We start from the raw sequence: 137,835 nt of genomic DNA on the forward strand, positions 1-137,835 counted from the left end.
CTGCTAATCTTTAACCCGGGAAAGGTGCTGAGGCCCGGGAGGAGGAGGGGCGCGGTAAGTGGAGGCGGAGGCAGGTCCTGCTGGCGGGACTTTGGACATCCTCCCAGGGGGAGAGGGCACCTCCACTGCAGGCAGGGGGGCAGCTGCGTGGTGTAGCCGAAAGCTTCAGCTTGGGTGGCTAAATTTGGGGAGAGAGGCCCCGGGGATGAGCAGGCGGGAGTGGCCTGGAGTTGGGGGGTGGGGGCTGGGTGTTTCCCTCTTCTGAGCATTTTCCTGGGGGCCGGGGACCCTCACTCCCAGACAGTGGGACCGGGCAGTGTCCCCAGTGAGAGGTGGTCACTGAGCCTGGGGACAGAACGGGGCCCTGGGGACTGGGCGGAGGACACAGAGAAGACCCTGCCTGGACTGGGGGGGCATCCCCCAGAGCAGCCCAGGTACCCAGGAAGGAGGCAGTTGTGGCCCACGTGGGCAGACCCAGGATGGCGGGTCCTCTGCATGTGGAGGTGGGGTCACCAGCACCTCCTCAGTCGGCCGCCCAGGCTCAGGGCACCTTTGATCAGCGGCTGGAGGGGAGGGGGTCCCATAAAGACGGTGGGAGTCCTCAGAGGAGGAGGACAGTTGCAGGCCACCTGCACTGGACAGAGGGCTCCCTCCGTCTGGGCGCTAAGGCAGCCGGGTCCCCAGTTCCTTTCAGAATGACACTCCCATAGATCATGGTCACCGTGAATGTTGATGAAGCAGGCAAACCACACTTCTCTGCACAGCGTGCCAGGTGCCAAGACCCCTGCCCCTTCCTCTTTTTTTGGCTGCACCATGTGGAATGTGGGGTCTTAGTTCCCCGATGGAGAATCCAGCCTGTGTCCCCTGCACTGGGAACGCAAAATCTTAACCGCTGGACCACCAGGGAAGTCCCCCCACCACCGCCCTGTAACAGCACTGGATGCACCAGGGTTTCCATTCACTCCAGGCAGCACCCTGATGGACACGGCTCCTGTGTCTTCACTGTGCCGACCTTCTCCACCGGGTGGGACCCCAGGGATCGCCTTCCAAATCTGTATGGGGCGCTGGCATGAAGCGGGCAGCCAGGGGAGGTTAGGGTTGGGGGCTGGGGTAGGCGGTGGGCCTGTCCTGGTTGAACCGGGTCACGACACTCAGAGGACACGTCGCTGACGGTAATGTCTGAACCGGCCAGCAGGGGGCGCGGGCGCTCGGAGACACGCGGCGCCCGCAGGCAGAGGTCCACAGGCTCACGTGTGCACACACGCACCCCAGCGGGGCCCCCAGGACTCCCTGGAGACTGGGGTTTGCACATCAGCTGCCGGAAGCCCTGCTGCTGCAAGGTCATTATCCACACGCCGGCCCATCCCCGGCCCCGGCTTCACTGGGTCCGGGAGCGGGAGGCCGGCGCCCTCTGCCCCGAGCTCAGCGCCCTGCAGAGAAGCCCCGTGTGGAGCGCGAGGCAGTGGGCAGGAGCACCAGGCCGAGGGTCACTCCGCTGCCCGCTCCCCGGCCACCTGGGGCTTTCACCTAGGTTCTGACGCTCCTCCAAGAAAAGAGAAAAGGCTGGGACATAAGTCCCAAAGTCTCATTCAAGTTTAAGACATGTTCATTCTTTAGCAAGTAGCACTAGTTCTTGTTTCAGAATCACTGAAATGACACCCAGCCCCTGTCTCTCTGTCTGTCTGTCTCCCAGGCCCACTGGTGGAAAGAGACTGGGGGTGCTCCACGCTCCAGGAGACGGGTGGTTGCCCAGCTAACGGAAGGGTAGGGGCAGAGGGCCCTGGGCTGCTGGAGGCAGGGGGAGCAGGAGGGACACCCTGAGGGCCTGAGTCAGGAGGGGGGTGCTCTGCAGCTCTGGCGGGAATGGCTGCAGAGCGGTGCCATCCACATGTGCTCAGACCCACCCGGGTCACTGGCCCATCACGGGGAGGGTGCGGCTCAGGCCCTGGCAGGTCTGCACGCGCCTCACACAAACGGACCCTAAGTCCCCAAGCCTGGAAGCCACAGCCTGACTTCACATTTTCACAACCGAGCTAAAAACAAACAGAATCCCAGTTCAGCTGAGTCGGCATTTGTGGTGGTTCTTCCCGAAGGAGGTGATGGAATTCCAGTGGAACTATTTCAAATCCTAAAAGACGATGATGTGAAAGTGCTGCACTCAATATGCCAGCAAATTTGGAAAACTCAGCAGTGGCCACAGGACTGGAAAAAAACAGTTTTCATTCCAATCCCAAAGAAAGGCAAGGCCAAAGAATGAGCAAACTACCGCACAATTGCACTCATCTCACACGCTAGCAAAGTAGTGCTCGAAATTCTCCAAGCAAGGTTTCAGCTGCACTGCAGGAGACCTGGGTTTGACCCCTGGGTTGGGAAAGTCGTCTGGAGAAGGAAATGGCAACCCACTCCAGTATCCTTGCCTGGAGAATAACATGGACACAGGACCCTGGTGGGCTACAGTCCATTGGGTTGCAAAGAGTTGGACTCGACTGAACTGAGCAACTAACACCTTCTTTTCAGGCTTCAACACTATGTGAACCAAGAAATTCCAGATGTTTAAGCTGGATTTAGAAAAGGCAGAGGAACCAGAGATCAAATTACCAACATCCATTGGATCATAGAAAAAGCAAAATAGTTCCAGAAAAACATCTACTTCTGCTTAATTGACTCTGCTAAAGCCTTTGACTGTGTGGATCATGACAAACTGTGGAAAATTCTTGAAGAGATGGAAATACCAGACCACCTGACCTGCTTCCTGAGAAATCTGTATGCAGGTCAAGAAGCAGCAGTTAGAACCCTACATGGAACAACAGACTAGATCAAAATTTGGAAAGGAGTGCGACAAGGCTGTATGTTGTCACCCTGATTATTTAACTTCTATGCAGAGTACATCATGCAAAATGGCCAGGCTGGATGAAGCACAAGCTGAAATCAGGATTGCCAGGAGAAATATCAATAACCTCAGACATGCAGATGACACCACCCTTATGGCAGAAAGCAAAGAGGAACTAAAGAGCCTCTTGATGAAAGTGAAAGAGGAGAGTGAAAAAGCTGGCTTAAAACTCAACATTCATAAAATGAAGGTTGTGGCATCCGGTTCCATCACTTCATGATATATAGATGGGGAAACAATGGAAACAGTGACAGACTTTATTTTCTTGGGCTCCAAAATCACTGCAGATGGTGACTGCAGCCATGAAATTTAAAGGTACTTGCTTCTTGGAAGAAAAGCTATGACCAACCTAGACAGTGTTTTAAAAAGCAGAGACATTACTTTGCCAACAAAGGTATGTCTAGTCAAAGGTATGGTTTTGTCAGTAGTCATGTATGGATTGGAGAAGGAAATGGCAACCCACTCCAGTACTCTTGCCTGGAAAATCCCATGCACTGAGGAGCCTGGTAGGCTACAGTCCATGGGGTAGCGAAGAGTCGGACACAACTGAGCGACTTCACTTTCACTTTTTACTCTCACGCATTGGGGAAGTAACTGGCAACCCACTCCAGTATTCTGGCCTGGAGAATCCCAGGGACAGAGGAGCCTGGTGGGCTGCTGTCTATGGGGTCGCACAGGGTCGGACACGACTGAAGCAACTTAGCAGCAGCAGCAGCAGCATGTATGGATGTGAGAGCTGGACTATAAAGAAAGCTGAGCACTGAAGAATTGATGCTTTTGAATCGTGGTGTTGGAGAACTCTTGAGAGTGCCTTGGACTGCAAGGAGCGCCAACCAGTCCATCCTAAAGGAAATCAGTCCTGAATATTCATTGGAAGGACTGATGCTGAAGCTGAAGGTCCAATACTTTGACCCCTGATGTAAAGAACTGACTCACTAGAAAAGACCCTGATCCTGGGAAAGATTGAAGGTGGAGGAGAAGGGGATGACAGAGGATGAGATGGTTGGATGGCATCACCGACTCAGTGGGCCTGAGTTTGAGTAAACTCCGGGAGTTGATGATGGACAGGGAGGCCTGGCGTGATGTAGCCCATGGGGTCGCAAAGAGTCGGACTTGACTGAGCAACTGGACATCCCGCAGGGCCCTGAGGCTGGTTTGGGACTTGATCTGTCCTAGCTGCCCTCAGGCCAGCGCGGCTGTGCTGGAATTCTGTGTCCTCCACGGAGCGGGTGGCGCACGGGATCCTCCAGGGAGCTCTGCGGGCTGCTCCTTGGCCTGCGGCCCAGGCCGCCCCCACCTATCTGTAGGCTCTTTCCCACGCGCAGCGCCCTCCACTTAGGGACAGGAAATCGGGGGTCTGTGCCATGCAGACCCCGCCACCATTTCTGCCCTGGGCTCAAACCCGCCTGGAAATTGTCAACTATCAGGGCCTGGCACCCCAGGGCGCTCCTGAGGACCCGGGAGCTGCATCAGCGAAAGCTGGGAGTTCTAGAGGCCCCGCCTCCTGGGTGGGTCTCGGTGGGAGGTGGGGGCTCCACCAATCCCACTAACCCCGCCCACTGGTAAACCCTCCCACCGCCTCCTCCCTCCCACCGCCTCACCCCGCCCACTACCTCACCCCGCTCGCCGCCTCATCCCTCACCCCGCCCACCGCCTCACCCCGCCCACCAAAGGCACAGCCGGTCCTGCAGTGTGTCCTGGCCAGGGAAGCCCGGGAAGGCACTGGAAAGGGGCCAGCGCGCCTGCTTTCGGGACCTGGAGGTGGCGAGAGGAAGAGACGGGGCCCTGGCCGGGGTGGGGGAGCTGGACCGGTGCCCTGTGAGCAGCAGCGGTGGGGCTGACAGTGCCAGGGCATGTTTGTTTCCTCCACCCCGAGAAACGAGGTGGATGTCGCCGTCTATTTTAATATGTATGTGAGAAACTGAAGATGCAGAAAGACAGACAGCGGCCAGACCAGCCGTGGGAGCAGAACGCCGCCCCGGGCCTGCGACGGGCGCCCCAGAAGCCACTACAAGCCCTGTGTCCCTGATTCCACTGGCCCCCATCTCAGGGCTGACCGCAGGGGCCCAGGCGCTGCCCTCAGCCACCGCGTGGGGCGCCCCCTGCTGGCCCCCATCAGCCTCCTCAGGCCCCTGAGCCACTCTCACCTGGGGTGCCAGCCCCTCTGCCCACCTCGGAGGGTGCACGCCCCCACCCCCACCCCCTGTGGCCCTCACTGGAGTCCATCGCGGGCTTCGTGCAGCTTGAGATGTCCCTGCCGATGGGGACCTTGGGCTCACACGGGGTAGTCAAACCCAGGAAGGTCTGTCTGTACATTCAGCCCAGCAGCTGTCCCCGGGGAAGGGCCCCGGGAAGCTGAAGAGCAGGGAGGGCCTTGGGGCCCCCTGCCCTCTGGGTCCTGCTGGGGGTCCTTCTGGGGGGAGCTTGAGGGCGGGCTGAGGCTGCGTGAAGTCTGCTGCTCGCTTGACCTTGAAGGGCGGCCTGCGGGACAGTGACCACTGTGTGAGCTGTCTGCACGCCGCGTCCACAGCGACAGCCAGGGACACCTGAGAGCTGGCTGGCGGCCTGTACAGACCTCTCTGTCCCCATGCGGCCTTGAGGTGACAGACAGACACTCAGCAGATACAAGCCTGGGCGAGAGCATGACAGAAGGCCACCTACGGTGAACACAGTAGGATTTCGGTTCTTGTTTCTGCTTCAACTGTGACCTCATTCTCTTAAGTTTAAAAAGTCAGCAAGCCTAAAGCCACACCTAAAGTGGGAGTCAAGAGACACCTGCAGTAACAGGCAAGTTTGGCCTTGGAGTACAAAGCGAAGCAGGGCAAAGGCTAATAGCATTTTGCCAAGAGAACGCACTGGTCATAGCAAACATCCTCTTCCAACAACACAAGAGAAGACTCTACACATGGACATCACCAGATGGTCAATACCAAAATCAGAGTGATTATATTCTTTGCAGCCAAAGATGGAGAAGCTCTATACAGTCAGCAAAAATAAGACAGGGAGCGGCTGTGGCTCAGATCACAAGCTCTTTATTGCCAAATTCAGATTTAAGTTGAAGAAAGTAGGGAAAATCACTAGACCATTCAGGTATGACCTAAATCAAATCCCTTACAATTATACAGTGGAATTCACAAATAGAGTCCAGGGATTAGATCTGATAGAGTACCTGAAGAATTATGGATGGAGGTTCGTGACATTGTACAGGAGGCAGTGATCCATACCATCCCCGAGAAGAAATGCAAAAAGGCAAAATGGCTGTTTGAGGAGGTCTTACAAATAGCTCAGAAAAAAAGAGAAGAGAAAGGCAAAGGAGAAAAGGAAAGATATACCCATTTGAATGCAGAGTTCCAAATAATAGCAAGGAGGGATAAGAAAGGCTTCCTTGGTGATCAATGCAAAGAAATAGAGGAAAACAATAGAATGGGAAAGACTAGAGCTCTCTTCAATAACACTAGAGATAGCAAGGTAATATTCCATGCAAAGATGGGTTCAATAAAGGACAGAATCAGTATGGGCCTAACAGAAGCAGAAAATATTAAGAAAAGATGGCAAGAATACACTGAAGAACTATACAAAAATGATCTTCATGACCCAGATAACCATGATGGTGTGATCACTCACCTAGAGCCAGACATCCTGGAACGCAAAGTCAAGTGGGCCTAAGGAAGCATCTCTATTAATAAAGCTAGTGGAGGTGATGGAATTCCAGTTGAGCTATTTCAAGTCCTAAAAGATGATGCTGTTAAAGTGTTGCATTCAATATGCCAGCAAATATGGAAAACTCAGCAGTGGCTGCAGGACTGGAAAAGGTCAGTTTTCATTCCAGTCCCAAAGAAACGCAATGCCAAAGAATGTTCAAACTACCACACAATTGCGTTCACTTCACACGTTAGCAAAATAATGCTCAAAATTATCCAACCCAGTACGTGAACTGAAAACTTCCAGATGTTCAAGCTGGATTTAGAAAAGGCAGAGGAACCAGAGATCAAACATCCATTAGATCATCGAAAAAGCAAGAGAGTTCCAGGAAAATATCTACTTCTGCTTTATTGACTATGCCAAAGTCTTTGACTGTGTGGATCACAGCAAACTGTGGGAAGTTCTTAAAGAGATGGGAATACCAGACCATCTGACCTGCTTCCTGAGAAATCTGTGTGCAGGTCAAGAAGTAACAGTTAGAACTGGACACAGAATAATAGACTGGTTCCAAATTGGGAAAGGAGTACGTCAAGGCTATGTGTAGTCACCCTGCTTATTTAACTTATATGCAGAATTCATTTCAGTTCAGTCACTCAGTCGTGTCCAGCTCTTTGGGACCCCATGTACTACAGCACACCAGGCCTCCCTGTCCATCACCAACTCCCGGAGCCTACTCAAACTCCTGTCCATTGCGTCGGTGATGCCATACAACCATCTTATCCTCTGTCCTCCCCTTCTCCTCCTGCCTTCAATCTTTCCCAGCATCAGGGTCTTTTCCAGTGAACTGGTTCTTCGCATCAAGTGGCCAAAGTATTGGAGTTTCAGCTTCAACATTAGTCCTTCCAATGAATATTCAGGACTCATTTCCTTTAGGATTGACTAGTTGGATCTCCTTGCAGTCCAAGGGACTCTCAAGAGTCTTCTCCAATACCATAGTTCAAAAGCATCAATTCTTTGGCGCTCAGCTTTCTTTATAGTCCAACACTCACATCCATACATGACTACTGGAAAAACCATAGCTTTGACTAGATGGACCTTTGTTGGTAAAGTAATGTCTCTGTTTTTTAATATGCTGTCTAGATTGGTCATAGCTTTTCTTCCAAGGAGCAAGGGTCTTTTAATTTCATGGCTGCAGTCACCATCTGCAGAAATTTTGGAGCCCAAGAAAGTAAAGTCTGTCACTGTTTCCATTGTTTCCCCATCTATTTGCCATGAAGTGATGGAACAGTATGCCATGATTTTAGTTTTCTGAATGTTGAGTTTTAAGCCAGCTTTTTCACTCTCCTCTTTCACTTTCATCAAGAGGCTCTTTAGTTCCTCTTCACTTTCTGACAAAAGGGTGGTGTCATCTGCGTATCTGAGGCTATTGATATTTCTCCTGGCAATCTTTATTCCAGCTTGTGCTTCATCTAGCCCGGCATTTCACATGATGCACTCTGCATATAAATTAAATAAGAAGGGTAACAATATACAGCCTTGAATTACTCCTTTCCCAGTTTAGAACCAGTCTGTTGTTCCATGTCCAGTTCTAACTATTGCTTCTTGACCTGCACACAGATTTCTCAGAAGGCAGGTCAGGTGGTCTGGTATTCCCATCTCTTTAAGAACTTTCCACAGTTTGTTGTGATCCACACAGTCAAAGGCTTTGGCATAGTCAACAAAGCAGAAGTAGATATTTTTCTGGAACTGTCTTGCATGTTCAATGATCCAGTGGATGTTGGCAATTTGATCTTTGGTTCCTCTGCCCTTTCTAAATCCAGAGTACATCATGTGAAATGGCCAGGCTGGATGAAGCACAAGTTGAAATTAAGATTGCCAGGAGAAATATCAACAACCTCAGATATGCAGATGACACCACCCTTACGGCAGAAAGTGAAGAGGAACTAAAAAGCCTCTTGATGAAAGTGAAAGAGGAGAGTGAAAAAGCTGGCTTAAAACTCAACATTCAGAAAACAAAGGTTGTGGCATCCAGTCCCATCACTTCATGGTAAATAGATGGGGAAACAATGGAAACAGTGACAGACTTTACTTTCTTGGGCTCCAAAATTTCTGCAGATGGTGACTGCAGCCATGAAATTAAAAGACCCTTGCTCCTTGGAAGAAAAGCTATGACCAACCTAGACAGCATATTAAAAGCAGAGACATTACTTTACCAACAAAGGTCTGTCTAGTCAAGGCTATGGTTTTTCCATGGATGTGAGAGTTGGACTGTGAAGAAGGCTGAGCACCGAAGAATTGATGCTTTTGAACTATGGTATTGGAGAAGGCTCTTGAGAGTCCCTCGGACTGCAAGGAGAGCCAACCCAGTCATTCCTAAAGGAAATAAGTCCTGACTATTCATTGGAAGGACTGATGCTGAAGCTGAAGGTCCAATACTTTGGCCGCCTGATGCAAAGAAATGACTCATTGGAAAAGTCCCCGATGCTGGGAAAGATTGAAGGCAGGAGGAGAAGGGGATGATAGAGGATGAGATGGTTGGATGGCATCAGCAACACAATGGACATGAGTTTGAGCAAGCTGGGAGTTGGTGATGGACAGGGAGACCTGGTGTGCTGTAGTCCATGGGGTCTCAAAGAGTCGGACACGACTGAGCTACTAAACTGAACTGAAAGCCATCTGAACTGAAAGCCACATTCTCAAGTGTCATCATTTATCTACCAATGTCACCAAAAAAGACACCATGGCGAACTGATGACCAGCAGGCCTCAGAGCGCCAGGACCCCAACATAGCCTGTTCCCTGCAGGGTGGCCTTTCAGACCCACTGCCCAGCCCTCTCCCTCCCAGCTGTCCTCATGGGTTCCAGGCTCCTGCCCACCTCACTGATCAAAGTGCTGGACCCTCGATGGGATGAGAAGAGTTTCTTTTTACTCTTAGAACCCCTGTAGAGTTTGAGGAAGCTGGGTGCTTGCTGCCTGTGGCCACTGCGAATTGAAGCCCAGAAGGCCTAGCTCTGGGAGGCCTGCCTCGACCGCCATGAGCGGGAACAGCTGGCTGACAAGTGGACCGCGGGCTGGATGGTGCACAGAGGCTGTGTGAGCTGGGCGCCTTCTGTCTCAGAGCTCTTCCAGGAGCCAGCTGGCCTTGGCGTGAGGACTCCCACCTGCGGGCAGTGCCCAGGCCGCCCAGTGTGGGAGGCAGAGCCGGCTGGGGTCTGCTGTCCCTCGAGGCTTGAAGGTCTCAGGCTCCAGGTACCACCTGTCCCCAGAGCCACAGGAGGCACCGTTGGGAGGCTCCGGGCCAGGGCCCCCCGGGGGCCCCGTCGCTGGAGCTGGCTGAGACGCCCAGCTCAGGAAACCTGACCTCCCAAGGGAGTGGGGGCAGGAGGAGCCCAAGGCATTGGGTGGCCATGCTGGGCCAGGTGGCGGGTTGGGTGGCCAAAGTTTCCGTGTCCGTGAGTCCAAAGTGGGGCAGGCGTGGCTGTGGGGAGGGGCCCACAGCTAGGGGCTGACTCCGAGACCCGGGAGCGATGGATCTGGGGTTGGGGGGCGAGAGAAGGGCCACTGGGGGGTCTGAGCAGCTTGACCCAGGGCCCCGGGCCTGACTGCCAGAGCTAGGGCAGCCCAGCCGAGGCAGACTGAAGCCCCGCAGCTCCGGACTCTGCTGCTGAGGGAGCCCCGGCGAGGACAAAGCCCGCTTCCTCCAGTCGCCAACCGAGCCCACGCCCCGGCCTGGCCTGAGGAGGAGATGCCCCCCGACTGGGGCCACCTCCCTGGCCCTGCAGAAATGCGCCCCCCAGCCCTCACCCACCCCCACCCACCGCTCACCAGCCAGCCTTCGTCACCCACCTGCAGCCAAACCAGCAGAAGCCGGGGGGCGGGGCTCAGACCCGGGCTCAGGGCGTTGGTGTCCACAGGAGGCTGTCCAGAGAGGCGGCGCCCAAGCAAATGGGCTTCCCCAGCAGGTTGGGGTGACACAGGGCCGCGGGGAGCCCTGCCCCACCCGGGACCATCCCCGCAGCCCCAGGGCCAGCCCGCCACCCCTGGACCCGTCCTGCCTCACCCCAGGGTGCCCGGCCACAGCCCACCGCCTGTGTGCCCGCCCCTCTCTCTGTCCTCATCTAAACTCCCCAAGGGCAATCACCACGCTACCCTAGCTCAGCACACAATTTAAGGCAGAAAAGCGGAACTTAAGCCAAACAGCCATGGGGGTCCAGGGCAGATAACAGCAATTTCAACAGGTTTCAGAAGAAAAGAAGAATGAAAATTGACATTTACTGAGTGCCAATCTGTGGCTCAGATAGTAAAGAATCTGCTTGCAATGGGGGAGACCTGGGTTCCATCCCTGGGTTGGTAAGATCTCCTGGAGGAAGGTATGGCAACCCATTCCAGTATTCTTGCCTGAAGAATCCCACAGACAGAGGTGCCTGGTGGGCTACAGTCCATGGGGTTGCAAAGGGTAGGACACAACTGAGAGACTAAGCACAATTGCCCTGTAAGGGGAGTTTCAGGCCTTTATTCTTCCACCCATCATCCATCCATCCACTGTCCATCATCCATCCATTCCTCCACCCTCCCTGCATTCATTCGTCCCTCCATTTATCCATTATCCATCCATCCATCCACCATCCGTCCTCTCATCCTTCACCCACCCCTCTATCTACCATTCATCCACCCCCATCCAAAACCCAGCCCTCCCTCCGTCCATCATCTCTGCATCCCTCCTTCCATTTATTCTTCCATCCACTCTTCATCCTCCATCCATCCATCATCTATCCATCCACCCATCCCTCCCTCTGTCCATTGTCTCTGTATCCCTCCCCGCATCCATCCATGATGCATCCACCCATCATCCCACATCAGTTTCTGAATGTCAGAGGCTCTGCGCACCGTCCTGGGTGCTGGAGCAAAGCAGGAAATAATGCCGACGTGTCCGCTGGGAGAACCAGGGGCCTCAGGCCACTGCCGCGTCCCGGAGTCCTCCTGGGCTGGTGGGCACCAGCCGGTTTAGGCACTGGGGTGGCTCAGAGCCTGAAGAGGATGTTCTGAAGGCGGGGGATGGATACGAAAAGAAATCCAGTCCTCTGGCTGTTGTCCAGGGGGCCCTGCATGTTTGGGGCCCAGCTCTGCTTCCCCAGAAAGCCCGGGGCACCCCTTCCTGGCAGTGAGGACCCTACAGCCTGGCATCACCTTTCAGAGTTGGGGGGACTTTCCTGATCCCTCCTGAGCTCCCCGTCACCCCTCAGTCTGCACCTCCACCCCCCCCCCCACCCCCACCTCACCCTTAGCCACCGTGCCAGCCCATGGGCTCCTGATGGGCGGCCACAGAGGGCCGGGCTGGGCAGCTGGCCAGGGCCCAGGAGAGCATCCCAAACTCAGGGTCGAGACACGGTGGCCACGAGTCTGTGTCTGCCTTGGCTGAGTGGAGGGGCTGCCGGGGCTGGGGACACCATCCCCCCAAGTAAGGGCTTTGCGTCCTGCAGCGCAGGGGTCTCCTTTCCCGAGGGCCGTGCCATCCCCGTAACACACCCAACCCTTAGCCCGCCCCTCGCCGGGAAGCATCTCGGAGCTGCCAAGGGGGCCCGGCCTTGCAGAGGATCTCACAGGGGCAGTGGGCCCAGAGCAAGCCTCACCTTCTGCCAACAGGCAGGCGTTGCCCTCACAGCCTGGAGCCATAAAGGAAGCGAAACTGAAACGGAGACAAGTGAGAGAAGCTGCCCTCCCGGGCCAGAGGGCGTGAGCCCAGGCGCCCCCAGGGCTGGGCGGGGAGGGCTCCCTCACAAGTAACCCAGAGGGAGCCTCCCGGACTCTGCAGGGCTGGGACCCCCAGGCGGCCCGCATCTCACCTGGCCCTGGAGGACTAGGAGGGTGCCGGGCCATTGGCTGGCAGCTGCTGCTTCGCTGAGCAGTTCGTCCCTGGGACCTGACCCACCTGGCCCTGGAGCCAGCCCAGAGGGAGGCACCCCATCACCCCGCCTCCTCACCGGGCCCTGGGGGCGCCTGCCTGGGGCGCCTGACAGGCCCCAGTCGACCCGCTCACACACCCTCATTGGGCTCCGCTGCCCAGGGCTCCAGGCCTCGGGCGTGTCCAGCGACCTCTGGGCTGTGCTCCCCGGGGGCCTGTGGGCTGGCCGGGCACGTGCTTGTTACGGCAACACTGGGAGCAAGGCTGCCTGGGCAGCCCGGCACAGCGGGGGCAGGACGCCCCCACCTGGGGGACGAAGGAGCCTCGTCCACCATCTCCTGGGGGGTCTGTGACACGGCATCCCGGCCGCTGGGGGCAGTGGGGCCCGGCCTGGACTGGCCGCCCAGCTCTGCCCTGGGGGCCCTGGGCTCCGGGCAGCCCTGAAAAGGGAGGCGGGCGTCCTTGCGGGAGCTGCCCCAGGCCCAGTCCCCTCCCAGAGTCTGGCCCAGGGAGGCCACAGGCCCTCGGGCCCCGGCAGGGCTGCAGGGCGGGCGCCTCGGGCCACCGGGCCCAACGCACCATGCCCCACGTGCACACAGGGGTCTCGGCTCAGGTGGGACCCTGCCCCTGCCAGAGGAGCCCTTCCCGCATCTGCAGGATGCTCGTGCTCCCCCTTCCACTTGCTGTTGTCACTCGTGGGCTTTATTTTTAGAGGAGCGTTAGGATGGCAGACGAATCTGTTGGAGAGGATGGACTGATTCCTGCCACAGTTTCCGAACTGCCTGTAGTTCAGGGCACTTGAGGAGCCGCCCTCCTCATTATCAGCGCACGGCTGTTATGATGCCTTTTCACTCCCCTGTGAACTTGAGTGTTCCCGGGAGAAGAGCGGCTCCCGGACCCCTGGCTCAGAAGACTGGAATGAGGGACCCTAGAAGGCAGAGGCTGCAAGGGACCCACCTGCAGAGCGAGAGGACCCGTGCCCCCTCCCTCCCACCCCCCACCCCTGCAGGGGCTGCGCCTTCCTCTTGGAGGAGGGGCTGGTCTCGGGCAGCTAGAGAGCATAGGCTTGAGTCCCCGGAGGGAGGGATGGGGTTTACTAAATACAAGGCCGTCTGGATGCTCGCAGGTGAAACCCTGGGATGCTGGGTCTCGTTCAGGATGACACGGGTGGGGTGGACGCGGCTGAGCCCAAGACCGTCTGCCTCGCACGGCCAGATCCCTGCAGAAAAGGGCCGCAGGGGAGTGCCTGTGATGGCCCGGCTCCTGCAGTGACTCCTGGTCCCCAGCGAGGACCCCCAGCTGCACGGCCTCCTCCTCGCTGCCCCCAGGAGCGGACCCACCTAGGGATACGACCAGGGGGCTCCTCCCAGCCTCTGTAGCCCCATCCGGCCTCGTGGCTGCCCGTGGGGCCGGGTCAGGGACACTCCTGAAGGCTTCCCGCCACCCCAGACTCTCCGGCTGCTCCTGGGCCCCGAGGGGGCGGGTCTGCCGTTCCTCTCCAGGCAGCTGGGAATTGACCCAGCTCAGCCCACTGCCCAGGCCCGAGCCGGCAGGCTCTTTCCACCCGTATTTATAGATACAGTCACAGGCAGAACAAAATCGAAAGCCCTGGTCAGCGGTGAGATGACTGGAGACATGCGGGCAGAGGTCGTCTGAGCCTGAGACCTCAGAAGCCCCCGGGACCAGCCCTCCACCTCAGGGGGCACCTCCGCGGGGGGCTCAGCCCCTTCTCCGGCCAGCCCTGTGGGTGCTCTCGGGTGCTCGGGATTTGCCTCACATGCTGGGGGCAGCCCCCGACCCCCACGGCTCTGCACGCCCCTCACCTCCTCCCCCGCCATCCTGTCTGCATCTCCGAAGGCAGGTCAGCCCCACGACAGCCCAGAGGGGTCCCGAGGCCCGAGCGCAGCCGTGCAGGGGCTCGAGCAGGCCCCCCGGCTTGGGGCAGCAGGAGGCCAGCGGCCCTACCCCCGCCTCGCCGTCTTGCTCTCTGGATCTCGGTTTCTGTTCCTCCGCCAGCCTCTGCTCACGCCCCAGCCCTCTCCCTGGGAGCCTGCTTCCAAGGAGACGCTCGCCTTCTTGAGGTGCTCACAGGACCGGCTCATGGGGAGGGGCGCGGCCTCCAGGTCAGTGACAAGCCCCCTGTGGTCTCCCACCAGACAGAGCCCAGACCCCTGGAGTGACAGCTCAGCCTGTGACCCTGGGCCTCCCTGGCAACGGATGAAGCCCCCACAGGTGCCTTGTATGTGTGTGTGTGTGCATGTGCGCGTGTGCACACGCATGTTGTCTTCGAGGATGGCTCCAAAGGGCCCAGGCCGTCCAGATGGGACCTGGAGACAGGCCGCCACCCAGGCTGTCAGCGCCTCTGCTGGGATGACAATGGTCCCGTCCCTCTGGGTGCAGCGGGTCCTCTGGGCAGCTCCAGGTGACGGCGGGGCCCCTGGGCCAGCGTGGACCACAGCCCTCGGCGGCCCTCCTCAGCCTGACCCTGTGGCTGCCCTGGCAGGGCCAGCGGGACACGCCGAGGAGGGGCACTCCCGTCAGAGAGGCCAGTGCTGTCTGAGCTCCAGAATGACTACCACGCGGTCGGGCAGGCAGCGGGGCTCCTGTTCAGACGGCTGACGGCACCCCGACCCCCGCGGACGCCCAGAGCCCCCCTCCCAGGCCCAGCCCATCACCTTCTGTCCACAAATCACTCTGACACTTGCCTTTCGAGTCCCCTGAAGAGCCCGAGCGCCGCCACGCCTGCCGCCTGGAGACTTGGCTTCTGGAAGTTAGGCTGTGGGCACATGAGTGCTCCCCTTGGACACTTGTATGACCGGGATGCCACTGTTAACGCCTGCTTTGCAACTGTCCGTTTCCATTTCCCTGCTCATCCTCAGAAGCCAGACCCTGCCCACACGGGGCTGAGGGCCTGGGGGGTGCAGTGGACCTGTTCACCCGAGGTCCACCCGCCGAGGTCAGCGCGGCCCTGGAGTCTTCCAGATTTCCAGGACTGCAGACAGGGAGCATGGCTGGGCCAGGCCGCTGCGGGCGTCGCAGAGGCAAGGCTGCGGGCGCAGGCTGCCCTCGGGCCGAGGTTGGGAGCGCCCCTCACCTGAAGGCCCTGGACAGAGGGAAGAGAAGGCCTCCCGGGTCAAGCCTGCCCCCGGCCGCCTGCGGTCTCAGGGTGGAGTGTCAGCGCGGAGGACGGCTCGTGGTCCTTTCCCAGCTGGGCGCTTCTGGTGGCGGCTGATGACCCCCAGGGCTGTTCCCTTTTCAGTTCTGGAAAATGCGTTATTTCATATTTCCCCAGAATTTCAAGAAAATTCCAAAACAAGAACAAAAGGAGGGAAGAAAACAGAAGAAGTAAAAGCAACAAAGAAAGACAAAGCTATCATTCTTTACAGGTAAAAAAAAAAAAAAATCCCTGAAAACCACAGAGGAAACTGGGAAAATAAGTGAATAACGGAATTTAGAGTTCTGGGAGGTGGCAGGTTACAAAACAAATACACGACAGCCAGTGATGTTTGTCTTGTTTTGGTTTTTACATTTCAGCCTAATTATAAGATCCATTACAGTAGCAACAAAAAATGTGAACACGCGCGAATTAACATAAAGAGAAAGACCTGTGGGACCTGGGCGGAAAGATTAGACACCTTAAAGACAGTTTCGGGCAAATTTACTCTTAGACTGAATGCCTTTTCAATCAAAACATGAAGGCACTTGGGGGAAAACTTTCCATGATTCAAACATCCGTCTTGAGGGGAAAAGATTGAAGGGCGAAAATGGCCTAGAGAATAATGAAGAGTGGGGGGTGGAGGCAGGACTGGCGTCCCAGCGAGTCACGGAGAACAGAGGGTGTGTGGAGACCCCACTGCTGCCAGGAGGGCCTCCTGAGCACCTAGAAAAAGCCAGGAAGGCTGAGCGGGAGCGAGGTGGGAGAGGGTGGGTGTGCCCGCAGGTGTGAGCGGGAGCGAGGCGGGAGAGGCCGGGCGTGCCTGCAGGTGTGAGCGGGAGCGAGGCGGGAGAGGCCGGGCGTGCCTGCAGCTGAGCGTGCAGGGCTCCGCTCACCCTCTCTGCTGCTGTGTGGTTGGAGGTGGGGGAGATAACGAGAGGGTCGGTGCAAGAGGGCAGCCTTCACCCACAGCTCTCACCTCTCCCCCATGCTCCGGGGGCCTCTAACCCTCCTTCTCCTCTTCCCTCGTTAGCAGAGTCCCAAACACTGGCCAGTCCACGTCCCAGTCTTCTCAACAGGCAGGTGTGGCCACATGGCCACATTCTGGCTAATGGTGCGGTGTATGGCTTCTGGGCCATGCTCTGGGGAGGGGTGGTAATCGTCCCTTCCACTGTTCCCTCCCTCTAATACTGGAATACAAATGTGAGGGTTGGACCAGGAACAGCTATGATGGATCATGAGGTGAATGAGTGGAAGCTGTTACACTGCTGAACACCAGCCTCCTTCAAGTCACTGCTTGAATGTCTCTGGCACTGCCCCCAACATCCCATTTAAAATCTCACCCCCAGACCCCTTCTCTCCCTCTCTTACTCAGCTCTTGTCACTGCCTCTCATGTGGAACTCAGGCTTCAGAGCTGCAGGGACTCCTGCCTCCTTGCGTCATCCCAGGGCCGGGCTCTGCTAGGCACCAATGCACAGTCAGTGAATGAATGAATGTGTGAAGTGCCGCACATGTAAAGGGGAGGTGCTGGGGGATGAACCTGAGACGTGGAGGGAAAGCAAACTGGAGCACCCCTGGGGGCCCTGCCGTGGACACCCAAGGACAGAGGGGACTGGTTCTTACCCAGGGCCCCCTTGCCCCCCCAGCCCCACCTCAGCCCTCCCGCCCTCCTGGGGCTTCTACCAGGTAGAATTCCGAGGGAGGCCACCTGCCTGACCTCCTGGGTTGAATGACTGGACCCTGGTGGCCAAGAGGCCAGAGCAGGGGGTGGGAAACGCCAGGCCAGGGTCTGGCCCCAAGAGTCTCCCCGTGGGAGGCCTCCACCCTCGGCTACTGGGGAATCTGTGGTCCTGGCCTTCAGTGGGCATTCTCAAGGTCCCCAGGCCACCGGCTGCCTCTAGGGTGGCCACACTCCCCACACCAAAGCCGGACCTCCAGCGTCCCTGGCCTGTCTCTCCGTAGACCAGCCCTGGCGACCTGAGCCCTGGTGCCTGGGGTGGGGTCTCCAAGGTTTTGCAAGGAGACCCCCCCAGCTGCGCTCTTCTGAAGGGACTGTACTGGCTTCTAGAACAAGGTTTCTGCGTCTTGGGGCGCGCAGGGGCGCTCTACGAAGGTGGGCACAGCCTCTGCCCACGGCCCGATGGCTTTCCGCGGTGCCCGCGCCCGGCTCTGCGCTCCAGGCTGCCCCGCCCGCCCGGCCCCGGGCGCCCCCACCCCGCCGTCCTGGGTCCCAGGCGCTCAGGGTCCATTGGCCTCTCGGGTGCAGCCCATCCGGCCCCGCCCCTCTCGGCCCCGCCCCGCCCTCCCCACCCTGGCCCCGCCCGCGCCCTCGCCGTCTTTTCAGCGCCCGCACCCGGAGGCCGGGGCTGCTACTGGGGCCACCATGTCCCAGCGCTTCGTGGTGACCCCCGCGGCGGGTGGGGCGGGGGACGCGGGGCCCAGGCCAGGGGGCAACGACGGTCAGAGCTCCAGCTCCGGCCAGGGCCCCGACGCGGACCCCGCACCCTCCCCGGAGCCGCCGGCGGTGGACGCGCTGCCCATCCTGCGCTACTGCCGAGAGCCGAGCCGGTACTACGGTAGGTGCGCCCCCTCGGGGCATCGCTTCCTCCGCGTCTGGGGCTCAGGGCCGGGTCTGGGGCCGCGGGGCTCAGGCGGTGGCTGGGGATCGGGCGGGAAGGCTCTGGGGCGCTGGCCTCGGGGCCGCGGCGGGGCGCTGGGTGGTGTGGAACTGGGGTCCACCTGGTGCGCCCGTCCGCCTTGCTCCCTGGGGGGAGGGTGTGGGAGGGCCTTGGCTTAGCGCCCCTCCTCACGGCCCCCCTGCCTGTCGCGGGGCTCGGACAGGAATCGGTCCTGGGCCGCTGTCCCTGAGGACTGGCTGGTGACAGCCCCGGGCTCCTAGTGACATCACCGCTCTGGGAGGGCAGGGGCCAGGCCAAGTCAGCTCTGGTGTGTGGGGGCGGGGACTCGGGGACCACCAGGGAAACGCTGGCCCCTCCGGTGGCCTGACGTGCTTGGAGGACTGCCAGCCCCTGCCCGAGTCCCCGCTGTGTCCTCCCCCGGTGCCCCCACCCCTGCCTTTCACCCCTGAGCCCCTACCTGCCCTCACCTTCAGCCTCCAGACCCCGGACGAGGGCGATGGCGCAGACGTCTGTGGCCGGCCCGTCTGCTCAGAGGGCTGGGTCACCGGACACTGTTCAGGCCGCTGGGTCTCGGTCCCGCGCTCGGCGCAGGAGCCATTTCCTGGGCTCCGGTGGGGGTTTGCGCACCTGATGTCTGACCACGCAGTCTCAGCCTCAGAACCAGAGGGGGTCCTCCCCGCCTCCGAGGGGCCTCCCCGCTCCCGCAGACCCTGAGTCTCCTGTGAGCGGGGATTCTGCAGGCGCTGAGTGGTGCGCGTCAGAGCCACTCCATATTTCTGGGGTGTCGTGCCAGCCTGTGTCCCTTCTGGGGGACGTGAGCGGCTGAGACCGGGAGCCGGGCAGAGGGGCGGGTGTTCCAGGGGCCACGGCAGCAAGAGGCTCGAGTCCAGGCTCCCCACGGGCCCCCGCCCTGCCCCTCCCTCCGGGGCCTCAGCCTGGCCTGTTGGCTGGACCCCGATGGGCGCCGTCCCGCATGGGGCTGCTCTCCCGCCTGGCAGGGCCCTGCAGAGGGACACAGCCTGGGCCAGGCTGACCTTCCGACCTTCCTCTCGCGTTGTTGCCCTTTGCGCCCCCTGCGATGCCCACCCTCGGCGCCCAGCGTGCTGGCCTGTGCCCCTGGGGATGCCCTCCGCTGGCCTCCTGCTGTCTGCGTGCTCACACTGACGGGCAGGAAGGGCATCGCCCAGCGTCCTCGATGTTGCAGGTGGGAGAAAGCGGACCCCCGAACCCAGGACCGCCCCCACCCGTCTCTTCTTGTGGGGCAGCTGTCTGGGCTCAGGCTCTCCTTCCCCCCCACCCCCCGCTGGGGTCTGGACCACCCCGCCCGTTCAGCGTCCAGCCCTCAGGGGTGGAAACCACGCTGAGCCTGGGGCCACTGCCCGGCTGCCTGGCTGCCCCGCTGCCCGGCTGATAGACAGCCAGGCTCCAGCGGTGCGGGAGTTCACGGTGGGGGGGGAACTTCACGGGCTCAGTGCCCACCAAGGATCAATCCAACGATTTTCTGTCGTTCCCACTGGATGAGAACAAAGGCCCTATTATTTGACTCTGCCATTAAGAAGACAACGCAAACTAAGTTGAAAACAGCAAGTGTGGGTCTCACCGGCGCGCCCGGGGCCGGAGCCAGGAGGCGCACGGAGAGCGCCGGTCCTGGGCTGCCCTTCACCCACAGGTGGCAGGGTGACCCAGGGGCGCCCCCTCACGGCGGGGCCCGGGCCAAGGCTGTGTCGGGAGCCCTCCCTGGCCTCCCGGCTGCTGACGAGTGACCAGAGGAGCCGCTGGCCGGGCTGGTCGCTGACTTGGTCCCACGCGCAGGTCCGGGGAGGCGGCCACACAGCTCGCCTGGGAGGGGCCGGGCGCGGGGGGTGGGCAGGGTCACACGGCCTAGGAGGACCCGGCCGGCAGCGAGCGTGGGGACTTCCCGGGAGGAGGGGTGCTGTGGAGAGACCCCGGGGCAGGCCCTCTGGTGGGATCGGTAGGGTTGCCAGATCCCCCGTGGGCCCCCGCCCTCCTCCGCGTGTCCCCACTCTGAGGGTAACACCACTCAGATGTCACGCCTCTCGGAAGCCAGACGCCCCCTCAGCCACCTCCATGTCTCTGGGGCCTGGGGCAGGCTGCCCTTGAAACAGGCCCTGGGCAGAAGGTTCTAGAAGCGGGGGCCAGTGGACAGCGACTTGTCACTTCCGTCACTTCCAGGAGGGGCCTCCTGCCGGGCTGGCAGGGCCTGCCTGGCCAAGGGAATGTGAGGACCACCCGCCAGCCTGTCCGTCTGCTGAGGGACGCAGCCTGGTCAGGCCCGCCCTGGGCCCGGGGAGGGTGGGCACCACAGGGTCAGCCCCAGGCTGCCCCGGGAAGAGGCGGGTGAGGGCGCAGCAGGGCCTCTGCCAGGGTCCCAGCAGTGCCCATGTGTGGCCTGCGCCTCTGCCTGCCTGCTGCTGGCCTGGGTGGGTGGCAGGCCTGGGGGTGGGAGGTGCACAGGGGCCCGGGGCTGAGGGGCTCCGGGGAGGTCAGCCCTCGTGGGCGGCCCTGCCCTATGCCCTTGGAGAGGCTGGGGCGGGGCAGGGAGACTGGCTTCCCTGGTCAGGGGACCGGCCCCCAGCATCGCCCCACCTCCACCATGATCGGGGGTCGGGCCCTCTGGGTCCTTCTGGAGCCTGGGTGGTTATGCTGGTGGGCGCGGGGCCTGCAGCCTCCCGGGGTCACGCTGGAGGAGTGAAGTGCGGGCCTCTCGCTCTGAACACGCGAGGGGGTGTGTTTGTGCTGTTTCTGTGTGCGTGTCTGTGTGTCTAGTGTCTATGCGTGGGTTTGTATGTGTTCACATGTGTCTAGCGTGTGTGTCTGTGTGTGTGTATCTAGTGTGTGTGTGTGAGTGTCTGAGTGTGTGTGTGAGTGTCTGAGTGTGTGTCTGAGTGTGTGTGTGTGTTGTCTGAGTGAGTGTGAGTGTCTGAGTGTGTGTGTGCGTGTGTGCTGTCCACTGTGTGTGTGGCCCGGTGCCCACCGCTGAGACGGTGAGGGCCGGGCGCCTGCCTTGGGAGTGACTCCGGTGGAGGACGGCCGTGTGCCTGAAGACACAGCTCAGGGGCGCAGGCCTGAAGCACGCCGCTCCATCCTGGGCTGGGACCAGGGGACCAGGGGCACACGGGGGACGAGGCAGGAGCCGAGCTCAGGTTCCGCCCACCGTGCCCCCCCCTCCAGCCCCGACGCCTGCGTGTGTGGGGGGCTGGCCCCCCATCACCCTCTGTGAGCGGGCAGAGCCCCCGCCTGCCTGACACCACGTGCCTCTACGTGGCGGGGCGCGTGGCTCATGCCTTCGTGTGGGAAGTCAGCATAGTCTCTGCGCAGGATTGCGCTTCTCTGGCTGAATCCATCCTTTCCTGGGGGGAGTGAGGCTCTGTGCTCCTGCCTGCATGGGAGGCGGGCGCCTCCATCCAGGACAGAGGCAGCTGGTGTGGGAGAGCCCGCGGCTGCCAGGCACACTCCGCCCCCCTGCCGCTTAAGCGCCTCCCGGAGTGGCCGCCGTGTGTACGTGTGTGAGTGCCCAGCGCCCAGGCTCGCGGATGTGCAGTTGTGTGAGTGTTGTCTGTGTGTGTGTGTTGTGTACGGGCCCCTGTGGGAGCTGGGGGAGGATTCCTGCTGCGGCTTAAACCACCCCCAGTGCGTCCCTGGCTTCCCTTCTTTGCTACTGAACATTCATCTCGGCTTCTTTTCTGGGGCTGGGGCCGGGCAGGGGGCATCACGGGTTCTGAGGCACCAGCTCCCTTTACACATCAAACTTTTCTTCAAATAGAGGCTTTAGCTCCCGAGAGCCAGGGCCTGGTGTCAGGCAGCAGGGTGGGGCCCCGGCCCCCTGGCTCCCGACGCCCTGGGTGGGCCCTCTCTGCCCACCCCGCATGTGCCAGCTCACGCAGCAAACAAGCACGAAGGGGTCCCTGTCGGTGGCCACGAGACGCCCTTCGCCCACGGGTGGCTGCGAGCACAGGCCAGCTCTGCCCCGGGGCCCCCGGTGGCCACCCCACCCCCAGGCTGCCCTCCTGCGCTCCATGGGCAGTGCCCGCCTGGCCTCTGGCTCCCCTGCCCTCCGCCTCCCACCTGGCCTCTGTCCCCGTGAGCAGGGCTGTGGCCCCAAACAGGCCTGGGCTGGCACTCCAGAGGTGTGTCCACGGGGTTGACTCTTGGCCCAGTGTAGTGATTAAAGGGGTGACTACAAACAGGGCATCAAAGGACACTGTCAAAAGGCAACCCACGGATGGGGGGAAGGCCCTGCGGCTCATACACCTGATGAGGGATTAACATCCGCGATATGTGAAGAACTCCCACAACTCAACAACAGCCAGAAAATCCAACCACTGAAAAATGGGCAAAGGTCTGAAATAGTCATCTCCCCAAAGAAGACATATGAATGGCCAGTAATCATGTGGAAAGATGCTCAGCTGCACTGGTTATCAGGGAAACACAAATCAAAACCACAGGAGATGCCACTTCTCATCCATCCGAACGGCTGTTAAAAAAACCCAGACAATCACAAGTGTTGGCGAGGAGGTGGAAATAGCAGCACTTGTACGCTGCTGGTGAAAATGGAAAACATGCAGTGCTTGTGGAAAACAGCCTGGTGATTCCTCAAAAGATTAAACAGAGCTGCCGCCTGACTCAGAGGTTCCCCTCCTGGCTGTGGACCCAAGGGAACTGAAAGCAGGAACCTGAACGGATATTCATGCACCTGCGTTCACAGCGGCATCGGGCGTATCCACAGACCGTGGTGTGCACGCAGGAGACGATGTGATTCCACCTTAAACGGGAGGGACGCTCTGGCCTCTGCGACAGCGTGGGGGAATCTTGAGGGCTTTGCGCTCAGTGGACTGAGCCAGACATACAAGGGCACAGCCTGCCGGGTCCTGCTTCTGTGAGGTCCCCAGAGCAGTCCGGTCCGTGGAGACAGAAGGCAGGAAGGTGGGGCCAGGGGCTGGGGGGAGAGGGGAGTCAGCGATGGTGAGGACAGGGTTCCCCTCGGGAAGACGGAAGAGTTCTGGGGCTGGTGCGCAGTGTTCACACAGCAGTGTGGGTGTCGTTAACGCCGCTGAGCTGCGCTTCTTAAACGTCTGGAAGCGTTGTTTTATGCCAAGTAGCTTTTACCACAATACAAAAAAACACCCCAAAAATGAAAACACAGGAGGAGGGCCAGGCAGACAGGAAAAGTAAGTGCTTCCTCAGGCTCCATTCAGCCCAGAGAACCCTGGTCTCCCGTCTTCCATCTTCCGGGAGAGGCCAGATTGATTAAATCAATTCACACCGCAAGGCCCTCCCAGGAGTGGTCCTTTTTAATCTAAATTGCTCTCTGCAGGTGCAGGTTCAGGCCTCTCACAAGAGTGTGTTTGTCCACGGGCCTTCCTGTCTCACAGGACTCCCCATGTGGCCCTTCCTGTCCTGGAGGGGCGGGCGCAGGTCAGCATGGCCCTGGCGCTGCCCGTGGCCCGAGCCACCCTGCGGGAAGGGGCGGCGTCCCCCCGAGCCTCCCTGCCCGCCCAGGGCCCTCCTCTCTGGATGTGCGGGGATCTCGATGCCGCCCTCAGCTGGGGGCACACACCGGACTCCCCCTCCCCGCACCCCCACCCCCGCCGGCTGTCCCCAGCCACAGACGGGGCGGGAGGTCAGGCCTGTCAGAGGGAAGGGCGGGTGGGCACTGGTGCTCGTGACCGCTCTGCTTCTTCGCCCTTCCTTGCAGCTTCTGCTGTCGTCTGTCCTCTGCTCAGAGTGGGGTGGGGGTGGGGGCCTGGTCCAGAAATGGGGAAGGCGCAGCTGCCTACACTTCCGCCCTGGATGCAGCAAACCTCTGGGGTCAGAGCTTGGGGGTGGGCTGAGCCTCGTGTCCTAGAGGGGCCTGGGTGCAGGCACTCGAGGCAGGACCCAGCAGGCAGGCAGGGCCTGGCGTTGACTTCTGTGCTGTGTCTTGGCCACGGGCAGGGAGTGTGCCTGTGTGTGTGCTTGGGTGTGTACATATGTCTGTGTATGCACACGTGTGCATATGTACATGCGTGCACGTGCATGTACATCTGTGTGCATGTGTGCCTATGTGAGTGCACTGTGTCTGTGGGCACGTGTGTGTGTGTACATGTGTGTGCATGCACCTGCATCTGCGTGCACATGTGTCTGTGTGCATGTGTCTGTGTGCATGTGTCTGTGGGCATGTGTCTGTGGGGCATGTGTCTGTGTGCATGTGTCTGTGGGCATGTGTGTGCATGTATGCCTGTGTGTGCGTGTCTGTGTGTGCACATGTGTGTGGCAACAGGGGCCCTGTGATGGGCTCGGAGCCAGGCGGCCTTCCCCTCCCGCCGTCCGGCCGCCTCTGTCCTGCTGTCTGTGGGGCTGGTGGGGTGTGGTGCCGGCCTCGCTGACTCCCTACCCTGAGCCCAGGGAGCAGGGGGGCCCTAGGGCAGAAGAGGCCACAAGTCGGACGTTCACACACAACTCAGCTCGGGGCTTCTCCGGCTTTCTTTGAGGGGGTGCTCGGGACGTTCCGGTGTCCCATGGGCTCACCTCCCGGGCTGTGCGGGCTGCCCCCTTCCAGGGGGACTTCTCGGGGTCTGGAGGCTCCCCAGCCCTGCCCCTGCACAGGTGGGTCACATCCCCAGGCCTCAGGGGGCTGGCACAGGGCCACAGCCTCCTCGGACCTGTTGGCCTCACAAGCAAGCACCCAGGACCCAGCGGCCAGCCCGTGGGGGGAACGGGCGGGTAAAGTCCATTCTCCTCTCTTGTTCAGCTGGTTTGTCTGCATGGAGCTCCACACACATCAGAAGGGCAGAGTGTGGGCTGTGGAGGGAGGGGGCTGGTGGGGGTGGGTCAGTGGGCAGCTCACTGCCTGGCACCCTGGGCTGTAACTTCAGCCTGGGGGTGGAGGACAGAGAGAGATGGAGAAACAGGAAGATAGAGAGACTGGGAGAGGCAGACGGAGAAGGGGGCGGGGAAGGTGCCCGCTGAGCACTTGAAACGTGGCCGGTGCAACCCAGGAACAGGATTTAGTTTTTAAATTTTTAATTAGTTTAACGTGAAACTTAACTGACCACGTGTGCTCTGCAGCTGCTGAGCCGAACGGTTCGGATGCCGGGCACACAGCGGGGGAGGGGCCAGGCAGGGTCCGGGACCACAGGCGGCAGAGCGGGTGGCGGGCGCCCCGGGACTCTGCGATGACGGACGAGCGTGCCGGCCTGCCTGCTGTCCCCAGCGTTCCTCCGCCCAGGTCCTGACCCCCCAGGACCTCAGAACGTGACTGCCTTTGGAGACGAGACGGGCCTTGACAGGCGATTAAGGTGGATGCGGCCACTAGGGTGGCCTTTGTCCTGACTGTCCTTATGAGAAGGGGAGCTCGGGACACAGACACACGGAGGGACGACCTCCCCGCGGACCTGGCCCGGTGCTCCCGGCTCTGCAGTGCCTCCAGCCCCCAGGGAGCCCCCCCCCGCTGCCCCACAGGACACTCTGGCAGCCACGGGGGGCGGGGGCCCTGTGGCCAGGTGTCCGCCAACTGCCTCACCTGCGCCGGGGCGCCTGCCCCCCCTCCCGCCACCTGAGCCCTCCCCGGGGCCGGCTCCTGTCCTCGTTGCCTGGAGACCCGAGCGCTCCTGTCCCGCTGGATTCACGAGCAGAGCAGGCGGCGCTGCGACGCTGAGCAAGGCTGTGCCGGGCACACGGGGCCTGCGTCCCCTGTTTACAGAAGGACGCCTCCCGGGGGTGCGGGGGCCGTGGAGCCTGCAGGTAATCCAGGGCAGGTAAAACCCTGGGCAGAGGCTGACCGCCTGCAGCCTCAGAAGCTGGTCAAGGCAGGACGCACGCTCCCCCGAGCTCTGGCCCCACGCAGGACTCCAGGCCCAGAGCTGAGCGGACGTTTCTGAGTCAGGCCACCCGCCCGTGGTTATGGGTCTCAGCACCCACAGGACCCTGCTCTCGAGGGGCGCCCGCGGGGCCAGGCGGGTTTGTCTGGAGGTGCCCCCTGGCCCTGGGGGTGGGTGCAGAGGAGACTGGGTGCACGACGCCCGCCTCGCTGGACCCACCAGGGCCTCCCCGCGGGGCTGCATCATGGTGGCTGCCCTCCAGGAGGCCTCACGTGCGCTGCCGCTCCGGACACGTGGCTGGGCGCGGTGCGGGACCGCTGACTGCAAGTGCAGGGCTGGAGGGGCCAGGGGCCGCAGACCCAGCCCAGACCCCCTCCCCTCCTGAGCCCCCACCCTGCCGCCCAGGAGCCCACACATCCTCCCTGGACCCGCCTCCCCGAGGGCTTCACGGACTGGTCCCGGTGTTACCCCAAAACCGGGTCCACCTCTTGGTGTTCAGTTCAGTTCAGTCGCTCAGTCGTGTCCGACTCTTTGCAACCCCATGGACTGCAGCACGCCAGGCCTCCCTGTCCATCACCAACTCCTGGAGCTTGCTGAGAGTCATGTCCATCAAGTCAGTGATGCCATCCAGCCATCTAATCCTCTGTCATCCCCTTCTCCTCCTGCCTTCAATCTTTCTCAGCGTCAGGGTCTTTTCCAATGAGTTGGTTCTTCACATCAAGTGGCCCAACTGTTGGAGTTTCAGCTTTAACATCAGTCCTTCCAATGAACGCCCAGGACTGATCTCCTTTAGAATGGACTGGTTGGATCTCCTTGCAGTCCAAGGGACTCTCAAGAGTCTTCTCCAACACCACAGTTCAAAAGCATCAATTTTTCGGTGCTCAGCTTTCTTTATAGTCCAACTCTCACATCCATGCATGACCACTGGAAAAATCTTTGACTAGATGGACATTTGTCAGCAAAGTAATGTCTCTGCTTTTTAATATGCTGTCTAGGTTGGTCATAGCTTTTCTTCCAAGGAGCAAGCATCTTTTAATTTCATGGCTGCAGTCACCATCTGCAGAGATTTTGGAGCCCAAGAAAATAAAGTCTGTCCCTGTTTCCATTGTTTCCCCATCTATTTGCCATGAAGTGATGGAACCAGATGCCATGATCTTTGTTTTCTGAATGTTGAGCTTTAAGCCAACTTTTTCACTCTCTTCTTTCACTTTCATCAAGAGGCTCTTTAGTTCTTCTTCACTTTCTGCCGTAAGGGTGGTGTCATCTGCCTATCTGAGGTTACTGATACAGTCTGGCATTTCGCTTTCGCATGATGTACTCTGCATATAAGCTAAGTAAGCAAGGTGACAATATACAGCCTTGACGTACTCCTTTCCCGATTTGGAACCAGTCTGTTGTTCCCTGTCCAGTTCTAACTGTTGCTTCTTGACCTGCATACAGATTTCTCAGGAGGCAGGTCAGGTGGTCTGGTATTCCCATCTCTTGAAGAAGTTTCCACAATTTGTTGTGATCCACACAGTCGAAGACTTTGGCGTGGTAAATAAAGCAGAAGTAGATGTTTTTCTGGAACTCTCTTGCTTTTTCTATGATCCAATGGATGTTGGCAATTTGATCTCAGGTTCCTCTGCCTTTTCTAAAGCCAGCTTGAACTTCTGGAACCTCTTGGTGGGTGTGAGCCAAAAGTCACAGGGTGGGAGAGGAAGGATATAGTCTTATAGCAAGTGAGGAGAACCCCAGGGGTCTCCCCCAGACAACGAGAGTGGGAGTGCTTTAAACTAAGGGCACAGGCAAGTTCATGAAGGGGCCTGAGCAGAGGATTCATCCCAGAACCGGGGCAGAGTCCACAGACCGCAGGCTGGAGCGGGTGGAAGTCACCCCTGCAACACCATCCTCCCCCCACCTCCCGGGGGGCCCTTGGGAGGGGCTCAGACCGCTTTATGCTGAGCCATTGTTCCTTCCCTTTGTTCCTATTCTTTGACTTCCCTGAGGATCGCTGATTACTGAGACCCGCCCAAGGGCAAGGCTGTGTTCAGGTTTCAATGACAAAGGAGCTCAGGCCCAAACGGCTCCTCTTCTGTCACTAGAACCTGGTTCTCCGTCTCCGGGGACCCCGCCGCCCCCCAGTCTGCTCACCCCAGGAGGAGAAGGAGACCTGGGCTCACCGGAGGGGATGGCTGTGTCCTGCTGTGGGCTGAGGGGTGACTGAGGAGCCCGCGGAAATGGGGACCTGAATCGGGACCTGCCACCCAGAGCAGATCTGACGGCAGAATGTGGCCTGTGAGCAGCTGGGCTCCCCCCGCACCACCACCCCTGCTCCCATGCGGCCGGGGGCTGGTGATAGGAGAGCCCCCTCTTGAAGGCCCTCAAATGAAGCAAACCCCCCATGAGAGAGTGGCCCCACTGCAGCTTGCAGTCCTCGAGGGGCCCCACATGTTCAGGAGCTGTTGATGGACAGGGAGGCCTGGCGCGCTGCAGTCCATGGGGTTGCAAAGAGGCGGACACGACTCAGCGACTGAACTGAACCTGGGGGCAACTTCACTGGCTCCAGAGGCCGGGAGGGGTCACCGAAGATCCAAACGGGTCAGGCAGGGCCAGGGGACACAAGCAAGGTGGGCAAGGATGGCAGGAGGGCCTCAGACTGGCTGAAGCAGCAGAGGTGCCCAGCACCACGGGGCCACCACGCGGAGAACGGTGGCCGGCTTCTCCCCGGAGCTGTGTCTGCCTGGACTTCACAAGCCTCAACCTGGGGATCGTCCCAACCTAAAAGCAGGGTGGGTGCTGTGAGGGGTGGGGGATGCTGCTGGTCTCAGAAATGTGGCCAGGACGGGGCTGCCTACTGTGTGGGGGGTCCTGGTTCAGGCACAGGGGCCACAACTCAGATCTTGGGGCCCGGCCGTCTCTCTCTGCCCCTGCCTGGGGGTACTGAGGATGCTCTCAAAGGATGGGGGCGGGAGGCGGGGCTTGGCTGCAAGGGCCACTGGCAGGAAGAGGGGCCTTGGCACAGAGGCCTTGCTGTGCAGAGGAGTGAGGACCTCCGGGGATAAGGGGGTCGGCCCCGCCGGGGCACTCACTTGGGGGTGTGGGGAGGGGAGGGGGCATCCCAGCTGAGGGGGTGCTGCAGCCAGGGAAACCGAGGGGGCTGGGAGGGCTGGGAGGGGGCGTCCCCCAGGCTGGCGGGAGGAGCCCCGGGCCCCTGTGGTTGGTCCTGAGCTGGAAGGTGCATCACTGACCACCAGGCCCGTCGCTGCTGAGTTGTGGTTTGGCTTCTGGGCTGGCAGTGGCAGAGGTCGTGGGCCAAGCATCTGTGGTCGCCTGTGAGCTGGCTGCCCTGCCCTCGGGGTCTCCCCGCCAGTGATGGGGCTCCACGTAGAACGGGACCGGAATGTTTCAGTCGTGGGCTTGTTTTCAGGTTTCTGGAGGAGAGCACGTGCCCCCACAGACAGCCCCGAGGTAGAGGCAGCGTGAGCTCCAGGGGGCCCCGGGGAGGGTGGAAGCTCGTGGGGACCCGGGGGCAGTCGCTGGCCCTACTGGGTGGCACTTAGTCCAGAGCAAAGTCCCCACGGCTGCAGGCGCCGGGCCACGACCTGCGGGGCAATGCCTGGGCCTAGGGCGTCAGCCCCCGTGGGAGACCCGCCAAACAGAGAGCAGCGGACCCAGGCCGGCCGCCAGCCTGGAGGGCCCGCCCGCCCGTGGGCTTGCTGGACGGCCCGCGCCAGCCTCTCTTTCACTCTGAGCTGATGTCGCCCAGGTCCCAGGCCTCCTCGTGACTGGGGCTGTGGTTCTGTTCCAAGGAAACCCCTGCCGATGCAGAGTCGGGAGCCACAGCTGCCGTCAGCTCCGTGCCTAGACAGGCCCCGGGGGGCGTGAGGGGCTGCCTTCACCAGCCAGTCAGGGTCACAGTCATGGCCACGGCCGGACCATCCGCCTCCAGGGGAGGCCTGTGACCTGGAGAGGGATTCTTCCTTCCCCTGCAGGTTCATGAAGTGGAGGGAACACCCCCCGCAGACGCAAGCGCCCTTTGCCCTCGCCCTCCCAGGGTGGGGTGGGGGCTGGGCTGCTGGGCTGTTCCCGCCAGGCCCCTTCCCGGCCGCCCCAGGCCCCTTCCTGGCCGCCCCAGGCCCCCACCTGCCCCAGGGGTGCAGCCCCGCTCCAATGTCCCTGTGACGCTTGGCCTGCCCACCCCACCCCACCCTGCCGTCTCCCTGCCCTGGGTGGCAGAGGCCCAGGGAGGATGTCTGCAGGGAGCGGAGACCAGCCCGGCGCCGGGCACCCCCGTGGGGAGGCAAGAACGAGGCCCGGATCACGGCGGGGTGGGGGGTGTCTGCGTCTGTGGGGTGTCGTGTATCTGCGCATGCGCGTGTGTCCACGTGGGAGGTCGGTGCGTGTTTCTGTGTGCATGTGTGTCTGTCTGTGTCTGCAGGTCTCTCTGTGTGTCCGTGTGTGTGTGCGTGTCTGTGTAGGCATGTCTGTCTCTGTGTCCATGTGTGTCCGTGCGTCTGTATCTGCATGTCTGTGTGTCTGTGTGTCTGTATCTGCGTGTCCGTGCGTCTGTATCTGTACGTCTGTGTGTCCGTGTGTCTGTGGGGGCTGTGCTGGCCCTGGTCTGACAGGCAGGGCCTCAGGAGGGATTGGATGGGAACGTCCTGAGCGGAGGAGGCTGGCCTCCCACAGGATGGGCCGCATCAGCAGTGAGAGGACTGTGTGGGGCAGACTGGGCCTCCTGGGGGTGGCCAGCTGGGGATCAGGAGCCTGGGTACAACCCCTCCTGCCACCGCCCAACCTGCCTGGGGGCAGGGACCCTCTGGGGAGGCCGCCAGGGAGCAGGCTGAGGGCTGGGACAGCCTGCTGGGCCTGGGCGCTCAGCTGTGGCCTGGCCCTGAGTTGGGGGCTGCAGGAGCTCCCCCACCGCCCGGCTGCGGGTGCTGTGGCCTCCCTTCTCTGCCTGCCTGCCAGGCACACTTGATGCCCCTTGCGGTGGCTCCCGTGGCCGTTCCAGACGTGCTTGCGTCCTGCCTGGCTACCAGGGTCCCCCAGGCCCCACTGGGCCCTGCTCTTGACCACCTGTGTGCCCTGTCCTGTCCCCCCGGGCAGCACGTTGTGAGCTGAGATGCTCACAGCCCCTCAGCTGAGCTAATGGGCCCTGCTCGGCCTGCCGCCCCGCCCCGGGGCAGGTCCAGATGCGGGGGGTGGGGGGGCTGGGTTTCTGGCCGCTCAAGCTGGAACCTGGACTCCGGCGACCCCCCCCCTGCAGGGGGACTGAGGTTTGCGCTCACAGGGCCTGCTGGTAACACGCATGTGCACACGCCTCCGTCCGTGCGCCGGGTTCCCGCGGCCCCTGTGGCCACACGCGGGCTCCTCACCCAGCAGACCCGACCCCTTCCTGCCGCCGTGTACGAGCCTTGCTTCCTGTTTGTGCTGAGATGCACGCAACCCAGCTTTTACCACCCGAAACGTTCTTGGCACACAGCCCTGTCACACCACCCTCCGTGTGACTCCTCGTCCTGTGAGGCTGGAGCGCTGTCCCCATGAACACCGACTCCCTGCCCCCAGTCCCAGGAGCCTGACTCCTCTGGGCCCCTGTGTGAGCGAGTCCTGCAGGGTCTGTCCTCCCGGGACTCACGCACGTCGCTGAGCACCGGGTCCTCAAAGCTCCCCTGTGCTGGAGCCTGATGTGTGTCCTGGGGCTGGCGAGACGGGAGGGGAGTTTCTAGAACCGTCCACGTGTGGGGCCAGCACGGGCCTCCTCTTCAGTCCTCCAGTGGGTCCGTGGTGCTGGAGGGCAGCGTCCAGGCCCTGGGGCCTCCCAGTGACTGTCGGGCAAGTAACACGGCCAGTAGGGGCAGGGAGGACGCTGACGGGCCCCCAGGCTGGACCCGGTCCTGCTGCCCCAGCTCTGCATCCGGCCCGTGTCCCCAGGGGGAGTTGCCTTGTCCATGGGCCTCCTGGGCCTCTGCCCAGCGTGCCAGGCTCTGCCGCTCATCCAGGTTCCTCTCAGATCCGGCCAGGAGGCAGAGGTGTTCCAGCAGGTTCCAACCCTGCCGCGCACCGTCACGCCCACACCCTCTCCCATCCGGCTGGCCCCCGCTCAGCTCGGGACGTCTCCCCCACTTCCACCTCAGTGCCCTGCCCCTGCCCTGCCCCCTAGACCACCGTCCCTGGACAGATTCCTGCTGGTTCTGTGACGCCCTCCCTCAGGCCCCCTTGGCTGCCCCCATCAGACTAGCCTGGGGGCCCCCCTTGGTTCGGGGTCCTTCTGAGCTGTGCCCCCCCCCGAGGCTGGGCCGTGTGCCCCCTCCTGTCCCCGCCCCCGTCATCCTGGTGGCCCTTGTCCTCTGCCTCCCTGGCCTCCCCAGGGGCCTCTCGTGGCCGAGGTCCACATGTGTCCGAGGCTGCAGCTTCGGGGCGAGTGGAGGTTCTCCTCTCCTCCCACCTGACTTGGGGGCACGAGGCAGAAGGCTGGCAGGTTTAGGGCCGGGCGTGTCTGCTCCTGGGTGTGGGAGCCCTGAGCTGAGGCCTCCCTGCCTCCCTCTCCCCCCCACCCCACTCTCCTATCCTGTGAAGCTCCCCCGGCCCCCACCCTGGTGCTCGGCAAGGGGGCACCTCCCGCAGTCAGCCTCGCCCGGGGGCCCTGCCAGGTTCCAGAGCTGCTGAATCGGCCACCTCGGTGGGGCAGCAAAGAGGTATGACATGCGAGTCCTGTAAACCAAGCTGGCGCACTTTTGAGTGACTTTCACCCGGTTTTCTGAATCACAAAAGCTGGTGCACTTTTGAGTGACTTTCACCCTGTTTTCTGAATCACATCCAGAAAGGAAGTTGTCAGGTAACACTAGAAGCTTCTTGGGTTTTTCAGGGGAGAGCAGAGTCCCATGCCCTGGGCTGCCCCAGAGAGCACGTCACCCCCACCCCGTGGGCTGAGCCCCACCCGCAGAGTCCTGTGCCCTGGGCTTGGGTGACAGGGCACAGCCCAGGTCCCCGACCTCTGCCGACAGTCGGCGTCTTTGCCTCTGAATCGCCCGGTTTCGGGGCAGAGGAATAATGCAGGCCTTGGAAGCAGGTGTCCCTGGCGTCTGTGAGTGTAACGCCAGCCGACATCCTTTGTGTCCTCGCGGCTCAATCACGTCAGTTCCACCCCACCCGCCAGGCTGTGACTTTCCCCGAGACGGTGACTGCCGGGCGCTATTGCGGTTATTCCCTAGTGTGTGTCTGTTAATCCTCAGCTCCTAATGTGCCCCTCCCCCTTTCCCCTCTGGTAGCCATCAGTCTGTTTCTTTGTTGGGGGGCGTCTGTTTCTGTTCTGTGAATAAGTTCACTTGTGTCTTTTTTTAGACTCACGTGTGAGCGATGTGTTTCCTGCATCTGACTTATTCCGCTCACTGTGGTCGTCTCTAGGTCTGTCCCTGTCGCTGCAAATGGCATTATTTCTTCTGCTTTTATGGCTGAGCAATATTCCGTTCTATTACGGGCCACATCTTTATCCATTCTTCTGTTGACAGACACTTGATTTGTTTCCGTGTCTGGCTGCTGTGAGCCGTGCTGCAGTGAACACTGGGGCGTGTGCGGCTTTCATTTTTGATGCCCGTCCTTGCTGGCGTGGGAACCGGAGGAGCTGCTGTCCTTGAGTGCCTGAAATACTCTTCCCGTCCGCTCTGGCCTTGCCCCTACTGTGACCCAGTCCCCTCCGGTCTGGCCCCTCCCGGGACCCCCTCCCCTCCGGCCTGGCCCCCTCCCCTCTGGTCTGGCCCCTCCCGGGACCCTGTCCCCTCCAGCCTGGCCCCTCCCGGGACCCCATCCCCTCAGGCCTGGCCCCCTCCCCTCTGGCCTGGCCCCTCCCGTGACCCCCTCCCCTCTGGTCTGACGCCTCCCGTGACCCCCTCCCCTCTGGCCTGGCCCCTCCCTTGACCCCCTCCCCTCTGGCCTGGCCCCTCCCTTGACCCCCTCCCCTCTGGTCTGACCCCTCCCGTGACCCCCTCCCCTCTGGTCTGGCCCCTCCGGTGACCCTGTCCCCTCCGGCCTGGCTCCTCTTGTGACCCTGTTCCCTCTGCTCTGGCCCCTCCTGTGACCCCTCCCAAGCTGAAGTCACGTGGCTTTCCTGGTTCTGCTTTCCTGACATGCATCCCTTTTCTCCTCGGGGAGCCGAGAGTAGCAATCAGATGGTCTGGCCCTGGGTTTTGTTTTCCTCTGGGCTCGGCGTTCCCTCACATCACAGGGTCTGACCGGCCTAGCTGGTCTCTTGAAGGACCTGGCTCTTGTGTTGGGGCACAGCCTGAGCTGGTGGATTCTGAGAGGCCCGTGTGACCTTGGCAAACTTCAGCGGCAATCAGAGCTTATTTTTAAAATGTATTTTTAACTCATTGCCCTGAGAAAATAGAAATTAATGGCTTGCAGCTTTTATACAAAAAGCCGTTCTCTGTCGACAGAGGCGGGACGTACGCGCCAGCACAGCCTTCTCCGCGCTCACGTGACTGGAGCCCAGTGTTTAAGGCTTGAGTGAGGTCCCTAAGCCGAGAGATAGCTGTCCAACCCACAGACTGTCCATCAAACGCACTTCCCTTGTCTCTCTCCTCACGGAATCAAAGAAAGCCAAGAAGAGAGGTGTGTTTGGTTCAATTTGCCAAAGCAGATCTGAAGTTTAAAACTCGGGGTGACGGCCCAGCCCGTGTGGGGAATGTTCAGCAGAACTGGCCACAGCCAGGCCTGTGTGTGTCCCCGCCCCCCGTGATACACACAGGTGTCCCTCAGAGGTTCGCGCCCAGGATCTCAGCCGGAGCCGCTTGCGGCCCCCCGCCCGGCTGCAGGCCTCTCCGGGGGCCCGGGACGGGGCGCCTGACCTTGGGGCAGGTCCTGGTCTCGCTATCTGCGCTGTGGGTAATAATAGGGCAGAAATCAGCGCCCTGGGCACTCGAGGGTGGCCCGCTTATCTGCGGACTGCAGCAGCTGTTTCATTTAAAAGATTGTGAAGTATTTTTGTCTCCACTAGGCTGGCACATGTCAGCAGATGTAGCAGGTCCAGAGAACTGTCCCACGGAGAGTCAGTACCCCTGTCTGTCGGGCAGAGTCGGCCACTGAGATGCCTCCTGTCTCCTCCCGGCAGGGGCGGGGGGGAGGTGTGCACGTGTGTGCACCTCTGTGTGACTCCTCACCCACAAGGAGTATAGTTTAAATGCTCGTGTTTCTTGCTTGATACAGACCCTGGAAAGCATTCCCCACGCCTCTGTACAGGGGAGCACGGAGGAAAGTGAGTGAGCAAGGAACCCAGGCGTCCATCGATGGTGATGGATGAACACAGCGCGGGCCATTCAGACCATGGAGTGGGATTCCACCTTCAAAGGAAGGACGTCTGAGACTTCCCTGGTGATTTAGTGACTGAGACTCCAAGCTCCCAGTCCTGAGGGCCTGGGTTTGATCCCTCATCAGAGAACTAGATCCAACATGCTGCAGCTAAGACCCAGAGCAGCTAAATAAATAGATAAATATTATTAAAAAAAAAAAATGGCCTTCTGATACAGGCTCCAGAATGGAAGGCTCTCGATGATCTGCTCTCAGGGAAGGAGAGGCACTGAGCGAGTCCCGGTGTAAAGGCCCAGATGGTCAGATCCACGGAGGTGGAGCCTCTCCCATGAGGGCCTGGAGGGTCAGACTCACAGAGTCTAGGGCGGTGGGTCCCTGGGGCGGGGCTGGGGGGTGGGGAGTTGATGTTTAAGGGAGACAAGTTTCAGTTTTGCAGTATGACAAAGTCCCAGATATGGAGGTGGTAGCTCAGTTCAGTTCAGTCGCTCAGTCGTGTCCGACTCTGTGACCCCATGAACCGCAGCACGCCAGGCCTCCCTGTCCATCACCAACTCCCGGAGTTTACCCTAACTCATATCCATTGAGTCAGAGATGCCATCCAGCCATCTCATCGTCTGTCATCCCCTTCTCCTCCTGCCCCCAATCCCTCCCAGCGTCAGGGTCTTTTCAAATGAGTCAGCTCTTTGCATCAGGTGGCCAAAGTACTGGAGTTTCAGCTTCAGCATCAATCCTTCCAATGAACACCCAGGACTGATCTCCTTTAGGATTGACTGGTTGGATCTCCTTGCAGTCCAAGGGACTCTCAAGAGTCTTCTCCAACACCACAGTTCAAAAGCATTAATTCTTCGGCACTCAGCTTTCTTTATAGTCCAACTCTCACATCCATACATGACCACTGGAAAAAACATAGCCTTGACCAGACGGACCTTTGTTGACAAAGTAATGTCTCTGCTTTTTAATCCACTGTCTGGGTTGGTCGTAACTTTCCTTCCAAGGAGGTGGTGATAGGGGCTGCTTAACCACGAGCTAATGTGGACACGGGAGGGTATTGTGGGAGCCCCGCCCAGCTGGGGCTTCCCTGGTGGCTCAGATGGCAGAGTCTGGTGGTCTTTCTCCAGTGAGGGCTGCTCACCCCAGTCCACGCCTGGAGCCCCATGCAGCCCGGTCCAGCTCAAGGAGGCGCTGTCCCGGCCGCGGTCCATGCTGGGTGCCGATCTTCCTTCCCGGGGCGTCACGCGGGCAGGATGGCGCAGCCTCCTCTGGCCTCCTCAGCTTGTACAGCCCACCGCAAGGACCCGCTCCCCATTTGCCTGTTGCTATTAGCGGGCTCGTGCGTTGCTTGCCGTGGGCCGACCTGCCGCTGGGAACACCTGGGGCGTCTCTGGGCCCACACAGTTCTGTGGAATTGCTGGGTGGTGACAGAGCCCAGTTTGCAGACCCACCCGTCGGGGAGCCCCGTGCCCCACCCTCGCCCGCCCGGGGCCCGCCCTCGGTGCTGGGCGCCCGCCCTTCTGCCGGGAGGTCCTTCCAGGGTCCACACAGGCCTGGGTTGGCTGCCCAGCCCGCGGCTGCCGTGGGCTCTGCACCCACTCTCCTGCCCCAGCCGTGTCTTTGAGGCGCAGAAGTGGTCACTGTCCCCATGACCACCTAGTGTCTGGTGAGCGTCCCAGGTCACGACGGAGTCCCTAGCCTCCACTCCTGCGCGGCCTTCCCAGGAGGCTCCGTGGTAAAGAACCTGCCGGGCAGCGCAGGAGACACAGCAGACGTGGGTGAGATCCCCGAGTTGGGAAGACCCTGGAGGCGGGCATGGCAGCCCACTCCAGTATTCTGGCCTGGAGAATCCTGTGGACAGAGGAGCCTGGCGGGCTGCAAATCCATGGGGTCGCACAGAGTCAGACACGATTCAGTACGCCTGCGTTTTGCAGCCCTGAGCTCAGGCTGCAGGCCTGGGGCCTCCCTGATGGTGAGCCCCAGAGCCGCCCCACGGGGTGTCCTGGGAGCCTGCCAAGTGGCTGGGCTTCCCGCAGCCCTGGGGGAGCCCACAGCACTCTGAGGGGTGAGAGGGGAGCTTGGTCACCGCGTCAACAGAAAGGTCCCCAGGGGACCCCAGTGCGGCGCATGGAACCCGACGGCCTTTGGGAGGACTGCAGGGTTGGGGACCACCCGCATGGGGCCAGGCCGGGGTGGGGGACGGAGCAGCAGAGGGGAGCCGCTGGGCCTGAAGGGAGGTCAGGGGCTCCGCAGTTTGAAGCTGACACTCCTGGTGCCAGCCCACCCGGGAACCCCCCGGGAAGTCCAACGGGGGCAGCCGTGCCCTGCCCTCGCCCTGAGCCATCCAGGGCCTGGGCTGGGGCTGGGTGGGAGTGCAGGGGGCCAGGGGCTGCCCCGGGGACGGCAGAGGGGGGCAGGGTGGGTGAGAGACTGGGCTGCAAGCCCAGGGCCCTGAGCGTCACCTCTGCTCTCGGCAGCCTGGCCGCTAGGCGCTTGGCCAAGGGTGAGATGAGACGGGAGCACATGGACGGGGTGGACGGGAGACGGCGTCACACACACGCGTGGCCGAGGGCTCCCAGGGTCCCTGTGGGGCTGACGGCCCTCAGGGGGTCGGGGTCAGGGCGATGAGGGCCCTGGGCTTCCAGGCCCCTCTGTGGCCCCGGGACAGGGTTGGGCGGGGCCCGCAGTGACTGCAGGACTGGCCTCTGCACCCCCAGGTCCGCTGCTTGAAAAGCACCATGTTGTCAGAGGTGCGTCCCTCAGCGTCGTGGTGAGACTTGGAGCATCCTGTGGATCAGGGGAGGACTTCTTCGAGCTTGCCTGGGACGTCTTAGCTCCGTGTGCGGTCTGAGGTCCAGACGAGCGTCTGTGCTTTCCCAGGGAGGGTCTCACAGGCCAGATCTGGTTTCACAAAAGTGCCGGGGCCAGCCTGCTGGACCCGGTGTCACGCACGACCCCGCCCTCCCGGGGCCCTCCCTGCAGCGGGCAGGGCTGGGCGCCCCCTCTGAGAGCATTCTGAGCAGCTGGGCCCCTCTCTCCCTGTCCCCCCGCAGATCTGGGCCCTGACCCTCTTCCCGATAAACCCACTGGAACAACCCCCAGAAACAGCCAGCCTTGTCGGGGTTTCAGCTCAGTTCAGCCCCCTGGGTGGGGCCGTGGCCTGCCTGGTCCCACTCTCTCTCTCCTGGCGGGGCGACCCCCGTCTCAGGGTCTGTCACGCCCAGAGCGGCCTTCCTCAGCTCTGGCTGGCGGCTGAGCTTGTCTAGTCATCCGAACGTCCTGCAGGCCGAAGGCCAAGAATCTGGCTGGGCCCAGCCAGGTCCAGTGTTTCTCTTCGCCACCCCCGTCCCTTCTCTGCAGGTTTTGGAAAGCTCTTTGCAAAGTCCTCAGATTACAGGGCCAACTTTCTCAGGGTGGGGACGCCGCTTTCTCATCAGGGGCTCTGGGTCCTCCTGGTGGAACTCGGGCAGGAACCGGAAACCTGAGGCCCTGTTCCCCCTACCCCGCCCGTGTCCCACCCTGGCCAGGGCCAGTGAGGACTGTTCCCAGAGCTGACAGTGAACGTTTGTTCAAGATTCGTTGAAAAGAGGCTACTGTGGAGCTAGAGGGCAGGATGGTCTGGGACTTTAAAGGAAGTGGGAAGCCCTCGGCTGTTGTAACTCGGGAGTGCTGGGGGTGAAGTCACAATACGGGCGAGGAGGGTACTGCCCGCCGGCGTGAGGGCCCCCCAGCCTTGGGTGGTGGGGAGTGAGACGCGCCGCCGGCTCCGGGGGGTCTCCTGGACCGTCTGTCTGCCCTGCGACTGGCTCCCAGCCCTCCAGCGCTCAGGCCCTGGGCTTGCTAACCCGCGTGTTGTTTTAATGTCGTTTCCTTTCCTCCGCCCCGCCAGGTCTCGGGGGTCTGCTGGTCTTTAGCACCACCCGACAGGGACTTTGCAGGGAGGTGCCGCCCACTGCTGTGTGCGCCCTGCTCCTGGAGGCCGAGGGGACACCCAGGCACCAGGATGAGCCGGCCACTCAGCCAGCAGGCAGAGGATGTCCTCAGCTGGGACAGGCGGGGCCGGGTCTCCCCGGGGGGCACCGAGGCCGTGGAGACAGCGTCCAAGATACCGCGGGCCCCTTGGAAATGAGGCACTTCTCTTGTCTGTTCTGTTGTTTCACTTGACATCTAGCTGACTTACAAAGTTGTGTTGGTTTCAGGTGTCCAACAAAGTGATTCAGTTACACACACACATTCTTTCTCAGATTTTTTCCATTATAGTGTATTACAAGACGCTGAGCAGAGGTCCCTGCACTATATAAGTAGGTCCTTGACGTTTGTTTCTTTTACATATAGTGAAAAAAGGAAATTTATTTACCGAGAGCTATAAAACGATCTTAGTTTGAGAAAACCCCAAACCGACAGGAAAGTGCAAGGACCCACGTGTGCCCCCGCGCCGTCCTCGCCCGCCGCACCGCCCCCCCCACCCCCCCCCCCAGCCCTTTCACCTGGAAGGAAAGAGGGCTGGGTTCTGTTTGCTCTTTAGGTGGCAACGGTGTGATTCAGGAGCCAGGCATTGTTCCACGGGACCCAGAGCCAGATGGGGCCCGGGCTGGCGGCCTGGCTTCAAACTGCAGGGCTCCTGAGTGGGCGGGACTTGGGTCCCCAAGGGAGAGCCCCCGGGTGGGGGCCTGGACTTGGGGTCACAGCGTGGGGTGGGGGGCTGGATGCAGGGTCACCCACAGAGGCTTCTGCAGACTCAGCGCCGACTGCCACCCCGAGTTACTGCCGCCTGTGGGTGCGGGTTGGGGGAGGTTTTATTGGCAGGGCCCCGAGGGCAGGCGGGCCGCCAGCCTCCTCACAGCCCAGGTGGGTCTCAGCTCGTGGTGGCCCTGGGAGCTTGCCAGGAGGTCTACCCCTCGTGTTGCAGATGAGGACACTGAGGCCAGAGGTCGCTGGCAGGGGCTGGGGTCGGCCCTTGGGTTTGCCGCTCTCTCCGGGCTGGCTTATGTCTGTGGCGGGGGGGCTGTCCCAGGCCCAGGGCAGGTGCGACCCCTCTCTGAGCCACGGTGGGCGGGGTCCTCATAGGTGACAGGAGAGGGTCTGTGCCCCCCACCCCTCAGCCCCACAACTGTGGTGTCATTTTCCCCAGGGAACTGGCCCTTCCCAGAGAATGTCTGGGGACCCTCCCCAACCTGCAGGAGGGTGGACAGTCACCCAGCACCATCCACAGCCCAGAGCTTGAGTGAGCCTCGGCCTGCCTTTTTCATGGTGAGTCCTCTCCTCCTCGATCGCTAAATACTTCGAAGGCCACCTCGAGGAGTTACGGCCTTTGTGTTTGGGGGCCTCATTGTAACTGAATGTTTGCCTAGTTTCAGGGGCAGACTGGCTGACAGTATTGTCCCAGTAGGGACTCTGTTCCTAGGGAACAGAGAGGAATGAGGAAGTGCATTTGGAAGCCAGTTGACACTGAAAAAGGCCGACCTTTGCTGTCTGACACGCCGGCCCCTTCCACAGGCCTGCAGAGCCCCCTCCACACAGGCAGGTCAGCTGCACCCCCTCCTCAGAAGGCTGGTGCCGGGTAGGGGTGGGAGCCTTCCCCGTGGGCCCAGCAAGCCGGGGCTGGGCTGGGAGTCTAGACCGCCTCACTGCTTCTTTTGTCTTCCATGGGGATCGGCTTTTCTGGGCCTGGCTCTCTGCGGTTTGGTTGTTGACAAGAACCCAAGGCAGGGAATGCACAGCCAGATCCCTGAACAGAGATCAAGATAAAGCCTCCTGCCTACAGCCTGTAGCAACCCCAGGCCTCAGTAAACAGTCCGCCTGCAGTGCAGGAGACCAGGTCCAACCCCTGGGTCAGAAGGCCCCCTGGACGAGGACACAGCAACCCACTCCGATATTCTTGCCGGGGGAATCCCATAAGGTCCATAGCAAAGTCAGACAAGACAGATCAACTAACACTTTCACTTTCCTGCCCGAGGCCAGGAGAAACGCCAGGCCTTTTCAAACAGGATTTGGGCCTGCTTGACCCATTACAGTGCCCTGACCTCGCTGCCCACACCACCTACGTTTCACCTCATTTTTGTAAAAACGTTTTTGGGGTGACCCACTGCACCCAGCTGCTGAAACTCTTTGAACTCATTTCTCTTCGATGGACTTTTGGCCGTTGCCAGATTTCCTGTGTCTTTAAGAGACTCCAGGGTGCTTGGAGGCCACCTGGCAGGTGACACCCGGGGTCTGGAGGCCCACCTGTGCCTTCCATGCTGCAGCTTCCCTTTCCCAGGGGCCTCCCCAGACCAGACCACAAGGTGGGGCAGGGCGGGCTCCCTGAGGCGGCAGGGATGGGCCTGGGGTCCCCGGTGGGCGGGGGTCCGGTGGCAGAGCGCCTGGCGATCTGCGTCCGGCTTGTGTCCCCTCTCTGCTCGCTGGGGAAGCGCTTCCCTAAACCGAGCTCTGGGTGAGTCAGGCAGGGGGGAGGGGAGACGCGAGGGGTGGGCAGTCGCCCTCTCGGGTGAGGGGACAGTGAGGCCGGAAGGGGTCCAGCTGCGGGCAGCGGGCTGGCAGTGAGGGCGCTAAGTGGGAAGAGGCCTGCGCTGGACATTGGCAAAGCGGGCAGCGCCGGAACCGAAAGTCAGCCGCTGGGGCGGGGCCGGCCGGGGGTCCGGAGGCCGCGGCGGCCCCCAGCGCGCGGGCCGGGGACGGGGTTCTCAGCGGAGGGCGCCCGGCGCGGTCCGGGCGCACAAACTTCGCCCGGGCCGGCGGGCCGGCAGGTGCGGTCACGTGGGGCGGGCGGGCCGGGGGCGGGCCGCGCGGACCCCGCCCCTGCGCCCTGGTCCGGCCGCGTCGGCGGGAGCGGGCGGAGCCGCGCCCGAGCGCGCGGAGCCGAGCGGGGAGTGCAGAGTGGCCGGAGCTCCGGGCTCGCCATGCCCACCAACTTCACCGTGGTGCCCGTGGAGGCGCGGGCGGACGGCGGCCAGGAGGAGGCGGCGGAGCCGAGCGAGGCGCCAGGCCCCCCCGAGGGCGGCGAGCCCGACTGCCCGAGCCTGGGTGAGCGCGGCCGCACCTGCCCGCGGGACAAAGGCGGAGGCCCGGCTGCGCGGGGCGGCGGGCCGGTGGGGGAGGCCGGGGCCGGAGGGGAGGGCGTCTTGGGAGGAGGGGGCGGCCGCGGGGCGGGGAGGCGGACGGCGCGCCCAGAAGGGCTGTGGGGCTGCTCTCCGCCCCCTCCCGGGCCCCGCCGGTGCCTCTTACTCCTCGCTAGTTCCCACCACTTTGCCTGCCCCTGCGGTTGCCCTCTCGTCGCCCCGTCTCCTGCCTGCCGCGGCCCCCTCCCGGAGCTTCGTGGTGGGGGCGCAGGGCGAAGGCTTCAGGGGCGGTGGGCTCATGTCCCTCCCCCCCGCAGCCCCGGGACCCAGGAAGCACCTTTCCCCAACTCGGGGTGGGGTCGTGGGGGAGGTGCGAGACGCCCTGGGTAGCTATGGAGACGGAGGAGGGCCTCTCCGAGAGCGTCCCCAGGCCCCCCGGGTGACCTGCTTTGACCTCCACCCCCGGAGAGGCCGAGAGGGGCGGAGTGCCTGCCTGCTTCCTTCCCGGCCGCCTCTGCTCCACTGCGCTCCGCTTGCTCTGGGGCAAAGGGCCGCCAGGCAGATAAGCTGCCGGGAGGACCAGCCCACTGCCCTGTGGGGTCCTGGGCTGGAAGGACAGCAGGTCCCTGCCGGGCGGGGAAAGGCCTCCTCCACCCGCCACAGAGCTTGCTCAGACCGGGTCCTCCTGCCCCTGTGCTTCTGGAACCCAGAGGTTTCTGGCACTTTCACTTCCTCTTGGCGGAGGTGGGGGGGGCGGGGATCCCCGGATCCCGGCCTGCTTCTCCATCACCTGGCTCCAGGCCGCGACTTCCCTAGGGCTGGTGGGTGGGTCACCTGAGGGCGCTGCTTCATGTCCAGGCTCAGGGCCCTGTTGAAGTTGGGGTCCCTGCAGCATTGGGGAGCAGGTGACCAGGCAGGAAAGACAGTGATGCCAAGGCAGGCGACAGGTCCTTCAGAGCTGCCTCCAGGACGAGAGACCGGGCCCTCCCTGGGGCTGTGCGCCATCCCGGTCCGCAGGGTCCTGGCCCTTCTTTGGGGTCCGCCTGCTTTCCTCTGCCCAGAGCTGTGGGACTGGGCAGGGCTCCAGCCAGCTGCCTGTGGAAAGCAGATGGGACTTGCAGGTAGAGTCCCCGAGCCCAGCCTTCCCCACTGCGGCTCCAGCTAGTGGGCCGGCGGCCTCCCTGGCCCCCAGGAGCCATCGGGTCCTCAGGGGACCCTTACCGCCCCCCAGGGAGGCAACCCCCCCCCCCCCCCCCCCCCCCAGCTGGCCCCTTCTCGGGCGGGCCTCAGTGGCTGTCTGCAGAGCTGGATGTGGCTGCAGGGGGGCCGCGAGCCCCCCGCCCGCCCTCCGTCTGAGGCTCCTGCTTTCTCTGCCCCAAACCCACTTCAGCCCCTGTCTTGGGCTTGTCTAGAATCCCATTTGCTTGTGTGTTCAGAGGCAGGGGCCCCGGCAAACGCCACGTGTGGGCATCTCGTGTGCCTGTCGACAAGCCCTCTGGGCTCTGAGTTGACCCTGGCACTTGAATGAGCTGGCACGGAACTGAACCTGGGACTTCGGTGTCCTTCGCTCGCGTTGCCTCAGAGAAATGGCAGTGGAGGTCTTGGTTCCCTGGGCAGAGCCCCCGAGAGGTCACAGGAAGGCGTGTTGTTGCCTTTTGGAGTCTGCCTGAAGCCGACCACAGCGGTGCCCAGAGAGGCCCTGTGATAGCCAAGGCATTGTCACTGTGATGGGGCGGCTGGGAAGCAGCGCTCATCCTGCTTGTTGAGGGGCCCTTCCGTGGAGCCCCTCTGCAGACCCGTGTGCGGGGTCCTTGCCCCCCGGCCCAGCTCAGGGCCATGCCTACTCACAGGGTCACTGAAGCTCCTTCCCGACTCTGTGGCTGGCCCTTGAACCCCCTGGGAGGCACCTGGCTTTCCGGGTGGGCCTCCTGATGGTGCTGGTGAGACAAGCTCAGGGAGGCCCTCCCGAGCTGGAGTAGGCTGGAAATAGGCGTGCAACCCCAGGGTGAGGGCTGGGGGCGGGCTGCCCCCAGGAGGGGGACGGGCGGGGCTCACTGCCGCAGCCTTCTTGGCTGACTCGGAATCTGCCTGGCCTGAGCCCGCAGGCCTGGCGCGCAAGCCCGTGACACACAGAGGCCGCCCAGCTGCCTGCGCTCCCCTGCGCTCCGGGCCAGGCCCGCGTGGGGCCCTGTGGTCAGCGTGCAAAGCCAGGGCCCGCTTCCTGGCCGTCCGAGGCCCAGGCCTCCATCGGGGTGCGGTGGCCGACACCCGAGTCTTGACCTTGCACTGCCACTGCTGTTCTGACCTTGGCTTGAATCGGGTTGGCAGGCCTGGGCTTTAGAGCTGGGGGGAGGCCTGCAGGCAGTGGGGGGGTGTCCAGTGTTGGGAAGGTGTTGTGTGCGCCCCCAGGGTGGTCGCCGGACCCCGCCAGCCCCTGGACAGGGGGTCCCGCCCGGCTCCCCCCAGACCGTCCGCTTCCCCGGCTCTGCTCTCACTTCCCCTTCCTCGCTGGCGCTTCCTCTTTGGATGCCTTTCCTGTGATTTCCTGCTCTGCGGCTCAGGCCCTGAGGGTCACCTGGGGGCTTCCTTGACCTCTGCGGAGCCGGCCCCGGAAGCCCTGGGGGCATCATCTTGGGTCCCGCTGGGACTGCAGGGTTCTGGGCTCTGTGCTGCCCGTTGCCCAGTGTGGCCGTGGTTCTCGAGGGGCTGCCCTGGGCCAGCCAGAGCGCGGAGCGGGGCGCCGGGCGTCGGACGTGAGTACGGTCGCAGGGGCCTGGGGCGAGCCTGTGGGGTCTGTCCCGCGGGTCAGGCGTCGGCGTTGCCCCGTCATGGGGCTCCAGGAAGGAAGGGCTGCGGACGCTGAGCAGGAAGGGCTGACCCCGGCCCGTGTCCGGCACCCCCGCCGTGGGAATCTCTGTGGGCGGTCTGGGCTGACTCGGGAGAGTCGTGAAGCTGGACAGAGGGGGCGGGAGGGCCGGATTCCATCTTTAAAGGCGCAGGACGGCCCAGGCCTGGATGCTCACAGAGCGGGCAGCTTGTGGCCTGGCTTCCCCGTGCCCGTTGAGGCTCTGGGGCCACCTCCAGGCCACGGGTCCTTTTCTTGGCAGCTGGGAGAAGCGTTCCAAGTTTCCCTGCTGAGCCCCGCAGACCTGCGTGTGTGCGTGTTTGCAGGCGTGTGTGAGCCTCGGCGTGGAGGTCCCCGGGGCCAGGTCACGTGTGCTGGGGTGTCTGTGTCCGGTCAGACAGCTGGAGGTGCTGCCTCCTGGGGGTGGCCGTCCCCCGTGGGCCATGCTGGCCCCGCTGAGATGCCTGTGCCCGGATCTGAATGTGTTCTCTGCTCACGTGCCCTCGAGTCCTGTGAGGAGCCTTAGACCCCACCCTGGGGTCTTTCCTCTGGAATGCCCCCGAACCCCCGATCTCGATGCTCTGCTGGGTGGATGTCTGAGCTGTGGACACTAGTGGTGCTGGCCGCCTGAGTCTGGGTGTGAGAGATACTCCCGAGGGTCTGTCTCTGACAGCAGCCCCCCTGGGGGCTGGGCGGGCCCGGGGCCGCTAGGCATTAGTTTTCAGCAGCTGCAGTTTGTTCCGTGAAGGTTGTGGAGTATCCACCCTGGTCAGTCTTGGTCCAGGGACGTCAGTGAGTGAGCAGGGCGTCTCTGCGCTGTCTTGGGGGACGGTGGCTGTAGGAACCAGCTTGTGATTTAGGGTGCAAGGGGGGACTGGAGCTTCATGAGCCGCTGGGTGTCAGGGTGGCGTCTCAAGGGGACGCTTCTGCGCCGGCAGGGAGCCGCGGCCCTCGGCCCCGCCCGCACAACGAGCAGGGCTGCCCGGCCCCTTGACGGTCCTGCCCGGCGCCTCCTAGCTGCAGGCCCCCTGCCTTGGGAGCGGCTCTGTCCAGGGGAAGCCAGCACCCACCTGCCTCCCTTGAAGGTGGGCTGTGGCCTCCAACCGGGAGTGGCTGGCCCTGCAGACAGGCCTCTGTGTGTGTGGCTTCCTCCGGTGATGGGGGCGCGTGTATCTGTGCTGGGCCTGGCGCCTGAGCAGACCAGAGGGATGCGGGCTGTCGGACACCTATACAGACCAGCAGTCTGCCCTCCAGAAATTCAGCTCCCTGGGATGCAGCCCCTGGGTGGGGGCGGGGGATCCTGGCCTAAGACCAGCACCTCAGGGCAGTGACTCAGGGCCTGAAGCCACGGGACACTGAGCTGACCCAGGGGGATTCCACGGAGAGGCGGCTGGAGACAGCGGGCGGCACGTCCTGTCGGGGTCGATGCTGTGTGTGTCTGTGTCTGTGTCTGGGTGTGTCCATGTATGTTTGTCTGTGTGTGTGCATGTGCGTGTGTCTCTGTGTGTCTGTGCGTGTGCGTGTGTCTCTGTGTGTTTGTGTGTGTGTGCGTGTCTGTGTGTCCCTGTGTGTCTGTGCATGTGTCTGTGCGTGTGTCTCTGTGTGTCTGTGCATGTCTATGTGTGTCTCTGCGTGTCTCTGTGGTTGTGTGTGTGTGCATGTCTGCGTGTCTGTGTGTGTGTGTCTCTATGTGTCTGCGTGTGCGTGTGTCTCTGTGTGTGTCTATGTGTGTCTCTGCGTGTCTCTGTGTGTTTGTGTGTGTGTGCATGTCTGTGTGTCTGTGTGTGTCTCTTTGTGTCTGTGTCTCTGCGTGTCTGTATGTCTTGTGCGTCTCTGCGTGTCTGTGCGTGTCTGTGTGCGTGTCCCTGTGTGTGTCTCTGTGTGTCTGTGTGTCTGTGTGTCTCTGCGTGTCTGTGTGGGTCTGCGTGTCTGTGTGCGTGTCCCTGTGTGTGTCTCTGTGTGTCTGTGTGTCTGTGTGTCTCTGCGTGTCTGTGTGGGTCTGCGTGTCTGTGTGCGTGTCCCTGTGTGTGTCTCTGTGTGTCTGTGTGTCTGTGTGTCTCTGCGTGTCTGTGTGGGTCTGTGCGTGTCTGTGTGCGTGTCCCTGTGTGTGTCTCTCTGTGTCTGTGTGTCTGTGTGTCTCTGCGTGTCTGTGTGGGTCTGTGCGTGTCTGTGTGCGTGTCCCTGTGTGTGTCTCTGTGTGTCTGTCTGTGTGTCTGTGTGTCTCTGCGTGTCTGTGTGGGTCTGGGGCGCTGGCTGGAGCACTGCCGGGTGTGTGGGTCCCTGGCAGTCCTGCGCAGAGAGGCGCTGTGTGCTCCACGGGCTCCCCCAGGGAATCAGGGCCCAGAGGCGAGCGGGGCGTGTGCGTGGAGGGGCCGCTGTGCCCAGTGAGCCAGGCCTGCTCACCGCCCCTGCCCCGCAGCGGGCTGGGCTGAAGGAATGCACTGCTGCCCCAGCACGGGGAGGCCTGGTTGGCGGTGCCCCGAGTCTTGTTGGAGAGCGGGGTCCCCTTCTCACCCTGGGATTCAAGGGGACCAGCAGCCACGGGGATTATCAGGATATTCGAGTAATTGACTCTAAAGGTCCACTGCTTTGGGCTTCCCAGGTGGCACTAGCGGTAAAGGAAAGATAGAAAAGAAAGTGAAGTTGCTGTGTTGTGTCCGACTCTTTGGGACCCCATGGACTGTAGCCCGCCAGGCTCCTCTGTCCACAGGATTCTCCAGGCAAGAACACTGGAGTTGGTTGCCATGCCTCCTCCAGGGGATCTTCCCGACGCGGGGACTGAACCCAGGTCTCCCACGTTGGAGGCAGATTCTTTACTCTCTGAGCCACCAGGGAGTTTCCGTGGTAAAGGACCAGCCTGCAGTGCAGGAAACACAGGAGACGCAGGTGCAGGTTCGATCCCGGGGGAAGGTCCCCTGGAGGAGGAAGTGGCAGCCCACTCCAGTGTTCCTGCCTGGAGAATCCCGTGGATGGCGGAGCCTGGCAGGCTAGGGTCCACAGGGTTGCAAGGAGTCGGATATGAGCGACTTAGCACACCACTTCCCCTGTGTGGAGGCGGGCGGTGGGCTGGTAAGCTCTGCCTGGTGGAGGGGGGGTGGGGGAGTCTCGCTGGGCTGCCGGGGGCTGGGCTGCTCGTGGCCTCCTCAGGGCTGCAGTCCCCAGGGTCTTGATCTGCTGCAGTTCAGGGCATCTCAGGTTGTGCAGCGGCAGCCGGGGTGGCCAGAGGTGTCTGTCAGGCTGGACACCGTGGGTGAGGGGCTGCCCTCCGCTTCCTGCCCCCAGAGAACCTGTCTGTGGGGATGGGGCTCTGCCCAGTGGCCGCAGTCTTAAGCCGACCCCAGCAGGTCCTGGTGCCTGGCCGGGTGACCTCTGGGTCGGCCTGCACTGCTGCGCAGGGGGATGGCGGCCTCGGGTGGGGGTACCTTCCCAGGGCCTGTGGTCGGGCTCGGGGTGGGGATCGGAGCCACAGGCTGTGGGTGGACGTGTGTCGCTGGCCAGCCACCCGGGACCTCCATCCCCGGCTGCACACGCGTGAGGCCACAGGGCAGGGGCTGCTGTCCGGCGGTGAGTGTGGACTGTCGTCTCTGCAGCCCCTGCCTTTGGGCTGAAGAGGGAAGAGCCTCCCGCCACCCTGGGGCCCATGAGAGTGAGGCCAGGCCAGGTCTGGGGCCTGGCGGGAGTGGACAGCGCCCCGGCATGGCAGCTGGGCCTGGGGCCTTGCGGTCTGCGGCTGGCGGCCGCCGTGGGCTGCCTGCTCGGGGGCCTAGGGCAGCGCTGCCTGCAGAGAGAGCAGGGCATGAAGGGTTAACACCTTTCTTTTATGAGAAGCGGGCGCTCCCCCGAGAGCCAGGCCTGGTCTGTGCAGATAAGCTGCGCTGCGGTGGGACCAGCCCAGGAATGAGACGCCCTGGCTGCCCCATCCATGGCCGCTCCCCCGTCCACAGCAGCCCGCGCTGTGCTGGGCCCGGAGCCCGCTGCCACGAGCCCCAGTGAGTGCCCCGTCCAGGTGCCCTTGTGGCTGGGGGGACGGGGGTCTGCAGCTTGCCCCTGGCCGGTGGGCGGGAGCCGTTGGTGCGGGGTCTTGCCTGGGGCCTTGGGCATCTGCACGGGGCCAGCTACCCGCGCCTCTGCTCGGGCCCAGAGGCAAGGCCCTGGTGTGTCTGCTGGGGCCCCGGCCTGAGTTTGTTTCCTGTTTTGGGGGTGCTTTCTTTTTGAGAACAGAGTTGGGGGGAGGTGGAAGTTCTGTTTCTGAGCCTCACGCGGCTGGGGTGGGACCTGTGACCCTGCGCCAGTTTCCAGGCTCAGGTTGTCCTTGGGCCGCATGCTGAGCAGGGAGCCGGACGGGCCTGTGGGCCTGCGCTTGCCCCTCGCAGCCAGAACCGCCCCCTTCTGCCCAGTCTGTAGCTGCTCTGCAGCCAAGCCTGTCTGGGGTCTGCACGTGGTCGGTGTACGGCTGTCCCCCAGGGTACCGTCTCTCAGGTGTCCACTGGAGCGGGCTGTCCCCCGGGGGGTCAGGAGGCCCGTCAGAGACCCCGCACCTTGCTGAGGCTTCTCACTCTGCCTGCTTTCCTGCCCTGGAGCCGGCCTGTCCCAGAGGTGACCCTTGGATCAGGCCCGGTTCTCGGGAGGCTCGTGGGCCGGGTCGGTCCCTGGGGAGGGATCGTGTGGAGCCAGCATCAGAGGAGAGGAGCACGAGGTGGTTCTTGGGTTTCCTCCTCTCTCTGAGCGGGGGTCTTGACCACAGCCAGATGGAGCCTGAGCCAGTAACGGGAGCCGTCCCAGGAGGCCACGGGGCGCCCGCCTCCCGCCCTGGCTGGGCCGGCCCTGCACCCCACCTAGGCTGGGATCACAGTCACGGGTCCCTGAGAGAGGAGCAGCCAGAGCGGCCGCGGCAGTGATGTGACCGAGGGGGGAGCGGGGAGCCAGGTTCCCTGAGTCCACCGGCGGCCCTCACCCCCCGGCGCGGGGTCATGTCCAGACGGGAAGAAAGTCCCTGGAACATGCTCTGTTCTGGAGGAGCCAGCTCAGCGCCGAGGGCTGTGTGTTAACCGTGCTTCTGTGTGCACCCCGGGTGTCTGGCTGCTCCTCTGTGTTGGCGCCTCTTGGTAGCCAAGACGCCCGGAGCCTCCCCGTCTCGGCAGGGGGTGTCTTTGGCCCGGCTGTTGGGGTGGCTGTGGCTTCGGTCCTGGTTGAAGGGCAGCCGTGTCCCCCCCAGCCCTGGAGCCTTCCTGAGTCCTTCTCTCTGAGCACCCCCAGTCCTTGGGGTTTTGCAGGAGGACCTTTGTCCCTGGGCTCTGTGGGAGAGCGTGGGAGGCAGCGGTGGTGGGTTAGGGGCGGTGAGCGGGACACCCGGGCCGGTGGGCCTTTCCCCGTGGCCCTGCCACCCGCCGCCGCTTTCGGCTCGTTCCCGGTTGCGCCAGGGTGCTGGTGGCGGGATGCCCCCTGGAGTGAGTGCCCTTTCATGAGGGCCTTTCGGAGGTGCCGTGAGCAGGCCCTGCCCGCCTTTTCACGCTGAGCTCGCCCGCCCGCCAGGCGCTGGCTCTGGGCGGCCAGCCAGATGCCAGGCACACGCGTGTGGAGGGCACTCCCGGTTGGGGGCGGGGTGCCGGCCCGCCTCCCGCCCTGCACTGTGGTCCGGGGTGGGACGACACTGCCTATAGCTCTGGCAAGGGGGCTGTGTTGGTGGCAAGGTCGGCTCAGGGTGGGCCAGAAGGGCTGGTTGCACAGGACGGAGACTAAATTTGCCAACTCGGGAGTCACCCGGCCCGGCCCCTGGCACATGGCATCTCGGCGTCTGCTCCTCCCTGAGATGGCCCGGGGGCCTCGCAGGCCAAGAGCGAGGGTCAGGGCGACCCGCAGAGGCTCTGGTGCTCGGGGCTCGTCCGCCCCTGGAGGCCCTGGGGGGTTCATCCACCCCACGGAGGCTCTGGGGCTCGTCCACCCCGTGGAGGCTCTGGGAGCCGGGGCTGGTCCACCTGTGGAGTCTCTGGGGGATCCGGGGCTTGTCCCCCCAGCGGAGGCTCTGGGGGTCTGGGGCTCGTCCACCTGCCGCCCCCCTCGCGGCTCCCAGCTGTGGGCTGGAGCATCTGTGTCCCGCCGGAGCCCCATGTGGGAAGGCCGGCTGGCCCCCCGGGAGCCGATGCTGGGGGAGATGCCTGTGCCGGAGGCGGTGTTGACTGGAGGGGCCATGGGCGGCTCTGTCCTCGCTGCAGAACAAGTTACTGTTTCAGCCCCAGACTTGCTGTGACAGCATGGAAGCCCCCGGGCTCGAGCGGTCCAGTTGCTCCGGCCTGACCGCAGGGTGCTGCTTCTGGGCCCGTGCCCCTCGGGCCGTGCGCTGGTGGCCAGGCCCTGGATGTCAGATCCAGCGTTGATCCTGGCCGCAGAGCATGGAGGGCAGGGGGCGCTCGTTAACTCTGGCTGTCGTGGGACCTGAAACTCCTGGTCCCAGCCCCGGGTGACTTGGAGGAGAGCCCGCCGCAGGGGCCGTGGCCGCAGCCGCATGGGGAGCCCAGGGAGTGGCCGGTCAGGCTCATCATGAGGTCCGCAGGTGGGACTGCTGTGCTGGAGGTGCCCTGCGCCCCCCGGGAGGACTGGGTGCCCCCCGCCGCCCGCACCCCCTTGCAGGCCGCCCACGCCCAGCGGCGGGAAGGGGTCGTGGCCCAGCTGACCCTCGGGAGTGCCTCTGGCCCTGAGCCTGGGGGCCTTTCCCGAGACACGTGCTGAGCCCCAGACACAGGCCCAGCGGAGGGGGAGGTGCTGCTGCCCTGGGGCCTTGGCGGTCAGGGCTCTGACTGAGGCTCTGCCCCCGCCTGGTCCCGGCCACCCCCACGCCCTGCAGAAGGCCCTGTTGTGTTCATGACAGGGACGCCCAGTCTTCTCTGGAGAGCAGGAGCCGGAGCTCCGTGTGGACTTCCCGCCCCGAGTCTGGAGCCCTGTGTCCACACGTCCCTGGTCCCCACTCAGGTTTACGGACTCAGGGTCCAGTTTGCATCTCATGGAGCCATCGTAGGGCATCAAAACTGATGTGGGGAACCGGACGCAGGGCAGGTGAAAAGGGCGGAGGCCGCGGGGTGGGTCAGCGTGTGGGGTGAGCCCCAGCAGTGGCACATTGGGGGCTTCTGAGGGGGCCCCACCTGTGAACCGAGGCGGGCTGTGTGGGTGAGTGGGGAACGAACCGACAGATGCAGGGGCCGGCTCTGCTGGGAGCGGTGGGGGTCCGCCCCACGGCCTCCAGGCCGTTCCGTAATTAGACATCTGACGCCAGCCTGGCCTGCCCGTTAGAGCAGGTCACCCAGTGGGGCTGCCTCTCCTGAGTGCCTGGCCTGGGGACGGCAGGGAGGGGCTTGCCCTCCCAGCCAGCCTAGCCCTGGACACCTGATCTGCATTGGGGGTGCCCTCGTCACGTGTCCTGACAGCCACTGGGCCCTCGGGGACACCGGGGGACCTGCCCCAGGAGGATGGATGGGGTGAGGTCCCCGGGATTCCCTCTGCTTGGGCTGGTCCTGGGTCCCCGTCATCACGAACAAGCAGAGTGAGCCCCAGGAGGACCCCGGCCCTTCAGAGCCCCCATGTGAACAGAGGGCTCAGGCCCTGGGGGTCTTCGTGCCAGGGACTCCTTTGTGCAGATGGGAGTTGTAACCTGCTGCTTGCTTGAGATAAAAGCTGCCACTGTGTATTCTGCAGAGGTGAGAGTGGTTAAGGGCGACAGGTGTTTTCTGTTTTATGGAAACACAGGTGAGCCCCTCAGGTGGAAACATTGGATTTTTCCTTTAATTATGACCCCGATCTCTGCGTGGGTGTTTTGTGTTTTTTATTTTGGCCGTGCTGGGTCTTTGCTGCTGCCCAGGCCTTCTGTCGCGGCGGTTCCTCTTGCTGCAGACCACAGGCTCCAGGGGCGCGCGCTTCGCTGCTCTGGGGCACCTGGTGTCTTCCCAGCCCAGGGCTGAAACCTGTGTCTCCTGCTTGGCAAGCGGCTCCTCACCCCTGGGCCACCAGGGGAGCCCAGGAAGCACTTGCTCTTTGATCTTCATTTAGGGGTCTCGGCTGGAACGGGTTGGGGGTTGGGGAGGAGAAGGCTGCCGCCCACCTGCTTGCGCTTGTCCCTGCGTGAGCCAGCGTCTCCGTGGTGCTGGCCCGAGCCCTGGGGGAGTCTCCAGGAGGGGAGGGAGGCAAGTCCTGGTGGTCCCCATGGGAACCGAGCTTACGGTGTGCGGGGCGGGGGTGCGGCCTCCAGGCCGGGGGTTTACGGAGACGCTCGGGGTGTGTGCTGCTGTGTCTGGTGCGTTTTGTGTGTGTCCCGCGTCCCCTGCTCGTTGCATGTGATGTCAACACCGTGGTCAGAAGCAGCGAGGTGGGAAGGCGGAGGCCCCCCTCCACCTGCAGCGAGCGGCCCGTCCTGGCCTGGGGGAGGGGCGTTCGCCCTGTCAACTCCCAGTCTCCAGGGTCGTCCTGTGTGCGGGACGAGCTACCACATCTGCCCAACCCGGGTCCGTGCACCCTGGTGGTGGCCTGTCCGCGCCCCGGCCCCTTCTGTTCCCCTCCGGCCTCTGGTCTCAGAGCTCTCTCAGTTGCAGGGATGGGCGGGCTGTCCCAGCTCCCGATTGAGGTCGCCGTTTGCTTTCCTGGGGGTTAGACCCACTGCAGGTGCCCGGCCACCCCTTGCCTGAGGGCGTTCAGGCCACCCCTCCAGAGCCCCACCTGCATAGGCTGTGCTTCCAGGCGGGGCTGGGGTGGGCGCCCCAGGGCTTCTGTGACAGCGGAGCCTAGGCCCTGCCTGCACCAGCCGCCCCTCCCGGATGAGAAATACAAGACCCAGGCGGGGGCCGTGACTTTGTGCAAGGTCAGGCAGGGGGAGCCCGACACCCCTCCGGGGGCGGCTGGCGTGGCTGGGCCGGCTCTCGGGGCTGGGCCGGCCTGCGTGTCCTCCAGCGTCCAGCCTGCAGACAGTTCTCTGCAGCTTCATTTACGCCAGAGACCCAGTTGGAAACGCGGGGCTCTCCTTACCAGAAAAAGGATTGTTATTACCGGAAAAGCCCAGTCGTGGGGACCGGGAAAGGGTGCTGAGTGACCGGCGGGAAGCGGGAAGGAGACAGGGAGGGGCTGGCGCTGCCCGAGACATCCGCGGAGCAGGGAGGGGCCGTTCAGGCGAGTTCTTGCCTGGTCGAGGGCAGCTGTGTTTCTTAAAGGGCTTCCCAGGTGGCGCGCGTGGCAGAGCGCCCGCGTGCCCGTGCAGGAGTCGTAAGAGAGGTCCCACCCCTGGGTCGGGAAGACCCCCTGAGGGAGGAAATGGGGTCTGTAGGGGTGTGTTGTGGCCTTTGCTTTGACCTGACGTCAGAACCTCGGTTTGAGAGAACACGCGAGTGAGCGCAGGATCGCGTTTCCCTGCCCGGCATCTTCTCCCTCCCCCCTTCCAGAAGCTTCTGGAGCTTTCTGGAGCCGGCCTGTGTCTCCCCCGCGGCCTCTCTCCCGAGCGGGCCCCGCCCTGCGGGTGGTCCCCGCTTGGCTTTCAGCTCTGCTTGTTGGGGCTCACGGCAGGCGCATCCTCTCCTGGGTGTCATAGCCCGTGACCCTCACGTTCACCTGACCTTGGTTTGCTGGGTGGTCAGCTCATGGGGGCACCACCCCTGCCTCCAGCTCTCACCCGTGCTCCCAGCATCTGTCTGCTGCTGGTTACCCCCCGCAAGCACTGACCCCAGCTCTGGGCCCCACGGGCCTGTGCCCCCCACGGTGGTCCCCGGGGCTGGGCAGTGCAGGCCCATCCAGCAGCGCCAGGGCTCTGCCCGCTGGGTGCTTCCACGGGCTGGGCCCTGGGCAGCTTCCGGGGAGGGGCTGGAGGCCTTGGTGGAGGGGCGTGGACCTGAGTGGGGCCTCTGGATTTTGGGGGCTGGGCAGTGAGGGGCAACCCCTGGTCCCGGCAGACGCTCACGGCCATGCTTGCGGGAGCCGCTGGTCATGAGATGTTTGTCCTGCGGGACCTGCGATGCTGGGGCTGAACCCCAAGTTCCTGAACCCAGTGCGGCCCTGGGCCTCATCTCTGCCCCGCGCCCTCGCCCGAGCAGATCACTGAGGGCATGAGGGCAAGGTCGAGAGAGGCCAGTTCCCTCGTCGCCCCCTGTGACTCCCGCCACATCTGACCGCACCTGGTCTGACCGACCCCCTCCGCATCTGGCCAAGCCCCACCCCGTCTGACCAAGCCCCTCCCCGTCTGAGCACACCCCTCCCCACAGGAGACGGACACCCCAGGGAGAGCAGCCCGTTCATCAGCCATGGGGAGGCGGACACAGAGAGCGTCTACGAAGGGAAGAACATGGCGCTCTTTGAGGTGAACCTCACTCCCCCCCTAAGCGGGAGGTGGCGCGAGGAGCCGTCATCCGCACAAGAGAAAAGGTCCACCCCCAGCCTCACAGTGAACCGAGGGTCCCGGCTGAGGCCTCAGGGCTCCCTGCCCACTTTGGGGGAGCGGGGACACTCCCAGATGCTTGATCTGGTCAGTTGGACTGTGCATCGGGGTGGGGGAGGCGGCATGTAACTGACTCCACATCTTGGCCCCAAAACAGGAGGAGATGGACAGTAACCCGATGGTTTCCTCGCTGCTCAACAAGCTGGCCAACTACACCAACCTGAGCCAGGGCGTGGTAGAGCATGAGGAGGCAGAGGACAGCCGGCGGCGGCAGGCCAAGGTGCCCCCCGACCCGCAACCGCTCCCCGGGACCCCCTGCTGCCTGCCCCCCGGGACCCCCCCCTGCTCACCCTCCAGGCCAAGGTGCCCCCCACCCCGGGTCCCAGATCCCGAGTGGGCCACCTGGCGCTGGGGTCATGCCGGCTGTCCGCAGGACGGGCTGGCTTCCTGGGCCATGGTCTGTGCAGGGGCCTGGGCCATTTCCGTCACACACCCTCCCGCAGTTACCGTGCAGTGGGGCAACCCCTCTACCAGGCCGCGTCTGGGCCCCGTGTGGGCGGGACCCTTGGGAAGGGGTGACTCGCTGGCACATCCACCCCGTGGTCAGGAAACGGCAGTGTCTGTCTGGCCCGGTGTTTCTGTGCCCATCGTGGTTTAGGGACTGGTGGCCTCTCTGCGGTCCCGGGGACCCGGGGTGTGGATGCAGCGCTGGCCCGGTCCTGACGGCGCCCGCTCTCTTGCAGAGCCCTGGCATGGGCACCTTCATCGGCGTCTACCTGCCCTGCCTGCAGAACATTCTGGGCGTGATCCTCTTTCTGCGCCTCACGTGGATCGTGGGAGCAGCCGGCGTGCTGGAGTCCTTCCTCATCGTGTCCATGTGCTGCACCTGTGTGAGTGGAGGGGGGCATCGGGGCCCCCCTGTCAGAACCCCACCCTTGCCCGTGAGTGGGGGGCCTGACCGTTGGGACCCCCACCCTTGCCCGTGGGCAGGTCAGCCCTTGGCTGCTGACGGGCCGGCGGGGATGGGGCCTGGTGGAGCCTCCGCAGGAGTGGGGTGAGTGAGTGTTCCTGGGCGGTCACCACTCCCAGTTGTCTGTCCGTCCTGCACTTCCCGCAGCCCCCCTGCCCACTGGGAGCATCTGGGTGTTTCCTGGGGCTCCCACTGGAAGGAGGGGATGCCCACTGGTGACGTGTTCAGACCCAGGCGCACCAGGCCCCCCGCAGGTGGCCCCCAGCACCGGCCCTGCCCCTCCCTCTGTTCCTGTGGCGAGAAGGGGCCGTTCAGCTGCCCTGACCGCAAACGCCACCGGCCCGAGAGGACCCAGCGGGCAGATGACCAGGGTCCCCCGGCCGCCCTGCGGGCCTCCCCCAGCTCCCGGCCGCCCCGCGGGCTTCCTGTGGGGTCACGCTGGGGTCTTCTGCACGTGCTGCCTTCACTGTGCACCGGGGAGCATCTTTGGAAGCATCTCCCCCAAAACTGATGAAAGCGGGAAACAGCAGGGCCTTGTTGAGCTGGAAGTGCGCCCGGCAGGACCCGGCCAGCTGGTTGCTGAGGCCTCACGCCTCCCCGGGACTGCTCCGTCTGCTTCTCAGGTTGTGACGTGAAGGCCCTGCAGCCCGCAGGTGTGGCCACTTCCCTGCGCAGGTGGTGGGGCTGGAGGTGGCCCACCCTGGAGAGGCTGTGGTGGTCCTTCACCACAGATGGGGTCCTGGGTGCTTCACGGGAGGTGTGCCTCCATGGCATTCCCCTGCATCCCCCAAGGAAACGGGCATCTCGCTGGGGCCTCTTGCCTCCCACGGGAAGTAGGCACTGGCTAGAAGCCAGCCCTTCAGTGCAGGAGGGCCTTGAGCCGGGGGTCCCCTGGGTGATCCTAGGAGCTTGACATTGTGGCTCAAGTCGCCGAGGTCCTGAGTGCTCCGGCCACGCGGCCACCCAGCCCTTCTGCAGTCAGAAGCTGGGGGCTGGCCTGCAGGTGGCCCTGTCCCGGGCCTGGCGCCGTCTGCATGCTGAGGGGACTGTTGGAAACCCTCCGTCTTCTGAGAGGGCCCTTGTCTGTCCGCAGACGATGCTGACCGCCATCTCCATGAGCGCGATTGCGACCAATGGTGTGGTCCCAGGTAGGGGAGCTGCGGGGAGCCGGGCGTGGCGAGGGGGGGCCGCATGGGTGGACGGTGCTGCGTGGCCATTTCCTGTGACCTTTGCCCTGCAGCCCGGGTGACCTCGGGCTTGCCAGGTGGCTCAGGGGTGAAGAATCCGCCTGCAGTGCAGGAGACCTGGGTTGGATCCCTGGGTGGGAAGATCCCTGGAGAAGGGAATGGCAGCCCACTCCAGTGTTCTTGCCTGGAAAATCCCATGCACCAAAGAGTCTGGCGGGCTGCAGTCCATGGGGTCGCAAAGCCTTGGATGCGACTGAGCGACTGAAGTGCCCCACCACCAGGCGGCCTCAGGGCAGCTGAGAGCGGTCCCAGGGCGGGAGGGAGCCTGTGTCCAGAGGGGCAGATGGCAGGGGCTTACCCTCCAGGGGCCCCGTGGGCAGTGACCCTGCGGTTGAACAGGGAGCCCCCCACCCACCCTGTGTCCCCACCCCTGGGGCGCAGCGGGGCTTCTGTGAGGCTAGGGTGGGGTGCGTACCTGCGGCTGGTCCCCTAGAGCCCGCGCACTCGGGGTCCCCGTGAAACCGGTTTCTCCTCCAAAACGCCTCCGAGGCATTTCCTGTTGGTTCACGCTGCCGCCCGTGGATGTGGCTGGCGCCTCACGAGCCGTGGCGTCTCTTTGGTTCTAGATTCTGGTTTCCCACAGATTGTGGTTCTGTTCCCGAGGCGAGTCATTGCCAGGACTAAGCTACACCAAAGCACCGCGGGGCTGGGGGAGGTGGCCGGGGGTCCCGGGAGGACCTTGTGGTCAGCCCCCTGAGGGGTCCGCCATTCTTCAGGAGGGTGTGTGCCCTCAGGTGTCCTACAGGTGCCCCTTGCCACGCACAGTCCCTGGTCGGTGTCCGAGTGGGGTCTCAGCCCACAAGCAGCAGGACCAGGGACTGGCCAGCAAGCTGGGTGCCACCACGCCCGGAGGTGTGATGGGGAGCAGGTGACTTGGTTTCCTAAATGATCCCCGACGAAGTCAAGGGAACGCAGGTGCCAGCCGTCGTGCTCTCGGCCCTGGGTCCTGGCCTCCTGCTTGGGGCTGCACCTCCTTCAGCCACGGCGTCCAAAGTTGGCTGCCCGCGGGGGGCGGTCCCTGCAGATGCCAGGCGGGTCCCCTGCCGGCCGCCTCGCGCCCTGTCGCGGGGATGAGCCCGTCTGCCCCGGGAGGCATGTGTTCTCAGTTGGAAGCATGTGTGTGACCCGCCGTGCCCTGTTCGGCATGTCTTGCAGCTGGCGGCTCCTACTACATGATATCGCGGTCTCTGGGGCCGGAGTTCGGCGGGGCCGTGGGCCTCTGCTTCTACCTGGGCACCACATTTGCGGGGGCCATGTACATTTTGGGGACCATTGAGATTTTTTTGGTAAGTTCTTTGTTTTGGGCCGGGTTCCTCTGTCCAGCACATCGGTGACCGTCCAATGCCCCTGTTTGGTGACCCGAGGGTCTGTCCTGGTGGCATCTGCAGGCGTGGGGGCTCACAGGTGGGGTGACATCCAGAGCAGAGCCCGTGAGAAGGCCCTCTGGGAGGGCAGATGCCCCCGCCCCTTGCTGCTCCCGGGGGTCCCCTTGGCAGGGCGGGCAGCTCTCCCGACCCGGCCCTGTGCCCTGCAGACCTACATCTCCCCCGGTGCAGCCATCGTGCACCCCGAGGGCGCGGGGGGCGAGGCCGCAGCCCTGCTGCACAACATGCGCGTGTACGGGACCTGCACGCTGGCCCTCATGGCCACAGTGGTCTTCGTGGGCGTCAAGTACGTCAACAAGCTGGCCCTGGTGTTCCTGGCATGCGTGGTGCTCTCCATCCTCGCCATCTACGCCGGCGTCATCAAAACTGCCTTCGACCCGCCCGACATCCCGTGAGTCCCCCGCCGGGGCCAGGGCTGCACCCGCAGAGTGTGTCGGCCGGGCCGGGGGCCGGGCTGTGTCCCTGGCAGGCCTGAGGCCCGTCTGGCAGCACTGTGCTGCTCCCGGCCGAGGCCCATCCTCACCGGAGCCCCTGAGCAGGGTCCTTCCTTGTCCCCTTCGGGATTGAAGGTAGCAGCCCCGGTCACAGAGTGAGCGAGCCCCAGCTCAGCCCACATGGGCTGGTCCAGGGGGCCCCTGGTGGGGGCGGCGCTGGCCATGAGTCCCCCAGGCCTGGCTCCTCTCCGCCACGTCAGACGCCCCAGAGCAGAGGGTGGCGGGACAGACCGGGGCGTGCCGCCCATGGACGCCCCTGTAGCCAAGTGGAGAGTGTCAGCAGCCCCTCCCCAGAGGCCCCTGGCCATGCTCGGTTACGGAGCGGGGCAGTGGCCAGAGGCTTTTTGCTGCCTGCCCCCACCAGGGTCTGTCTGCTGGGGAACCGCACGCTGTCCCGACGTGGTTTCGACGTCTGTGCCAAAGTCCACACCGCCAACAATGGCTCAGCGACCACCGCGCTCTGGGGCATCTTCTGCAACGGCTCCGCGGACAGCACCTCCTGCGACCAGTACTTCCTCCACAACAACGTCACCGAGATCCAGGGCATCCCGGGCGTGGCCAGTGGTGTCCTCCTGGGTGAGTGTCCCCTCCCAGGGGAGTGTCCCATCATGATGAATGTCCCCTTCTGGGTGAGTGTCCCCCTGTGAGTAACCTGCTGTGGGTGAGTGTCTCCTCCTGGGTGAAAGTACCCCCCAGGTGAGTGTCTGTCCCCTGGGTGAGCATCCCTCCCTGGGTGTGTCCAGCAGGTCTCTGCCGCCTGGGCCATACACGCCCGCTCCTTGGGGTCCTGTCCTGTCCTGCTGGTGGCCGTGTGACTGCGTCCCCAGTTGTTGACCCTCTGGGGCCCCCGGGCAGGTGATCCCAAGCTAAGATGCCTGGTGCACTGTTGGGGGGCAGGTCAGGCCCCGGCGTCATGCCCCCAGCTTTGGGCTTGTGGAGCAGCAGCTGGGGTTAATGAGGAGGGGGCGGGCGGCGTGCCTCGGGCAGCTCATCAGTGCCTGGCTGTCGCCCGCGATGGGTGTCCTCTTCAGACTCCAGCACTGAAGCCTTTGCTCCAGCCGTCAGGAGACGTGGTTTTCTCTGGGCTCAATTGTTCCACGTCCGCATCCCTGTCCAGGCGGGGTCAGCGTTGGGGGGCTGAGCCCTTGGTGGGCACTTGGGTCTCAGGAGCCACCCTTGCCCCCGCAGACAACCTGTGGAGCGCGTACGCGGATAAGGGGGCATTTGTGGAGAAAAAGGGGGTGCCCTCAGTGGCCGTGCCGGAGGAGGCCCGTGCCCGTGGGCTGCCCTACGTGCTCACCGACATCATGACCTACTTCACCATGCTGGTCGGCATCTACTTCCCATCCGTGACCGGTGAGGCCTGGGTCCCGGGGGTCTAGCACATGCCCCGCCCCCATTTCTGCTCCCAGCGGGTCAGGTCCCCCAGCTCCCACGCCCCATTTCTATTCCTTTTGGCTCAAGAGACGAGCCCAAGGGTCTCCGCTCCCTGTCTGTCCTGAGGAGGGGGCCTGGGAAGCTGTGTGGCATCGGGCAGGTTTGTCCACGCTCTCTCGGGAGCCCGGGTTATTCAGAGAAGCCCTGTGACCTTGCGTTAGCAGTGGACGCGACGACTGTCAGAGGTCACCGTCCTTGTTGTTATGAGAGAGTCCGCTGACCTTCCTGGAGGGACTGGGGTGCAGGCAGCCCCCACCCCCATGCGTACACACACACACACAGTTTTCTGTGGGCTCACGTGTGTGCGTACACGCACGCACACCTGCTCCTGGGCGGCCCTCAGCCTGGCCCTGAACGGGGGAGCCCCCCAGCCCTTGGCCCCCCCATCTCCCTGGACCCCCCGGCCCCCCGGCCCCCTGCCCCCCCCAGTCTCCCTGGCCCCCTGATCCCCAGGTGACCGAGCAGCCTGTTGTCATTGCGTGTCGGTCACTCCTGCTCCAGGCCCCCCCAGAGCCTGTCCCCACACACTGGGGAGGCCGGCCTGCCGGGGGCTGCCCCCCTGCTGCCCGTGGCTCAGAGCCAGGGGTGGACAGACATGTCTCTAGGCTCCCCGTGGAAGTGGGTCACGTCTCGCTTAGGCGGTAGTTGGCGGTGGGGTCCAGCCCCTTGGGGGTCCTTCTCCTGTATTCCTGTCTGCCCACCTGTCGGTGATGAGGGCGTAGGAGCCTCCCCTGTGGGTGTGGGTGTTTCCACGCCCTGTGGCACCATGCCCACGGGCTCTGCTGAGGCCACGCCTGGGACAGATCACAGGCGCTGACAGACGTGCCACCGTGAGGACGTGCTCTGAGCTCAGATGGACTCACTTAGAGTTTATGTGCTGGACGGAGCGATGGGGGTGGAGGCGGAGGCTGCTCCCTGTGGGGGGCGGGGGGCTGAGGCCCGGCCATGCACTGACCCAGGCCTGGCCTGGGGGTGAGTCAGCGTTTGGCAGCGGTCTCCCAGGACTTTCTGACTCCCGGCCGCGGGGATTAACCACGTTCTGGGGATGAGGTCCGAGCTGGATGCTCACAGAGGCTAGTGCTGGCGTTGGCGCCCTGGGCTGAGCTGTGCTCTGGTCTCTGCCGTGACTTGGTTCACGGCTGGGCGGCTGTCCTGCAGACAGTGTGGGGGACTCGGGGTGCCCACCCAAGTGCCCTGCAGTCCTACATTGTGCAGTGAGGTCCAGCCCGGTCTGTGAGGCCCAGAGTGCGGACAGCGGCTCTGTGCAGCCTGGGGTCTCTCCCGTGCATTGTGAGGAACCCCCTCCCCACCCGCCACCATCCTCAGACTCTGCCTGAGAGTGCTGGGCGGGCAGCATCTCCCAGGTGTGTCCGGGGACCATCACCACCCTCTGCTTCCACAGGCATCATGGCGGGCTCAAACCGGTCTGGGGACCTCAGGGATGCGCAGAAGTCCATCCCCACCGGGACCATCCTGGCCATCGTGACCACGTCTTTCATTTGTATCCTTGGGGGCCCAGTGCCAGGTGCCGCCCCCCACCCCCCACCCCACGCGGCCTCAGGTGGCCCTGAGCACACTCCCGCCCTCAGAGGGGCCGGACTGGCCTCGCCCTGACTGGGACGCCTGTCTCCGGCCTGGGTTGGTTGGAGAGCTTGGCTCTGTCTGGGAACCACACGTCCTGAGCACACAGCTCCGTGAAACGTGAGTCACGTGCAGCTACGTGTGTGCCCACACCTCGCTTTTGTTGCGCGGGGGTCCCTGGCGTCGCCGTGCCGGTGGGGCCATTTCTCTCCCAGTTCACCCCTTCCCAGCCGGCGAGGGTCCCGCTTGGTCCCAGCAGTGGTCACGCCGAGGGCCAGGCCCATCCCGACTGACCCCAGGTATCCCGTCCAGGGGAGCCGCGACCCAAGATGGGGTGGGCAGGCGGGGGGCCAGCATGTGCTGCCTGCCTCGTTCTTGACCAAGGCCGCAGACCTCTCTTGCATCGTGCTTTTCGGGGCCTGCATCGAAGGCGTGATCTTACGAGATAAGTATGTTTCGTTCATGGCTCCGGGAGCTTCTGGGCCAGCACTGGTTTCCTTGGTGACCAGCGTTGAGACTGGGGAAGGCAGGGTGTCCCAGTGGCCAGCAGGCTGGGGTCTGGCCTGTGCGTCCCTCTTGTCCTGGAGCCTGGACCCGGGAACCCGCACTGTGACCCTGGGCCCCGGGAGAGCTGGGTGCAGGGGCTCCAGGGGGCTGTCGCTCCGTCTTGGGAGGTGGGAGGTGGTGTCTGTCCTCGGCCACTCCCTGGAAGCTTGCCCCCCGCCCCCAGGTTCGGGGAGGCCCTGCAGGGGAACCTCGTCATCGGGATGCTGGCCTGGCCTTCACCCTGGGTCATCGTCATCGGCTCCTTCTTCTCCACCTGTGGGGCCGGCCTGCAGAGCCTGACTGGGGCACCACGCCTGCTGCAGGCCATCGCCCGGGACTCCATCGTCCCCTTCCTGCAGGTGAGCGCCCCCCACCACATGTGTGAGACCCCTCCATCGTCCCCTTCCTGCAGGTGAGTGTCCCCACCACGTGTGTGAGACCCCTCCATCGTCCCCTTCCTGCAGGTGAGAGCCCCCCACCACGTGTGTGAGACCCCCAGGAAGCCTGCCTCTGAGGACCTGGGGTCTGCCCCCGAGCGTGAGCATCATGGTCAAAGGCAGGGAGACGCAGGTCCCCACCTGCAGCCTGGCTGCCCCACCCCAGGCCTGTGTTCTCGTCTCACTCTGCATCTGCCTTAGGCTCTGGGTTTCCCGTCCCGGACCGCCTGGGGGGAGGAGGCGGGGGGCAAAGCTTCCTCCCAGGAGCCCTGCCCTCGCTTGGCGGCGGGGGAGGGCCCAGGCCCAGCAGCACGGTCCCCGCGGGGCCCTCCCAGGCTGTGCCCCCGGCCGGCACTCGACGGGAGCCCCGGGGTCCGCACTCTGGCCTCTCCTCCTGGCTGTGGCTGGGTGGGCTCCGTCCTTGTGTCGCCGCCCCGAGGCCTGCTTTGAGCTGAACATGAGCATCTCGGCCTCGTGCCCGCACGTAAGCGTTCTTCTGGTGCCGCCCCCTTCTCCGGGCAGGTGTTTGGCCATGGGAAGGCCAACGGGGAGCCCACGTGGGCCCTGCTGCTCACAGCGCTCATCTGCGAGACAGGCATCCTCATCGCCTCCCTGGACAGCGTGGCCCCCATCCTGTCCATGTGAGTGGCCGCCAGGGGCACCTGCTCATGGGGGCGCGGATGAGGCTGGCAGGACCCCCGGGGCCCGGCCCGGCCCGGCCCTCACGCTGCCGCTCGCACCCCAGGTTTTTCCTCATGTGCTACATGTTCGTGAACCTGGCCTGTGCCCTGCAGACGCTGCTGCGCACGCCCAGCTGGCGCCCGCGCTTCAAGTACTACCACTGGTGAGCGTGCGGAGCTGCCCCTGCCTTCCAGGGGGTGTGTGGGGGGCAGCCGCCCCCGGGGCTCCGGCTGTCTTTCCTGCACCGGCCGTCTCCCAGCCCCGGGGCCGCTTCAGCCCTTGGGACGGCCCAGGTGGACGAGCCTCGGCCGGCACCAAGGCCTGGGTCCTCCCGCTGGGATCGGGGGAGGCCTTGGGCGGCCGCTCGGGCACTGGCTTGGGGCCTGGGTGGTGAGCGCGGGCCTGGGCTGCCGCCCCGCAGGACCCTGTCCTTCCTGGGCATGAGCCTCTGCTTCGCCCTGATGTTCATCTGCTCCTGGTACTACGCGCTGTGCGCCATGCTCATTGCCGGCTGCATCTACAAGTACATCGAGTACCGCGGGTGAGCTGGCGGCCACGCGCACCTCTTCTGGTCCGCTCGTGTTTGTTACCATGTGTCTCTGCGTTTGTCTGTGTCCAAGTGCAGAAGCCACGCTGTTTTAGCAGTGTGTCTGTGAGCTGTGAGATCCGTCTGATGATGGCACTGATGTGTGCGCATTATAACGTTTCCCCATAAAACCCTACGCGATGGGCAGGTTACCTGCATCTCAGAGCCCTGGGTCCATCATGGGGGCATTTCCCCTTCATACCCTGGCCCCCTCCGGGAGCAGAGGCCTTGCGGGGGAGGGACTTGGGGGCCTCTTGGACTGGGGGTGATGAGAGGCCTCTGGGGGTGAAGCCTGACGGCCCCGTCCAGCTCTTCCAAGCTTGGAGGGAGGGTCTGGGGGCCTTGACCGCTCCGGCGAGCCCTGCACCCCCATCAGCCCCACCTGGACCCCCCTCCCCTGTCTGCCCCGTTCCTGCCCAGCTCGGGAAGCCGCTCCTTTGTCACAGAAGCACTGAGAGACCCCCACGCCCCTGAGCTGGCTGCCTGTGGGTCTACCTGGGTGTGCTGGGGGCCGGGCCTCATCCCTGCGCTACCCCCCCACAGAGCCGAGAAGGAGTGGGGCGATGGCATCCGCGGGCTGTCCTTGAATGCCGCCCGCTACGCCCTGCTGCATGTGGAGCACGGCCCGCTGCATACCAAGAACTGGAGGTGAGCCGCGCACGCCCCCTGCCCCCTGCCCCCTGCCCCCTGCCCCCTGCCCCGAGGTCAGGCCTCATGGGGAGAAGGGGTGCCCCACCCCCCATTAGGAGCGGTGGTCCCCAAGCGCTGGGACCACTCACCCGGCCCCGCGCCCCTTCCTGAGGTTAGGCCTCACTGGGGGAAGGGGTGCCCCCCCATTAGGGGCCGTGGTCCCCGAGAGCTGGGATCTCTCAGCTGGCCCCACACCCCATCCTGAGGTCAGGCCTCACGGGGAGAAGGGGTGCCCCCCATTAGGGGCGGTGGTCCTCGAGTGCCAGGACCACTCATCTCGGGTCTGATCTTTGCTTGGGGCGTCGGGTGCAGGGGGTGAGCGGAGCTATTTGGGGCCCCACCACGGATGGAGGGGGCCTGTCCGCCGCCCCACTCCTGGGGGGTGCTGCCCCCTGGAACACGGGCTCCCCCTGGTGGATGCTGAGTTGCCGCGGTAACGCCTCCCCCCCCCAGGCCCCAGGTGCTGGTGCTGCTGAACCTGGACACCGAGCAGCACGTGAAGCACCCCCGCCTGCTCTCCTTCACGTCGCAGCTCAAGGCCGGCAGGGGCCTGACCATCGTGGGCTCCGTGCTGGAGGGCACCTTCCTGGACAAGCATGTGGAGGCCCAGCAGGCCGAGGAGGTGGGCTGCCTGGGGTCTGGGGGGAGCAGGCCCCATCAGTGTTTCCGCCGGCACGCCTGCCATGGTGCGTGGGTTGCGCTGAGTCCTGTTCATGTTTCCAAGCGGATGTGGTTTCTGAGTTTGAACAGGCAGGGAACCGCTGAGACCCTGAGGCCTTGGGTGGGGCCGGGTGGTGGGCAGGGCAGCGGGCTGGTCAGTGGGCCGGGCTGAGCACTGCCCCGGGGCAAGACTCCCAGTGGGCGGGACTAGTTCCTGTTCCTTCCGCTCCGCTTCAGGCCCGTCCAGAGGGGGCCGTGGGGGCTGGCCAGCGCTCTGTCCTCTGACTCGGACGCCCTGCCAGCACGGCTGTGGACTCTGCCCTGGATCTGGGGCGGCCCTGGTGTCCCTAACCCTCAAACCCCACTGTGGACGGTTCAGGCTCACAGACAGTGACGGCGCCGCCTGGCTGTCCCTGCGTGGCCCGCCTCCTGTCACCTCCGCCCACCTGCCCGGGGGTTTCCAGGCAGGGCCGCTACCGGCTGTCTTCCTCCCCAGCTGCGCATCTGTCTCAGGTGTTTGTGACACCAGCCCCACTGCCCCCCATCCCCCTGTCCCGTCCGGCCTCCCCGTTCACCTCTAGCCCGGCTGCGGGGTGCGGGCTGCCGTGGGCGCCCTTGTCTGCTGTGCCCACCTGTGGGCTGCCTGGTGGGTCTGGCTCAGCCCTGCTGTCCGTGTGTTTATAGATCAGGCTGCGTCCAGGGGGCCCCCCAGAGCGCCTGGGGCAGGCCCGGCCTCTCGGAGGGTCACAGCCCCTGTATCTCGAGACGTCTACCCTCTTCCTTGTCTGCAGGGGCTCCAGCTGTCCTTTCTGGGGTCGTCATGACCCAGGGGTTTGCCGTGGCAGCTGTGGGTGTGAGCCATGTGTGTAGACCCCGGGGTCGGGGCCGTGGGCCGTGGGTGTAGACACGGGTTGTGGCTGTGACCCTGGGTGTGCACACTGAGGTCATGGCTGTGGGCAGAGGATGTAGACACTGGGGTTGTCTGACTCTGGGTGTGGACCCCAAGGTCATGGTCATGACCCTGGGTGTGCACACTGAGGTCATGGCTGTGGGCAGTGGGTGTAGACACCAGGGTTGTCTGACTCTGGGTGTGGACCCCAAGGTTATGGTCATGACCCTGGGTGTAGACACTGAGGTCATGGCTGTGAGTCATGGATGCAGATGCCTGGGTCACGGCCGTGGGCGTAGACACCGGGGTTGTGTCTGTGACTTTGGATGTAGACACCAGCGTGGTGGCCGTGATCCTGGGTGTAGACACTGGGGTTGTGTCTGTGACTTTGGATGTAGTCACGAGGGTGGTGGCTGTGATTGTGTTGTGTCTGTGACTTTGGGTGTAGACACCAGGGTTTTGTCTATGACTTTGGGTGTAGTCACCAGCGTTGTGGCTGTGATCCCGGGTGTAGACATGGGTTGTGTCTGTGACTTTGGGTGTAGTCACCAGTGTGGTGGCCGTGATTGTGTTGTGGCCGTGACCCTGGGTGTAGGCCCTGGGGTTGTGTCTCTGACTTTGGATGTAGATACCAGCGTGGTGGCCGTGATCCTGGGTGTAGACACCAGGGTTGTGTCTGTGACTTTGGATGTAGTCACCAGTGTGGTGGCTGTGACCCTGGGTGTAGACACCGGGGTTTTGTCTATGACTTTGGGTGTAGTCACCAGCGTTGTGGCTGTGATCCCGGGTGTAGACATGGGTTGTGTCTGTGACTTTGGGTGTAGACACCAGGGTTGTGTCTATGACTTTGGGTGTAGTCACCAGCGTGGTGGCCGTGATCCTAGGTGCAGACCCCGGGGTTGTGTCTCTGACTTTGGATGTAGTCACGAGGGTGGTGGCTGTGATTGTGTTGTGTCTGTGACTTTGGGTGTAGACACTGGTGTTGTGGCTGTGACCCTGGGTGTAGACACCGGGGTTTTGTTTATGACTTTGGGTGTAGTCACCAGCGTTGTGGCTGTGATCCCGGATGTAGACATGGGTTGTGTCTGTGACTTTGGGTGTAGACACCAGCATGATGGCCGTGATCCCGGGTGTACACTCCGGGGTCGTCTGTGACCGTGGGCGCAGACGCCAGAGCGTGGCTGTGGGTTTGACCCCAGGCTCGTGGCCGCCGTCCTGGTGCGGATGCCGTGTGCCATCCTCGCTGGCAGAGCGGCCTCCGTGTGTCGGCGCTGTCTTCTGGACAGCCCCCGCATCTGCTGCGAGATGCTCCAGACCCGATCCCCATGCTGAGGTGGGGGCTGGCTCCGTGCTCAGAGTGCTGGGGTGGCCTCCGGCTGCACTCATGTGGGGCTGGGACCAGAGAGCGTCTTCTCTCTCTCTGACCGTGGCCCCTTTGTCCCCCCAGTGTCTCTGGGGACGGCTGGGGAGGTGGGCGTCTGGCCCAGACAGAGAGGGTGGGGGGTGGTCAGAGCTCAGCGCCGCCGCCTGAAACGGCACCAGCACAACTGGATTCACGGCCCCCCTTCCAGACTCGAGTGGCGTCACCCAGCGCGTGTCCCTCCAGCCCTTCCCCTGCCGCTGTGTTTAAACAAACGGCTCTGGAAATACCATTCCGAGAGCTCGTTTTGCTTTTAACTATTGCTCTCCCAGTTGGCCAGGTGCTTGTGGTGTTTCAACAAAGGCCCACAGGGTTCCTTTCACAGATGAGCTCTGAGTTCTGTTCCGTGAAATCTGCCTTCCTTGGCATGGGGGTGGTACCTGATGCGCCTGAGGCTGGGCAGAGATGCGGTTCTGGTCTCCGTGATGGTTTACGGAGAGGCGGGTCTCACATCTGGTCTCCGTGATGGCTTATGGAGAGGCGGGTCTCACATCTGTGGTTCTGGTTTCCGTGATGGTTTATGGAGAGGCAGGTCTCAGGTGCGGTTCTGGTCTCCCCGATGGTTTTATGGAGCGGCAGTCTCCCCATCAGGTGCTCCGCCGTCTCTACCTCGAGGGCCCCATCCCATCCGGAGCCGCTGGCTGGATCCTGGCGCTGCTGGGGGAGAGGGGAGGCCCCGCTGAGGTCACCCCAGGCGTCTGGCAGGGGTGGAGCTTGGCGCCATGCGGGTTCCCCAGGGGAGGGGCTGGTGGAGGCGCTCAAGGGGGACTCAGAGGGTGAGGACCGCAGGCCGTGGTCGGGTGCCCCAGGTTCGCTGTACTGGTCACGCCTGCTGGACGCACCCACGCGGCTTTGCAGGCGGAAGCCTGGGCAGGGTTTGTGGGCCTGCCTTGAGACGTTGTGTGTTGGCCCATTCATGGAAACAGCGACCTCGTGGTGGGGGGCCCTGCTGGTTCCTGGGGGACTTGGGGGATGGAGGGGCCCACATCAGATGATCCGGTGAGCGCAGGGCTGGCCGGGGTGTAGGGGGAGCGTGGGTGAGGCATCTCCTGGAGCAGGGAGCCTCGGGCTCAGGGTGGTGCTGGTGTCCGAGGCCCCAGGCGCTGCTGCTCGGAACCCCACGGGGGCTCCTCGAAGCCGCAGTGCAGGTCCGCACTCCCGTCCGTGACCTGAGAAGCCGTTGGTCTCAGAGCTGGAACGTGTGGCCTTTGAGCCCCTTGAGCAGGGAGGCCGGGCCCCTGGGGTGGTCTCCAGGAGCGCGTGTCCAGGGGTCCTGGGCGGCGGTGCAGCTGCCCTGCGGCGGCCCTGGGCCACATCCCAGCTGGTGGGACCCCCCTCCCTCAGCCAGCAGCCCTCACAGGTGGTCGCCTACACCTGGGCAGTCGAGTGGGGTGCGCTGTCAAGGGGAGACGTGTCAGTGTGAGTTCCCCAGGTGTCCATCACAAGTGCCCACAGCGGGGGCTCAGGACAAGTGAGGTTGGCTGTCTTGGCTCCGAGGCCAGAGGCCCTGAGTCCAGGCCTCCCTTGCAGGGCCATGCTCCTGCTCGTGTGGGACCCACACCAGGCCCCCAAGAGCCGGTCAGCAAGGCTGGGAGGCGGCTGTTGGGCACAGGCCGGGCCGTCTGGATGGAAGGCCTCCTGTGGTCCCTGCGCGTGTGGCCTCACTGGGCATTGAGCTGCCCATCAGGGGCTGGCGTGCGGTCCAGGAGGCCGGCCTGTCCCTCCTGAAGAGCCAGCTCTGTGGGCTTCCAGGAGGAGCCGTTGGGCCCCACGCATGCTGGCCTGGCCCCCAGGGAGCAGGAGCCAGGGCAGGGTGTCCGCGTGTGGGGGTGGGTGGGCGGTGACTGCACGGTCCCGGTGATTAGCTGTGCCCCCGCGCTCCTCACGTGTACTCACGTGCACGCAGCCAGCCCCGAGCGCGCCGCCTGGCCTGGACTCTGGCTGCTCAGCCTCTAGCCTCCGTGTGTGAGGCTGTGACATCCACGTGGAAGCTGCCGGTGCCCGGAGTGGGGGTGACGGGGTGCACGTGGTCCGCCCCCAGCCCCCTGCTGACGCCCTCCCGCCTTCCCGCGCCGCAGAACATCCGGGCCCTGATGAGCGCCGAGAAGACCAAGGGCTTCTGCCAGCTGGTGGTGTCGTCCAGCCTGCGGGACGGCATGTCGCACCTCATCCAGTCGGCCGGCCTGGGGGCCATGAAGCACAATACGGTGCTCGTGGGCTGGCCCGGGGCCTGGAGGCAGGCAGACGGCCCCTCCTCCTGGAGGAACTTCGTGGGTGGGTCCCCGGCCCCGCCCCACTCGGAGGGGGCTCGCGGTTCCCCGGGGGCAGTTCCAGCCGCAGCGGGGTGGGCTTGAGGGCGACCCCAGCCCTCCCCCGTCCAGCTGCTCCCCAGCGCCCCGTGACCCGTGACCGCCCCTGCCTGCAGACACCGTGCGTGACACCACAGCTGCCCAGCAGGCCCTGCTGGTGGCCAAGAACGTGGACCTGTTCCCCCACAACCAGCAGCGCTTCAGCAGCGGGCACATCGACGTCTGGTGGATCGTCCACGACGGGGGCCTGCTCATGCTGTTGCCCTTCCTGCTGCGGCAGCACAAGGTCGGGGGGCACAGGGGGAGGCACGCGGGGTTCCCTGGGGGAAGGCTCGCAGGGAGTGGGGCCCCCCGAGCGGGGGGTCCCCCAGCGTGGGGTCGGGGGTGGGGTCGCCCGAGGGCAGGGTCGGGGGCAGCAGGACTGACGGCCCCGCCCACCAGGTGTGGAGGAGGTGTCAGATGCGCATCTTCACGGTGGCCCAGGTGGACGACAACAGCATCCAGATGAAGAAGGACCTGCAGACCTTCCTGTACCACCTGCGGATCAGCGCCGAGGTGGAGGTGGTGGAGATGGTGAGGGCCGGCGGGCGCTGGGCGGGGCCTCTGGTCCCCACAGCCCAGGTCTAGTCATCCTCGGAGTCCGTCTTGAGCTCCGGGGTGGCTGCGTCTCGGGCTCCTTCTGTCTCTGAGCCCGGCTTCGAGGCGGGCTGGGCAGTTTGCAGCGAGTCCCTCAGTGTAGCTTTGCCTGAAGTCACCCTGTGGGTGTCTGGGCTGTGAGTTCGTGGCGGGAAAACGTGACCACAGGACCAGCCGCTCGGGATCCGAGCCCGTGGCCAGAGGGAGGTTCCCAACGGTCCCGTGCAGGCGGGCGGGCCTGCGACCAGAGCCGGGGCAGTCCTTCCTCAAGGGCCTCTCGCGTGTCTGTGACCATGGCCCCAGGAAGGGTGAGGGCATTTCGTCGTGACTGTACACGCTCACGGCCACACGTCCTGGGACGGGCTCGCTGGGGCCGTGGCCCGCTCTCCGGGGATGGGGCTCAGTCCCGTGCTTCGGGTCCGCAGGTGGAGAACGACATCTCAGCCTTCACCTACGAGCGGACGCTGATGATGGAGCAGCGGTCACAAATGCTGAAGCAGATGCAGCTGTCCAAGACGGAGCGGGAACGGGAGGTGTGTGCGGTCCACGGGCGCCCGGACAACACGCAGCCCTCAGGCCAGGGGCTCCGAGGTCACGGGGGCATTTTGCCTCCGCGCCTGGTCCTACCCCCTGCCCCTCATGGGCCTGGGCTCGGGGCCGTGTTGCCGTGTCTGTCTTGGGTCCGTGGGGCTGGCCGGCTTCTCTCCCCACGGGGGGTTGGTTCCCATCCTGGAGGGCATCGCAGCCCCGGGCCAGCCTTGCACTCTCGGGAGCCGTGCATGCCCACGATCCTATGTGCCTGCAATTGTGTGGGCCGGTGAGTGAGGCTGCGCTTCCCCGCCCCCACCAGGCTCAGCTCATCCATGATAGGAACACGGCTTCCCACTCGGCCATGGCCAGCAGGGCCCAGGTCCCGTCCACGCCCGACAGGGTGCAGATGACCTGGACGAAGGAGAAGCTGGTTGCTGAGAAGCATCGGAACAAGGACACCACCGTGTCCGGGTTCAAGGACCTCTTCAGCCTGAAGCCGTGAGTGTCATGCTGCCCCGACCCCAGCTGGGGGGCAGGGGGCCCCCGCTGCCTGTCAGGAGCCGCAGCCCACACGGCCCATGAACGGGGAGCCAGCCCTGGGCGCAGTTAGCGGGGACGTGGGTGAGGAGGCCGGTGAGGCTGCCGTTGGTGTTCCTGGTGGGGGTCCCAGCACCCAGAGGTCAGAGCCAAGCCCCAGCGGGGACCCTCCAGGCTGCCCTTCCACCCTGCTTGGCTCACAGCTGTGGCGTTGAGCTGAGAGCCCTGGGGATGGCCCCGTCTCAGTGCGCAGTGTGGCTGGACCTGGGAGATGGAGGGTTCTGGGTGGGAGGCCAGGACAGCGTCTGCAGAGTCTTGGGCAGTGGAGCTGAGCCATGGAGCCCTACGGGTCACAGGGTCTGGGGGGCCTGTCTTCTCGAGAAGGACACTGTCAGCTGAGAAAGGGTGGCCTTGGGAAGCGAGTAGCTATGTGACACATGCTGCGTGTCCTCCTGAAGTAACACATTCTCTGTTTTCTCTCCCGTGTAGAGAATGGGGAAACCTGTAAGTCACCCCCTTACCCCGGACCTCGTAGATGTGGTTGCCTGGCATGCATTGCACGCACAACCCCCGTGAACTGCGTGTGCATGTCCGAGTGTGTACACAGCCCCGTGTGTGTGCAGGGCCATGTGTGGGTGTTCCGTGAGTATGTGCGTGTGCCTGGCCTTGTGCATGCTGTGTCCACACATTTACCTGGCCCCAGGTGTGGGTCAGTGCATGCAGGCACAACCCCATGTGTGGGTGTGCTCAAATACATGGGTGTGCTTGGTCCTGTGTGTGCGCATGCCTGTGTACATGTGCCTGGCCTGTGTGCACGTCCGCGTGTGTGTGAACTTGCGTGTCCATGACGTATATATATATGCCTGGTCTTTGTGCATGCATGTCCGTGTGTGCGCGCACATGTCCGTGTGTATGTATGTCCATGGTGTACATGAGCCTGGCCTGTGTGCGTGTCCATGTGTGCGTGCATGTCCATGTACATGTGCCTGGCCTGTGTGCATATCTGTGTGTGTGTATCTGCCTGTTGGTGTACTTGCGCCTGATCTGTGTGTGTGTGTCCGTGTACATGTGCCTGGCCTGTGTGCATGTCTGTGTGTGTGTTTGCGTGCGTGTCCATGTGTATGTATGTCCATGGTGTACACACGCCTGATCTGTGTGTGTGTGTCCGTGTACATGTGCCTGGCCTGTGTGCATATCTGTGTGTGTGTATTTGCCTGTCCGTATACATGCGCCTGTTCTGTGTGTGCGTGTCCATGTACATGTGGCACTTCCCCACCCTGGCTTTCAGTAATTTCCTGTTTAGTTTGCTCCCTCTGTCCAGAGCCGCTCAGGGCGCATACCCGAAATTCCTTCTCTGGGTAGCGCATGAGGACCGAGCCGGGGCGGCCCTGAGCGGCTCTGCAGCGGAGCAGAGGCTGGCTGTGCCCAAAACTGCAGTGATTGTCCACCCGTGTCCCTCGGGGCCAGGGGTTCAGGCTCTGTGATCCGGCTCTGCCCGGACAGTGTGTCCTCCCGTCTGCCCGGCGCCGGGCACCCCTTGCCCCCAGGAAGCGGCTGCCTTTAGTCTCGTGAGCAGGGATGTGGGTGAACCTCTGGAGCCAGGGCTCCAGGCCAGGGGGTGCTGTCTGGCTGTGCCTCTGTCTGCCCTGGGCCCCCTGTGACTTCCAGGCTGTGTTCCCTCCCTCGGGAGCCCCGGCCGCTCGCCCTGCAGAGCCATGGGGTTTGGGACTGCACTTGCAGCCCCTAAACCCGAGCGGATCGCACAGGGGCCAGGACACACAGGCGACTGGGAACACAGGCTGAGCCCCGTTGCCTGCTGTTCTCTCATGAATTTAAAGTGCCCTCCACGTAAAGCCTCCTGACCGAAGGACAAAAGCAAGTCTGTGGACGCAGGGGCAGGCGTCCCTGCAAAAGGCGCTGTGAGCCTTGGGCCCGTGCCCCGTGTGTGCCCGGTGGGTCAGCAGGATGCGTGGGAGGCGGGCTCGGGGACAGGGCCTCCCCCGGGCGCCTCCTTGGAGTCGGCTGGAGGGATTCCTGGAAGGCAGGCGGTCAGCCCCCTGATGACACGTGCCCGCCCTGAGGGGGGCTCCCTGGGCCCCGTGACCCAGGTGTGTAGATCATGGGTGTCCTCCAGACCGCCATCCAGAGTGGGGATCCGGCTCCCAGCTCCGCGCCCACGTTGGCCGCGAGTCCTCCCTGTGTCCACCACCTGTGTCCTCCCCTCCCCGCCAGGCTCAGCGCCCAGCCCCCTGCCCTGTCTGTGGCCTCACAGCTGCTCTCTGTTCGCGTCCTGGACACTCGAGAGCTGCCCGGCCTCTGCCCTCCACGGGGCCTGTCGTCTTGGAGGCGTGGGTCTGTCCAGACCCAGACTCCTGATTTTTAGATTATATGTGTGTTTTCAGACCCTTAACCCAGAGAGACCCTTTAATATCACATTCACATTCCTGGGGTCACTGCCCCCAAACACACTGGTAATTGTGGTCCATCCTGGCAACTAATTCATGGTTCTTATAACAAAAGACCCCTGACTGCCATGGACAGAGGCCCAGCCTGTAATTTTATCAGACAAAATTGGAGAGAGGAAACCAAGGGCTCCATTTCCCTGCTTCCCTCCTGGTAATTGGCGGCCGTAATTGGCTTCATTTGGCTGAAGGGCTGTGTTGATCAAAGGCTGTGGTCCACGATTCCTCCTGTGGGCCTTTCCCTGACCCCTCGTGGGGTGGCCTCTGTCTGCCCATCCCTCTCAGTTCGGGCCACAGGTGACCTTTGGGCTGCGTCTCCTGTGTGCGGCCCTGGCCTTGGCAGAGGTGCCCGAGCGCCCAGCATACGGGGAGTTCCTGGTGCCGTGAGGTGGGAGGCCACAGCTGGGGTCCGCTCCGTGCATCCTGGAAGGCGGCTGGCTGGGGGAGTGGGGCAGGAGGGCGGGGGACATCCCCAGGCCCACTCCCCTGGGGACCCTCCCTTGGGGCCACCCAGGACCCTTAGGTGCCCGTGGCTGCTCCGCCCACTCCTGGGGAGTGGAGATGGGGCGGGCCAGGAGGACGTGGGCACGGGGTCTGGTCACCGGGGGCAGGGGCTCTCATCCTTCAGCTGTCAGCTGTGGCGGCTGGTGGGCAGAGCTGGGGGTGGGCCTGAGTCTGTGGCCTGGTCCCAAGACCTCCGGCCTTGGGAGCCGGCGGAGGACCAGCACCTCCCTTACTCGCCCTCTGCCTGGCCCCATGAACCCCAGCCCACGTCAGCAGGAGCTAGCGGCAGCCTTTAAGTCTGACCCAGCCCCGGCCAGGGGCCTCCACGGGAGACGCCCGGGAGCTGGCGGGCTGCCCCGTGCCGTCCCACGGCCATGCTCGAAGCACAGAAACCAGCTCCCCTGGGCGTCGTCACAGCCCCCCGGGGGCTCTCTGTGCAGCGGGTCAGACCTGTGCCCACCCACCCTTTCTGATGGGAGCCAAGAGGGCCTGAGCCCAGAGCCCAGAGCCCAGGACACGCTGGAGGAGCTGAGTGGCCGTCTCCCTCCCCAGGAGCCAGTCCAACGTGAGGCGGATGCACACAGCCGTGCGGCTCAACGGCGTCGTCCTGGACAAGTCGCAGGACGCCCAGCTGGTCCTGCTGAACATGCCGGGGCCCCCCAAGAACCGGCAGGGGGATGAGAACTGTATCCTTCGCTGGTGCTATCCCCGTGGGGCGGGTGTCCCCGTGGGGTGGGTCACGCCTCAGCACCCCCTGCTCAGCAGAGGCGCCCGGGGTAGGGGTCGGAGCAGAGGGGCCTTTGCCATTGGTTGAGGGTCAGCCTGGGCACCCAGGCCATGGCTCACACGTGGGGCCATGGACTGGTGGATGTGGAGGCTGTGTGCGGCGGCTCCTGCCAGCTGTCTGCTCCCCGCATGGCCGGCAGGGGCTTGGGCTCCCACAGGTGGGCTGTGTTTGCCCTTCTCCCATCTGAACTGCTGGGGCCCCAGGGATCACCCCTGATTGACTTGGGTGGGCGCCACAGGGCCCAGGACACGCTGTGGCCACATGGATGTCCCGCAGTGATCCTTCCTGGCCCCGAGGCCTCCGAGAGCAGTGCAGCGTGTCTCCCGGAGTTTGCTCAGGCAGTCTTTAGGACAGGGCATCCCTTGGGGGCTCTTGGCTGACTGCCCACCTCAGGGGCCTGCACCCCGTGGTGGCCGGGCTGACGTGGGGTCCCGGTGGATGGACAGTGCCCGTCCCCCACCCCCCGTCTCCCACCCCTGATGGACCTGAGTCCTAGCTTCCTCCACCTCCGGCTGAGTCCCAACGACATGGCTTTTGAGAAGTCAGGTGTGCCCTTCGCATGCATTGTGAGGTTGGCTGCATCCTTAACTCGGCCCCACTGCAGACATGGAGTTCCTTGAGGTCCTGACCGAGGGGCTGAACAGGGTGCTGTTGGTCAGGGGCAGCGGCCGGGAGGTGGTCACCATCTACTCATAGTGCCCTGCCCCCACGGGCCGGCTGGGCAGGCGTGCCGACGGGGCCGCAGAGCTCACTGACCAGCACTGACATTTTGTGGAAGTTTCTAGAACGCCCCCGGGTGCTCCCATCCAGGCTGAGCACCAGCGTGCACACAAGCTTTCCTCGAGTCCACCCCCTCGGCCCCTCCCCCCAGGAGGATGGCAGAGACGACCGCGTTGTGTAGCCCAGCGAGGCGGGAAGCCCCCGGACAGACTCTCAGAGCTGACTCCCCGGCTGGGCCTTCAGGCTGTTGTGCAGTTAGGGCTAATCTGAGCCCCGCCCAAGGCGCCCACAAGGAGCCAAACAGACCCTGGGTGGCCCTGGGTGCTGGGTCTCCCCACCTGCGGCCCCGCCTGGGTTTAGGCTCCAGGCAACGGCAGCCGACGGCGGGGACACCTTTGGGACCTGGAGCCCCGCACGCGTGAGCGTCTGACGCACGCCTGCTCCCAAGACCCCGGTTCCCACTCCTCGTGCTGGAGGGGTCGGGCTGCGGCCGAGGCACCCAGCCACCTTAGGGGCACTGACAGGCAGTCCCAGCCGTGTTGAGGCCTCTGACACGACATCTTCCAATGACCTGGACTCTGTCTGCACTTTGCATGTGTCATCACACCCACTGTATGTTGTTGGAGCAACTTGTGTGCCTCACTTTCCTTACGGCTTATTTATTTATTTAAACACTGAGGGGCGGGGGGTTCACTGATAAAAGCTGTCCGTATGGAGATCGCTTCGATGGAAGGGGCCCCAAATAGCCCAGCCTCAGCTCCCGTGGGCTCCCTAGGAATCAGCCTGGTCCGTGGATTTCAGGTCAGGCGGGGGCTAAGCTTCCGGATGCACCCGAGGGGTGGTTGGGCAGCGGGCAGCGGCCACAGCTAGTGCCAAATGCCATGGGTGGGCAGGGGTCTGGTTCGGGGCTGAGTTAGGCGGTGAAACCCACCCCAGTGGCTTCCGGCCCCCCTCCTGCGTCTGGGGAGGGCCCGTGGGTCCCACTCCTGAGTCATGTGGCTCACCCCGGCTGGCGTGGAGCAGGTGCACGCGGCCCCCTGCCCCGTGTCTTCACCCGCAGCCTTTCCACCCTCAACCATGGAACCGCAAGCCATTTAGAGTTGATTTCTTGTTTCCCTTTTTTAGGTTCTTTGTATCATTTTGTTAGCAGAAGAATAAAATTGTATAGAATCTGAATGTGTTGAAGGATCTCAAGTGACTCTTTCAGCCTAAAAATGAAACACTCAGAGCTGCCCCCTGCTTCCCTTGGAGTTGACCTCAGGTCTGATCAGCAGGGCAAAACCAGGTGCTGGAAGAGTGACCGCATGAATGGGCTGAAATAAAAACAGACCAGAGTAACCACAGCGGGTGATGGGGTGCCGAGCTGTGTCCCCAGACCCGGGTGGGCAGCCCGGCCGTGAGGTCCTGCTGTCCGCTGGGGCGACACTGCCGTAATCCCCCCGGGAGACTCAGGAGAGAACCGTGGCGAGGGGCCTTCTGTTCGGACACGCGTGCTGGGGCTGTGATGGTCCTCCTGCCCGAGAGGAGGACCCGAGGGAAGGAGACCAGCAGGTGGTGCCTAAACGCGGAGAGACAGCTGGGGCCGTTGTTGCTGCTTCTCAGGGTTAAGCAGGGTGACCCAGCAGTCCCACTGCTGGACATGATAGCCGGTAGACACGGACCCCATGAAGGCATGTCTGCACGCATTCTCCCTGCTCAGCTGTCCCCACATGGGAGCCCGGGCAGGCAGGACACACGCATTCTTGATGGTGCCGGTCAGTCCTGAGACGGGGCAGGGCTGAGCTTCCCACAGGGAGCCCAGAGCATCCCGCTGTGAGAGATATGGGCGTCACAGTCAGCTGCCCTTCGGGCCCCAGAGCTGGGGGAGCCAGAGAGGCGTGGGTGACGGGGCAGCCACAGGATAATGGAGTGAGAGGCCGGGCAGGCGTACAGCCTGTTCAGGTCACAAAAAATGCTCCGAGGAGGGCATGACCCCTTGGCCTCCAGGCCAACTCCCTGCCTCTGCACTGGGGTCCATGCCTCCCTGGTTTTGCCAGCAATGTCTGACTCCTGCTCTCCAGACCCCCTCAACGTCTCCCCTGGGGCTCCATGCTCTCATCAGTACACTCCCCCTGCAGACCCCCTCTCATCCCCTGCAGACCCCCTCTCTTCCCCCCCCCGCAGACCCCCTCTCGTCCCCCGCAGACCCCCTCTCGTCCCCCCCCAGACCCCCTCTCATCCCCCGCAGACCCCCTCTCGTCCCCCCCAGACCCCCTCTCGTCCCCTGCAGACCCCCTCTCTTCCCCCCCCCCGCAGACCCCCTCTCGTCCCCCGCAGACCCCCTCTCGTACCCGCCCCCGCAGACCCCCTCTCGTCCCCCCCCTAGACCCCTGCTCGTCCCCCCGCCCTGGGCTCCATGCTCTCATCAGTACAGCCTCCCCCCACTGCTCCTCCCCGTGGATGCAGCACTGGCTGTAACCTCGGCCGCCCGTCCGTCCCCTCCGTGTCCCTGCCAGGCTGCTTGCTGAGTCTCTGGGAAGGCGCCGAGTTCCCGCCCCCACCCGTGGTGCGTGTGGACCGCGGCCGTCCCGTCGTCTGTCCCGTGGGGCCCTGGTCCGCCTGGTGAAGCATCGGGCTCTTCAGGGGGTGGAGAGGCGGCTGGGGCCCTGGCCCTGTGTCTGCTCCTCCCGGGGCAGCGACCCCCAGCCCCACCGCCAGCCCTCCCCGAGGCGCCGTGGGTGTTGGGTGGGAGCCCGAGGGAGGGCCTGGCCGATGCCAGCGGGGGGGCCGCTCTCCCCGGCCGTCCAGGCCCAGACCAGGCGGCCGTCCGGATGTGGGGGCTGCGGGAGCCGCGTCCTCTGCTCTCCACACACTGGCCCGCTCGCTCCCCACACTGGCTCCTGCGAGGAGCCCGGTCCAGGACAAGCTGGGGGCCAGGCAGCAGGCAAGGCTGGCACGGGGTGGGGGCATATGGGGTGGGGCCCGGGGTTGTCTCAGGTGCAGAGAGGCCTGAGGGGCGAGAGCGGTGAGGGAGTCGGCTGGGGTGGGCCAGGGTCATGTGGGGGTCGTGCGGGGGTCATGTGGGGTCGTGTGGGTTCTGGGGTGGGGTGGGACAGTGTCGTGTGGGGTCCTGGCTTAGGGGGCCCTGGGCAGTCCCGTCTTCCGTGTCCCACACCAGGGCCCATGGTGCAGACATAAAGGACCTGTCTCGTCTGTGCTCAGGGGGTGTGGAGGAGGGAGGCCCCAGGCTGGGTGCTGGGCCGTGGTCAGCACGGCCACACCAGGGAAGCAGGCTGCGCTCTGACTTCGCCTTTCAGCCGCGAAGACAACCACAGGCCCGAGCTCAGGCCGCAGGGTCCAGACGGGCGGCACCAGCCTGGCAGGCCTGCCCGGAGCCACTGATGGAGCAGTGCCGGCCCCTCAGACCGCGCCTGAGCCGCACCATCCAGAAAGGGGGCGGGGGGAAGATCGGAGGGGGCGGGGGCGCCAGAGCTCCTTGCCCGGGACCAGGGCTTGGTGGCCAAGCTGACTGCCAGCCCTGGGTTGGGCAGCACAGAGGCCGCATTACAGGGTCTCGGAGACCCTCACCCACTCAGTGCTAGGTTTGTCTGGCAGCCGTTCTCCAGAAGGACTTTCAGAATGTGAGACAGATCGGTCCTGCTCCGAGGTGTCCAGTAGCCAGGTCTAAACAAGTAAGTTAGTTTTTTTGTTTGTTTCTGTTACAAAAGGCATCTCTCCTCCCTTGACTGGTCACCATGAGGCCTTCCTGGAGCCCAGCAAGAGTGTGGACTTGGCACCAGGGCCTCTGGGCAGCAGGCAGGCGCTGCCCCTGAAGCAGGCCGCATACAGTCCCCCGACTCCCCACCTCTGTCTCCGGCCATCACAGCCTCTTCCAGGAGGGCGTCCACTTCCCCTGACCCAGGTGGTCCGAGGGCCCAGCCCTCAGCTCCAGAGCAAGCCACCACATCCGGGAGACAGCTGTTGTCCACGTGTGGACGTTTGGTCACCGTGTCAGTGTGACCCAAAACCCCATGCGTGGTGGCCGTCCCATAGCTTCTGTCCCTTCCAGCCACCCTGAACCCATGCTGGGGTCGGGGCAGGGGTGGGTGTCCGTCCTTGGGGAGCCACAAGCCGCAGACACGCTCTGCTTCGGCTCCGTCCGAGGGTGGCCTCTCACTTACGTTTTGTCATTAAAGCCAGGGTCTGGACTCCGGCTCAAGTGCAGGCCTCCATGCAGCTGGCGGGTTGGCAAGCCTGTGCCCGAGGGCGGTGCAGGCAGCAGCAGGGCTGGGCGGGTCTGCGCACGGGGGAAGGCCGGGGCTGGGGAGGACAGTCTTGTGGGCCCCCGAGGCCGAGGGGCAGGGTGCATGGAGGGGGGCTCACAGCGATCGCACAGGACGCGGTCACGAGGAGGCCACACACCGCCCACTCGGCCGCCAACCGAGCCTGCTCCTCCCGAGATCCTGAAATGAAACCCCAGCTCCTCCCCGAGGGTGTGGGCCACAGCTCACGGACGACCAGCTCCTGGGAGACCCTGAGGGGGCTTTCAAGCAGCTGTGAGCATGCGGTCTGGAGGAGGAGGCCCTCTTCTCCAGACATTCTTACCCACAGAGAGCCAGCGCCTCCACCCAACCCGTCCACAGAGCCCCCGGACAGGGGTAGACATGGCCCCGGAGCGTGATCGCAATTTCAGGCTTAGGGGGTCTTCCCAAGACGCAGGTTTCATCAGGAAAATCCCCTGGAGGAGCCAGTGGAAACCCACTGGTAGCTACAGTCCACAGGGTTGCACAGAGTTGGACACAGCTGAAGCAACTGAGCAAACACAGACATGTGGCATGAGCCCAATTTCAGGCTTAGGTGTTTTCTTTCTCCTTTTGAAAGCAGTGAAGAGGGGTGAGAGGGACCCATACACGTGGAGCGGTGGGCCGGCCTGCAGGTCACAGACATGGACACACCGTCTCGCCCAAGAGCACGCCTGTCCTGGCCAAGCGGGCACCTGGCTGCACTTGTGGCCACATGCCGTTGCAGAGGTGAACCAACCAACTGTATGGAAAACTCACTTGAAAACAAGGTGTGATGTTACCAAATGCACGTATTTTTATTATGACTGGGGAAAACGCAATCACAGGTTGATCACCAAGTTGCTTTATCCTTAAAAACAGTGCCAAGGAGGCAAATACAAAACCAGCGGCACAAATTCACAAGCGGCTTGTCTTGGATGGAGCGGCGGCCACATCGGGCCTCAGGGGGACCCACAGGCCGAGGTTCCAGGGTGCTGGGTGCCCTGCTCCCTGCAGCCCTCTCCCGGCCTTCTGGCGGGAAGGGTGCTTTCCCAAAGCTGAAGCTGTGCGTGGTGCTCGAGGGGGCACTTTCGAGTCCACGAGGACGGGAGGCCGCCTCTGCCCATTTGGCCACGTGCGTGTCTCGGGGGCGCCCATACCTCCCCAGCCCCGCAGCGTACTCTGCGTCCTCTTAGGGTGCTGGGGGCACCCCCACAGCCTGCCTCCTCTCGGCTCTCGGCTCCCGGCTCCCGGACGACTTAAGGGGAGCCGCCACCCCCGTCTGCGGACCGCGCTCACCCCGGGGCTTCGGGCGGGCAGCGGCAGCTCCCTGACCGCCCGCCCGGCTTCACGATGGACGAGCTGTAGGAGCCGCAAGGACCCCCCGCCCACCCAGGCCCAGGTGACCACAAGGCTCGCGCCCCCGCCTGCCCCCAAGCGAAGCCCCCCTAGCGCTTGCTATGCGGGGGGGAAAAAATGGCCAGGACCGGCCGGCCCGGTCCCTCCTGCCCTCGGGCCTCACGCTGGAATCACGACAGAAGCAAGTGCAGGCATCTGGAAGCGAACGCGGGTTTAGGGACGACACAGAGAGCTTTGGGGGCGGGGGGGCGGGGGCGGGGGACGCCCGTGGCCGCGGGCCGCCGGCGGGGAGGGCGGGGCCGGCGGCGGGGGGGCGGGGCCGCCGGTGGGGAGGGCGGGGCCGGCGGCGGGGGCGGGGCCGCCGGTGGGGAGGGCGGGGCCGGCGGCGGGGAGGCGGGGCCGGCGGCGGGGGCGGGGCCGGCGGCGGGGAGGTGGGGCCGCCGGTGGGGGCGGGGCCGGCGGCGGGGAGGTGGGGCCGCCGGTGGGGGCGGGGCCGGCCGCGGGGAGGCGGGGCCGCCGGTGGGGGCGGGGACGGCGGCGGGGGCGGGGCCGGCCGCGGGGAGGTGGGGCCGCCGGTGGGGGCGGGGCCGGCGGCGGGGAGGTGGGGCCGCCGGCGGCGAGGGCGGGGCCGGCCGCGGGGAGGCGGGGCCGCCGGTGGGGAGGGCGGGGCCGGCCGCGGGGAGACGGGGCCGCCGGTGGGGGCGGGGCCGGCGGCGGGGGCGGGGCCGGCGGCGGGGAGGTGGGGCCGCCGGCGGGGAGGGCGGGGCCGGCGGCGGGGAGGTGGGGCCGCCGGTGGGGGCGGGGCCGGCGGCGGGGAGGTGGGGCCGCCGGTGGGGGCGGGGCCGGCGGCGGGGAGGCGGGGCCGGGCGCTAGGCCGGGTGGTGGTGGTGGTGATGGTGATGGTGGTGCTCGTGGTGGTGGTGGTGCTCGTGACGCTGCACCGCCGGCCCCGCGAAGGCCTCGCCCAGGAGTGCGGGCGGCAGCTCCTGCTCCAGCGCCGCCGGCGGGCCCGGCGCGGCCTTCAGCGGCGAGTGGCCCTCCCGCGCCCGCTGCCGGCACCGCCGGTGGACGTAGGGCGGGGGCGGCGGCTGCGGGAGGGGGTGGGCCTCCGGGGGTGCCTGCGGCAGTGGGGCGGGCGGGTGGAAGCTGAAGGACCGCCCGGGCCTGAGCCCGCTGGGCACGCCGGGGGGCCGGCCCGAGCCCTGGGGGGACCTCAAGAACGGCCGCTCGGGGCCCTTTGGCCGGGGCGGCAGGTCCAGGGCCCGGGGCAGCAGCTCAGCGGCCGGCAGGGCGAGCTCGGCCAGCCCCGGGCAGCGGCGATGGTGGGCGGCGTGCACGTCTGACTCCTGTGAGCGGGACCGGCCCTGTGGGTGTGAGGCCCTGGCGGGGGGCTCCGGCCGGGCCTGCGTCGGGGGGGACCCTGCAGACACAGCAGCCGTGAGGGCCTCCGAGGGGCCGGCTCGGTCCCACTGGACCCGCTGCTGCCAGGACCCGCGACCCCCAGGCCTGGCGCCTGGGGGCCGGGTCCCCGGGACTCACCTGGCCCGAACTTGGACGCGTAGTTCTCGATTCCGGCCAGGTCCAGGTAGTGGTTCCTCCGCTCCGTGTTTTCGTCCACGCAGTAGGGACCCCGCTCCGAGCAGGGGTGGGGGTCGGCGTTGGGCCTCCTGCGAAGAGCAGGGGGAGGGTATAGCTCTGATCTCGGGCACTCTGAACCCGCAAGGTTAGGGACAAGCAGGGCCCATGGGGCCCCAGGACCCTGGAGCCACCCAGCGACCTCCACCACCGCCGTCACCCAGGAGCTGGTGAGGGCTCCGCGGCCGCTGCCCCTAGGGGGTGGAACAACAGGGCCCAGGAGTGAGCAGGCTGAGGGTCCGCAGACCACCCCCCAACTGCCTGTGAAGCCCCACGGCCTCTCAGACAACACTGGGCCTGCCCAGCTCCCACACGGGGGCAGGCAGTGCCCAGGGCCACCCTGAGGGAACAGCCCTTGAGGCCTGTGGGAAGCAGGGGTGTGGCCAGGCTGCTCCTGTCTGAGGGAGCCGAGCTGGACCCCAGGCCCTCACCGGACGTGTGCGGATAGCCTCCTGTCAGCCACCCTGGGGTCCTCACTGAGCTCCGCCTCCGTCCTGCAGCGACTGGGCTCGCGGTCTGAAAGCAGGGGATGCAGGCAGCCTTCACTTACCCAGCCACCCGTTCATTCACTCACTCTGCTCACGTCCTCTCCAGCCCTGCATGTTCACTCATTCATTCATGCCTTCGTTCACTCATGCATTTGTCCGGTCATTCATTCATCACTCATTCATTCATCCACACGTTCAGTCACGCCCTCATTCATTTGTCACTCCCCACTCATGCATTCACCTCCATTCTTGCACGCATTCATTCTCGCTCCTCACTCGCTCACTGAAGCCCCCGTACACCCAGTCCTTCACGGAACAGGCTCCAGCCCTCGCCTGGCTCTCCGTGTTCAGGACGCCACAGAGCCCTCTGCCGTGAGGGGGACACTGTGCAGGGGTCACAGTTAACACCACCCCCCACCCCCCACAGTGAGCAGGAGCTCAGGGGAGAGGCAGCATGGGGCGGGGGGTGCAGGAGGCAGGGACCACACGCAGGGCAGGGCCTCCGGAGCACCTGAGCGGGGAGCCGCTGGGGCCCGGAAGCCCAGGCCCTCACCCTGGGCGGCAGGGGGCCCGTCCTTCCTCTTGCTGGACGGCTCGGGGCTGACGGTCAGCTTCACACGGAGAGTCTTGCTGCTGCCCGAGCAGTGGTGGACTGAAGCGTCAACGACTTCATAGATGGTGTGCATCAGGCTAGACATGTCCTGGGGGGTGGGGGCGGACGTCGGGGTGCAGGCAGACTGGGGGCCCAGCCCACACTGCCCGCCGCCCCCACTCCTTTCCCCTGCCCCACAGAGGCACCAAGTGGCCAGAGCCGGCAGCCCTGCTGGAACCACAACGTCTCTCTGAGCTTTTCAAGTTCAAACTGCATCTGAGTTCAAAGGGCTTAGCGAGCAGATAAACGATCAAAGTTGCTTTTAACTCAGACACGCTGTCTCAGCCATCCTCCACGTCTGCTTCCTTCTGAGGGGCCCTCTGCCCTCCTGGACACAAAGGCAGCAGGGACGGTATGCCGGGGGCACCCCTGGGACCCTCACTGCCCTGCTGAGGGACTGCTGGCCAGGGCAGAGATGGCCAGGGCTGGCTGGGCTCCACCAGGAATGGCACAGACACTGGCCGGGCCCAGGAGAATGGACGAGGCTCCAGCCAGCCCTGCCGGTGACCTGGGTCCTGTCCTGCAGTGGCCCCTCCCCACAGCCTGACCCAGGAAAGCTCCCTGCCTCTCCTCCCTCCTGGAGGGCCCAGCCGTGTCCCCAGGGTGGGACCCAGGCCTCGTCACCTCTCTGGTGGCCTTCCCGCTGTTGTCGAAGCCATAGAGCGTGAACGTCCACTCCTGGTGATTGTCCTCCTCCACCGACACGTCACACTGGACTGCCTGTGGGGTGCGGGGGGACGGGCGCAGGGTCGTCCTCGCCCACGTGCCAGGCCCCCAACCCTGCCCCGTCCTGCGGGGACCAGTCCCCACCCCTCCTGGCCGGGCAGGGAGATGGGACGGTCCGTGCATGACCTGGCTTCTGGGTCATTCCCACGGCTCTGGCACTGAAGCCCGGGAAAGTCCCACGGGTTATGTAGGGCCACAGCAGCCAGCTCTGGCCAGGTGTGTGGGGACCCCTCTACCCAGCAGAGCCTGCCGCCCCGGGAGCCACAGGGACCCCACGTCAGGGCATCCGCAGGAGGGGGACAAAGACCTACGTCCACGTTCAGGCGCCGCTTGCCCAGCCCGCGGGCGCCCTCGCGGCCAGCCGCTCTCTCTCCATCATCCACGCAGAAGAGCTGTCCTGGCCCCTCGCGGGCCTCGGCCTTCTCAGGAGGCAGCACCACTGCGGGGGGGCAAGGGGGTGGGCCCGGTGTCCGGCCCAGGGGGAGGTGGTGGGCGGCTCCCAGTCCGTGACCCTCTCAGAAGGGTCTGAGCTGAGAGTCCAGGCACAGGGCATCAGGTGGCCTGGGAGGGAGGCCAGGGCGGCCCTCGGGGTGATCCCAGCCTGGGGTGTTCCACCGTCTAGCTGCGGCAGCTTCAAATCTAGGCTGGCCGGGGTCTGGGAGGTAAGTGGAGGGGCGCGGGGTGAGGGTGGTTCAGGATGTCCAGGGCTGGGGAGCGGGACTCACCCTCGAAGGGACACTGGTCATCGCGGAAAGGCCCTTCCCTGGGGTCCCCGCCCGGCAGCTCCTGCAGGAGGACAGACAGCGCAGACCATGGACGCCCCGCCCGAGCTCGGGGGCGGGCGCCAGACCTGCCTCCTGGGCGTCACGCTCCTGCTGCGGTCCACGCTCACTCAGCCTCGGGTTCTGAATGTGACATGCGCCCATCCCTGGGCGTGGCTGGCTCCGTCAGAACCGCCTCCGGGACGAGACGCGGGGCCCAGTGGTTCTCAGTGCAACCTGCATCCCCCCCCACCACCCCCAAGGACACGGCTTCGCCCGAGGGCGTGGGGCGGCGAGAACAAGGCTCCCACCTAGCCTCTGCTGAGCGAGGCGGGCACAGACCAGAAGCCCGGCCGTGAACGGCTGAGCCCACCCGCCATCCGTCCGCTCACCGGCCGGCACATGGCACCTCCTACCTCAGCTGGACAAGAGCCGGGGAGCATCCCCGCAAGGCCCAGGAACCAGGGGACCGGGACTGGGGGGCACGTTCTTCAGGGGTCCCAGGCTGAGGGCGCCTCCTTCAGGAGGGCCGGGCCTAGGGCGCAGATAGAAGACGCCCCCCACCCCCCCGGCTCCGGCCCCCATGGCCGATCCTGAGGCCAGTTACGGGAAAATGGGAGCAACCTTCTGCCGAGCCGGGAAATCACAGAACTGAGTCCCTGGGGCCGGCAGAGCCAACCCCGGGGTCAGAACAGACGCAAAGCGACTAGGGCTGGGCCCAGGGCGGAGGGGACCCTGCCCGTCTGTCTCCTGGGCCCCCAGGCACCCCCGGCATCCTCCTCTTGGAGGCCCTGGCCCTAACCACTCCCCCGTCACGCCGCTTAGAACCAGGTGACTTTCACAGCTTTCTCGGGAGGCCAGGCGGGTGGTGTGCATGAGCTTGCTGTGATAGACGCCGCCGCCTCCGCCATGCAGCCCACCGCCCAGGATGTGCCTGCTGGCCCAGCGTGGAGGCCCCGCGGTTGCCCCACACACCAGCACAAGGGCCCCTCCAGCCGAACGGAGTCCAGCCTGAGCACTCTACCCAGTGGATGCCGAGATAAATTCCAATCATAAGACCCTGGCTTGCAGTTAAATATTTTCCATAAAATCAAAGCGAGCTGTGAAGCGGAGGTTCCGGGTGTCTGTGGGGAGCAGGCGCAGTGCCTGGCCAGAGGCCGGCAGGTCAGCTGGCCACAGGGACCGCATCACAGGGGGCAGCCAGGGCCAGCCATCGTCCGGTGAGGCTGTGGGCCCTGCGGTCCCTGCCACGTGCTGCGGGGCCAGAACACGGACGGACGGGCCCAAGGGCTCAGGCACGGACAGCACGTGCCTGGTGAGGACTCTTCCCCCCGGCTTGGATGGCCCCCTCTCCACCACGTCCCCCAGCCAGGCGCCCAGCCAGCCTCCCCGTTGGGCTGGTGACCGGAGGCTCAGATCCTGTGTGACTCCTGACGACCCTGCCCGGGGCAGAGCCCCCTGTATTCACCTCCTTAAATCACAGAGGTGAGAAGAGTTGCAGGAAGCACTTCCCCGGGATCTAAGGATCTGAGACTGGGCTGGGCGCAGCCTTTCTTTAAAAGAGGCAGTCTCGGGGGGGGGGGGGGGGGGCGTGGAATGGCCGAGGCCCCGAGACCCGCCTCTGGGGACCGCTGGAGCCCCAGGGCTGGTGGAGAGGCTGGCCTTGAGGACTCGGCCCCCAGAGCCACGGGGTGAGGGACCCGAGAATTTCCTCACTGCTTGCCTGGCTCACCCGAGCGCTCAAAGAAAAGCAAAGCCCACCTGTGGCCTCTACACGTGAGCTTAGAAGAGTTGAAAGTTCAATAATTCCTCCCATCTTTTTGTTTTAAAATAATCTGAGCACTTATTTTTGGCAGGCAGTGCCAGTTACAGACAAGATATTAATACATGCTTTGGGCTGGGGAGGGGTCAGGACAGGGTCTGCGTGAGCCTTGGCGGGACCCTGAGACGCTCCCAACGCTACAATCACAGACTCACCAAGGATACAACCAAGCTGGCTCTGGTCAGCAACGGACTTGCCCGCCTCCCCAGACGGTGCCCGCCTTCCCTAACAGGGCTGGGAGTTTGGGACACTCGGAACATCCCTCCACGCACAGCCTGACGGGAGGACAGGCCAGTTTAAGATCCAACGCGTCACCAGCGGTCTCTGTGATGCAGAACCATCAGACAAGAGGGCGAGGAGGCGTGGGGGAAGCGCAGCCGCGCTTGGCCCTGTGACTGGTGACTTCCGTCCCATCCATCCTCATTACATAAAGATGCCCTCTCATCCGCGCTGCTGCAGCTCAACAGAAGGGCCAAGAACTTAGACTGTAACGTAGGACACGCAGTGCAGGGCTCCCAGCCAGACAGGCGGCCACCCCTGCCGGCAGCCTCCCACCTGGCTGGAAAACCCAGACCGTCCAGCAAGACTGGAGGTGAATGGATGACGTCCCCATGCATGCACGGGCACTGCCCAGGCCCCACCGCTCCTGGGAGGCCCACCTGTGTTGGCCTCTGTCCCCCGTGGAGTCCCCAGCTGCAGACCCTCCCCAGCAGCAAATTCCCACCTCATGCCCTCCCCCGCTCCTCAAGGGAGCCCCAGCTTCCGCCTACAAACTCTCCAGCCCCGCCTTCCCAACCCCCATCCTGCCCCTGCCTGGACGGTCCTTGGCACCAACCGCCTCCGACTCTGCTCAGGGATGCGCCTCTGTCCCCGTGGCATCTGGGGCTCCTCTGCCCGCCAGCAGGGGCCTGCGGGTGACCCAGCCCACCACCCAGCCGTGCTCAGACCTGGGCCTGGCCTCCTGCCAACCCCGGGGGCCCCCAGCAGGGGGAGATCGTGCCCCCCTTCTCCAGCATCTGAGGGGGCCCTCCTTCAGCCCAGTGTTCTGGGCTGCCAGGGACGGGCTGAGGCCCTCGCACCGGACGCTTTCTCCTCTGGGTCGTCCCACGCTTTCTCCTCCGGGTCGTCCCTCTCCATCACTGTCAGGCAGCCTTGGCCATTGCTGCGGGCTCCTGCTGCCTAGGTGGGGGCTATGGGCATGGAGCTGTCAGGGGCGTTCACGGAAAAGCTTGGACCCCCGCCTCCCGAGAGGCCAGGAGGCCCAGCCACACTTTCCCTCAGCCAGGGTCCCCTTCCGTCCACCAGAGCCAGGGACGCTGGGCCGTCCACCCTGCGGGCAGGCTGGGGGGACACACAGCCAGGCCGAGGGGCAGGACACATGCGCCCGTTGGAGGCCACATCGACGTGGGGCAGTCTGCATGAGTGGGAAGGAGGAAGCTTCAGTGATGCAGCCGACCACCCCCTGAACTCATGCACTTTTCCAGCGTCCAAATTCACGCATTTCTTCAAGACTGAGTGCCTCTGTGGTCTTAGGAAACGCTCCCAGGCTTCAAGAGCGGACACGTCCCTAGGAAGCCCCACTCTTGCTGGGGTAGAGGGCCTCCAGCTCCCAAGTCCCTGAACGATCCCTGAGGGAGACAGTGCGTCCGTGAGGTGGCAGAGCGCATGGGAAGCCAGCCTTTACAAACCTGCTTCGTCATCGCCCCGATAAAGGGCCTGCCTAGAAAACCTGCCTGGGGTCCCGGCGTGGAGCACGTCTGCAGCAAGCCTGGGGGTGCCCCTCATATTCCAAGCACCACCCCCCCCCAATGCTGCCAGGACCCAAGGCCCCTCCTGACGGCACCCTGGATTCAGGTCTCCTCTTAAACCTGTGCTGTTCACAGACCCAGGCTGGGACCTGCTCTGTCCCTGGGGGCTGAGCGTGCGGATCTGGGCTTCAACAGAGAGGAGGCCCCCCAGGCCCCAGGGCCTGAGGGACAGTGCATCTGTGTCCCCCGTAACAAGTGGTCCCAAGCCAGGCAGCTCACACCTGAAGACGTGCCGTCTCCCAGTTCTGAGGCCACAGTTAGGACTCACGGCCTGGAGGGGAGCCCCCAGGCTCCGGGGGCAGGACCCTTCCTGCCTCTCTGGCTCTGGGGGCCCTGGGGACCCTGGGCTCGTGTCTGCATCCCCAGCCTCAGCTCTGTGGCCACTCAGCCTCTGGGTGTGCGTCTTCTGTCCAAGGCCGGACCCCTTCTTACAGAGACGGGAGCAGCAGTCAGGGCCCCAGGACCACCCCTTGTCTGGAGGCCCGTCACTCAGCCACGTCTGCAGAGATCCCTTTCCAATAAGGTGACGGTCGCGGGCTCTGGGACGGGGAGCAGCCCCGCACGTCCAGGAGCTGCCAGCCAGTCGAGAGTTTGGGCCAGCCGCTGACCACCACCTCCACCCCTTTCCACGACCCAGTTCTTTCCAGTGCCTGGGGAGCCCAGGCCCCCCGCACTCACCCCATACCAGTCCTGCCCTGTCCAGTGTCCTGACAGCCTGAGCAGGAGCCCAGGGGCCTCCCTGGACCCCCACTTGGCCCAGGTCGCCCTTGCATGACACGCCACCCCCTTGTCCAGCCCCAGGCACTGCCCGGAAGTGACCTTGGTCCCCTGCAGCACGAGCCGGGTGGGCACTGCCCCGGGGTCCCCACCTCTGCCCACTCTACCTGTCCAGGGCTTGGTTTGTCACAGCCAGAGGTGAGGCCAGGCTCTGTCTCTGATCAGCAGGCCCCCATGGCCGACAGCCCAGGAGGCGGGGCTGGTGTGAGCCACACCCCGGACGGAAGGCCTGGTGGGGACACATCTCGGAAACACCGCCAGAGAGATGGAGGCGACTCCACGGGCTGCAGGAATGGCCAGGCAGCTTAGCAGCTGGGGTCTCGGCTTCAGCGGCTAAAGAGCCTTAGAGGGGACAAGGCAGGTTTGGGGCTTAATAATCCCAGCACATGCACAGAGGGGCTCCATCCGAGGGGCTGCCCGTGGCTGTGACTGTCAACTTCTGACTTTAAAGAGCAAGTTAAGGCAGGCGAAGTGTCGGGGAGGGGCGTGCAGGGTCCCCACCAACCACAGCCCTCACAACAGCTCCAGGATCCAAGGGCGTTCCGAGACTCTGTGCGGCAGGGCTCCTGGGTGAGGGCCGTTCAACCAGACTTCCTAATTACCAGATTTGGAATTTATGCGTAGAAACTCAGTTCTCTGGGGATCAAAGGGTCTCCTAAAGTAAACACCTACAGACCTCATGGGCCAGCATGCTCCATAACTGATGTCCTGGGTGAGGACATCTTACCCACCACAGCTTCTCACAACTTCACTCATTTTGGTAAAAAAAAAAATACAGACTGTATCTGGCGTTAGTGGTCAAGAACCTGCCTGCCAATGCAGGAAACGTAAGAGATGCGAATTTGATCCCTGGGTCAGGAAGATCCCCTGGAGGAGGGCATGGCAACCCACTCCAGGACTCCTATCTAGAGGATCCCATGGACAGAGGAGCCTGGTAGGCTATGGTCCATAGGGTTGCAGAGTCAGACACAACTGAGCGACTTAGCAACAGTATCACACGCCCACTTGCCCTGGTCTATGGGGATTTCTTTCTTGGCAACCACACACAAAAAAGACCCTGACCCCAGAGAGATCCCCAAGGACCTGCTCGTGAAGCTTGTTGGAGAAGGGCTCCACATGTGTGGCAGGGACGCCTGAAAGCACAGAGCATAGGAGCTCAGCCCACAGTCCACGGTCGTGGGCGAGTTATGGGGTGGGGTTACCAAGGGCACCTGCAGGGGAAATAATTCCACTGTAAAGTGTGTGCAGGGAAAACATAACAAATGCAGGGTCAGTGAGAAGCTACATAGTGTGAAAAGAAGTGTCAGTCGCTCAGTCATGTCCAACTCATTGCAACTCCATGGACTGCAGCCCGCCAGGCTCCTCTGTCCACGGGGTTCTCCAGGCAAAAACACTGGAGTGGGTTGCCATGCCTTCCTCCAGGGGATCTTCCCGACCCAGGGACCAAACCCAGGTCTCCTGCATTGCAGGTGGATTCTTTACTGTCTGAGCCACCAGGGAAGCCCTATATACAAGCACACACACACATAGACATGTGCACAAACACACATGCATGCACACGCACACAAACACGTGTATATACATGTACACATGAACACACATGTATATACACATTTGTGAACACAATATATTCACAAACACAACATACGCATGCATGCATATGTGTGCACAGATGCATATACATATGCATGAACCCATATACATATGCATGGGCACACATGAACATGACTTTGAGCAAACTCCAGGAGACAGTGGAGGACAGGGGACCCCGGCACGCTACAGCTCATGGGGTCACAGAGTCAGGCGTGACTTAGCAACTGAACAATGATGTACACACGTACACATTCATGTACACTCACATACATGCATACGTACAAAACACATGTACAAATGCACGTATACACATACATGTATGCGCGAACACATACATATATGCATGAACACAGCAGATGCACACGTTTACATATGCATACACACATACACAAACATGCATACATGTGCATGTACACATGCATACACACTATATACATGTGCGTGAGCACACATACATACATGCACGAACACAATAGATGCATGTACACACATATGCGTGTACACATATGTATATGTGTGCATGCACACCCACATATACATGCATGCACACACAATCTCTACCACAGAGCATCGAGACATGCCCCCCAAAACTAAAAAACTTCGGTGGTTTCAATTTTCAGCATCCTGGAACTCTGTTTTTCATTTAACACTAAATCATTCTGCAACAAATCTGCAGACATCATTTTCTCCCAGTCATGCCCACTGCTGGCTCAGTCTTCAGCGCCAACAAGGAGGAGCTTCACAGAGAAAGGAAGCTCTCCAGGATCCACCTCCCGGTGCCTGCCGCCTCCTTCCTGTCTGCGCCCCCTGGCCGCCGAGGTCACAGCACACGGAGTGTCGACAGGACGCCCGTGCCCCTGTGCGGGAGCCATCGTGCCCGCCAGCGCTCTTGGGCAGAAGAGGTTTCCTGCCGCTGGGTCTGAAATGCAGACCCAGGTTCATCTTCCTTCCATCTGAGCTCTTCCTCTGGAAAAACCACTGGGCTTTCATTCCCTTCCATTCGTATTAAAGCCTCATGTTTCCCATTTCAAAAGAAGATCAGTTCCAAAGTGGAACTTCCATTTTCCGCGTGCATTTTCAGTTCTGTGTTTTTAGCTGAGAAGGCTCCACATGTTCACATGTGATGCCAGTGGCCCCAGCAGAGGTAAGCCTGCTGGAGACGCTAAAGGCTTACACTTGCTCGCAGCCCAGGACCCCGAGGGCTGAGCTGCTCTGAGAAGCAATGCGGGCTCCGCTGCCTCTGGAAGCACCCGCAGGGAGGCGACACCCGCACCCGGCTCCGTGGCTGCATCCAGACCCCTGGGGTCGGAGCAGAGACCGGCGACCCCTCCCCGCTTCACAAACAGGAACCAAAATCGACTCAAGAACAATTCATTTGCGAAGCCACCCGTGAAAGATAAAGAGAGTCCTGAGCAGACCTGCACTTGCCTTGCTGAAACCTTTCAGCAGCCTTTACCCATTCTGCCCCCCTCACCGCCACCTCCCACAACCTGCAATTCATTCTCTGCAGCGGGGAGCCTGTCTTATAAACATATTTACATATTTCTAGTCCTCAGACGTGCGCCGTCACACAGCATTTGTCTTTCTCTGTCTGACCTACTTCACTTAGCACCATGACCTCAAGGTCCATCCATGTTTTGGGCAAGATTTTTTTCTTTATGGCTGAGTAATATTCCATTGTACATACACCGCATCTTCTTTTCCATTGACCCACCATCAAAGGATGTTGCTTCTCTGTCTTGTTGTTGTTCAGTTATTAAGTCATGTCTGACTCTTTGTGACCCCAGGGACTGCAGCACGCCAGGCCTCCCTGTCCTTCACCATCTCCTGGAGCTTGCTCAAACTCATGCCCATTGAGTCAGTGATGCCAACCAACCATCTCATCCTCTGTCATTCCCTTCTCCTCCCGCCTTCAATCTTCCCCAGCGTCAGTCTTTTCCATTGAGTCAGTTCTTCCCATCAGGTGGCCAAAGTCCTGGAGCTTCAGCCAGCCTCTGTCAAGGCCACTGTAAATGATGCTGCAGGGAACGTGGGGCTGCACATCACCTCCTGGAGTTAGTTCTGCTTTCTTCGGACATGTACCCAAGAGGGAGGCTGCTGGATCACCTGGCACTTGTTTTTAATTTCTGAGGAGTCTCCATAGTGTTCTGCACAGTGGCTGCACCGTTTTACGTCCCCTCCAACAGTGGAGGAGAGTTCCCTTCTCTCCATATCCTCTCCAGCGCTTGTTACTTGTGTTCTTCTGGTGACAGCAGTCCCGATAGGTGGAGGTGACACCTCGCTGCGGTCCTGATGACTAGGATGTCCAGCACCTTTTCACGGACCTGCTGACCTTGTGCCTTTATTCTTTGGAAAACGTCTCTGTTACCAATGACCTCATCTCAGAAGCGGCCCTGGTCCCGGAGCAGCCGTGTGGTCTGGGACAGGCAGGTGAACCCCCAGCGCAGGAGCCCCACTCTCACCTCGCACCCCCCTCCAGGTTTCCCCACGGAACCTCAGCACAGCTGCAGGGGTCCCTCTGTCCAGGCACCCAGATGACATGCACAGTCCTTCCCCGGGACGAGCCGCAGGAAGAGGGCCTGGACGCCCCTCACGGCAGCCAGGGGGCCTGCACCCCTTGGTGCCCTCCTTGGGGAGGACCCCTGGCAGGACGGCGGAGCTGACTGCAGGCCCCGCACCGGGTTCCAGCTGGGGGCCTCCCTCTGGGCGGCACCGGACCTGCCCACCCCAGAAGCGAGGGGCCCTTGGAGTCAGGGGCCACGGGGTCAGGGGACATGGGGTCAGGGGCCACGGGGTCCCGGAAGCCACTGACTCAAGGCCTCCACCACCCACCGAGCTCCCGAAGGAACCAGAACTACGCCTCGGGCTCTGGGAACACTCCAGGGGACACCCGTGGGCACCACACTCGGTTTTAAAACAGCTAAAATCTCTTTAGACAAACCAAGGGAAGGAGAGGAAGGGCCCCAGCCCCATCCTCCAAAGCTGGGAAGACAGGCCGGGAGGCCTCAGGCCCATGCATGGCAGTCCCCCCAAGGAGCTGTCTCTCCTGTGACACCCCATGACCACCCCTCCCAGGACCCTCTGTGTCACCCCCACCAACACCCCGCGGCCGCCCCGGCCCCCTGGGACACGTGGCCTTGAAGCAACACAGAGCGTTTCTCAGGTTCACAGGGAGGACCTTCCAGCTCATGAAGCAGGTATCCAGTTGCTGGAAAAATAACGTTTACCAGACATTCTGGTCATGCACCAGGAGCCAGCCGGGTTCACTAACTCATGGGCAAAATCAGCCTCATTCCCTTTATCTTGTGGGGGTGGTGGGAGCGGGCGAGTTAGGTGGGGGGATGTGCACCGAATTCCCACAGGGTCACTGGCCACAGTTCTTGTGGCCACACGGTGACCAGCACTGACCCGCAAGGAAGCACACGGTGGCCTTGACAGGAGGGGATGTGTCCCCACACCCGCCCCAGTCAGAGGTCCTGGGGGCACGGCACGGTCAGGCAGGCCATCCTTGGGGCCTCCCCCAGGAGGCAGGGATGAAGACGGACAGAGGGAGAGCTGACACCCCAGTGTCCCCCGACAGACACGCTCCGGGGGAGCCAGGGGCGGGGTGCTTGGTGGGGGGGAGCAGTGTGGCAGCAAGATGCCTGAGCTCCCGGGCCAGGGGTCCACACTCCAGGTCCGGGGGCTCAGAGCCCTACAGCCAAACAAGCGAAGGACGGAAGGAGACAGGGAATGATGAGCTGTGCTAAACATAAAGGACCGTCCGCTGTTCTGGCTCCACGCTCTCCCTGCACCGCGGGGTTATGAAAGCAGACTCAGTCCGTGCTGGCCGCCACAACAACACACCGCAGGCCAGTAACGAGCGAACAAGAGAAACTCATCACAGTCCTGAAGGCTGGACGTCCAGGACCGAGGCGCCTGGACGTCTGAGACCGAGGCCGCAGGTCGTCTGAGACCGAGGCCCCAGTCCCTCGGCGTCTGGCGAGGGCCCCTTCCCACTGCGTAGATGGTGCCCGCTGCCTGTAACCCCGCATGGTAGATGGGACACCGAACGCTCTGGGGCTCACATGGGCGCTGATCTGCCACAAGGTCTCAGCCCCCGGGCCCTAACCACCTCCCCAAGGTATCACATGGAGGGAGGTGAGGCTGAATTTCAGGGTGACGCAAACATTCAGACCACAGCAGAGAACAAAACAATGAGGGAACTACCCGAGCCACACAGCACACCGCTCCTTCAAACACGTCCCAGGAGCGTGGAACCCGTGAGCCTCAGAGGTCAGCACAGCGGGCTCCACCACCTCACAGCCACACAGTGGGAGCATCGTTTTCGATCTCCGTAACACACGGGCTGCGTGTTGGGACCTGCTGTGTGGTCCACATCCTGGGCTGACGGAGGCTCGCCTGCCTGTTTCAAGGCCCGAGGTGCCCATGCCCGGGAGAAGGCCCCAGGTGGACAGCCGCCAGGAAGAGGCGGCGTAAGCCCGGGACCGCTCTGCATCACCTGCAGGCATCTCTGACTCCTCACGTGCAGGAGGACCAAGCAGGCAGGAGACAGCACCCCGTCATCAACACTCACCTCCCCAGGCAGAAGATCAGCCCAGAGGAGGGGCGGCCCCGCGCTGGCCCCCTGGCCCCAAGGAGCACACAGCCTCCAGCCGCACTGTGACATGCCCAGCAAATCCTCGAATGCGGTTCCTGCCTTTACAGGCGTGGGATTCAAACCTGACTCCCAGAAAGCAGGAGTCGCGACTCGAGTGGGTCTGATCTTAGGGCACGGCTTGCCCCTTCTCACAAGCGTTTACAAACACCCTCTGAGCGTCTCATTACCAGCTGGCCAGAGAGTGTCTCCTTCCAAAAAGGGAGCAGCCATGCCCCCGAGCGGTTGCGCTCTGTCTGCAGTGGACTCCGGGGACCGCTAGGGAGCGAGCGGTTGGCAGGGAAGGGATCTCAGCCGTCTGGCCTGGCCATCTACCCGAACCCAGTCCACACCGGTGCCCGGAATTACCCACCCTGGCAGACGCGTGGTGTCTGGTTCACCCAAGGCCCCTCTGGCGCCCCAGGCCTGGATGGACACCCTCCACGCCCACTCGCAAGAGCCTGGGTCCTGAGTGGGGGCCTTGATGCTAAAAACAGCACCTTCAGTCTGGGGGGCCCGGCCATCCCCCTGAAGCCTAGCTTTCCCGTGAGCCCAGCGGCCCTCCGACACGGCAAACAGGCAGCCTGGTGGTCTTTAATTCGCCACCACGGCTGTGCAGCGCATGGATCGTAAAGAAAGTCGAGCCCCGCGCCCCCCTCCCGCGTGGGATACGCAGGCCTTGTGGCCACAGGCCCCCGCCAGGAGCGGGAGGGGCTCTCCAGGCCCCGCCGCAGTCCGTCTGCCGGCCATCTGCGCCGCCGCCTTCTTTGTCCCCGGAACCCAGGTCGCGGTCAGGGGCTGAGCTCCGGTTCTCCGGGCCCCAGGAGCCTGCCGGGCCCACCACGCCTACCTGCTTGTCCCTGGCTCCGTGCTCCGCGCAGCCCCGCCGCTCCGCCTCCTCTGCGCCTCTGCGGCCGCCCATGTACGCAGACACCACGATACTGTCCCCTGCGGGCCCGCGGGCGGACGCGGGGGAACGCGGCACCGAGGAGAGAAGGAGACGCCCGTGAGCCCGCGGGCGGTGCGCCTGGCGATGCTCGCCGCCCTGCGCGCCCGCCCCTCTCCGCGCAGCCTGGGGCGCGGGGCTCAGGCCCCAGGCTGGGACAGGGGTCTGGGGCGTGGGCGAGGAGCCTGCGCGCTCCTGGGGGCGCCGCGCCGAGGCACCCCCCCCGCCACCCGAGGCCTCGGGGGGCAGCACGCGCGCCGCCCTCCGGGCTCGGTCCCCCGCGCCCCAGGCCGCCGCCCCGCGCGCTCACCTTCCGGGCTCTCTCTTCGCTTGAAGGCTGCAGCGGCTGCGGCGCGGCCGGAGGGCGCGGGGCGAGGGAAGAGACAGTGAGTGGCCGGCGCCCGTCCGCCGCCGCCCGCCCGCCCGCCCGCCGGCCCCCAACTCACCGTGCCGGGACTGGATTTTCCCCATGTCGCCTCCCGCCCGCCCGCCCGCCCGCGCTCCCGGCGCCGCGCCCGGGCGCCGGCCGTGATCCGCTGCGGGTCCAGGCGTCCGCGGAGACCCGGTGCGCGGGGTCGGGGCGGCCGCGGGGCGCGGAGCCGGGCGGGCGGGCGGGCGGGAGCGCGGCGCGGCGGCGGCGGCCCGGCTCCCTCTGAGCGCGCGCGCCCGCGCCCCGGCTTTAACCGCGGCCCCCGCAGCGCCCCCCGCGGCCGCCGCCCGCAGCGCACGGGCCCGGCCTCCGGCCCGCCTCCTTGGGAGTCTCGAGCCAAGCCCTGGGCGTGGGGGCGGCGACGCCCGCCAGGGGACCCCGGTCCGGAGGTCTATAAGGTAGTCGGGGGCTGCGGTGGACCTTCGCGGGGACAGCTCCCAGCCCCACCCTCTCTCTCACGGAGTATCCTGGCATCCCCAATTCGAGAGGTACCCCAGAGCCCCTGCCCCTCGCCGCCGGAGGGGACCTTAGAGGTGACGTGCCAGGCTGCTGGTGGAGCTGGTCTTGGGGAGAGGGTGGGGGCCGAAGAGGACGAGAGGCCCATGGGGAGGGTCCTTTGGAAGGACAGGAGGTGCGGACCGGGTCTCTGGGAAAAGCCAACTGCCAGTCCTAGCACGGCGGCTGGGGACCCGCCGGCCCCTTTCTTCCTCGTGTTAATCAAGGACAGGCAAGGACCAGGGTGGCCTGGTTTCAGCCCTTGGCCTTTGCTGAGCTCCTGGGCACTGGGGGGAGTCAGCACTCAGCCCCCGCTCCCTTCCAGCTCTTCCCCTGCAGCCCCAACCCCCTCGCCAGCCCCTACCCTACTGGAAAGCTTCAGAGTTCTCCTTCCCAGAAACCACCCCTTCTCGCCTCCTTGAACCCCGGCTTGCCGCTGCTGCTCAGCTTCTCCCCTCGATTCAGCCGAGCCCCCTCACCCGCCAAGCACCTGCGTCTCCTGCAGCAGGCGCCCGGTGTCCCGAGTCACGGCCACGTCTCCATCTCTGTGGGTGGCCCACGTGGCCCAGGGCCGCCTGCGTCCTGGCAGTGAGTGAGGCCCCTCCCTGCCCGGGCCTGGCCGACCCCCTCAAGGAGCTGGCCTCTCCAGCTGCAGCCCCACACCCACCAGGTCCCCCCCACACCCCTCATCTCTGGGACGACACGCCTTGACTGGCCTGTTGTCCAGCCGAGCGCAGGGACACTTCGCGTGTGCTCTGTGGTCCAGGCTCCAGGCTGTCCGGTTGTGGGTGGTGGTGCTGGCCCGTTTTAGAGGGTCCAGGTGCTCCAGGGCTTCCCTTGGGGCTCAGATGGTAAAGAAAGAGAACGTGAAAGTCGCTCAGTGGTGTCCGACTCTTTGCAATCCCATGGACTACACAGCCCGTGGGATTCTCCAGATCAGAATACTGGGGTGGGTTGCCATGCCCTCCTCCAGGGGAACTTCCTGACCCAGGGATCAATCTCAGGTCTCCCGCCTTGCAGGTGGATTCTTTCCCAGCTGAGCCACCAATGCAGGAGACCTGGGTTCAATCCCTGGGTGGGGAAGATCCCCTAGAGAAGGGAACGGTTACCCCCTCCAGTATTCTTGCCTGGAGAACCCCATGGACAGAGGAGCCTGGTGGGCTACAGTCCACGGGGTCCCAAAGATTTGGACACGACTGAGCGACTGACAACTTCCCACCACAGGTGCCCCATGGCTCCCAGAGTCGCACAGCTGGTCTGGATGGGAGGGTGACCTGGAGTCCTGCTCCTGACCCAGGCTGCCCCTCGGCCGGGAAGCAAGTTGCCCGTGGCGGTGTGAACATGGGTCATGAACAGTGCCACGGGTAGCCTGACCCACGAGCCGTTCCCACCATCCCTTCCGAAAGACCCCAGCTGAAGGGCAGCCCCAGAGGGGGGCGCACCCTTCAAGCAGGACCTCCCTCCCATCCCGGCCCTGGCAGGCAGGGTCTCCAGGGCCCTGCAGGGGGCCCTGCGATGACCCAGCGTGGCCGCCTTCCGCGTGGCTCCCAGCTCCCAGTGGGGCCCAGGCCTCTCTCTCCCAGCAACGCTCCCTGGCTCTCCCCGCTCTCCTCCGCCTCCACCATGGCCTTCAACCCCCAACTGAGAGTGCAGCTGGAGAAGGAAATGGCAACCCACTCCAGGATTCTTGCCTGGAGAATCCCAGGGACAGAGGAACCTGGCGAGGTACAGTCCATGGGCTCGCAAGAGCCGGACACAACTGAGCGACTAAAGAGAGAGAGGCGAGAGAGTGCAGCGGTTGTCATCTTGTGGTTTCACGTGCCCTGTTAATGTCTTTGTGACGATAACAATAGTATAGTGTGTTAAGCAAAGTGGCGGCGGGGGGACAGCAGCCCTTCCAAATGCACCGTGTTTACATCCACACCGGGCAGCAGCTCGGGGGTCAGCTGTGACCCTGCATGAGGACCCACCCCTGGAGGAGCCCCGGCATGCCCACTGGCTCCCCACCCTGCAGTGTGGGGGTGTTGGCGAGGATGCCCACCGGGTGTGCTGGCAGAGACTGGTGAGCCTCGTCCTTTCCGCAGAGGCTCTGGTCTTTGTCACCTGCAGGGTCACATGATCCAGTCCTGGGAGGGTGGGAGTGAGGCTGGCCTCCCGGGGCTGCCTGGCGTCCAACCTCACGGCCACCTTGTCACAGAGCGCTGGGCAGCAGGACCGTAAAGCAGAAGCCTCACCCTGTCCACATGGACCTGGACTTGCTGGCGACTTTGAACCTTATCCTTCGCACGCGTTCTTCAGTGCACACGCCCCACAGTTTGCCCACATGTGGCCCACGACTGTCGGTGTTTTCATGGATGTGCACGACCATCCCTGATGGTCGCCTCGAAGAGAAACCCTGTCACGCCCATCTTCCTACGCCCAGCTGCTGGGGGCGTGTCCACCCTCCGTGGATCACCCTATTCGGGACATTTCACGGGAAGGGCATCACGTGGCATGTGCCCTGGGCGTCGGCTTCCTCCACGCCCTGTAGCGCATCCAGGCTTCGTCTGTGTTTAGCGCGTCGGCGCTCCGTTCCTCTGGCCTGAGTGGCATTCTGTGGTGCGGGTGGGCCTCATTCTGTTCACCTGTGTACACGCTGCTGCATGCCTGGGTTGCTCTGCTTTCAGGCGGCTGTGGACGCTCATGCACAAGCCTGTGGATGGGTTTCCAGTTCTCTCTGGCTGGCACCTGGGGTGGGCTCTTGGGGCCCCTAGGGGCCTCTGTTTCACATTTCGGGAAGCGAACGCGCTGAGGCCCAGCGTTCTCCACGCGCTGCGCACTCCCGACCCCCAGCCGTGGGGGAGGCTCCATGCCCCGGCGGGCACCTGCCCCTGCCTGTCTGGCTCCTGCTGCATGCGACGTGGTGTCTCTGTGGTTGTGGTTTGTGTTTCCCCGGTGGGTGACGACGTCCAGCATCTTTTTGCGTGCTCGTCTCTTGCATGTCTTCCTTGAAGAGCTGTCTGTTAAATCTTTGTCCTTCTAATCATTGAGTGGTAAATGTTCTTTATATATTATGGATAAAAGTTCCTTATCAGATATATGATTTGCAAATATTTTTTCCCATCTTATGGGCTTTCTTTTCCCTTTTTTCATGGTGTCCTTTTAATTTTGATATTTCCAATTCGTCCATTTTATTTTTGTTGCTTATGGTTTGGCGGCATGCCTCTGCGTTCTTCGGGTCTGTCTTTTTGACCTTCTGCGCGCATGGCCCCAGGGCACAGCCAGACATCCCAGGAAACCCCTCGAGGTCTCTGGCGCTGGGAACTCTTGACTTGGACTCGATGAACCCCTGGAGGGTCACACAGCAGAGACGCAGGTGAGCGGAGGTGGGGTCTCCCTGGGGCAGCGTGGGGGGGCTCACCCACCAGGACGCTCAAGCTTCCTCGGGGGGTGTGGACCCGGCCGGGGGCAGCATTAGCACCCACACCAACACCCACCCTCACCCAGAAGCTGAGGAGGAAGCCAGGACGTCCCACTCGCTCTGGCTGCCAGGGTCCCGAGGAAGGGCCTGCTCCTCCTGCAGCCCTGTGCTTGGGGCTGATGGCAGCAGAGGGCGGGGCTGACGTGGACAATGGCCGTCACTTCACAGGGTCCCGTCAACAGAGGGGCCTGCCAGGACTGAGGCCCCGCCCCCTGCCTCCCGGGCCCAGGAGGACAGCCCGCATCCAGGCCTGCTCTTTCCCGTGTCTTGTGTCCCCCACTTGGCCCTGTTCTGGGGGGACAGTGGCCATCTTTCCCCAGCCTCACCAAGCAAGGCCTCCAGGTGGCCTGCAGTGGGTGCAAAAACAGGGTGTATATTGAAGTTTCCTCCTTGGAAGGAAAGTTATGACCAACCTAGACAGCATATTAAAAAGCAGAGACATTACTTTGCCAACAAAGGTCCGTCTAGTCAAAGGTATGGTTTTTCCAGTAGTCATGTATGGATGTGAGAGTTGGACTGTGAAGAAAGCTGAGCGCTGAAGAATTGATGCTTTTGAACTGTGGTGTTGGAGAAGACTCTTGAGAATCCCTTGGACTGCAAGGAGCTCCAACCGTCCATCCTAAAGGAAATCAGTACTAAATGTTCATTGGAAGGACTGATGCTGAAGCTGAAACTCCAACACTTTGGCCACCTGATATGAAGAACTGACTCATTGGAAAAGACCCTGATGCTGGGAAAGATTGAAGGTGGGAGGAGAAGGGGACAACAGAGGATGAGATGGTTGGATGGCATCACTGACTCAATGGACATGAGTTGAGTAGACTCCGGGAGTTGGTGATGGACAGGGAGGCCTGGCGTGCTGCAGTCCATGGGGTCGCAAAGAGACACGACTGAGAGACTGAACTGAACTGAACTGAAGTCTGCAGAGAGTGGCCACTGTGCCTGCCTGGCTACCTGGCTGCCCGCAGCCGGACAGACAGCCGACAGGAGACTGGGCCCCTGTCCCTGAGGCGCAGGTCCTGGCAGACCATCCCGGGGCCCCGGGCGGCTCGGATGGGCTGGCCCTGACTCGGGCTGCCCTCTGTTCACTGCTCCTGCCTCCTGGCCACCGTCTGCTGCCGTCGTCAGCTCAGCTGGGGGACCCCTGCCTGCTCCTCAGAAAGGCCCCCGGGGCTCCTGTTCCCCAGTGACAGCTGCTCTGCCCGCCCCACGAGGCCTCTCCTGCATCTGGACTGCAGGATGAGCGCAGGGTCCCTTGCCTGGGGGGGTGTGACCTCAGAGGTGCCCGAAGGCCCTCCAGCCCGAGACCCTGCCTCCTGCAGTGCAGTCCGCCAGCCCCAGCAGGGATGCCTGCCCATCTGCCTGGCTCCCAGCTCAGGGCACCCCAAGGAGCCAGAGGGACCCCGTCCTGCTCAGCTCAGCCTCTGGGCCTGGCTGTCAGCATCGTTGGCATCCCCCCGCCCGGGGCAGTCAGGTCCCTGTGACATGCAGCCCCCGTGGAGCTGGTGTGCGTCCCTCTTTGTCCAGACAGGGTCGAGGGTGTCCTGAATGTCCAGCAAGCCCCGGGGGCCTCAGCAACAGGCCCGAGGAGGCTAGGAGGTGAGGAGAGATCTGCTCCCGGATTTCAGGGTGCTCTCGCCACTGGAGCCCAGCCAGGAGGGGCTGGAAGGACAGCTCAGGAAACAGGGGCATCCGCCTGGTGCTTGGGCTCACCAGCCAAAAGGCACTCTGGCTTCCACAGGACTTTTCCTCCGGAGAAAGCTCTAGAACTCTGCCTTCTCTCTGTGCCGGCTGGGTCCTGCAGGGGCTGCCTCCTCAGCACGTGTGTGCTCAGTCGATTCAGTCCACCTCCTTGCAATCCCACAGACTGCAGCCCGCCAGGCTCCTCTGTCCAGGCTTCTGCATCCTCAGCCCCAAAGGGGCCGTCCCGGCCGCTCGCTGGCGGAGCCCACCGAGCCCAGAGGCTGAAGCTGCGCCCACCGTTGGACTCCAGCCGCCCAGCCCTGCTGCTCCTGCAGGGGAAGCTGCTTCAGGCTGGGGTCCCCGTCTTTGGGCTGCAGGCAGAAGCCCCCACTCGGGGCCGTCCCCCAACCCCCACTGGGTTCCCAGTCCTGCTGGCTGCCGCGGGGGTGGGGAGCGGGCCCCCAGCCAAGCCTAGGCTCCTGGGAGAGGCCGCCTGCCTGCTGCCGGGGGGCATGTGGTGGGGGAAGCAAGTCGTCCTCCACCCCCAGCAGCAGGTGTGTGGTTTCAGGACGCCTTGAGTTAAGAACTTGCAGGTGGAGCATCACACTTGTCTCAGGCCGAAGCCACAGCTGGACGCAATGCGCTTGCCACCCGCAGGCACCGCCACCCAGTGAGGCCCCGCCGCCCAGGACAGTGTAGACGAGAAGCTGTGATGGTGGGCAAGGGGCTGAGCGCTGACCCGGAGAGAGGGGCCAGATCCCTGGGGAGGGGGCACCCTGGGCTGAATCCAGACCTCTGCCCACAGCCCAACTAACCCTGGTCCTGGAGGGCCCCCCCCCCAACCCCCGGCAACAATCCCAGCTCAGAGGGGGCCCTGGGAAGCAGTGGCCCCAAGCCCCTGGGCCTGGCGGGGACCCCCAAGGACACGTCACCAGCCCCTGGCGCCCGCCGAGCCGATGCTTCCATCTCCCTGAGGCTCAGGCTGGAGCCGCTATGTCGGCTGTGATGTCGGCAGTGATGTTGGCAGTGTGGTCACCCCCCCCATCCCCTTGTGGGGTTGTATTAGTCACCATTCCTGCTCTGTGACATCCTCTGTGATGTCCTTGGCGTGCCCCCCCTCCCCGCGTCGTTCTGGTCGTGGGGCTGTCAGGCACCATCCCCGGGGGACGTTCCCTGGGGCCCCCTCATTGTCATCCACCATTTGTTGGGCGTGATGTGTGCCGTGATGGTGCTGCTGCTATGCTGTGACCTCTGCCAGGCTGCTGTCAGCCCTTCCCACGAGGTCAGGCCAGGGCGGTTTGCCCAGGGCCCTTCCTGTGGCCCCAATGGGCGTGTCCTTACCACGCCCTGCCTGTGGGGCCCCTGCCCAGGGTGGACACTCTGCCCTGGGCTCCCTGCTCCTCCTGCGGGCCTTCCACGGCTGGACTCACTCTCCCTGGGTGTCCCAGTCCCCTGGGGCGGTGGGTCAGGTGGGGACACTTGCTGTGTCCTGTCCATTCTCTGCAGGAGGAGAGTGCGGGGCCAACCAGGAGCTGAGACCAGCTCAGGCTTACTCAGGGCTCTGAGCCTGGTGCGGGGCTGCTGACCGCCCTGCCCGTCCAGGCTCTAGGACGGCCATGCGGGACGAGACGGGCGGGTGGGTCCTCACTCCGGCTGGTGTCTTCCCTTCCAGGCCCTGGAGCCTTCGGACAGTTGCTCTGTTGATAAAATCAGTTCTCATAGCTTTCAAAGGGCAGGGCTGGCTTAGACGCATCCTCTGTGATTAGTCTGCTGCCTGCAGCCTCTGAAAGCGTCTCCTGAGATCGCATCAGGTCCCAGGCTCGTCTCAAAGGCGAGGAGACGCATCTGCAGGCGGGCTGAGCCTGAGGGGGGATGCTTGGGCCCTGTTGCGTCCTCCCCGCCCAGCAGGCCTGTGGCTGGCTGGCTAACTGGGAGTGTCCTATGGGAAGCGGGGAGGAGGCCAGACCCAGGGCTTTCCTGCCCTGAGAAGCGGTCACAGCCCCAGGAGGGGTGGCGTTCCCAGGCTGCCCCGCCCGCGGCTGCCCTGGGGGCCCGGCAACGGGGTGGGCGCGGGTGCGCTGCAAAGGGGTGGTATCCCAGACGAAGCGCTTGGTCAGGCGGCGGCCTGGGGAGCCACCTGGACCTTCCCAGGACACGGCCCGGGAGCCGCCTCTTTCCCCGCCTCCTCCTCCTCCTGTGCGGTTTCCAGACGCCCACGAGGCCAGACTGGAATCAGCAGGGTCCTCCGCCGAGAAGCACGGTCACCTCCTGGGCCCTGAAAGTGCCTTCGGCTGGAGCCGAGGTCAGAGCGGAGGTCAGCACAGAGGTCAGAGCGGAGGTCAGCACAGAGGTCAGAGCTGAGGTCAGAGCGGAGGTCAGCACAGAGGTCAGAGCCGAGGTCAGCACAGAGGTCAGAGCCAAGGTCAGAGTGGAGGTCAGAGCCGAGGTTGGAGCAGAAGCCAGTGCCTCCAGGCAGAGCAGAGGCCAGTGTCCTTGAGAACAGGGCGCAGGGCAGGGAGGGGCCTACAGTTCTCACTCTCTGACCCTCAGGACCCCCACCTTCTCTGTGGCCCCCACTGCAGAGCTGACTCAAGTCATTGCACACGCAGCCGCATGGGATGTTTTCCTCCAGAAAGGACGACACAGGAGAGGACCAGGGGATGTGGAGGCAGGATTCCCACTGCAGGTGCGGAGTGCGTTGGAATAAGCAGAGCTGAGTGGAGCTGGGTGTTTCCACTCAAGCCGGATGGCGAGGAGTGGAGGGTATGGGTTTCTCCAGCACAGAACAGCCAGCAGTGCCCCAGCCCGGGTATGTTCCCACCTCCTGCCCTGCTCACCAGGAGCCAGGCGAGGGCAGCGGACCCAGAGCCACCCAGGGCCCGAGCCAAGCCCAAGGACCAGTGTGTTGGCAGCAACGCCTGGGGTTTCTGAGATCTGACTGTATGCATCGAGAAACTTAATATTCACAACACACATCATACACATCCATCAGAATTATTTTTCCAGGTTGTATTTTTGTAAAAAGAAAAGTTCCTTACCTTTTCTCATTATAAAAGTTCTGACTGATCACTGCAGAAATCTTGGAAAATGTAGAAATTAAATAGGAAGGAGGAAACGAAAATTTCCCCAGTGCCGCCTCCCCAAGATATCCACTTGGTTAGCCAGAGTTTTGTTTCTGCTCGTTTTACTGAAAACTTTTACTCGCAGTCACTTTCTGCACACCTAAGTTTTCCTTAAAAGCAAGATCTACGTTCCTGCCTGAGGCTGCTCGGCAGGCCACAGGCTGGGCGCAGGCTCCCTCTGCCTCGTCACAGCGCTCCCGCTCTGTGGCCGCAGGTGATGGCTGCAGCCACGCCTGCCCTGGTCGCAAGTCACCGACCCTGTTCCGACTGTCCCCTGAGCTGCCCGGCTGAGGTGTGGAACGGCTCTCACGCTTGTGATGTCTAGACCTACACTGCTTTTCAGTTTACACTTCCCTTAGCAGCTACAGGCAAGCCCTGGCATTCCAAAACCAATGATAAACGGAAAAAGTCTCATTTTTGTTTAGCTTTTATTTTGTTTAGTATTTATTTCTGTGGCTATGATCAAGGTTGACTTCTGTATTAATGTGTACATTAATCGCACTTCTGTGGTTATTTTGATGTGATTTTTATTGATGGGTGAGAGCTTCTGCTGGGCTTTCCTGGTGGCTCAGTGATAGAGTCTGTGCAGGAGACAGTGCAGGTGGGTTTGAGATCCCTGGGTGGGGAAGATACTCTGGAGAAGGAAATGGAAGCCCACTCCACTACTCTTGCTGGGAAATCGGACATGACTTCGCAACTAAACAACAAGAGCTGTTTGTATACAAACACACGTTCACGTGCCTGTCCACCGGCACACACGGGCGCTCACAAACACACACACACACACAAGTGGGAGCAGGCGGCCCAGCGTTTCCAGGGTACCCCGCCACCTGCAGGTCCCCCGGCTCCCTGGCCCCGCTTGCTCAGTGCTCTGCGGCCGCCATCTCGAGTCCACCGTGGGATCCTGCTGAGTTCCTGAGGGGACCTCAGCTGCCTGCCCACGGGGCCCACGGGGCTCTGAAACGCAGAATCGACCGAGAAAGCGAAGTAGGCTTGACGCTGTCAGCACCTCTATCCAGTTGCTTTTTGCTTTTGCGCAAGGTTGTTGGGAAATAACCACAAACTCGCCCGTCCTGCCTCTGGGGGAGGGCGGTGGGGAACTCTGACCTCCCTCCGTCCACGCGGTGCTATTCCCGTAAGTGATCTCCTGCCAGAACGGCCTGGACTCAGGCGCGGAGGTGGCCCTGTGCTCGGCCATCTGTTAGCAGCTGTTCAGCTGGGCTGGGCCTCCAGAATCAGTTCCTCCATGGATGCAGCAAGGACCTCGGGTCCAGACCCAGGAGTCTCTCGCAGGGGCGGGGGGAGTGTCCTCGGCCACTGGTCCTGGAGTCCACGGGACACGTGGCCTGTGACGGGGGAGGTGGTGGCGGCTGGGGCGGCGGGGACCCGGGCAGGGGTGCCGCTCAGGCCCCTCTGTGCGCCCGTCCCAGCACCTGGTGCCTGAGAATCCCCGGGGTCCTGTCACTCCCGAGGGCAGGGCCCATGTTACCCAGGGCAACAGCAGGGGCCCAGTGGCTGAACTGGCCTCTCCTGGGCTTCCCAGGTCCTGGCCAGCCCAAGCTGTCACTGTTAATGTGTGAGTTGCTCAGTCGTGTCCGACTCTGCGAACCCACGGACTGTAGCACGCCAGGCCTCCCTGCCCATCACCAACTTGCTCAAACTCACGTCCATCGAGTCGGTGATGCTGTCCAACCATCTAATCCTCTGTCACCCCCTTCTCCTCCTGCCGGGACACACCTGAAACCTTGAGTCCCTCCCTAGGTCACAGGTCACCCGGCTCGATGCCCCTAGGTGGGCGCAGGTGAATCTGCCCGGGCCTGCCCCTTCCGTCGTTGAAGGACCGTCTCTCGAGGCAGCTCAGGAGGCCTTTCTCCTGCCGCCGCCACGGCCCACCCTCCAGTCTGTCTTCTGCTCCTGAGTCCCTCCTTCTAGCCTCAGTGTGGACTCAGAGGAGCCACACGTCCGAGGGGCTGAGGACCCACCCCAGGGCTCCGCTCAGCTTCGCCTCTTCCATGCCTCTGACCGTGGCTCCCCACCCGCTTCTCATCCCGGGATGGGGGGTGCTGCCCTATCTTGCTGACGGGACCCCGGGCTGGTGGGCTCCTCTCTCTGCACCCCCAGAAGGGGGTTTTAGCCCTTACCCGCTGCAGCCTGACTGCTGGGGCTGGGTGCCGCCCTCCCTGCCCATCAGGCCTGGGAAATGGGGTGCTGACTGACGGCCCCACTCACCACTGAGAGCGGCTGGAGGGGGTGGGAGGTGGAAGACACACTTCGCGACCACCGTCCCCCCTGCCATAAACCACCCAGGAATCCAGGGAGCAGCTGGACCCACCCCTGACCTGTGGGTCAGCCCCGGGCCGAGCCCCTCTTGTGGGCCCCCTACTCTCAGGAGGCCGGATGCAGATCAGAGGTGAGAGGTCAGGCAGGGCTGGAGATGGAGCAGGGGCCACTCAGGCCAGGGTAGTGGGAACAGCGGGACAGGCCTGGGCTAGAGGCGGCCGGGATCTGGGGGTGCAGCCCAGGGTGGGGGTGGCCCTTTAAGGGGGGTGGGAAGGGCGCAAGCGGCTTTTCGCTTATGATCAGAGGGGCTGATGCGGCCAGAGCTGCAGCCGGGAGCCTTCTCTCCCCCGGCTCCCCCGCCTCCGCGGAAGGGGGGTGAGCTGGCTGAGTGGACCCTGAGGCTGCCCTGGCCCTTTCCTGGGCTCCTCCCAGCACCTTCCTGGCACCTTCCCAGCTCCCTCCCGGGCGGGGAGGTCGCCTGCTCTCCCCTCCTCCTGATGCCCCTGCCCAGCCCTCCAGCCGGAGCAGCTCTGGAACCGGCAGCATGGCCAAGCCACTTCCCACACAGAGCACAGGAGAACCCACCCCCCGAGAGCCCCCCCCCCCCCCCCAGGCCCTCCTGTTCCGCGCCCTGGGCCCCTCCACTCCAGCAGCACCAGCCGCTTTGCTGGCAGGACGTGTGCCAAGTGTGGTCCTGCCTCGGGGCCTCTGCACGGGTGTCCTGCGCCCGGAAGCTCCTTGCGCACACCTCCGTGGCCCCTCTCGCTTCTTCCCCTCAGGAGGTGCATCACTGGTCCTGGGAAGCCCCCTCCTCCCTGCGTGTTTCTTTGCTGCCTGACCACTCACTCCAGCCACTCTACGTTCCATGGAGCCTGGAATCTGAGTGTCTGGACCTCGGCCTGAAAAGGACGGATGCTCAGAAATCACTTGTTGGATGGGTGGACTAGTGAACAGATGACCCTGGGGTGGACACAGTACCCAGTCCACGGCACGCGGTCATTGTATGAACCCGGGGGGTACACAGCACCCCGTCCATTACACGTGGTCACAGAAATGTTATAAATCAAGCAGTTTAAATGCCAGAGGTGGGGGTCTAGAGAGACACTGAGGATATTTCAAATCCAGCCTAGAGAGGAGTCCCCATGTCATTCTGCAGTAGGAACCTGGACTTACCAGGCTGATTCAGATCAGGGCAGGGAGCTGTCCTGGGTGGTTTTCAGTGGACATCAGCCTTCATAAGGGGGGTGGGCAGCGTGAGAAAACCACAGCTGGTTTCCACACCTGGGCCTGAAGTGTCCTCCCAGGGGCCGGGAGGACATGTTTGGAGCTGCCCGCCCCACTGTACCGGTTTCCCTGTTTGGGGTGACGAAACGGGGCTCTCAAGAGTTGTGGCTCCCTCATCGTGTCTCCTCCTCCCAACACCAGGGTGCCAGGGTTGGAGGGGTGTTGAAGGCCCACGGCTCTTGTGCGTCCAGGGAAAGGCTGGTCTTTTCTGACCTGGCCCTGAGGTCAGCTGGGTGGGGAGGGTCCTTTGTGCCGCATTCTGTTCACTAAGGCCCTCAGAATCCCTGGGTTCGAGGGTGGGGGGCGGCTGCCCCTTGGCGTGAGGACAGTCTCCCCCTGGATGCCCTTGGCCAAGCTGCTGCCTCTCTGTGCCCAGTCCTCCCGGAGAAAGCAGGACTTTCTCAGGTGGAGGCGGGCCTCCCTGGGAGCCCCTCAGACTTTCTCTGCAGGCTCGCTCCCTGGGGGCTCTGGGGAAAACCTTGCTCTGGGCTCTCACTGCCTGGCGGCCAGTTTCTGGGAAGTACCGCCCAGAGTTCCCTGAAAGAGGCAGAAAGCAGAGGAGGCTGACCGCGGAGACGAGAGGCTGAGGGATGCATTCCCCCCTACCTGCACGTGATGGGAGCAGAGTGACCTCCAGCGGGTGCACGCTGACCAGCTCCGTGACCGCGCAGGCCACCTGCCTCTCGACAGCCGAGCCCTGGGGCCCTCAGCCCCTTGGAGGAGTTCCCGGGGCACAGCCACATGGGTCCCACTGAGGGGCCTCCTTACACCCTGGGTGGCCGGGGCCGGTCCCGCAGACCTGGTGGGTCTGCCCTGGGATCACGGTGGCCGTCCTGATGGGGACGGCGCTTGGAGGGAGGCTGGCGGAGTTTGGCTCCAGGCGTCACGTTCACCCTTGGGCACTGAGAGGTCGTGAACTTAGCCCCATGTTCACGGCCACCTGAGAGGAACCAGGCGCGGCCCAGCGTTCTGTCCACATCAGAAACCCACGTCCTCTGCCAGCGCTGGCGCCTGGCGACAGTTAACCCAGCGACCGCGAGTGCCGAGCCCGGGGGCGTGTGGTCGATACTGGTGAAGAGGCATCACGTCTCGGGTGGGCACTGGACTCGACGTGATGGAGAAGGAGGGTCCTTGGGGCTCGGCAACCCCTCCTCCCAGCAGGCCGCCTTGTCCGAGGGGGGTGTTGGGGCTGTAATGTGATGGCCTTGTCAAGCCCAGCGCTCCACGGAGAAGCAGGGGCCTGCTCACGGGCGTGCCCACAGACACACCTGGGGAGTGTGCACACGTGTGTGTGTGCATGGCTGTGTCCTCATTGCAGCCCTGCCTGTAACCGATGACATCACTGGAAGTTCCTTGAGGCCCCTGGTGGGAACCAGCACCAGGACCCCCGCAGAGTAGGACCCCCTGACCCCCCACCCCCGACCCCCCCAACCCACCACCTCCTAAACGGTCAGGATCTGGGCTGACTCACAATGAAGAACGTGCAGAATGCGCCATTGAGTGAAAGAATCAGCCAGTCTCACAGCATATTTCTGTCATGATCCCACTTGTGCAGAAATAATTCTATCTGCATTTGCGTGAAGAATTTCTGAAAAGACACAATAAATTGTTAGCAGAAGTTACTTCTATTGTTGAGTTGGGGGGAGACCTTTGTTTCAGTTCTGGACTTTTTATTCCTTTACAATAAACACATGTCTTTTTAATAGATGGGAAAAATACTTTAAAAATTGCAAGTTTGAGGAGAGGCCTGTGCAGAGTGGGGGCCCCTCTCTCCAGGCAGCGAGCCGTGAGGGTGTGGGGCTGGGGGCGGGACCCTCTGCGGGAGCACCTTGCTCAGAGGGCGGGTGAACTGGTTAACTCGCGCTCAGAGGTCCAGTTCGGTTCTAAGGGAACCGGCTAGCTCTGCGGCTCCAGGCAGGGCAGGGGGCCGAGGGGAGGGGTGTTCCAGAAAGAGACGCCCCAGGGAAATGCTTCAGGCTTCGCTTTCTCCAGACCAGCACAAGGGCCGAGGGCAGTGGCTGCGGTGAGACAGCGTTATCGTTCACCTGGTTTCAAGTCCCCAAGAGAAGAAGCACTGAGATTTCCCAGCTGACGTGCGGGGTGTCAGCTGAGACAGATGTCATGATGCCGGGGCACCAGACTGGTGTCCTCCCCAGCAGCGGGCTCCAGGCTCCGCCCTGCCCAGCGACCACGCCCAAGCTTCGGGGGCTGGAACTCAGCCCCCAGCCCCAGGGCTGTCTCCAGAGACGACCCTGAGGTTGGGGTGGGGACGGTCCTCAGGGACGGCCCAGGGCCGACCTCTGTCTTGGGAGTTGGTTCCGTAGACCAGCCATGCAGACCAGGCTGGGAAGGGGGGGCCAGGCCAGGAAGGGTGGGCCAGGCCACAGTCATTCCCAGGGTGGGCATTCCTCTCTCAGTAGAGGAAAAGAAGCAGAGCTTCTCTCTGGGTCTAAAGACACGACTGGTCCAGACCCAAGAGGAGCAGGAGGGAAAGAAAAGGTGTCATTTCCTTCTCAGCTGCAGACGAGCTGAGACGGTACCTTGTACAGTGGAGTCAGGGGGACGAGGGGCCTGGGCAGCGGACAGAGACCCCAGGACCAGGAGCAGATGCTGAAGACGGGGCCTCCCGGCCCAGAGGCTGGGAGAGCAGACGGGGTGAGTTTGGAGTGCCGTCTCGGCCGGGAGAAGCCGGGCAGCCCTCAGCCCCCCGCACCGCCCACCCCCAGTGACTACTGTTCCGGGCACTTCACAGGTGGGGAGTGTGTGCCCAGCTTGTTTCACGACGGCTTCAGGCTCGTACCTGACGGGGTTGCCGCAGAGCCTGCTACTCTTTACGGCGAAGCACTCCATGCTTATCCAAGCCTCAGCTGCTGGACACTGGGCTGTTGGCCGGGTTGCCTGAGTGAATCCTCTGCCCCCTGCCCCTCATGGGGCTGCCCCCATCCCCGCGCCAGCTGGAGCCCAGAGCACAGGGTGGGCAGGGGGCCTGGACTGGGTTGCCGTGTGGCTCTGCCCTCCCCGCAGCTATGCAGGATGCCCCCCGGCACCTGTGGGCTCCTCCAAGTCCCCCACGAGAAGGGGCAGGCCAGGGGCAGGGGTCCGCCAGGGGCAGTGCAGGCCTGAGGCCCCTGGAAGGCAGCCCCGGGGGGCAGCTCCCCACCCAGCCAGTGGTGACTGCAGAGCACTTTAGACCCAGAGTGGACGTGTGTGTGACAGTCAGGGCCATGTGAGGACCGCTGTGGTCTGATAGACCCCAGGGGTCAGTCGGGCATGGGGCCGGCGGACCCTGGAGACCGAGACCCTGACCCCCGGGAGCCAGCTGAGCCCCAGGCTGGCCTCGCAGGACCCAGGGCAGCTCCCGAGGGGCGAGGGCACGCAGGGCTGTCCCGGGCCTCCCTGCCCACCTGGCCCCATCTGGACGGGCTGTCGGGCCAGCTCCTGGCCACTGGGGCTGAGCACCCGGGGCCATGTGAGAGGCTCGTCTCCTGCCCCGCGGTGCTGGAGGCCACAGGAAACAGGGCTCACGGGCTCCACTCCAGGTGTGCTGGCTGGACCCCAGGGCTCCCCCTCCCAGCTTCTGGACGCCCCTCCCAGCCCAGGGCTCATGGCCCAGTGCCTCCTAGACTCTGTCTCCTGTCCCCCGCACCACCCATATGGACCCCCGTGACTGCACCAGGCCACCCAGATGACCCAGGGTCACCTCCCCCCAGAGAGAGAGAGAGACAGAGACAGAGAGACAGAGAGCGCACACGGTGAGCGTCCCGGGGCTGAGCCTTTTCCAGGGAGAGATGCTGCCGGCTTCTGCTTAGGGGACCCCGAGGTCAGGGCTCGGGCGCAGACGCCTGGCTCAGCAGACAGCGTGGCTCGGCCACCTGCGGCCCTGGGGTCCCCGATCTGAGCACAGCAGGTGGGGCGTCTGCCCTTGAGAACGTCTTCGCCTCCTGTTTTTATTTCCCAATCACTTCACCTGTGGGAGCAGCTCGGAGCCAGAAACAGCCCACACATGCGAGGTGGGGCAGGGCCGTGCCTCTGGGACATGGTGGTGCTCCAGGGAGGACCAGCAGACCATGTACCTCCGCACCTGTGGCCCCCCGGGATATCTCGGTAACTGGATGCAGAAGCGGTGTGGGCTTGTTATAGCCACGCTTTCCGGGAAACAGACTCACTCAGAAGGACAATGCAGATAGTGGAGTGCAGTTTATTACGCCGGCGGGCCCAAGGCTGAGTCTCCTCTTAGCCAAGGACCCCGTCCAGCATTTGTGAAAATCTTTTATACCCCATGCGTACGTGTCTAAACCCACCACCTACCCCATGTGTACGTGTCTAAACCCACCGCCTACCCCATGTGTACGTGTCTAAACCCACCGCCTACCCCATGTGTACGTGTCCAAACAGTCAATAGTCAATAAGCCCGCAGTTACAGTCCAACCAGTTAATAATCGATAAGCCTGTGATTACATCCTGATAGATACGAAAAAAAGTTTATGACCTGTCCGGAGACAGGTGTGATTACGGTATGCTTCCTCTTAGGCAATGAGTAGCCTGGATGTGATCTTCAAGATTCCTCTGTCTGGAGGGGGTCTTATCCTTCCATTGTCGTCCTCACAGGCACTAAGCAGAGAGTTCAGAGTCCGCTGGAGAGGCAGCCGAGCACAGCCAGCACGGACAGGCCTGAGATGGAGTTCAGGCCCTATGAGTTCCTTCTTCATTCCCCCCTCTTGATGCTCTTAGCTTCCATAACGAGCATCACTCATTGAGATATATTGTACCTTAGCCCTCCTGTCACCCACATGAGAGAATGCTATCAACCTTTGGGTTACAAAATTCACAAGACATTGTAGGAAGCAGGGCCCACAGAGCAGTATGATTAAGATTACTATAACAACAGTTACAATGGTTTTCCACCAGTCTCCCTTTACCCAGGAGAGAACTGAGTCCAAAAGGGAATATTTTCATTAGACATGGCTTTCACTTGGTTTTGCATATCCTTCAAGGCAGTAGATACATTTCCAGACAGGTCAGGGATGTACACACAACATTCAACTTTAATTATGGCGCAAGTCCCCCCCTGGGCTGCTGTGAATATGTCTAATGCCATCCTATTTTGAATTACTGCCTTCCTCATCTGAATTTGTTCTTTGTTTAAAGCTTGAATGGCTTTTGTACTGTCTAAGAGGGCCTGTTTAGTGAAATTAGTTAAGGCCTCTACCTTAACCATGATATCCGTTGTCCCTACAGAGGGTATAAACAAGGCAGCAAGATAGTCATACCATTGGAACACAGATCGTGTCCATCTTGCATGCAGATAAGGCAGGTTTACTGGAGGCTCGTGTAGGCCAGGCTTAATACTGCCATGGGCGAAAGCAAATCTTAATGTGCAACGCCCCACCCAGCCAACTGGTAACCATGGCCATAAGTTAAGCCCACAGAGCCACTGGGTCCCATTGGGGGCTACCCAGCGGATTCCAGGATTATATTTCCAGTCGGAACCGGGCCACTGAACAGACTGATTGGGGTGATAGGTAACTTCCAAGATTTGTTTACGTTGTTCAGGGGGCAAATAACCCATATATTTTAATTTTTTTGGGTCTAGGGGGTGGTCTCCAAATACAAGTTTCCGTTCTTTTTGTTTCCAGCAAATAGTAGCAGGGGTAATCAACTGTCCTTTCTCAGGAGTCATCTAGAAATATTCATCCCAGACCTGGTGGTATTGCTCAAGGTACCGGGAGGCCTGTCCCCCTTTTGTTAAGGGAGCCCTTTTTCTCTTTAATTTTCATATATGAGGTATAAGCCTTTGTTATCTCCATAAGGCTGGTATTTATGTTAAATGTAACCCTATGTCCCTGGCCCATTGATGGCTTCTTCTTACACCAGGAGAGCAAAGAAAGGTTATGGTTGGTGAGAGAGAAAAGTTCCTTTTTGTTGCTCTAAGAAGGAACACAGTGGTATAAAGTCCCCATAACGGAGTGGCGATACCCACCAGGGGAGTCCGTCCATTACTGACGGGGGCATGGCCCCACATACCCAACAGTTGGAGGAGTTGTGGAAGTTCGCGTAAGTATGTGCCCACGAGATGAAGACGTTGTCCTGTGCAGGAACACTGGTCAGGTTCAGGATTGTGTTGAAGAGGCCGAGCAGCAGGAGTCGTTTACCCAGCTCCATCCTGTAGAGGGCTCGTCCGGGATCTCGTTCTCTTCTTTTTCTTCAGAATGATCTTGGTTTCCCATGGGTCGGTGGGGTCTTTCTGGGTGGTCCACTCAGCGTCTTCCGGGTCAGTGTTGTATGCCTTCTTTGCTCTGGTGTGACGGATCCAAGGGGCATTGCCTGCAACTTTAACTGCAGTAGGGGTAGTTAGAATAACATAAGGGCCCTTTCACCAAAGGGCTAGCAAATCATGTTCCCAATCTTTGACCCATACTTGGTCACCAAGTGTAAACTCATGAATTTGTTCCCCAAGGGGGAACGGCACCCTTTTTTGTACAAACTTAGTTACCCGATTTATTACCTTACCCAGTTTCATCTGCTGTGAAATCCTATCCCCCATTACCTGAGGCAAATTTGTTGACACCTGTTTTATTATGGGAGGAGGCCTCCCATACACAATTTCGTATGGAGAATAGCCTTGGGACTGTGGGGTCATCCTGAGTCTGAGCAGAGCCATCGGAAGCAAGTCCACTCAGGAGCAGTCAGTCTCTCTGATCCACTTGGAGAGTCCCTTTAAGTGTCCGGTTGGTTCATTCCACCATCTCAGAACTCTGGGCCTATATGCAGTGTGCAGTTTTCATTTGATGTTTAAAGTTTTGCTTACTTGTTGTACTAAATCAGCTGCAAAAGCCGGGCCATTGCCTGATCCAATGCTGGTAGGAAATCCAAATCTGGGAACCATTTTCCTAAGCAGGCACCGGGCTACTTCTGATGCTCTTTTAGTCCAGGTAGGAAAAGCTCTTACCTATCTCAAGAATGCACATATCATGACCAGCAGGTAATGGTGGTGTTGGTGAGGTTTCATTTCAGTGAAGTCTATTCTCAGGTGTTCAAGGGGCAGTGTGCCTTTTAGCTGAATACCCAGAGGATTTTGTCTGAATACCCGAGAGCCAGCATTAACCTGAGAGCAGACAGCATGGCCTAGGTGGGTCGCTTGGTGTGTTTGGCTTACCAGAGTGTGTGCCAGCTCCTCCGGTACCAATAATTTGCCACTTGGCAATTCCCACCATCTCTTTTCAGTCTTGATGGCCCCTTCTGCTCTGGCTAACCCAACAGCTGTTGTCCTTGTTTTATCAGGCTAGTGCCATCAGTATATAGGACCCAATTAGGGCCTGGAACCTTGAGCCCTTCTTTAAAACAAACCCCAGATACCTTACCTCCTCTTTGTAGATTGTGCCTTCTTTTTTAACACCTGGTAACCTGCTTCCATCAACAGCTGGAGCAGTGCATTTGTCCCTTTCCAGCACTTTTTCCTTGGTCTCAGGCAGCCAGCAGCATGTCATCCCCGTATTGTAGGAGCTGACACCCATACTCTTTTGGATGGAATGAGTCCAGATCAGAAGCCAAGGCTTCCCCAAAGATGGCTGTGGAGTTAGCCTTTGTTATCTGGTGCTCCCGACTGGATCTTCCCATTCAAAGGCAATGATGGGCTGTGATGCTGGGGCGAGGTGTATGCAGAAGAAGGCATCCTTGAGATCTAGGCAAGTGTAAACTTTAGTCCTCAGCGGGAGGAGGCTAAGCAAGGTATAGGGGTTTGGAACAGTGGGGTGTAAAGTCACAGTAGCCTGGTTGACTAGCCTGAGATCTTGTACAGGCCTATAGTCCTGTCCTCCTTCCCTTTTGACTGGCAGGATTGGCGTATTCCAAGCCGATTGGCACTCTACTAGAATGCCTGTTTGTTTCAATCTATTGATGTGGGGCAATATGCCGGCTCAGGCCTCCATCCATAGCGGGTACTGGCGCTTTCTAACCAGGATGGTGCCTGGTTTGAGTTCCATTATCACTGGGGCGTGATGTTCAGCCAGCCTGGGGGGAGGGGTGGTTGTCTTCCACCCAGACCTCAGGGAATAATTGAGTTAGCTCCCTCATGCTCTCCTGGCCCATCCGGTTCTGCCTTCAGAGGCTCATGCAACCTCCACTCATCTTGGGTTGGTATTGAGAGAGAGGGCAAGTAAGTCATAGAGTCCATGCAGAAGGTGGGCATCTCCTCAGGGGAGAAAGTCACTTGTGCTCCTAGTTTGGAGAGCAAGTCTCTTCCCAACAGGGGTACTGGGCACTCAGGAATGTCACTTGGTGCCCCCCCCCCCATTTGACATTTTCTGGGCTGGCAAAATGATTTAATCATCTCTTCTCCCGATACCCCAGTTACAGCGGTAGTCTTTTTGGACAGAGGTGCCACAGGTTTTGTTACTACTGACAGTTCTGCTCCTGTATCCACCATGAAGTCAATGTTTTGGTCCCCCACTTTTACGGTTACCATGGGCTCTCAGGGACCTGATATCTCTGAGCCCTGGCAGCCCTAGTTAACTTCCAAGTTAGCAAGCCCCAAAACTGCGGGAGCTTCTTCTTCTTTCCTTGCCTTAGGGCAGTCATTCTTCCAGTGGCCAAAAGCTTGCACCGGGCACAATGGTTTGGCTGTAACGGGGATGGGGGCCTCCCTTGGGACCCGTTGAAGGACTGTCCTGTCCCTGGGGCAGATGAGGTTTTCCGGAGGGCCCAAGATAGACTTTTCCAGAGCAGCAGCTAGCACTGTAAGTCTCTTGTCTGTTCTCTTTCATTTCCTCCAGCTCTCTGGCAGAGCGCAATCTCTGCTTAATTCCAACGTCTCCCTCCCCCTCTTGTCAGTACTCACCAGGAGAGGCGGGTATAGCTCGGGCGGTTCGGTTGGAGCGGGATCCTGGAAGTGTTGGCCAGAGGCTTCTGTCACCGGGATCGGAGCCTGCCCAAATGGCGGCTCTGCAGCTCTACGAACTCCGGGAAAGCTGGCGGAGGAGCAGCGGCTGTTGCAGAAACTTCACCTGGCCCTGGATCAGGCATTAAGGCGGCCTCCAGTCCTGGTGAAGCACTGGGAGGCAGGCGTGTCATTATCCAGCATGGGGGAGGGGTCAGGTCATTCCCGTCCAAATCCTGTAGAATTTCCTTTTTTATCATCAGTCAATTTTTGTGCCATTAATAATTTCCCCTTTCCCTTCTGGATACAGAACCTTGTCCTAGGAGGGTCTCAAGCTAACCCTAGCCATGAGTCAATATATGGATATTGATCCAGGTGTCCTGGCTCTCCTGTGACTACTGCGTAGATTGCTTCCACTATTTTTAAGTTCACGGTGTTCTCTGGTGGCCATCTTGCTCCCATAGGGGCCCATTCGACCTCACAGAGTATGTGGAGGCAGTTAGGCTTCATCTTCACCCCATAGTCTCCTCCTAATCCCTTCTTTAAATTATTAATCATGCACTCCGATACAGTTGCCTTAGATTCACTTTTCCCCATCTTGCTTACCTTCTTGGACCTTCTTCTACTTTTTCTTTTCGTTCTGTCTACGAAGTTCTCAGTACCCTATGTACTTCTGATATTTCCACTCAGTGACACTTTAATTGCCATTCTGCCTCCTTCCTAATTGGGGTGAGAAGAGCCTTACCTGTCATTTCCCAGAGGGAGAAGGGGGGATCAGAGTGTCTTCACCTGCTGGTCAGCACAGCTGAACCAGAACATCACATGGTCCGAGACTGTTTTTCCCTTAAAGTCCATTCTGCCTTGGTGGGCTTGATCAGGTGCGGATGAAAACACAGATGGGTTAAATATCTCATGTCCCAGGCCATCTCTGGAAAAGCCAATTCATACTCACTTCTGTTTCCCCCTCCTTCTAGCCTAACAATTCCGGGGGGGGGGGGGGGTCAAGAATTTCACAGCAGACGGGACACCTCCTGGGGGAGGGCAGAATACAAGCATACAAGGACCAGTTTCTTATCTTAAAAATCCCCTGGCGATCGCTTGGTAATGATTTTCCCCGAGACGGCGTGGACACACCTCCTAAAGGTCCTTCACAAATTTCCTTCCTAAACCCCAGCACGCTCGTCGACCTGTGTACCAAGCAATCGCCGCCTGCCTACTCCAGGCTCCTGTGGGTCCCCGCTCCTTCTAGTCCCTCCCAGGGGGGTGATCAGGCCCCCTCTTCCACCCTGCTGGGTGGGCTCCTCCTCACCTGAGTGCTCAGTTCCCCTGCTGCCGTCCACTACCTGCCAAAGCGAAGAAACCGGGCTTTGAAAGGCTGAATTCTTCCAGAGGGGCGAGGCGCCTTCCCCCCTCTAGGAGATTTAAGCCACAAAGCCTCGGGGTGGCCTCAAATGAGACCTGTCTCCTCAAAGTGAGGAGTTTCCCGGCCCATGCACCAAATGATATAGCCACGCTTTCCGGGAAACAGACTCACTCAGAAGGACAATGCAGATAGTGGAGTGCAGTTTATTACGCCGGCGGGCCCAAGGCAGAGTCTCCTCTTAGCCAAGGACCCCGTCCAGCATTTGTGAAAATCTTTTATACCCCATGCGTACGTGTCTAAACCCACCACCTACCCCATGTGTACGTGTCTAAACCCACCGCCTACCCCATGTGTACGTGTCCAAACAGTCAATAGTCAATAAGCCCGCAGTTACAGTCCAACCAGTTAATAATCGATAAGCCTGTGATTACATCCTGATAGATACGAAAAAAAGTTTATGACCTGTCCGGAGACAGGGGTGATTACGGTATGCTTCCTCTTAGGCAATGAGTAGCCTGGATGTGATCTTCAAGATTTTCCTGTCTGGAGGGGGTCTTATCCTTCTATTGTCGTCCCCACAGGCACTAAGCAGAGAGTTCAGAGTCCGCTGGAGAGGCAGCCGAGCACAGCCAGCACGGACAGGCCTGAGATGGAGCTCAAGCCCTATGAATTCTTTCTTCAGGCTGTGGGGCCCTGCCGTTGGTGGTCACCGTGGGCCAGCCCCCAGGACATGGACTCAATGCTGCTCTGTCTGTCCATACACCCTGGCCGGCCGGCTGGCCTCTGCTCCGGTTTCCGCCTGGGGCTGTGGTGCAGCCCCTGTCTGGGGTTGCAGCTTCTGTCTGGGGGTGCAGGCCCCGTCTGGGGGTGCAGCCCTGGGGGGAGGCGTCCCAGCTGTCCCATCCGGGGAGCCCCTGCTCCTGCCCCTGAGGCTCCACCAGCCGGCAGCCTCTGCAGAGAGGACTGCTGAGGTTCAGGTCATATCCTTGGGGCGCTAGGACATGGGGCCCTCTCTGTGGGCTGGAAAGACTCCAGAATGAGCCATGAGTGTGCCCACGGGCTCCAGCCACTCCTCAGACCACGTGTCAAACATCCCTCCAGCCTGGGCTGGGCTTCCTCCCTGGGGTCTCGGGTGGACCGGAACTCTCAGTTCCCCTGAAGACCCATTCGTCCCTCTTTTCTTTCCTGAGCTGCGCTTTCTCTGGTTTGAGAGCTGTGCCTCTGGGCCATGAGGGCCTTTTCCCGTGTCTTTCAAATTTAATTGTTTCTGGTGTGAAGTACGGGTCAAGGTTGGCATGCCCCTCTGGGTGCCCATAGGCAATCTGCTGGGCGGGAAAGACCTGACTCCCCCCCATCTGCACCATGGCCCCCAGGGCTGTGGTCCCTCGGGGCCTGTGCCACGCCTGCTCCTCCCGACCAGAGGGGCCTGGGTGGCCCACAGCCCTGCACCCCCCACCTGGGGTCTGCAGTGGGAGTCAGGGCCCTGCGCGTCCCGGGTCTGCCTGCGGAAGCTGGGGGTGGCGGGAGGAGACGGGCGTGCCCCCCCCCCAACCTGCCTCCCGCCACCTACTGCTCGGCCTCACAGAGGGCCCTTTGTTAACCTCGCCCGGCGGCTTCGGGGCTCCCGGGAGAAGAGAGAAGAATGCATTGTTTTCCAGGAAAGCATGTAAGGAGGCCCTCCAGCCAAGACAGCACAAAAGTAGATGAGCACAATCAGGTCCTTTATCTGAAAACACCCCACTCCACTGTTTTTACAGACAATCCACCAGGTCTTCCCCGGGGGTGGCCGGTGCTTCCCCCGAAGACTTGTCTGTTACAGCTGGATGGCGGTGAGAGGAAATGACTTCCGCCAGAGTCAGGAGGAGAAGGACACTCCTGACTTATTCCTGTTCTCAAAGGCAGCACAAGCAGGTCATGCCAGCAAGAGCAAGCAGACGGCCTGGCCGGCCACCGAGCTCACAGCTTCCCCACTGACAGCCGTTCTGGGGAGAGTGGATGGGGACCTGAGAACTGGCCTTGTCATCCCTGCTGTAGGGGAGGACACTCGACCAACGCACAAAAATAAGAAAAACAACTGTGCCACAAGAATGTGGGCCCGCAAGAGTCCCCCGAGGGTCCCTGTGGACAGGCTGCCCGGGCGGGTCCTCACTTAGCTGGCTCCTCCCCTCCAGCAGCCACACCTGGTCCTGGCTGCTGCTGCTGCTAAGTCGTGTTGGTCGTGTCCGACTCTGTGACCCCATGGACAGCAGCCCACCAGGCTCCTCTGTCCACGGGATTCTCCAGGCAAGAGTAATGGAGTGAAGCCATTTCCTTCTCCTGGCAACTGTCTGCAGAGGCGCCCTGACTGGGGAGGAGACCCAGCCTCCCATCGGCAGGAAGCGGGCTCCTGGCTTCTGAGCCAGGGGCTCTCTCACCCGCCCCGGCGCACCAGCACACCCAACCTGAGACACGGTGTCCCCTCCTGCCCCCCACCAGGGCCGTGTGGACAAGGATGGGGTCTCAAGCTGACGAGGGGCCCCGATGGCCCCCCACTATGAAGAGCTGCGGTTTACTGGAGGTGAGACCACAGGTGTGGCCACAGGGTCCACCACCGGGGCTGGGCCATGGCGAGCCCACCCTTCAGAGGCCTTGACGTCATGGGAAGGAGGGGAGTCCAGCTGAATACCCTTCCAATAACCAGTAACGGGAATCCCAAGGGGCACTGTTGGAAACTTGCAACAAAATAATTCTTAAGTTTATGTAAAAAAAGAGAAAGAATCCAATAATAGCCAAGGAATCCTAAAAAGAATCAGAAGAGTGACTCTCCTTAAAAGGTGTTAAATCATAAGAAACTCCGTGGGGCAGGACTGTGAAGCCAGCAATGGATTCCAGGGGTTCCAGAGTTACTGTCGGTAATGACGGCATTTCAGGTTGGGTGTGAAGAGACGGAGCTTTTTAAAAACATTCTAGGGGAAGGTAACACTGGCCTTTTCTTAGAGTCTTCTGCCACAATCAGTGTGTTGACAACAGCTTGTGAAAATGTCCGTCTGTATTTTGTCCTAATCCCAATTGTTTCGCTCATTCCTTCTGCTTACTTTCCAAGCTTGGATGCAGAGTTCACCGAACCTCTCGGATCTGGCCCATGTGACGTCCCCCTCGAGGGTCGTTTCTGGCTCAGCAACACTGCTTTGCCCACCACCACCCCCAATCCATCCCTCCAGCGAGTACCACTCAGCCTCCACCCTGCGACCAGGCAAGTCCTTGTTTGTGTATGAACCATGCAAACTCACTGGGTGTTTCCTGACTTGATTCCAGCAGCATAACTGATGTGTGTGATTTATCTCACTCTTAGTGGCTAACTTTCTAAAGTCGACACTATTTTTTTTTTTTTTTTTTATCAGTCGACACTATTTTAAAGCCACATCCAGGTTCGTGCTGTCGTCCACTCAGCCGGTTTACTGATTTCTCAGACCTGCTGTGTCTGGGTCAGCCTGGGGTTTTCGGAGCAAACTCATCTGGTCCCAGCCTGCAGACGGCAGCTGGCAGGGCCTGGGGCTGTGCCTCTCTCACAGGTTGGGGCCCACCCTCCTCCCCGCTCAGAGAAGGTGGTGGTGACCCCGGCCGCCCCCCCATGGCTACACCCCTGACGGTGCCCCTGGCAGGGTGAGCACCTTCTGTCCAGGTCTAGTCAGCTGCCTTCCGGAAGCTGCGATGCCCGTCCCCACTGGGCGATGCTCCCCACACCCTGCAGGGCTTCCCAGCCCCCACCTCCTCCCCACCCCACCCTGGCCAGTGGGCATGATGTGACCACTTTCCAGTGAGGCCGCTCGCCCTCCTGAAAGCCCACCTGGGACCTGCCCACCCACATCCTCTGCCCACGTCCCAGCTCCCCCTTGCCCGGGAGTGGCAGGAGCTCTGGAGGGGTCTAGGGGGCAAGACCCCTGCAGGGTTCTGATGCTGGAAACAGCTCATTCATAGGCTGTCCTCCATGGAACACACGCATCTAACCTTGATGCAGGCAAACGTAGTAGGTTTCCACGTTGCCGTTTGTGGCTTTCAGATGAAGACAGACTGACATCTCCTGCTAGCCACGAGGATTGTGCCTTCCCCTTTGGGGCTCTTCCCCACTCCCCATTTCACACAGGGTGTGAGGCAGGGGTCCTACGGGGGCAGTCGGCATTCACAGCGCTGCCTGGCTGGGCAGCCTTCTCCGTGGCTGTCCGCCGTGCACCGGGGCAGAGCGGGCACCCACGCGGGGCTGCGCTTGGCTCCCCCTGCTGCGAGCCAGCCCCAGGCCTCAGGCCACGTCTCAGAGTCGGTGTCAGCAAGAACGGCTCCTCTTCAGGTCCCGCTGCCCCAGGGCGCCTGCTCCTGTCTCTGGTTCCTGGCAGAGGGTAACGAGGCAGTGCTGACTCTCTCCCGGGTCGGTCCGGACGGCTCGTCGATTGACCCTGTGTGTTGTCTGTTCAGAACACTGAGACCTTCACCTCCACCCCTCTCCACAACTGCCCACCTTGCACGGCTGAAACCTTCCTTCTTACCCGGTAACTCCCTCTGCCCGCCTTGGTTCCTGGCTCCCTCCACCTGCTTCCTATCTCCACGCATCTACGCCTCTAAGAACCTCAGATAAGGGGCGTTACGCAGTGTCCGTCTTTTTATGACTAGTGTATTTCCTCAGTGTTGTGTCCTCAGGCTTCGTCTGTGCTGGAGCATTTCTTGCTTGATTGTATATGATGCATATTGATTTTCTTTTTGATGTTTTACCATTCCTGTGTCTCTGGATTATATTTCAGTTGGCGTGGTGCATTTCCGTATAAAACACACCACACAGCCGTCTGTATTCTGTTGTGATTTGCTCATCTTAGTGCACTTTTGTGTTCATGCTCATGTTGGAGATTGCTGTAATGTTCCTTTCTTGCGGTGACCTTGTGGTCAGATATTTATGAAGTTATTCTGGTCTCATAAATCAAGTTGTGAAGTATTACATTTTTCTTCCCTCTTCCCTAGAACAGTCTGTATAAGACTGCTGTTATTTCTTCCACAGCATCTGGAAGAATTTACTCATAAAGCCAACTGGATCTGGAGTTTTTGTGGGAATATTTTTAGTAGGACTATATGGAATTAATTTTTTTTCTTGTATTAGCTTTGGCAAGTTGCATTTTCCAGAATTTGCTCAATTTGTCTAACCTGTCAAGATTACTGGAATAAATTGTTCAGCAGGTCCTTTCATGATTGAACATCTGTGGGATCTTTAGTGATGTCTCCTTTCTCATCCTTGACATGGTTAATTCTGCCTCTGCATTTCCCCTTGATTGAAGTTTCCAGGAGTTTATCATTTTGTTTTTATCATTCTGTTTCAAACAAGTAACATTTGGCTATTGATTTTTTTCTCTTATATGTTTTATATTTCATTAATTACTGATTTTATCATTGCTGTATTCTTTTTAATTTATTGAGTGTAATTTTTTACTTTTCTGTCCTTTTCTCAAATTCTTAAGTAATTAGTTCTTTGATATTCAGCATTTTGTTTAATATACACAATTAAAAGTTATACACTTTCTTCTCAGTATAGCTTTAGTACATCACACATGTTTTTATACTCATAGTTTTATCATCACCCAATTCAAAATATTTCCTAATTTTCATTGAGACTTCTCTTAGACTATTGGATCATTTAGAACTTTAGCACATTATTTTCAAACATTTGAGATTTTACCCACATATCTTTCAGTTATTGATTTCTAGATTAATTTCAATGTGGTCATTGATCATTGTATGTTTTCAACACTTTAGAATTTGTTGAGGGTTTTTAATGACACAAAAGGTCATCAGTTTTGGGAAATGTTCCTTGTTCACTCAGGGAAAAAAGTTTACTGCAGTTGTCTGTTAGATGCAGGGCTCTGTGCTTGTTAACCAGGTCAGATTTGTTTATCATGATTTTCAAACCTTCACTGTTGCTACCAACTTTTGTCTGCTTGCATGGTGCCTTTCCCCACTCTTCCATATATATATATATGTTTACATGTGTCATTGGAGAAACAATTGTTTATTTTCTTTTGTTTCTGTAATCTAGACTGACCATCTTTGTCTTCAATTAGAATATTAATGCACTTTAATTATTTAACAAAATAATCATGTTATTTTGGTATAATAAATGGTAGATTTGTGTCAAACTTACCATGTTACAGTTTGCTTTGCAGGGATCTTCTCTGTCCATTTTAAATCTTTCTCTGCCAGATTTTGAATAATCAATTAGTTTATTATTCCCCCAAATACACTTTCTATTTCTCTTTTAATGATTTCCCACATGTATCCTTGATATATTAGAATTAGTACTCCCAGTTTCCTGGACAAAGCAACCACACCTCAACTCTTGAATCCCATTCACCTATCCTAGCTTCTTTTGTTATAGCCACGCTTTCCGGGAAACAGACTCACTCAGAAGGACAATGCAGATAGTGGAGTGCAGTTTATTACACCGGCGGGCCCAAGGCAGAGTCTCCTCTTAGCCAAGGGCCCCGACCAGCATTTGTGAAAATCTTTTATACCCTATGTGTCCAAACCCACTACCCCAATTCCCTTGAGACTTACATAAACAAAGGAAGGGTAAATACAACTACAATAACCCCATCATTCACGTGTTATGTGTTCAAACAGTCAATAATCAATAAGCCCGCAGTTACATTCCAAATAGTTAATAACTGATAAGCCTGTGCTTACATTCTGATAGATAGTGTCCAGAGGCAGGGGTGATTAGTGTCTATTCTTCAAGATTCCCCTGCCCAGAGGGGGGTCTTATCCTTCCATTGTCATTCCCACAGGCGCTAAGCACAGAGTTCAGAGTCCACTGGAGAGGTGGCCGCGCACGATCAGCACAGACAGGCCTGAGATGGAGTCCAGGCCCTATGAATTCCTTCTTCATTCCCCCCTCTTGATGCTCTTAGTTTCCATAACGAGCATCATTTATTGAGATATATTGTACCTTAGCCCTCCTGCCACCCACATGAGAGAATGTTATCAACCTCTGGGTTACAAAATTCACAAGGCATTGTAGGAAGCAGGGTCCACAAAGCAGTATGATCAAGATTACTATAACAACAATTTATTAGACATGGCTTTCACTTGATTTTGCTATCTTTCAAGGCAGCAGATACATCTTTAGACAGGTCAGGGATGTACACACCATTCGCCAAAGTCCCTCCTTGGGCTGCTGTGAGTATGTCTAATGCCATCCTATTTTGAATTACTGCCTTTTTCATCTGAATCTGTTCTTTGTTCAAAGCTTGAGTGGCTTTAGTACTGTCTAAGAGGGCCTGTTTAATGAAATTAGTTAAGGCCTCTACCTTAACCATGATATCCGTTGTCTCTACAGAGGGTATAAACAAGGCAGCAAGATAGTCATACCATTGGAACACAGATCGTGTCCATCTTGCATGCAGATAAGGCAGGTTTACTGGAGGCTCGTGTAGGCTAGGCTTAATACTGCCATGGGCGAAAGCAAATCCTAATGTGCAACGCCCCACCCAGCTGACTGGTAACCATGGCCATAAGTTAAGCCCACAGAGCCACTGGGTCCCATTGGGGGCTACCCAGCGGATTCCAGGATTATATTTCCAGTCGGAACCGGGCCACTGAACAGACTGATTGGGGTGATAGGTAACTTCCAAGATTTGTTTACATTGTTTAGGGGGCAAATAACCCATATATTTTAATTTTTTTGGGTCTAGGGGGTGGTCTCCAAATACAAGTTTCCGTTCTTTTTGTTTCCAGCAAATAGTAGCAGGGGTAATCAACTGTCCTTTTTCAGGAGTCATCTAGAAATATTTATCTCAGACCTGGTAGTATTGCTCAAGGTACCGGGAGGCCTGTCCCCCTTTTGTTAAGGGAGCCCTTTTTCTCTTTAATTTTCATATATGAGGTATAAGCCTTTGTTATCTCCATAAGGCTGGTGTTCATGTTAAATGTAACCCTATGTCCCTGGCCCATTGATGGCTTTTTCTTACACCAGGAGAGCAAAGAAAGGTTATGGTTGGTGAGAGAGAGAAAAGTTCCTTTTTGTTGCTCTAAGAAGGAACACAGTGGTATAAAGTCCCCATAATGGAGTGGCGGTACCCACCAGGGGAGTCCGCCCATTACTGACGGGGGCATGGCCCCACATACCCAACAGTTGGAGGAGTTGTGGAAGTTCACGTAAGAATGTGCCCACGAGATGAAGACGTTGTCCTGTGCAGGAACACTGGTCAGGTTCAGGATTGCGTTGAAGAGGCCGAGCAGCAGGAGTCGTTTACCCAGCTCCATCCTGTAGAGGGCTCTTCTGGGACCTCGTTTTCTTCTTCCTCCTCAGAATGATCTTAATCTCCCGTGGGTCTGTGGGGTCCTTCTGGGTGGTCCACTCAGCGTCTTCTGGGTCAGCGTGGTATGCCTTCTTCGCTCTGGTGTGATGGATCAAGGGACAATACCTGCAACTTTAACTGCAGTAGGGGTAGTTAGAATAACATAAGGGCCCTTTCACCAAAGGGCTAGCAAATCATGTTTTTAATCTTTGACCCATACTTGGTCACCAAGTGTAAACTCATGAATCTGTTCCCCCTGGGGAACAGCACCCTTTTTTGTACAAACTTAGTTACCCGATTTATTACCTTACCCAGTTTTATCTGCTGTGAAATCCTATCCCCCCTCACCTGAGGCAAATTTGTTGACACCTGTTTTATTATGGGAGGAGGCCTCCCATACACAATTTCATGCGGAGAATAGCCTTGGGACTGTGGGGTCATCCTGAGTCTGAGCAGAGCCATTGGAAGCAAGTCCACTCAGGAGCAGTCAGTCTCTCTGATCCACTTGGAGAGTCCCTTTAAGTGTCCATTTGGTTCATTCCACCATCTCAGAACTCTGGGCCTATATGCAGTGTGCAGTTTAAAGTTTTGCTTACTTGTTATACTAAATCAGCTACAAAAGCCAGGCCATTGCCTGATCCAATGCTGGTAGGAAATCTAAATCTAGGAACCATTTCCCTAATCAGGCACCGGGATACTTTTGATTTTCTTTCAGTCCAGGTAGGAAAAGCTTTTACCCATCTCAAGAATGCACATACCATGACCAGCAGGTAACGGTAGTGTCGGTGAGGTTTTATTTCAGTCAAGTCCACTCCCAGGTGTTCAAGGGGTAGTGTGCCTTTCAGTTGAATACCCGGAGGTTTTTGTCTGAATATCCAAGAGGCAGCATTAACCTGTGAGCAGTCAGCATGGCCTAGGTGGGTCGCTTGGTGTGTTTGGCTTACCAGAGTGTGTGCCAGCTCCTCCGGTACCAATAATTTGCCACTTGGCAATTCCCACCATCTCTTTTTAGTCTTGATGGCCCCTTCCACTTTGGAATACCTCAGAGCTGTTGTCCCTGTTTTATCAGACGAGTGCCATCAGTATATAGGACCCAATTAGAGTCTGGAACCTTGAGTCTTTTTTTAAAACAAACCCCAGATACCTTACTTCTTCTTTGTAGATCTGTGCCTTCTTCTTCGACACCCGGTAACCTGTTTTTATCAACAGCTGGAGCAGTGCATTTGTCCCTTTCTAGCATTTTTCCTTGGTCTCAGGCAGCCAGCAGCAGGTCATCCCCCTATTGTAGGAGCTGACATCCATACTCTTCCGGATGGAATGAGTCCAGATCAGAAGCCAGGGCTTCCCCAAAGATGGCTGGGAAGTTTTTAAACCCTTGTGGGGGAGTCCAGATGAGCTGTTGTTTGGTGCTCCCCACTGGATCTTCTCATTCAAAGGCAAAGATGGGCTGTGACGCTGGGGCGAGGCGTATGCAGAAGGCATCCTTGAGATCTAGGCAAGTGTAAACTTTAGTCCTCGGTGGGAGGAGGCTAAGCAAGGTATAGGGGTTTGGAACAGTGGGGTGTAAAGTCACAGTAGCCTGGTTGACTAGCCTGAGATCTTGTACAGGCCTATAGTCCTGTCCTCCTTCCCTTTTGACTGGCAGGATCAGTGTATTCCAAGGCTACTGGCACTCTACTAGAATGCCTGTTTGTTTCAATCTATTGATGTGGGGCAATATGCCGGTTTAGGCTCCATCCATAGCGGGTACCGGCGCCCTCTAACCGGGATGGTGCCTGGTTTGAGTTTCATTATCACTGGGGCGTGATGTTTAGCCAGCCTGGGGGGAGGGGTGGTTGTCTTCCACCCAGACCTCAGGGAATAATTGAGTTAGCTCTCTCATGCTCTCCTGGCCCACCCGGTTCTGCCTTCAGAGGCTCATGCAACCTCCACTCATCTTGGGTTGGTATTGAGAGAGAGGGCAAATAAGTGATAGAGTCCGTCCAGAAGGTGGGCCTCTCCTCAGGGGAGAAAGTCACTTGTGCTCCTAGTTTGGAGAGCAAGTCTCTTCCCAACAGGGGTACTGGGCACTCAGGAATGTAGAGGAATTCATCAATCACTTGGTGCCCACCCCCCATCTGACATTTTCTGGGCTGGCAAAACGATTTAATCATCTCTCCTCCCAATACCCCAGTTACAGCGGTAGTCTTTTTGGACAGTGGTGCCACAGGTTTTGTTACTACCGACAGTTCTGCTCCTGTATCTACCATGAAGTCAATGTTTTGGTCCCCCACTTTTACGGTTACCATGGGCTCTCAGGGACCTGATATCTCTGAGCCCTGGCAGCCCTAGTTAATTTTCAGGTCAGCAAGCCCCACAACTGCGGGAGCTTCCTCTTTCTTCCTTGCCTTAGGGCATTTATTCTTCTAGTGGCCAAAAGCTCGGCGCCAGGCACACTGGTTTGGCTGTAACGGGCCCAGGGCCTCCCTTGGGACAGGCTGAAGGACTGTCCTGTCCCTGGGGCAGATGAGGTTTTCTGGAGGGCCCGAGGTAGACTTTTCCAGAGCAGCAGCTTGCACTATAGGTCTCTTGTCTGTTCTCTTTCGTTCTCTCCAGCTCTCTGGCAGAGCGCGGTCTCTGCTTAATTCCAACGTCTCCCTCCCCCTCTTGTCAGTACTCACCGGGAGAGGCGGGTATAGCTTGGGCGGTTCGGGTGGAGCGGGATCCTGGAAGTGTTGGCCAGAGGCTTCTGTCACCGGGATCGGAGCCTGCCCAAATGGCGGCTCTATGAACTCCGGGAAAGCTGGCGGAGGAGCAGCGGCTGTTGCAGAAACTTCACCTGGCCCTGGATCGGGCATTAAGGAGGCCTCCGGTCTGGTGAAGCACTGGGAGGCAGGCGCATCATTATCCAGCATGGGGGAGGGGTCAGGTCATCCCCGTCCAAATCCTGTAGATTTTCTTTTTTATCATCAGTCAATTTTTGTGCCGTTAATATTTTTCCCTTTCCCTTCTGGATACAGAACCTTGTCCAAGTAGGAGGGTCTCAAGCTAACACTAGCCATGCATGAGTCAATAGATGGATATTGATCCAGGTGTCCTGGCTCTCTTGTGACTACTGTGTAGATTGCTTCTACTATTTTTAAGTTCACGGTGTTCTCTGGTGGCCATCTTGCTCCCATAGGGGCCCATTCGACCTCACAGAGTATGTGGAGGCAGTTAGGCTTTATCTTTACCCCATAGTCTCCTCTTAATCTCTTTTTTAAAATTTTTACTCCAATACAGTTGCCTTAGATTCACTTCACCCCATCTTGTTTACCTTCTCGGACCTTCTTCTACATTTCTTTTTCGTTCTGTCTACGAAGTTCTCAGTACCCTATGTACTTCTGATATTTTCACTCAGTAACACTTAAATTGCCATTTTGCCTCCTTCCTAATTGGGGTGAGAAGAGCCTTACCTGTCATTTCCCAGAGGGAGAAGGGGGATCAGCGTGTCTTCACCTGCTGGTCAGCACAGCTGAACCAGAACATCACATGGTCCGAGACTGTTTTTCCCTTAAAGTCCATTCTGCCTTGGTGGGCTTGATCAGGTGCGGATGAAAACACAGATGGGTTAAATATCTCATGTCCCAGGCCATCTCTGGAAAAGCCAATTCATACTCACTTCTGTTTCCCCCTCCTTCTAGCCTAACAATTCCGGGGGGGGGTGGGGGTGTCAAGAATTTCACAGCAGACGGAACACCTCCTGGGGGAGGGCAGAATACAAGCATACTAGGACCAGTTTCTTATCTTAAAAATCCCCTGGCGATCGCTTGGTAATAATTTTTCCTGAGACGGCGTGGACACACCTCCTAAATGTCCTTCACAAATTTCCTTCCTAAACCCTAGCACGCTCGTCGACCTGTGTACCAAGCAATCGCCACCTGCCTACTCCAGGCTCCTGTGGGTCCCCGCTCCTTCTGGTCCCTCCCAGGGGGGTGATCAGGCCCCCTCTTCCACCCTGCTGGGTGGGCTCCTCCTCACCTGAGCGCTCAGTTCCCCTGCTGCCGTCCACTACCTGCCAAAGCGAAGAAACCGGGCTTTGAAAGGCTGGATTCTTCCAGAGGGGCGAGGCGCCTTCCCCCCTCTAGGAGATTCAAGCCACAAAGCCTCGGGGTGGCCTCAAATGAGACCTGTCTCCTCAAAGTGAAGAGTTTCCCGGCCCATGCACCAAATGTTATTATAGCCACGCTTTCCGGGAAACAGACTCACTCAGAAGGACAATGCAGATAGTGGAGTGCAGTTTATTACACCGGCGGGCCCAAGGCAGAGTCTCCTCTTAGCCAAGGGCCCCGACCAGCATTTGTGAAAATCTTTTATACCCCATGTGTCCAAACCCACTACCCCAATTCCCTTGAGACTTACATAAACAAAGGAAGGGTAAATACAACTACAATAACCCCATCATTCACGTGTTATGTGTTCAAACAGTCAATAATCAATAAGCCCGCAGTTACATTCCAAATAGTTAATAACTGATAAGCCTGTGCTTACATTCTGATAGTGTCCGGAGGCAGGGGTGATTAGTGTCTGTTCTTCAAGATTCCCCTGCCCAGAGGGGGGTCTTATCCTTCCATTGTCATTCCCACAGGTGCTAAGCACAGAGTTCAGAGTCCACTAGAGAGGTGGCCGCGCACGATCAGCACAGACAGGCCTGAGATGGAGTCCAGGCCCTATGAATTCCTTCTTCACTTTTTTTTCTGTATCCTAATTTTACATATATTTAAATTCTATATATTGTCATTGTTACAATCAATCAGTAGCCATCTAGGTTTCCCTCCACATTTATTCTTTCTATAGTTTTCCACAAATTTCTCACTTTAAAAAAATCAAGATTTCCCTTCTATTTAAAAATTTTCCTTTAATGTTACCTTTAATGAAAATCACTATTGACAAATTTTCTCAATGTTTTATTTTAACACATCCTCATTTTATGTTTATTTTCAAAAAACGTTTTAACTGGATAGAGAATTCCGGGTGAGGTGTTATTTCCCCAGGATTGTAAATACACCCTTCAATTGTCTCCCACCTTCCATCGTCTTGTGGAAAAGTCAGCTGTCTGTCTCCCTGTTTACAATTTTCCCTTCGCTTTCGTTTCTGACATCTGGGCTGCAGGGTGCTCACGTCTGGTTTCCTTTGTGCTCACTTGCTTCATTCTTGTAGATTTTCACAAATACATGGCTTGATATCTTCCATTGGCTTGAGAATTTCTTGACCAGCATTTCTTCAAATCTCTCTCTTGTTCTTTCCGCTCTCCTTTGCATGTTATAGCTTCTCACTAAGTCTTGCGTGCTTTATGCTCTTATTGATTTTTTCCTGCCAGCCTATCTGCCAGCTCACTGGCCTCTATCCTGTGCTCTGAGACGTCACTAAATCCACATTCCAAGTGTTGTCCCTCGGCCTCCAAGTCATGCTGACTCTTTGCAACCCCATGGACTGCAGCTCACCAGGCTTCCCTGTCCTCCACCATCTTCCTGAGTTTGCTCAGATTCACGTCTATTGAGTCACTGATGCTATCTAACCATCTCACCCTGTCACCCCCTTCTCCTTTTGCCTTCAGTCTTTCCCAGCATCAGGGTCTCAACCTTTCAAGTGTTTAATTTCAGTCAATGTAGATTTTAGTTCTAGAATTTCTACAAATTAAAAATATGATTCCAGTTCTCCTATTAAATTGTCCATCCTGTCTTATTTCTGTGTATATGTTAGTAAACTGTTAATTTAAAAGCTAAAAGCTGGTCTAGAAGGAATGAAAATAGTTAACTAAAATCCATATCTGATAATCCAGCATCTGATAATCCAACATCTGATTCTGCTTACACTGTCTTTTTGTCTTGTTGTGTTTGGCCACTTAGTCCTTGGTATGGTTGGAAATTTTGAGTGTATTTTGGATGCAATGCATGGAAACAGAGGTCTTGGATGATGTATTTTCCTCCAAAGACCATATTTGGTTCACTTCTAGGGGGACGTAGCCCTGAGTCAAGGAATCTAAACTCTCAAGAAGTTTAAAAATCATAAAGGGAAAGCCACAAACCAGTTAGCTTGTAACATCTGAAACAGAAGTGTTAGGACAGACAGATTATTTGAAATTAGCATGACAAATATCCTCTAAAAATAAGGGAAGACATTAGCAAAAGTAAAAAAGAAAAATATCCTGAAAAAGGAAGAAAGTAGAAATAGTAGGTACACAATAGTTGAAAGAACAAACTATTTTGAAGGCATAATAAAGCTATTCTTATAAGATTTCAAAAGACTTGCCAACAAAACCCACAACGAAAATATTTTTGGAGGAAACCTCAAAATAAAAAGAAACAAACCCAGAAAAACTGTAAGAGATTTGAGAAGAAACAGAGAAAGTTTAAAACTATACCTTTATATAAAGTTTATTGTTGTCATTGTCTTAAGAAAAAATTAAGACCAAAGAAAAGAAACAAGCTTGAGCCCAGAACTAGAACTCTCCACAGTGTCAACAGATGAGGGGCCAAGACGCGGAGACCAGGGGCTCTGAGGGGCCACCAAACCCTCCTCTGGTCAGGCGAGCATATTCTGCCAACCTGAATAAAGGCAAAAATAAGAAAAATGAATGAGAAAAGCAAATTGAAATTTAAGAGACGACAGGAAATGTCCAAATAGTCAGTGACCTCTGGAAACCTGAGTGGGCGGACAGGGCTGTGCCCAGCCTCCAGGCTTTCTGGTCGCCCCTCCTCTTGGTTCCCGTCACCTTGCTGACCGCTTGCTTCTCCTGGTCCCCAGCCTCTCCAAGGTGCCCCTTGTGATGACCTTGGCACCTCTCCCTGGGGCTGCAGACATGAATGTCTCTGACATCCTCTCTGGGTGCCCCTCTGGCACATCCACTACACATGTGCACCCACAGCCCTCCCTGCTCCCGGAAACCAGCCCCCACCTCCTCCTGGGCCTCCGGATGAAACCCCAGGCTGGTCCTGGCCACCCCCTCACGCCCCGCCCATTGGCAGATGCTCTCAGCTCTCCTGCAGCCCACCCAGGACCCAGGCACTCCCACCCCAGCCCCAGAGGCTGCCCTGGGCACTGGCCACCCTCCTGGTGGGTCTTGTTCTTATGGTCCCCATAGTGTGTCCATCATGGGGAGCCAAAGGACCCCTAGAACCAGGCCCAGCCACCCCTTAGCAGCCCCCGCGTGCCCACACTTCAGCCTCCCAGTAGTACTAGAGTCCCCAAAGCACCCAGAACGCAGGTCACTGGTTGCCCACCTCAGCTTCCTCCAGCCAAACCCACTGGTCCTGCCCTGGGACAGGGGTTCTCTGCCCGAGAAGCCCAGAGGTCAGGTCCCACAGGCCTTTGGTTTCTGCTTGGAGGCTGCACTGTGGACACACCCCGTCCCCTGGGCCCTGGCGCTCAGAGCCGCAGTGTGGACGCCGCACGCAGACGTGTTCGTGCCTTCCCAGCCTCACCGGGTGCTGCACCGCGGGCCCAGAGCCGGGTGACCCCACTTGCAGGGTCCAGCGCCCCAGGGCAGTCGTGACGGAGAAGACTCCCTACATCCCACCCCTGGGGCAGTCATGCCGTTATGTTGTGGGGCCCCTTCCAGATATGTCCTTGTGTCTGATGCCTTGTTTTGGGGTCTGCGTGGGGGGTGGGACACAATACCTGCTTTCCTTCTCTGACCCATATGGGCCTCTGCAAGCACACGAGATGCAACCTGTGCCTACTGCGTCCCCTGGAGGACTGACCTTCTTGAGGGTGGGGACATTATCTTACTGCTGGGTGCCCAGAGCCTGGAAGAGGGCTTCCCAAGCAGGTGCCCCCAAAATTTTTGAGAACGAGAAAAAAAAAGAAAGAAAGACTATGGATTGAGTGAGCGAGGGCAGCCGCTCCGTGCAGGGAGGGGAGGAGCCTGCCTGGATGGACGTGGGGGAGGGGCCTGGCATGCCCCCAGC

At 61.3% G+C, this 137,835-nt stretch overlaps 2 protein-coding genes across 7 annotated transcripts; one reads left to right on the forward strand and one right to left on the reverse strand.

Moving 5' to 3' along the window:
• The first annotated feature begins 17,929 nt into the window (after positions 1-17,929).
• On the forward strand, positions 17,930-78,317 carry SLC12A7 (solute carrier family 12 member 7). 5 transcript variants are annotated; one of them, XM_043887426.1, is made up of 27 exons: positions 18,027-18,165; positions 35,235-35,283; positions 40,459-40,577; positions 55,460-55,554; positions 55,790-55,912; positions 56,376-56,522; positions 57,696-57,750; positions 59,005-59,135; positions 59,384-59,625; positions 60,093-60,304; positions 60,917-61,084; positions 62,568-62,666; positions 63,138-63,195; positions 63,477-63,651; positions 64,252-64,370; positions 64,475-64,573; positions 64,832-64,951; positions 65,540-65,644; positions 66,140-66,308; positions 70,734-70,929; positions 71,081-71,250; positions 71,406-71,537; positions 72,026-72,133; positions 72,451-72,629; positions 73,158-73,172; positions 76,187-76,320; positions 77,026-78,317. In XM_043887426.1, exons 4-27 carry the CDS (start codon positions 55,540-55,542, stop codon positions 77,115-77,117), a joined length of 3,063 nt encoding a protein of 1,020 aa, XP_043743361.1. In that variant the 5' UTR covers positions 18,027-18,165; positions 35,235-35,283; positions 40,459-40,577; positions 55,460-55,539; the 3' UTR covers positions 77,118-78,317. The 5 variants fall into 5 exon arrangements, with proteins under 5 accessions (XP_043743357.1, XP_043743358.1, XP_043743361.1 ...); XM_043887422.1 differs by lacking the exons at positions 35,235-35,283; positions 40,459-40,577 and having other exon boundaries at positions 17,930-18,165; XM_043887424.1 differs by lacking the exons at positions 18,027-18,165; positions 35,235-35,283; positions 40,459-40,577 and adding an exon at positions 42,144-42,350.
• A 5,243-nt stretch (positions 78,318-83,560) lies between these two features.
• On the reverse strand, positions 83,561-99,229 carry NKD2 (NKD inhibitor of WNT signaling pathway 2). 2 transcript variants are annotated; one of them, XM_043887738.1, is made up of 10 exons: positions 99,050-99,229; positions 98,914-98,949; positions 98,508-98,605; positions 86,986-87,046; positions 86,572-86,699; positions 86,159-86,254; positions 85,394-85,583; positions 84,826-84,910; positions 84,299-84,426; positions 83,561-84,179 (listed from the first exon to the last, which is right to left on the reverse strand). In XM_043887738.1, the coding sequence occupies exons 1-10, from the start codon at positions 99,072-99,074 to the stop codon at positions 83,629-83,631; spliced, it is 1,398 nt and encodes a 465-aa protein (XP_043743673.1). In that variant the 5' UTR covers positions 99,075-99,229; the 3' UTR covers positions 83,561-83,628. The 2 variants fall into 2 exon arrangements, with proteins under 2 accessions (XP_043743673.1, XP_043743674.1); XM_043887739.1 differs by having other exon boundaries at positions 83,563-84,179; positions 85,436-85,583; positions 99,050-99,226.
• Between the last annotated feature and the right edge of the window lie 38,606 nt (positions 99,230-137,835).

Source organism: Cervus elaphus, chromosome 25 (genome assembly GCF_910594005.1).
Source record: "Cervus elaphus chromosome 25, mCerEla1.1, whole genome shotgun sequence".
NCBI lineage: Eukaryota > Metazoa > Chordata > Mammalia > Artiodactyla > Cervidae > Cervus > Cervus elaphus.

Excerpts from the sequence above, each read along its gene's own strand:
- SLC12A7 (XM_043887422.1), top strand. The coding sequence starts at position 17,973 with ATGTCCCAGCGCTTCGTGGTGACCCCCGCGGCGGGTGGGGCGGGGGAC. Across the intron at positions 55,913-56,375 it reads GCCGGCGGCGGCAGGCCAAG|AGCCCTGGCATGGGCACCTT; the intron begins GTGCCCCCCGAC and ends GCTCTCTTGCAG. Across the intron at positions 64,574-64,831 it reads CGCTTCAAGTACTACCACTG|GACCCTGTCCTTCCTGGGCA; the intron begins GTGAGCGTGCGG and ends GCCGCCCCGCAG.
- NKD2 (XM_043887738.1), bottom strand. The coding sequence starts at position 99,074 with ATGGGGAAAATCCAGTCCCGGCACG. Across the intron at positions 98,950-99,049 it reads GAAAATCCAGTCCCGGCACG|CCGCTGCAGCCTTCAAGCGA; the intron begins GTGAGTTGGGGG and ends GCCGCGCCGCAG. Across the intron at positions 87,047-98,507 it reads ACGGAGCCAGGGACAAGCAG|GAGCTGCCGGGCGGGGACCC; the intron begins GTAGGCGTGGTG and ends GTCCTCCTGCAG.